The sequence below is a fragment of the Manihot esculenta genome, chromosome 1 (assembly GCF_001659605.2).
Source record: "Manihot esculenta cultivar AM560-2 chromosome 1, M.esculenta_v8, whole genome shotgun sequence".
Classification (NCBI taxonomy): domain Eukaryota; kingdom Viridiplantae; phylum Streptophyta; class Magnoliopsida; order Malpighiales; family Euphorbiaceae; genus Manihot; species Manihot esculenta.
The window spans coordinates 33,874,823-33,992,052 of NC_035161.2; the positions used below are offsets into that span (position 1 = coordinate 33,874,823).

General features: G+C 33.1%; 20 protein-coding genes, 1 long non-coding RNA gene and 1 other non-coding gene across 27 annotated transcripts; 12 read left to right on the forward strand and 10 right to left on the reverse strand.

Moving 5' to 3' along the window:
- The first annotated feature begins 231 nt into the window (after positions 1-231).
- LOC110609365 (SKP1-like protein 1A) lies at positions 232-2,123 on the forward strand. The gene is made up of 2 exons (XM_021749300.2): positions 232-603; positions 1,754-2,123. The coding sequence occupies exons 1-2, from the start codon at positions 307-309 to the stop codon at positions 1,925-1,927; spliced, it is 471 nt and encodes a 156-aa protein (XP_021604992.1). The 5' UTR covers positions 232-306; the 3' UTR covers positions 1,928-2,123.
- Positions 2,124-3,739: 1,616 nt separating this feature from the next.
- LOC110620532 (UPF0434 protein BRADO0313) lies at positions 3,740-4,864 on the forward strand. Its single transcript, XM_021764318.2, has 3 exons — positions 3,740-4,312; positions 4,413-4,467; positions 4,579-4,864. Exons 1-3 carry the CDS (start codon positions 4,212-4,214, stop codon positions 4,681-4,683), a joined length of 261 nt encoding a protein of 86 aa, XP_021620010.1. The 5' UTR covers positions 3,740-4,211; the 3' UTR covers positions 4,684-4,864.
- Positions 4,865-6,586: 1,722 nt separating this feature from the next.
- Positions 6,587-7,000, forward strand: LOC110622684 (E3 ubiquitin-protein ligase RHA2A). Its single transcript, XM_043960054.1, has one exon. It carries the CDS (start codon positions 6,587-6,589, stop codon positions 6,998-7,000), a length of 414 nt encoding a protein of 137 aa, XP_043815989.1.
- Positions 7,001-7,188: 188 nt separating this feature from the next.
- On the reverse strand, positions 7,189-7,260 carry TRNAE-UUC. Its single transcript has one exon. It is a non-coding gene; the product is annotated as a tRNA-Glu (tRNA).
- Positions 7,261-7,595: 335 nt separating this feature from the next.
- On the reverse strand, positions 7,596-10,113 carry LOC110617567 (F-box protein CPR1). Its single transcript, XM_021760442.2, has 2 exons — positions 8,829-10,113; positions 7,596-7,861 (listed from the first exon to the last, which is right to left on the reverse strand). Exon 1 carries the CDS (start codon positions 9,998-10,000, stop codon positions 8,891-8,893), a length of 1,110 nt encoding a protein of 369 aa, XP_021616134.1. The 5' UTR covers positions 10,001-10,113; the 3' UTR covers positions 7,596-7,861; positions 8,829-8,890.
- A 2,438-nt stretch (positions 10,114-12,551) lies between these two features.
- Positions 12,552-14,063, reverse strand: LOC110627574 (protein FD). Its single transcript, XM_021773922.2, has 3 exons — positions 13,375-14,063; positions 13,191-13,268; positions 12,552-13,024 (listed from the first exon to the last, which is right to left on the reverse strand). Exons 1-3 carry the CDS (start codon positions 13,846-13,848, stop codon positions 12,953-12,955), a joined length of 624 nt encoding a protein of 207 aa, XP_021629614.1. The 5' UTR covers positions 13,849-14,063; the 3' UTR covers positions 12,552-12,952.
- An 8,171-nt stretch (positions 14,064-22,234) lies between these two features.
- On the reverse strand, positions 22,235-25,751 carry LOC110622764 (la-related protein 1B). Its single transcript, XM_021767391.2, has 5 exons — positions 25,078-25,751; positions 24,854-25,001; positions 24,660-24,750; positions 23,249-23,320; positions 22,235-22,806 (listed from the first exon to the last, which is right to left on the reverse strand). The coding sequence occupies exons 1-5, from the start codon at positions 25,493-25,495 to the stop codon at positions 22,561-22,563; spliced, it is 975 nt and encodes a 324-aa protein (XP_021623083.1). The 5' UTR covers positions 25,496-25,751; the 3' UTR covers positions 22,235-22,560.
- Positions 25,752-28,289: 2,538 nt separating this feature from the next.
- LOC110621273 (methyltransferase-like protein 23) lies at positions 28,290-31,919 on the forward strand. Of its 2 annotated transcripts, none has more exons than XM_043958782.1 (9): positions 28,290-28,480; positions 28,567-28,671; positions 28,756-28,842; positions 29,019-29,069; positions 29,164-29,257; positions 29,353-29,437; positions 29,560-29,713; positions 29,794-29,831; positions 31,071-31,919. In XM_043958782.1, exons 1-8 carry the CDS (start codon positions 28,358-28,360, stop codon positions 29,815-29,817), a joined length of 723 nt encoding a protein of 240 aa, XP_043814717.1. In that variant the 5' UTR covers positions 28,290-28,357; the 3' UTR covers positions 29,818-29,831; positions 31,071-31,919. The 2 variants fall into 2 exon arrangements, with proteins under 2 accessions (XP_043814717.1, XP_021621217.1); XM_021765525.2 differs by having other exon boundaries at positions 29,794-29,813.
- Positions 30,106-31,522, reverse strand: LOC110621200 (peroxidase 64). The gene is made up of 4 exons (XM_021765407.2): positions 31,316-31,522; positions 31,048-31,236; positions 30,775-30,937; positions 30,106-30,599 (listed from the first exon to the last, which is right to left on the reverse strand). Exons 1-4 carry the CDS (start codon positions 31,520-31,522, stop codon positions 30,208-30,210), a joined length of 951 nt encoding a protein of 316 aa, XP_021621099.1. The 3' UTR covers positions 30,106-30,207.
- A 2,586-nt stretch (positions 31,920-34,505) lies between the features above and the next one.
- Positions 34,506-37,991, reverse strand: LOC110610718 (aspartyl protease family protein 1). Its single transcript, XM_021751122.2, has 10 exons — positions 37,514-37,991; positions 37,283-37,418; positions 36,489-36,724; positions 36,139-36,363; positions 35,894-36,029; positions 35,735-35,808; positions 35,554-35,653; positions 35,409-35,466; positions 34,871-34,942; positions 34,506-34,784 (listed from the first exon to the last, which is right to left on the reverse strand). The coding sequence occupies exons 1-10, from the start codon at positions 37,813-37,815 to the stop codon at positions 34,561-34,563; spliced, it is 1,563 nt and encodes a 520-aa protein (XP_021606814.1). The 5' UTR covers positions 37,816-37,991; the 3' UTR covers positions 34,506-34,560.
- A 2,078-nt stretch (positions 37,992-40,069) lies between these two features.
- LOC110611506 (probable protein phosphatase 2C 46) lies at positions 40,070-45,508 on the forward strand. Of its 4 annotated transcripts, XR_006351609.1 has the most exons (6): positions 40,070-40,594; positions 41,037-41,447; positions 41,690-42,057; positions 43,379-43,615; positions 44,331-44,651; positions 44,800-45,008. XR_006351609.1 is itself a non-coding variant. In XM_021753019.2 (5 exons), the coding sequence occupies exons 2-5, from the start codon at positions 41,129-41,131 to the stop codon at positions 45,058-45,060; spliced, it is 1,185 nt and encodes a 394-aa protein (XP_021608711.1). In that variant the 5' UTR covers positions 40,071-40,594; positions 40,946-41,128; the 3' UTR covers positions 45,061-45,508. The 4 variants fall into 4 exon arrangements, 3 of the variants coding, with proteins under 3 accessions (XP_021608711.1, XP_021609316.1, XP_021607907.1); XM_021753019.2 differs by lacking the exon at positions 44,331-44,651 and having other exon boundaries at positions 40,071-40,594; positions 40,946-41,447; positions 44,800-45,508; XM_021753624.2 differs by lacking the exon at positions 44,331-44,651 and having other exon boundaries at positions 40,071-40,594; positions 41,023-41,447; positions 44,800-45,508.
- Positions 45,509-46,767: 1,259 nt separating this feature from the next.
- Positions 46,768-51,091, forward strand: LOC110623185 (protein ALTERED PHOSPHATE STARVATION RESPONSE 1). Its single transcript, XM_021768117.2, has 4 exons — positions 46,768-48,643; positions 49,138-49,358; positions 49,615-49,838; positions 49,934-51,091. Exons 1-4 carry the CDS (start codon positions 47,695-47,697, stop codon positions 50,799-50,801), a joined length of 2,262 nt encoding a protein of 753 aa, XP_021623809.1. The 5' UTR covers positions 46,768-47,694; the 3' UTR covers positions 50,802-51,091.
- Positions 51,092-52,130: 1,039 nt separating this feature from the next.
- On the reverse strand, positions 52,131-53,985 carry LOC110620010 (NEP1-interacting protein-like 1). The gene is given in 6 exon segments (XM_021763553.2): positions 52,131-52,428; positions 52,431-52,470; positions 52,551-52,718; positions 52,806-52,889; positions 52,996-53,174; positions 53,697-53,985. Coding segments are annotated over 6 exon segments (759 nt in total). The 5' UTR covers positions 53,851-53,985; the 3' UTR covers positions 52,131-52,294.
- A 3,678-nt stretch (positions 53,986-57,663) lies between these two features.
- On the reverse strand, positions 57,664-61,425 carry LOC110614655 (probable prolyl 4-hydroxylase 10). Its single transcript, XM_021756622.2, has 8 exons — positions 61,093-61,425; positions 60,924-61,008; positions 60,375-60,472; positions 60,146-60,243; positions 59,337-59,466; positions 58,770-58,957; positions 58,489-58,577; positions 57,664-57,953 (listed from the first exon to the last, which is right to left on the reverse strand). Exons 1-7 carry the CDS (start codon positions 61,284-61,286, stop codon positions 58,504-58,506), a joined length of 867 nt encoding a protein of 288 aa, XP_021612314.1. The 5' UTR covers positions 61,287-61,425; the 3' UTR covers positions 57,664-57,953; positions 58,489-58,503.
- Positions 61,426-67,468: 6,043 nt separating this feature from the next.
- Positions 67,469-68,152, reverse strand: LOC110620155. Its single transcript, XM_021763764.2, has one exon. It carries the CDS (start codon positions 68,014-68,016, stop codon positions 67,636-67,638), a length of 381 nt encoding a protein of 126 aa, XP_021619456.1. The 5' UTR covers positions 68,017-68,152; the 3' UTR covers positions 67,469-67,635.
- Positions 68,153-72,253: 4,101 nt separating this feature from the next.
- LOC110615475 (DNA-directed RNA polymerase II subunit RPB1) lies at positions 72,254-80,891 on the forward strand. Its single transcript, XM_021757719.2, has 15 exons — positions 72,254-72,585; positions 72,799-73,062; positions 73,365-73,664; positions 73,747-73,905; positions 74,034-74,195; positions 74,302-74,522; positions 74,603-74,744; positions 74,827-75,162; positions 75,264-75,550; positions 75,686-75,944; positions 76,027-79,130; positions 79,259-79,330; positions 79,453-79,506; positions 79,603-79,787; positions 80,416-80,891. Exons 1-14 carry the CDS (start codon positions 72,502-72,504, stop codon positions 79,733-79,735), a joined length of 5,577 nt encoding a protein of 1,858 aa, XP_021613411.1. The 5' UTR covers positions 72,254-72,501; the 3' UTR covers positions 79,736-79,787; positions 80,416-80,891.
- Positions 80,892-83,169: 2,278 nt separating this feature from the next.
- On the forward strand, positions 83,170-92,532 carry LOC110616178 (phospholipase D delta). Its single transcript, XM_021758864.2, has 10 exons — positions 83,170-84,491; positions 84,745-84,861; positions 86,416-86,610; positions 86,949-87,251; positions 87,354-87,422; positions 87,563-87,710; positions 88,582-88,730; positions 89,911-90,063; positions 91,602-91,802; positions 91,902-92,532. The coding sequence occupies exons 1-10, from the start codon at positions 83,538-83,540 to the stop codon at positions 92,196-92,198; spliced, it is 2,586 nt and encodes an 861-aa protein (XP_021614556.1). The 5' UTR covers positions 83,170-83,537; the 3' UTR covers positions 92,199-92,532.
- Positions 92,533-93,713: 1,181 nt separating this feature from the next.
- On the forward strand, positions 93,714-96,741 carry LOC110617782 (serine/arginine-rich splicing factor SR45a). The gene is made up of 8 exons (XM_021761051.2): positions 93,714-93,854; positions 93,965-93,984; positions 94,734-94,868; positions 95,005-95,028; positions 95,187-95,286; positions 95,386-95,535; positions 96,178-96,247; positions 96,350-96,741. Exons 1-8 carry the CDS (start codon positions 93,852-93,854, stop codon positions 96,526-96,528), a joined length of 681 nt encoding a protein of 226 aa, XP_021616743.1. The 5' UTR covers positions 93,714-93,851; the 3' UTR covers positions 96,529-96,741.
- A 739-nt stretch (positions 96,742-97,480) lies between these two features.
- On the forward strand, positions 97,481-102,446 carry LOC110617036 (ankyrin repeat domain-containing protein, chloroplastic). Its single transcript, XM_021760003.2, has 7 exons — positions 97,481-98,316; positions 98,413-98,489; positions 98,723-98,821; positions 98,979-99,077; positions 99,638-99,736; positions 99,827-99,925; positions 101,907-102,446. Exons 1-7 carry the CDS (start codon positions 97,575-97,577, stop codon positions 102,033-102,035), a joined length of 1,344 nt encoding a protein of 447 aa, XP_021615695.1. The 5' UTR covers positions 97,481-97,574; the 3' UTR covers positions 102,036-102,446.
- Positions 102,447-102,790: 344 nt separating this feature from the next.
- On the forward strand, positions 102,791-106,083 carry LOC110618619 (bifunctional nuclease). Of its 2 annotated transcripts, XM_021762166.2 has the most exons (9): positions 102,795-103,275; positions 103,573-103,785; positions 103,867-103,922; positions 103,995-104,051; positions 104,275-104,340; positions 104,443-104,514; positions 105,136-105,245; positions 105,332-105,423; positions 105,564-106,083. In XM_021762166.2, exons 1-9 carry the CDS (start codon positions 102,987-102,989, stop codon positions 105,611-105,613), a joined length of 1,005 nt encoding a protein of 334 aa, XP_021617858.1. In that variant the 5' UTR covers positions 102,795-102,986; the 3' UTR covers positions 105,614-106,083. The 2 variants fall into 2 exon arrangements, with proteins under 2 accessions (XP_043814743.1, XP_021617858.1); XM_043958808.1 differs by lacking the exon at positions 104,443-104,514 and having other exon boundaries at positions 102,791-103,275.
- Positions 106,084-106,645: 562 nt separating this feature from the next.
- On the reverse strand, positions 106,646-108,573 carry LOC110619406 (ammonium transporter 2 member 3). The gene is made up of 3 exons (XM_021763205.2): positions 107,911-108,573; positions 107,545-107,830; positions 106,646-107,434 (listed from the first exon to the last, which is right to left on the reverse strand). The coding sequence occupies exons 1-3, from the start codon at positions 108,520-108,522 to the stop codon at positions 106,893-106,895; spliced, it is 1,440 nt and encodes a 479-aa protein (XP_021618897.1). The 5' UTR covers positions 108,523-108,573; the 3' UTR covers positions 106,646-106,892.
- A 3,322-nt stretch (positions 108,574-111,895) lies between these two features.
- LOC110631386 lies at positions 111,896-112,670 on the forward strand. The gene is made up of 2 exons (XR_002490505.1): positions 111,896-112,351; positions 112,451-112,670. It is a non-coding gene; the product is annotated as an uncharacterized LOC110631386 (long non-coding RNA).
- The last annotated feature ends 4,560 nt before the right edge of the window (positions 112,671-117,230 follow it).

Genomic DNA, 117,230 nt, shown 5'->3' on the forward strand with positions numbered 1-117,230 from the left:
GCGGTTATCGGAGTAGTATTTTTTAACTTAATTGAGTCGTTGTGATCCATCTATAAATTTTATTTTTCGGTCAAAAAAATACAAATTAACATTTACTTAATAATTCAATCGCCTAACCCCATTGCATTTCGTGGCCTTAACAATAATTGTATCCAATAAAAAATGGACACGTGAGCATGCAGTATTTTTCCGTATACAGCCTGGCCCATAGGAATACCTAAAATTGTTTCACAAGATCTATAAATTGAAAGGGGTCGCGGCTTTTCGGTTCACCCAATCTTCTATTGTTCGTTTGCGCTCGCAACAATGTCGTCCAAGAAGATCATCTTGAAGAGCAGCGACGGTGAGTCCTTCGAGGTGGACGAGGCGGTGGCGCTTGAGTCTCAGACTATCAAACATATGATCGAGGACGATTGCGCCGATAACGGTATCCCGCTGCCGAATGTGACGAGCAAGATCCTGGCTAAGGTGATCGAGTACTGCAAAAGGCACGTGGAGACTCCCAAGTCTGATGATCGCAACAACAGTGTAGATGACGATCTCAAGACCTGGGATGCTGAATTCGTGAAAGTCGATCAGGCCACACTCTTCGATCTCATTCTGGTCGGTTCTTTTCTTTTCATTTCTTTAACCATTAGATCTGATCATTGCTTGATTCCTTTCTGGTTTTGTTGTTTCCTTTCTTATATGTTCTATGTGCTTTGTTTTGGTGTGAATTTTACTTGATATTGATGTGTTTTTTATGTAATGAGTATGGCCTAGGGTTTTCATTTCGGCAATTTTCTCTGAAGAGGTTATAGATTTTAGCTTATGGTTCCTTTTTTATTTTTGGTACTTTGGTGCGTTGTTTCTTAGATTATGGAATTTATGGATATGTTTTGACTTGAGGACATTTTAATAGAAAAGAAAAGTATGGTAGACATTGTAATATGAATGATATTATGGATTCTAATATTGAAAAATATCCTTGGTTATTTTGATTTTTGTATAAAAAATATAGTTTTCCTTACAATGTATTATCTGGATGCATATTTATTAATAATGTTTAGTTTATAAGTTTAGCAGTGTAGTACTGACTGATAAGAAAATAGCGCATTTACTTATCAGTAATGCTGTTTGTAAGGGAAACTTACATATGAGAAATATTTGTAGTTCTACTTGGAGTAAAGTGGTGATGAAATTACTTTAATTACCGAATCAACATCACACTTTCTAATTTATTGTGCATTTTCTCTTTTTTGTTTGTGGAAATGCGAAGAACCTTTTATTGATATTGAGACATTAATTTCCTGAAGATACTTATGTTGTCTTATTAGGCCCACAATTTAAATGTGGAAATTTGTCCTCTAAAATTGGATGGTCTTCTCTTTCTGAAAATGGCTTGAAATATTTATGATTTTCACAATGTGCCAAGCGATGGCAGATTCTCAATCCAATCTTTTAAACATATCGGTTCATGAAGTTTGTCAAAGTCATCAATGCACAGATAGAGATATTAGCATTTTAGATTGATTAGGTTACTTTTAGGTTTCCAATTGGCATAGTCCAGTGAGAACAGTGCGTCCATCTGAAATGCTGGTTGTCCCGAACAATTCATATGTTTTTGTTACGATGCTTGTAGATATTCATATTCATATTTTGTAATGCTAAGAGTTTTTACAATGCTTGTGGATAGATTACATTTTAAATCTAAGGTTTACCTGGTTGTAGCGTGGCCAAGAACTCTTATTTGATCCTCTGATTATGTTTCCAGGCTGCCAACTATTTGAACATTAAGGGCCTGCTGGACTTGACATGCCAGACTGTTGCAGACATGATCAAGGGAAAGACTCCTGAGGAGATCCGGAAGACATTCAACATCAAGAATGACTTCACCCCTGAGGAAGAGGAAGAGGTTCGTAGGGAGAACCAGTGGGCGTTTGAATGAAAGTACATGCTGGTTGGTATAGAGTAGCAAATGTGTAATATTTTGATGGAATGTGTGGCTTAATAGTAAAAGTGAACTTTTTTGGACTAAGTCTTCTTTGGTTTCAATTACTGCTTTGAACTTGTGGGCGCATTTAAATGTAAATAATTCTTGGATTCTCTGGGGAGTTGTAGTAGTGGATGGGCTTTCCTTTCAATCAATTGTCTACTATCTACATGATCTGTTTTTAACAGTCTCTGCATTTTAAATCTGATGTTCTCCCTTCCCTTCTCTTAATGCGGTTCAATAGTGACAAAGGATTGTATCCACACTATGAAAATAGTAAGAGAGATCCAATCCTAACTACTCAAACGCATGAAATGTTGTTAGATCATACAATTGAAATGTTGTTAGATCATATAATTTCATAGTTGTTACATCAAGTGTTCTTATATTTGAACAATTCAAGCAATTATGGACTTAAAATTATTCAAACTAATAATTTACTATCTTGCAATCAAGAATTAAGTGGCCAATTTAATCAAAACAATAAAGTAATAATAAATTCAAGCATCAAATTGTATGAATATTGAATAAACTAAAGACAAACAGTTATGTTCAGATCTCACAATTCATAAAACAATTTTAGTTTCAACCAATTTTCAACTAGAATATATTGAACCAAAATCAAAAATAAAAGAAAATAAGAAAGGTAGAAGAAGAAGAGAGTGGAGTCCTTCGGCCTTGTCTTGCAATCCGAGAAGAAGATGTTCAAGAGTGGAAGAAGTGTCATTTGGCTGGTCAAGAGCTTCTTAAATAGGAGTAGAGGCTGACCTTGCTGCCCTAGAGGTACTTACTGCCCAAGTTGTGTTTAAAAAGGAAAGAATCACGTTGCAAATTATTTAGAAGGAAAGAGGCGCGCTGAATGCACTGTAGAAGGAAGGTGGCGCGCGGCAAGCTTCTCAGAGGGAAAGTAAGGTGCGCGCGGATGCTCTGCAGAAGAGGAAAGATATGGTCTTTCCTTTTTAGGTGGAACCTCCATTTGAATTTTGAATGCTGAATGCAGAATAGGTAAGTACGTCTTGAAATTTTGCTGCCTAAATAGGAAGGTCTGACTGCTGCAGTGTGTGCATCTTTGAATAATGAAAGAAATATCTGCGATTTGAATTTCAAATAATCTTCTGACTGAACTTTCCTTATTTACTTTTTCTTCAACACTTTACTTATTTGAAAACTTTATTTTTCTAAAAACTTTTCTTATTTGAAAACTTTCATTTTTTGCACTTTTCATATTTGACATTTTTTGGCATTTTTAATAGCATTTTCTTCAAATTGTCTCTTTATACCTAATATCTGCAAAATATGATTAAAACCACAAAATTAAGCAGAAAAAATATAAATAAACATTAAGAACATAACGATAAAATTGACTAAAATATGTTTTATGAGCGGCATGCACATATTGAATCATATTTTTCGGATAATTCCTGCATTATTTACCAGCAAGGCTAGATCTTGCACACGGTTGCTGGTTTCTTTCTTCTGTTAATCTTTTGTTGCTCTTTAGTTGAGTGAAGCCTGGATGCCAGGATGTCGTTGTTATTTACAAGTATCGCTGCATTATTAGGATGGATTATAGATAATTAGAGAACCAGCATGCTTATCAGAAAGGCTACTTTATGGGTCTAATGCGTAGGACTTTTAATTGACCTGTAATGGACTAGTTATATGCGTTTGAACAAATCTAATTTGTGTGTTCAACTTTTGTCAGCTTCCTATTTTCCTCCAACCTCTAAATTGTAAATTAGATCAGTGCAATTTGCAATAGAGGGTTTCAGAGAATTACTTGCAGTTTCGGGCATCTTTTCTACAATATTTTCTTATGCATAAAAAGCAATTAAAAAATGTACTCAGAATATGGGCCTAATACATGTGGCTAATACACGGATGAATGAATTTCTAACGCTATATATTTGTTGATATGCCAGCGACCACCATGTAAACCTACGCACAACTTGACTCATATTTGGAATAGACGGGTTGCATATTTAGAGATCTCCTCTAAAATTTCTTGCTATTCATTTGGGACTTAGATACGATCGATTCTTGAGCTGGATTTGGTCTGAGCCATTAACGAATACCATCGGGCAATTCTCAGCTGGCAGCTGGAGGGCGAAGACGAAGGCGAGACGGCTTCAGCGGCGAAAGAAAAGAAACGGTGTCGTATACCCTCTTAAAATACTAAACAGCACATAAGTACTCTGAAAGAGAAGGGCTGCGACATCCACAGTAATTTGGTGAAAAAATGGTGAGATTTAGCAGAGCGCTATTGAAAGAAGCAGGGAATGGAATCAACAAAACTCTCTCAGAAATTCTGGTCTGCCCACTGTCCAAGCAACCCTTGAGGTCCTCCATAATTTATCTCAATTTTTCTTTCTTCCTTCACCGCCCCCCCAACCCCTTTTCTTATAATTTTGTAAAGTGAGCTTTTGGCCTTGTTGGAAAGGTATTGCGAGAAGACGAAGACTCTCATCAGTGATGCTATCTGTGTCTCTTATCCTGTAAGCCCTAAATCTCTTCTGGGTCTGTTAAGAACAACATGATCTTCTCTCTATCTGATTTATTTATTTATTTTTAACCTTTTCTGCTTGCAATTAATTTTTTGGTCTTAGATAAAGGATGGAATCCCTTGCTTAGTTCCAATGGATGGTAAGATAATTGAAGCTGATAATGACACAAAACCTGATCGCGCTTCTGATTCATCTGCGAAGAATTAGGAGTAATGATGAGATAGTCAATAAGCTCAAACAGATGTATTGAAATGCTATTTGGCATTGGTAGAAGATAACTATGTGAATGCGGTGAACTTGTTCTTTCCACCATACAAATTCTTTTCTTATATTTGTGAGGTGTCTACGTCAACAAATGCAACATCAAAGTCATTATATTTTGGTCTGCTTGATATTTATTTCCACTGTAGAGAATAGTGTTTGAAGTATCTAGTTTAATGACTCCCAACATGGAAAAGTTCCTATGCCGTACGGCTTACTCGTGATTATTGTTAGATTTTCAACAATAAGAATCATAGTCATGTTTAGATGCATTTTTCTTTTCTTTTTAAGCAAGGAAGGAAAGCGGGGTGGGGTTAGGTGGCCTAAATGGGAGAAATGTTGAGTGTTTATTGTAACTTGTAAGCAAATGCCATGTTATAAGAGGAGAAGAAAACAGATCCACACCACATACCCAACCCAAATTGGAATTAAGGTGAGTTGAATTGGGTTGCATTCAATTTTGTGTTACATTATAAGTAGTATTATCAGCAGACAAATGAAAACTTCTATGACCATATGCATTAGCAAATACTACCAGGAAAATAAACATAAACTGCATCGGGCTTCTAAAATGCCCTGAATCATTTTCTGCAGATGCTTGAGGTTTGATCATGTATCAAGCCCCAGTAAACTTCTTTCATATTTAACTGTTTATAATTTTGTTTTAAGGTTGGTTCAAATAGGTTCATGTTGCAAATCAGATCTGTTTTTGGATGTACTGTGCCCAATACGTGTTCTCCATTATTTAATCAAGTTATTTTGATGTTTATACTTTATATAACCATCTAATTACGTGATATATTAAGACTTGCATATTAAATATATAGGTATCTATTTGTTGAGTGCAAATCCCGCTGAATGGGGTGGGGTGGGGTGGGGGGGTGGGGGGTGAGGAAAGAGAAGAATGGGGTGGGGTGCTCATTTAATTCATGCCTTGTGTTAGACTTGCATATTAGATATTTATTCGTCATTTTCTTGTAACAGTATTTTTTGAACGAGTGTATATTTATCAATGGCCAATACAATGGCAAATATTTGCTCCTCACTCTAGGTATTTTGATGAAAAATATATTTGTGCTTTTTGATGTTGAGATGATATCCGTATAAGTTGAATAAAACAGCAGGAATCCTGGTCAACAAGTTGAATAAAGATTTTGTTTTGTGCCCGACCACCAAATGGACTTGCAGGATCACTGTCGTTGGTGCTTGTAGCAAATGATAATATTGAGGATTAGCCACTTCACTGACACGTTTCTTGCAGACAATTCAACTGATATTGTTACGGATAAAGAATTCATGCAATTGCTTAGATCCATGGACAATGATCTGCACTTGGACTCCTGAATTTTGAGCATCATTCTCATATTAGGGATGTCGCATTTATATATATAATGAAAGATGATGAAAACAACAAATCTTTATTTGATAGGGCATTTCCCATATGTATATGAATACTTGATGGTGCTTGCAGCAATATATATTATTGAGGATTATCCATTTTGTGGGACAAATTTTCTGAATCCAAGGGTGACAAGATGATACTTCAATGCTTGATCGCTTCCTTATACGTGAATGAAAGGATGAAGTTGAAGCTGAGCAAGTGGGTATTTACTATTTAGTAATGTCTATGAAAAGGTCAAGAGTAACACTCATGTTTAGGTACAACTGCTTTTTGTTGGCAACTCAAAATCGTTCTTCCGTATCTAACAACTCTTCTAAAGCACTCAAAATAACAAGTGACAAACCACATAAGAAACTATCGCTTCACTTGCACACACTTTCATCTTTGCTTAAGCCCTCTTATTAAGGGGAACACAAAATGCTAATGCTAATCCGCCACTAAAACCAAATGGCTTTAAAGAAGTTGGCCTCCTTTATCTGCAACTTCATTGGTCTGAGAAGGCAGCTAAGGATTAAGGATGTAATAGCTTATGAGGCGATGGCATTGGATGTTTCAGAGAATGCGAAGGAGGGCGTGCTTCAATCTGCAGGAGGATCAAGCTCAGCTAAGGCTATGGAGGCTGAGGGTGAACATTGTTGTGTTTGCTTGTCAAGAATGAATGGAGGGCTTGACATGAGAGTGCTGCCTTGTCTGCATAAGTTCCATAAGGTATGCATTGAGAGATGGTTCAATGTTTGCCGGAAAACATGTCCGATATGCCGGTTTTCAATGGGGGAAGAGGAGAGATCGCACAAGAGAGAAGAGCAACTAACTGAAGAGATGGTAATATGGTTTTCCTCTTTTCATGTAGCTGGCTTTTAAGTTGTATATCAATTTTGTTGCCTATTTTGTTTTTTTTTATTTTTTTTGAGTGAATTGTTACAAACTTTTTCCAGTAAAATCCAGAAACAGACATCTAACTGTTTGACTGTTAGCATACATACATGTCTGCTTGCTTTCTAAGCTTCCGTGCTAGAAAGAAAAAGAAAAAGAAAAAAAAAAGCAATAGATTCCGTTGCCGGGAATCGAACCCGGGTCTCCTGGGTGAAAGCCAGATATCCTAACCGCTGGACGACAACGGATCTAAACCCTTTTGTTGTACCAAGTTAATAATTTCTTAATTGTATAGATTATTTGTTATTAAATCAAAATTTTAATTAAAGATTTTAATTTACTGGAGAAATATTGAATCAAAATTTAATAAATTTTTATTTAGTATTATATCAATTTACGTTTAATTCGATATTAACTAGGCTTCAAATTTATAATTCCTTATCTTCATCCATCAAACCAATTGTGAAAACATTTTTTTTATTCCTTTCTTTAGATCTCTTATGCCCTTCTCTTCCATAAAATTTCTCAAGCTACCCTTTGCATATTATAAAGCACAATTTGAAAGGGCTGAATATTATGAGGATTAGCGAGTCACAAGATGCTTTAATAATACGAATAATTGAATAAAGTAGCACAAGATAACCTTACAAGTAAAATGGATAAAATAAGCAAAAGATTTCAAACTGGCAATTACAAGCAATTCCTAAACCCTTCAAAAAGTCTGCTGTGTTGATCTTTTATCTATATGATTGCCCACGACCTTTACAAGATAAAGTAATTGGTATAAACCCCGCATTCAGAACTCTCTTCATGTGCTTGAGCAGATTCCTTGCATCAGGAGTGTAAAACCTAAGAAAAAAAATGGCAGAAAAAGATTAGAAAATATTGTACAATGCCTGTAATCACTTTTAATACATGTTGGATTTAATTTTTATACATAGCTACATAAGATCTCATGCCCTAACCAATCATAATATTGCCAAGGGAGAACTAGAGGTAGAAAACACCCCACTTGTCAGGAAAATTGAGGGAGAAAAAAAGGTATATCACAAGTGAAAATGACTAGAGGCACTCCATGAAAGAATTAAACGAGGGAACAACTGCAAAGAAAAGTGAGGAAGGGGGTTATGGAGCAAACAAAATTTTGATCTTTTCATCTGTATAAATTCCATTAAACTCCAAAATGATCAGAACCTACAGCTTTCATGTTTCCCTGCAATTTCTGGCCAACGTAATACCACATAACCAAGTAACATAAGAGGGAATGAGGTATAAACTAAAGCATTTCTCTAAAGCTTATTTTTCGTTCTCAAAAGCTATTCATAAAATTAATTTAGAGTTTGTTAGGCATATTATGATTACAAATGTTGTTAACTGGTCTTCAAAGCTTCTCATAATCGTTGTCTTCAACCTCAGACGGGCCTTAGAACCATTAATAAATGCGTCAAACCCGAGTATGTAAGGTGAAGGAGGGTTAGGGGAGAGCATGAAGAGTTGGTAGATTGGAAAGTTCACTTGAGAAAAGCCAGAATAACATTACCTCTAAAGGCCTAGACTAAATAAGTAATACTAACATGCACCAGTACCAAGACATTAGTACCTAAAAAGTAATACTTACAGTTTTAGCTTGAAACCTGTTGAAAATCATCAATGAACTGAATAGGTATCAACTTCAGAATGAGAAGTTACAGATTCTAGAAAACGTTAGCTAAAGACACTAAGTACTAACAATAACACGAGTATTTATTAGCAAAATGAAAATTAGTGATTATAGCAAAAATAAGTTGAAGAGTGTCAAGCTAAGTTTAATATTTACCCTTCTTCCAAGACTTTTTTTCCCCACTTTCTCTTTGGATGCTGGTGCTTCTCATCCATTACTCAATTTGCATCAGCCGGAACCCGTGCAAGGCTTCTCAAAAAAATAATTGCTTCAAAATATCTCATTTGCGATCCATGAAGCAAAATGTCTTCAGCTTTTTTCTTCTCTATATCATACCAAACAAGCCTGTCTCCATCCAACTCCAACAAAACTTCCAACCATCTCTTTGAAAAACCCAAAGGTCTAAGAGAGCCATATTTCAGATCAGTATGTGAAATTGAAAAGAGTTTAATCCAAGATTCCTTAACCCCATATTCTTTCATCACCCATACAACAACACCCACACCTTCATGATTAACGGTTAAGCATAACCATGTTCCTAATAAACCAATATCCATTCCAGACTCATGAAACTCAGGCAGTGGATCCTCTCGAAATTCATCAGTCACAAGATCATAAACCAAAATTACTTCCGAACTGCTCGGATTATCATATCTAAAAGCTATCCAATGCAAAGCCTCATTAGCAAGCACACCCATCCTATGACTAGTAGGAACTACAAAAGGTATTTTAACTGCTCTTACAATTTTGGTTTTCACTTTACAAATCAGCATTTCAGATTTCAAGAACCAACTCTTAGCAGTATTATGCACTTGCGCAATCCTCACAATCTTATAATCATCAGAGACACGATCATACCCGAACCCATATCCTGACCCGCGAAACCAAGTTCCATCCCAGGTCAAATTAACACAACTATGGAAGTTAAGAGGCAAAAAACCTGGAAACCAATGATGCTTTCGAGTAGACGGGTTCACTATGAGAATATCATCGTTGCTTTCGTTCCTCAAGCATATCAAACCATTGCAAGACCCGACTAATGAAACAGAACGAGTCCGGGAACTATTTGGTAGCTCACGGAACTCCATAGTCCCACATGAATCGGAGCAATCGAAGTCGTAATCATAGAATCGGCCATATTCTTCTTTGACGAAGAGGGTTTTATTGGTGCTGGTCTTGATGGAGTGATTGATTTGGTGTTTGATAAAATCAGGGGCGTCAATTATGGCAAGCCACTTTTTGGACACGGACCTGCAGCGTAGAAGAGTCTGCACCTCAGCTCGAATTAAGATTTCGATCACGATTTCTGGCGGAAATCGGTCGGCCATAGTTAGAATTCACCTGCTCCGTTCGAAAATTCCGTTCAACGGCTATCTTCCATTTATCCGGACATACAGTGTACACTGCAACCCCGTTTAGAGGCTTTTGTAATTTTTTTCCGCCCTAAATAAATCTAGAGGCGTTGGCTTATTATTTATTTATTTTTCTCATTCTAATTTTATTTTTATATAATTTTATATTTAAATAAGTTAAAAAATAAATAAAATAAAAATTTGTGATTTTGTATAGTAATTTATAAATAAAATAAAAATAAATGATAAATTATTTTAAATTAGTTGAATTAGTAGAAAAAAAATTAATAATGAGTTATATTTATAATTTATTTTGTTTTTCATTTATTGGCAGAGACATGAGCGGAAATCATTGAATTTTTAGTTGCTTGTTGAATTAACATCAACAATGATTTCGAGTAAAAAGGAAATCTTAAAAAAAAAAAAAAAAAAAAATCACAAACTTATTAGATCTCTCAACTATAGCACTTCAAATATCAGGGACAAATCATTGACTCCAAATAAAATAAAATAAAATGTTAAATCATTACATCCTAAGCACGTCCCAGGTACTGAAGTATCATCTGTTAAAGGGATAATGACACGTTAGGTTAGTTTTTGACACGTTGATTCTAAGAGTTAGATATTAAAATAGACATTAAGTGCACGTTGATTATCATATATTATTACGAGTTGGTTGTTTTATGAACAACGAGTTCCATATGAGCCTTGCCTCTTCACCTTCTTTGCTTTTTATTTAGTATTTACTGCATACGGTTTATTGGGTGCAGAGGGTTTTAATTTTGGCTAAAACTTTAAGTTTGGCCTCAGAAAGGGAATTACTTTTAGTTTGCTGAGGAATTAGAAGCAAGTATATTTTTTCTATCTGCACTCTTTTACGAAAATGATAATTTTCAATATCTTGACATTTGCATTTCTCTTACACTTATTTTATTGCTTTATGACATTACTTCTTTAATTTTTGGAGATTACTTTAATACTAACAAACTAAAACTCATTAGTGAAATCAAAATTATTCTATAGCTAAGGAAAACACACCTCGTAGCCAAAAGAAATTGTTGTTAACGCAAAGAAAGAAGCTTGAATTGAAATATTTAAAAAAGCATCAAACATTTTGTTTTATAAGGTTTTGGCTTATTTCAAAATAACTTTTACAAAAATAAATTTTCACATTTTTTTAATATTCAAACATTCAGCAAAATTTGTTGATGTTTGAAATTTAATAAAGAGTAGACTAAAACTATATTTTAATAACTTTAGTTTGGTTTATTTCATCTCTACTTTTTTTTATTCCTTTTTCTCTTTGTCTTCTAGATTGTATGTACGGACGTACAATTTTTGTTGTAATCCTTCCTGAATTGAACTTAAATTGTTTAGGGTATTTTCAATATGATTTTCACTATAGTTGGCTATGTAGATTTTAGTAAGTGAAATGAGGATATCAATTGATTTTTGAAATCTAATAAAAAACTTCAGGATATATTTTGATAAATTTGGTCTGGTTTTCCTCCTCTTTATTTTTTTCTTTTATCCTCTAATAACGCGTAATCGTCATTCTGTATTAGTATTTTCTATCATAATCACCCTTAGTCATACATACAGAGTTTAGTCATATATACGAATATACTGCACATTTTTTCATCGTCAAGAGACCATTTAATTTTATCTTGGACTAATTTCAGATATTACGAGTCTACTACTCCACGAATTCAACAGGTTAATCAAGTTGAGCTTTTTATATATAGGCTCGATCCGAGTTAAGTCTGTCAAAGCAAGTTATGAACGAAGTAGACCTACATATTGAATACTAATAGAGTTAAGATTTGACCTTTCCCGGGCTCAGTTATGGCCAAAATGTACAAGGCTAAATTATCATCATTAGTCAATAAAAGTAGTTTTTTAGACAAAAAAAAAAAAAAAAACCTTCCTTTTTTGCATTTTAAAAATTTTAGAAAGATTTATATATATAAATTTATTAATATATTTTATTTTTAAATTAAAATTAAATAATAAAAAATATATTATTTTATTAAAAAATATTTTCTATGGAATTTTTTTTGTTAGAATGACTTGAGTGTGTCAGAAAATATGAAAAAAAAAAAAATTCCATGAAACAAACCAATCCTAGTCAAAACAATATTCCTCAATATACTCATTAATGAGCCTGCCCCTCAAGATAGGATGTCAAGGCATAAAGTGAGAGTTTTCAGGGATGGGTTTGATTTCTTCCCATAATTGCACTTTTTACTGGTTGATGTAGAAAAAGAGAAAAATAATCCAAACGGCAGCTGACTATATAAATACTACCGAAAAATAAAAGAAGAATAATTAAAGGGATTATCAGAACTCCAAAACTCAGTGTCATTGCCCAAAGAGGCATGGTGTATTTTGTATTGAGACTGTGATTGAATCAAAGATGAGCGTTCAACTTTTGAATAATTTGGAAGCCAAGACAAGCAAATAATAAATGGGTGAATGTGTGTGTAATAATGAAAAGCCAAGCCAACAACAAGTGATGGACAGTTTATAAGGAACCAAATGTCTTATCTTTACTTTCACTGTGCATTTCTCCTCCTTATACATAATTTGCCCTCCAAAAAGAAGAACTCGATTCCTTTTTATCTTTGCAATTATCATGATTCGTACAAAGGAAGATAGAGATAGATACTAAAGGGAAACCAAAGACCCACCACATGCTCCTGACTGTTAAGGATGTTTTTGCAAACACTCCTTTGAATTAGGAAACTTTACTCACTTTGCTACACTTGCTTTGCTTACATCCATCCCTTTCATCACAAAAACATTCATAAACAACAATCCATACGCATTCTCTCTCTGTCTCTCTCTCTCTCACACCCCAAAAGGAAGGAAACTCAACTGTGATAGGTAAGAGACACGGATTGGGTAAAACCAAAGCACTAACACTACTCAAAATGGAGCCGTTGACGTTCGATGGAGAGTGTGCTTTTTGGGATGCTGAGTGGAAGCAGCTAATAGTAACTGCCCAAAAATATATAGACACGACATCAACTTGCGTACATTAAACAAAAGGAAACAAAGTTTACTTAAAAAACACAATTAGCTTCCACATGGCTGTTAAAATTTGGTAAATTTATTTCCTTAAATCAATAACCTGGAATTTATTATGATTACTATTGCAACTCACCTCCTCTTGCTGTCTCTTGAGCCTCGCATTTTCTTCCATTAGATGTTCTATTGCGAGCTCTAGCTCATTTGTATAAGCCTGCAAGAGAAGAAAAATGGCGCCGGAAACAGATTCATAACTTGAAGAAACTGAACAGGAGAATCAGAAAAACTAACTTGATAAATAGTGCTAATTAGGTAATTTCCTGTTTTCTAGCTCTCGATCGAGCTGCTGATTCTCGGTTCTTGATCATACGCTTATGCCGGCGATCGCAGGAACTGTTATCAGATTCTTGAACTCTTTTTTTGCTAAAAGAAGATGAATCCAAAGCCTCGAAAGGACTATTAAAAGAGGAAACAGGATGGCTGGGCAAATGCGAGGTAGGCCTAAGTGGATAATCAGAGTTGTCAAGAAAATCGAACCCAGGACCTGTGTTTAAGCTGAGAACAGTAGCAGGCGGTGGCACAGGAGAGCCATATAGAGCAGGATCTCCTTGAGCATGAGCAGACACTCTTCTCGTTTGTGGATCTTTGCTAAAGGGTCTAGCAAAGAAGTCTTGAAGAATAAAGTTAGGGTTGCGATGCTGATTATGGCGAGTGGGAGCGACAGCGATGTCTTGATCGCCGGAAGAGTGATCATGAAGAGAAGCAAGATTGATGTCTTTCCAGACCTCTTCCATGGTTGAAGGCTTGCGGTTCTGATGGAGGAGATTGGAAGGCGGAAATGGCTGAGCAAACGAAGACGCGGAGGATGATTTAGAAGAGGAAGAGATTTTTGTTATGGTGCTGCGAGTACTTACTTGGTTTCTTTACCAGCCTTGGAGGACATCAAATATTGGATAGAAGGTAATCTTGGATATGGGTGTACGGTTAATTATCCAATATCGAGTTGAAATATTATATTTAATTGGTTATAATTATACTAATTAAACTTATTTTATGATTTTATTTTGTTTTTTTTATTAAAGATTAAATTAAAACTAGATTATTTATCTCATGTTATTTTTTATTAAATCTCTCAGGTTATTATTTATCTCTCTATCGTCACTAGGTTAATATTTAGTTTATATAATGTACTATTAATCTCTATATATTAAAATATCGACTATATATGTAATAAGATTAGCTAAAGGGAATATATTAAGGTTAAGGAATTTGATTGGTTGAGACGATGAGTTGATCATAGGAACTGTAGGTGTATGTGTGCAGGCAAGCCCTAGCCCTAGTGTTTGGAGGATGGGATTTGAAAGAAAGAAGAGTGACGGTGGTTGTGACAGTCGTACCTGAGATTGAGAATGACAGAGAACGCCGTAGGCCCATAGGATTTGACGGAAACACATACTGTAGAGTAGTGCTCCTTTTACACGCTCATGTAGGAATGGGACGACCTCTCATCCTCACCATGGTTAGTTGAATTCTCGATCTTTCTAGCTCTAGCCCGTATCTTTTATTATTTTTATTTTTATTATTAGATTCTTTAAATTTTAATGAATTTATTATTTTATTTTTATTTTAGAATCACATAATTTATAAATGAAGAAAACTATTAATTAATTTATTTTAATGTTATCAAATTAATTAATAATATAAAATTAAAATTATAGACTCGATGATATGTAGAGTTACCATTGTAGGGGATAAATAGCATAAATATTTAAAATAGTTAACTGATTTTTTTGACAATGATTGCAAATTTTAATGTTATAAAATATAAAAAATATTTTAATTAAAAGGTTTAAAATGATGATGAATTAATCATTTAAAAATATTATGGGATTATTATTATAATTGTCGGCTAACTTATGTCATTGATGTTGAATTTGCAGTCTAAAAGCATATTTGCAAATATTATTTTAAAAAATAATAAAATTATTAATTATTTAATTGTTCAATAGAATATCTAACTTTCTGGATTTGATTTAAGTTTCAGTTCAGTCTTCTTTTAATTAAATTTAATTACTGATTTTTTTTAAGAACTTTAATTGGAAGTTAACCCATAGATTAACGCATCTTAATCAAGCCGTTTCACTTGAAGCTCAAGTTAAATAATAAGCATAACATTAGGCCCATACCTATTTATGCATGACCAAAGCCCACTTAACTATGACTTCCAAAAAAAATATTTACCAGTCCGTTCAGGCTTTATTTATTTACTAAAAATAATTGACACATAAAAAATAAGTTTTAGAAAATATTTTCAATATAAAGTATTTTTCATAAAAAATTAACAAAATATTTTTTTATTTTTACGTCAAAAAATAAATAATATTAATAAGATAATGGTGTTAAAAAAATTATCAAAATCTAGAATTTTACTAATTTTTCTATTTGACCATGAATGTTTAATCATTTTTTTGAATGTTTATTTTTCTGAAAAAAAATCATAAACTAATTGAAGCTTCAATTAAATACCAATTTTCCAACTTTTTACCAACGTTTTGAATAATTTTTTTTTAAAATGAAAAATGAGTAAATTATATTTTTCAACTTTTTGACCCTTCGATTATTTAACATTAATTGCTAATATCTGATTACCAATTATTAATTGTCAATAACTAATTAAAGAAAAATTACTATTTATTTATTAATTTTAATTGAATCAATACATCTAATTATTTCCTTTTATTTATTTTATGGAGATGATCTATTTTTCCTTCGAATTTTAATTAATTTAGTTATTAAAGCGAAATGATAAATGTATATTTTTTATTTTATTATATTAATTTTAAATAAAAATAAAAAGTAAGTTTTGTAGCGAAGAATAAATGTGTTTGAGAGTTATAATTATTCATATTTTTATGATTGAAAATGGTTGATAATCTATAAAGGAAAAGAATTTATATATATAATTTGTTTAAATAATATGTCGTGATAATATATATTGCATTATTATGAACAGTAAATGTAATAATTGGGGCAGCTCAGCTGATTGGAAGGACAAAAGGACCAACCTTTTGTTCTTGAAGGCTTAAGCATGCACTCTATAATTGCCTCCATCACACAACATATGCTGATTTCATGAGCTCCATCATTTTGCTCACTATCATTGCAATCTACATCTCTATTATATACATATACATATATATATTTATAGCTTCTTTCCAAATATCCCAAAGTTGTCGAGAAACAGATGAGTCATTTACTGCCATTATAACATTTTTAGAATAATTAAGATTCAATAATGAAGTGCAGTGATAAGGCTGAATGAGAAGAGCTTTGGACTATAAAGCTTTGAGCTCAGTTTCATATGGAACATGAGCTAAAAATAAAATTGCATAAAGAAGAAAAATACTGAGCACAAAAGACAAGATAACATTGATCGCAAGCGGGAGATAAAAACACATTATTTTTCCATGCTAAAATTACCTAATAAAGAAGGCGTAACCACATCACTAGAATCTAAGATAATTCAGGTATGTAGAAATATACCTTATCCGAAATTACTAATATTGTTCTTGATTATTTTTCAGGTATTTATTCTTCCTCAAACTGAAGCAATTTTAGAACTGTCTTGCATGGTTTGAATCCTCGCCACTCAGAGCTGGATGATGCTAACCTTATAACACCTATCTCTAGAGAAGAAATCAAAAGAGCAGCCTTTTCTACAAATCCAAATAAAACTCCAGAAGATGATGGTCTTACGGGACTTTTCTTTCAAAAGTATTGGGAAACTGTTGGTGATGAGGTGTGCTCAATAGTTGAAGAATTCTTTAACAGCAATCGCATGCTTAGAGGGATCAATCATACCAACATCACCTTAATCCCTAAGATTCATCATGTTTCTACTATGAAGGACCTTAGACCTATCAGTCTATGTAACGTCATCTATAAAATCATCTCCAAAGTTTTAACGAGTAGAATGCAGCCTATCATGAATAGGATTATAAGCCTAGAGCAAAGTGCTTTCATTAAAAGAAGGTTGATCTCAGATAACATTCTTATCTGTCATTAAGTTATGCATGATTTCAATCAGAGAAGGAAGGGGAAGAATTATGGAATGGCTCTCAAATTAGACATCAGCAAAGCATATGAATGTGTTGAGTAGAATTTTCTAGAATCTATACTCCAGAAGTGGGGTTTTGTGAAAAATGGATTACATGGATCATGTAGTGTGTAAACATTGTCACATATTCCTTATTGATAAATGGCCAAAAGGTTGGATCCTACAACCATCCAAAGGATTAAGCCAAGGAGATCCACGATCTCCTTATTTATACCTCTTGTGCACTGAAAGACTGTCGCATATCATAAAAAACTCAGCTCTCTCAGGAATATCCATATCTAAGGAAGGTCCCTCTCTCACTCATTTACTTTTCGCTAATGATTCTATTTTTTTCACTAAGGCTTCTACCTTGCAAGCTGAAAAAATTATGCAAGTTCTCCGGGACTACTCCTGTATTAGTGGCCAAACCATCAATCTAGCGAAATCAACTCTCTGTTTCAGCAAGAATACCCCACAAAACCTTCGCTTTTGATCGCTAATATCTTGAGAGTTTCAAATGTTGGGGGACAAGATAAATTTATGGGTCTGCGCTCCTTAATTTCTATATCAAAACAACAAACATTTAAATATATCAAAGAAAAAATTCCAAAGAAAATAACTGGATGTAAGGAGCAATTATTATTTAAAAGCGGAAGAGAAGTTTTGATCAAAGCCGTTTCTTAAGCAATTCATGTATATACTATGTCATGCTTCAAGCTTCCTAAGAATCTCTGTGATAGTATTAACAGCATGACAACCAAATTTTGGTGGGTTAAAAACAGGAAGAGAGGAAGCTACATTGGGTTGCTTGGAATCAACTCTATGAACCAAAATCAAGAGGTGGTTTAGGCTTTAGAGACCTAGAAATTTTTAATTTAGCTCTACTTGTCAAATAAAGCTGAAAACTTCTTTTGAAACCACATTCTCTTCTAACTACGGTGCTCAAAAGTAAATATTATCCACATTGCTCTTTTCTTCAAGCTAAATTGGGCAGCAAATCTTCTTGGGATTGGAGGAGCATTATTTGGAGCAGACAAGTCATTGATAAAGGAATATGTTGGTATGTGAATGATGGCCGCTCAATTCTCTGTAAGGAGGATAAATAGGTCCTAGAGCTTTTTCTCGACCGTCCAGACTTGTTCCGAATTATGATCCTTCCATAATATGGATTTCTCAACTCATTGACTATCAACACTACTCTTGGAATCAGAATCGGGTTAGAATGAATTTTCATCCAAATGACATTCCTCATATCTTTTCCATCCCAATTGCTATGATCATGAATGAAGACAAGTTGGTTTGGCATCACACACGAAATGGCCAGTATGAGGTATGATCTAGTTATTATATTGCTAAATCCATTATTAATAGTATCTCTACAAATTCAAATGCAGGTCTTGGTCCATATTCATCGATGAATCTTGCTTCCTTTTATAAATCTATTTGGAAAGTAAATGTGACTTCCAAGCTACATAATTTTCTTTGGACTTGTATGAGAGAATGCCTGCCAACTATAGAAAACATATATTGATGATTCCCTCATATACCACAAAAATGCCTTTTTTGTGGAGAGCCAAAAACTCATTCACATCTTTTCTTTAAGTGCCCAATAGCAATTCAGTTTTAGTTTCACTCTCCCTTACAATTGTGATCATCTATACTCGTAGGTCACTCTATGAAGGATTTTTGGGAACTATCTAATTGATCAAGGTAACAACTCGGATGACCTATTCTTTTTTGTTTTTTCGATGTGGCATTTGTGGAAATGTAGGAATCTCCATGTATTTACCTCTAGCTAAAAGTATCCTCCATGCCATCTATTATTGACAAAAACTTTTAAATTGCTATTTCTGCTCAAGAACCAATCATATCGCTTTTGAGAAATCCTCCAGAGAATGAAGATAGGGTCTATAGCAGCAGTAGCTCACAATAATGTGGGAAATACTTTGATTTGGAGTTATAAGAGATATTCTGCTATTTCAAATATCTTCACGTTGAAATCCTTAGCATATGGGGAGGCTGTTTTGCTTACAAAACATTCAAGTTTTACCAGTGTTCGTATTGAAGGAGACTTTCAAAACATCATTACTATCATTGATAATATCTTTCCACCAATTTAAATTCAAGGTATTATTAAGGATATTAAATTCTTAGCAGATTATATTTGTTCCATCTCTTTCATATATACATAAAGACAAATAAATCAAACAGTTTATTTCTTAACCGTCAATATACTTCGTTTCTTTTTAATATTATGATATTAGCCTCTTCTCTCCAATTCATTTAACTGGAATCTTATTTCTGATAAAATATATATATATATATATATATATATATATTCGGGCCTTGTTTTGATTTTAGCTTGGACACAACACACCGTGAACGAATAGGAGCTAAAGAGATGAGATTAAGTTATTTGTTTTTGTCGTGTAGTGTGCCACCCAAACAAAAAGCTGCACTCACAGTCACATACACCACCTTTTTAATGACTAATCAAACAAAACAACCCTACCCTTGTCCTTACAAGTTGAACCCACATGCTCCTTCTGCTGCCTACTATAACATATATCCTTTACACTGACATTTCATCTAAATTTTCAGACGCTATTGATCTTTTAACTTCCCATTGTATTTTTCGTCTTATCAGAATATAATTGATTTTCATTAAACAGAAACAGTACAAGGCCCACAACCAATAGAAATCAAACCAAATTACAAGTATAGGCCTAAGGCCCAAATTTACAAATTCTAAACCTAAGGCCTAAGGTCCCAAAATAAAACTTAGCCTACTGTAATCTTGAAGCCCTAGAGCCCCGGTACAAACTTAATCCGAAAAAAGTCTAGACCCCGTTGCGTCTTTAATTGTGTTGCTTCTACCACCAGAATGGCCTGCCACCAAGAAAGCCGAAGCATGGTGAAAAAGATTTCTCTTACGACCATAACTAAAAAAAATCATAACACAACATACGGAAGCAAAAGAAGAAAAATCAACAATGTTAAGTAGCCTAAAAACTTTGAAATGAAGGAATTATTTAAACTAAAATTATAGTCTAGATAAGTAGTATATAATTAGGAGATTGTTGCCCACAATATTGCCACCGACAAGCTTCATTTAGACTTCATCTTGTAAAATTATACAATAATATTTATCTAACCGCTATACTTTTTTATAAGAACACTTTTATTTGGAGGTTAGAGCTATTGACCTAATATTTCTTGATTCAATTGAGTTAAAAGGTGCGGTCTTTTCTCATTTAAGCAATTTATATTCGTATTAATCGAAATGTATTACAGACCATTTGCATTCGTGTGCTAAGCAAGTTATCAAGTCAAGACACTAATTTTTTTTTCCAAAAATATGTGAATATCATTAAAGTATTATAGAAAGTCTAATAAATATAAGATAAACTTATGGCATGAACAAATACATCATATAGAAAATGACTATAAGACCCAATAAATAACACATAAAAACCATAAAGTCTTAAAATCTAAGCTCAATATAACCCGATTCCCTAACCTGAGCATCCTTAATCAAAATGTTGCTCGCCCTTCTCTTGCCAAGTCTACCACCTCCATCTAAAGAAACCTCCAAGTTATAGAGTTTCTCTATTAATAAAGTCCAAACAACAGATAATGAATTGAAACTCAAAAGAAAAATTATAATGATCTAGTATCAATTTTTCAAAATTAAAAGTAGCTAATATATAGATTTGAAAAGCTCATGTAATGCCAAATTAAATTGGAAAACAATAAATCCGAAGCCTACTTAGGGAAGACGATTTTTCCACGATCGAGTCTAGGTATTGCTTTCAAAACTAAGAACTAGACTCTAAATAATTTACAACACCACAAAGAAAAAAGATGTATTGTAGATCTTGCCCACATAATAATAATAATAATAATAAAAGAACTCAACAAACCACAACAATCACAAAGGTAAGAACCAACATGACTCCCTCACAAATAATCCCATTAACGGTCAACCAAAAAAAATAAAAAAAAATGTAAAAAAAATCAATCTACCGCCTCACTCGAAAAGAGAGGAGAAAAGCCCATTTTTGGGCAACAAAAGAAAAGCTGCTGCCCCTACCATGAGACACCAGCAAAAAGAGGCCTGCTACCTCAAAATCAAAAACAACCCAGAGAAAAGTTCCTCCCACTGCAGAGAGAGAAAGAGGAAATTCCTTAGACATGTCTAGGCCAAGCCAATAGTTGCAGGCCAAGCTATTTGCATTCGCATATTCTTAAAAATGTTTTAAGAATAAAACATTTTTAAAGCAACACCACTTAATCCATTAACAAACAAGTAATAGTTAGGCTTATTGGCTTAGGCCGGTGGCTTGACATTTCCATTCTGACCCTAGCACCCTAATGAGTACCGCCGAACATTCATTTCACTCACTGTTTGATGAGCTGATAATTTAAGGCCAAATAAAAGTTCTCAAATTAGTGGATTTCACATTTATGATTTCGGATTACACCAAGAAAATAGTATAAACTCCAAAAAAATCATTCTTTTATTTTATTTGTCAACTGAAAAACGAATTATTACCTAAAATATTAAGAATGCAATTCTTCGTTTAAAAAAAATAGACACTAAACTTGACGTTCTATTTATTAATAATTTCTATATCAATTAATCCCAGCAGCCCAACGCAGCAGATAACATGGAAGAAGGTGCTGGACCCAACACTAGCCCTGCCTGGATTCAACAGCAACAACAGCTGAGTTCAACTAACATCAAATATAAGACATTAAAAACATCAACTAAATGAAATCAAACAGGCCCTGCTTTATACGTTCAAAACTTTATTGATTGCTCACAAAACTAATATATAAATGTAATCAAATAACTTGGATAAAGCTAAAATCCACATTCTCCAATTCTTAAATTTAAGATGCTAAGAAAAAACGCCGAGCCCTGAAAGATATTTCAATGGTCCACACTCTGCAAGAACCAATTAACCAATCTTTATGCAGTGATAAAAGGTTTGAAGGTGTACATATGAAATACCTAAACAGCCAAATCATCAAGTGATCGAATATAGAGAAATAGTGGACATAGCATAAGCTGCGGAATCTCATAAATGCAATCTAACCATATTATTTGTTCCATCTCTCAGAAATAATATGTTTTTCCTCATAGAAATGGAGATATCTTACCCCCAAAGAATTTTAAAACCAACTGAGAGGCAATTAGGGGAAGCATGTCCAAAATTCCCCATTAATAACACCAAACAGGCTACCACAATACTTGTGGGATTAAAAAAAGTTACCCCTCACAAAAACATACATATCCCAAAAAATTTCATGATACTAGCCAGCTCTACTAATGAAATGTTATTCATTTCTTTTTCTTCTTTTCTTTTTTTTTCTTTTTTTGTTTTTTCCTTTTTAAGAAAACATTTTACTTGCTCAAGTTTCTTGCTAAAGTCGATGAATCGGAACCTCCTCGTACAATCATTTGATCTGTTCGTTCAATAGTAGATGACTGGCTACTCAAGTCATCAGATGATGATCTACCAAGGAATGGCTCATTAGGAACATTTGCTGGACTCCTTCCAAGTGTTGCATGTCCAGAAGCACTAGGAAACTGAACAGAAGGTGGCATTATCCATCTCATCCAATCATTGCGCCTCCTTAATTTGTCACCCTAGAACAGAGTTGAAGAAAATAAAAATATTAACATATCATAAAATAGGAAAGATAAGCACTTCAAATGCCAAACTACTTGGGACAGATATTTGAAATTTTTTTACCCCTATCACATCATCTTATTTGTGGACAGAAAGGGAATATTATAAAACCATTCGAGTTTGTGGCTCATATTTCAGAGAAAATACTGAATACTAATAGCTCCAGGCATAACTACAGGGTTTGCTTTCCTAAGTACAAGCTTCTCCAACTCCTACTTGCAAAAGGAAACTTCAGTTTCACTATACATAGGCGTTTAATCTTCTGCTTCATATTGAATGGTCACAGGCAGCTCTCATGGACATATGCACATTGCTGAATCGCGTAAAATTCCTTCACTTTTGAAAACCACCAACTTCAACAACAAAACATATCAAGAAAATGCAGGTAAAAATATATACCTGTACTTCAACAACAGTTGAACTTCTTATAGCCTCCAATATAAACTGGATATTGTCAGTCAAATGCAAAACCTGAAAGGTAACCCACAAGAAGGAGTTGTCTTTGCATTAATTGCTTCAAAAAAGAAAACTATTAGCATAAGTTAAAACGTCAGAACCTGCACAGCCAACCTCGATTTGGCTGGTTTATATATGGCATAACCTCAAATTGACATTGAAAGAAACAAAATGACAGATTAATGTATATTCGAAATTCAAAAGAAAACTGTCCCAATACCAATGAAAACCCATAAATGTATGACATAACACATCCCAAATTGCTGATAAATTATTGTGATAATAATTTTTTTTTTTAAAAAATCAGAAGTAATATGAAGCTTGACTAACAAAATAAATAAACAAATAATCTGATGAATTAGTAATCAAAGTATGAAAACATTACTCTTCTTGCCTAGTATCATTGCTGTCATGGCGATGATTCATAACATTCATTAGATGGCTACCAACAAGCAATTAAGCACACAATTTATCAGGTGATAGGTGGACATTGATATGTGAAAGAGTGTGCTTTTAACCTGCCAACTGATTAGGACAAAAATGTTTCTCATAGCACTTTGTAGAAGGTAGGCACCATTTTTTTGAAACCTTTCAGCTGTTTTCCTACAGATACCAACTCAACACAGAACCCAAACCGATTACCACAAATGGTCAACATTAACAATAACTAGCTGAATGTATGCAGAAACAGCTACACCCAAATGTGCATCTATGCCAGTGCCACATATACATAAATATGAATAAGCATTTCAACACGCATTTTCCATTCATGAATTCTAGTGAAGTTTCATCTTTGAGATAAACACCTGTACTTAACTGTCATATGAATGCATACATCTGAGTGAGTTGGGACTTAAAAGGTAATCTTCCAGTGGTAGCATTTAAGAATGCAGGGAAAGAAGGATGAAACATTACTCTTCAGTGATACAACTTTTTAGCAGTTGGCAGGGAATTGAAAACAGAATAATGACCGAAAACAAGATGTAAATATTAAACAATTTATCAATTTTCTCCCAAACATGTAAATGCAACAAAAAAAAATTACGATATAAACAACATTAACACTCAATAAATAAATAAAAGGCTAAATTTGCGAAAAGGCTAAAAAGCTCAAACAGAAGCTAAGTAAAAAGTTCATCTGAGAATAAAAGAAGCACACTGATATTTCAACAAATCACATGAACTTGAAGCTATACATAAAAAGACCCACGCACAGAAAGAGAGAGACATACACATAGACACATACTGTTTTATTTGGATAAATTAATGTGATTTCAAATAATAAAGTGCCGCAGGAGTAAGCTTGAACAAAAAAAATCTTAAAAAACCACACAAGCTCCCAAAAATAACTCACTTTGTTGAAGCCTGCTATTAATTTAACAGAGACCCAGCCCTGGTCATCCATTTTCTGACGCAAGAATGTATCTTTAATTAAATTTTCATTACTGCATAAAAGAATATTAAATTTTCAATAACCTTGGAATAAGATGGTGTTTGACAGCAAATAAATATGGCAACCAACTGGAAAGGCATCAAATGAAAAAGTACCTGAAATAATAATCTATCTGATTCAGTATTTTAGAATGCAATTGAGGCTCCGGAGTAGTAAAATACATTGCAGGAGGCGGCAGTGGCGCTGCAACAAAAGGCATGCCTCCAAGAGGGTCCGGAGGTGGACCAGCAACATAATACAATTCTATTGAATGAATGAAAGACATTGATATATATAGATCCACATAAGCATAATGAGAGCAAAATATAATGGAGCTTACCGGGGAATCCAATGGGACTGCTAAAAGCACGCGCTGCCGGAGATCCAATAAAAGGGGTTGCCGTAGGTGGTGCCGGGGGAGGTGGTGGATGCCTTATAAACCTTGCGAGTCTTTGTGGCTGCATATGTGCATCTCTGTTGTTGAAATTTCGATGAGCTTGATTTGTGCGATCGTGTTCGCGTCTGCCCCCATAATTGTGATGGTGAGGACCATCACCACGTGAATGTTGCCCAGCATTACGCCTGAATGAATTGCGTTGCTGCTGTGGATAATCATTAGCAATAGGAAATTGAGAATTCCTTTGTAAATGATCCCTAGGAGAAGGGTTATTTAAATGAACTTCTCCAATGACTTGTTGTGATACTGGTGGCTGAGGAGTGCCACCATTGGAAGATGTGTTACCAACATTAGCCTTCATTGATATCTGGGCTTATCCATAAGGAAACTGTAAATCAATAAGAGAGTGTCTACTGATATTGTTCGACAGATTACTGAGCTAAACTAAATCAAATGCAAAAACAGTACAAAATTTTGAGTATTTAGTTTGATGAATAAATAACAAATTCAATGTTTTCCTATTAGAGGAAATCAGCTATCCAAACATGTAAAGCCAAATAAACCAAATTAGATTCCAATTGAAAAAACCTATAGAGTCCTTCTTGTCTCTAATAAGTGGGCGAGATCTGAAATTCTAAGTCTCCTATTTATGGAGATGATAACTACTAGCAGTTGTATAGCCTATCACATATCTCTCCTTTAAAATATATATATAATTTTTATCTACTAAAATCATTCAAATATATTAACAAATACTATATCCCTTCTCCCTCATCATTTATCTTTTAATTAATTAATTAATAATTATTTATTGGAATTTTATGGATAAATTAACTAGATAATAATAAAAATTTATTATTTTTTGTTAAAATTATCATTTTATATATTCCATCTCATAATCAAAGAAAATAAAAACCAATTATTAATAAAATTATTTTTATCTTAAATAAAATTTTAATTTATTTTCTTTATTATTAATACAAATTAAGCTTAAATAAAATTAATTTTAATATTTTAATTTGCTCTTCTCTAATTATTAAAAACTTACTTTTAATAAAAAAAATTAAATATCTCAAAAATAAAATATTAAAATATTTTCATAATTTATTAATATAAGGAGTTTGATTATTCATATTCAAAATACTTGGAAATATAAGTCTTCATTATTCAAATTAATAATAAAATATTTTTTTAGAAAATAATAACATTTAATAATTGTTGAAATAAAAATATAATAGTTTTAAAAAATAAGTATCATTAATAAATTTTAGTTATTAGTAGTGAAAATATTTATTTATTTATTTTTATCAAATATTTAATCATTTATTTATAAATTTAATTAATTTTTATATTTACATTTTTATAATTGATTTTTACTATTACCTAGTTAATTATCTAAAAATCATAACAAACATATTAATAATTAATTTCCTAATTACAATTTTTTAAAATTCTTATTTTATAAAAAATAATTTTTGTAAATTTTAAATTCAGATACAAATAAGCAAATTAAATTAAATTATGAATATATACCTAATTATATATTTTTAATAATAAGTTTATTAAAATAAAATAATCTTATTAATAAATCATTATTAATTAATTAAATATGAAGAATATAGTAGAATGAAGGAGAATATATAGGGAAATGTTAATATGTAAATATATTGTTGAGTGATTTATTAAAATAAAAAAGTTAAAGTTGTGTGATAAAAATAATACAAATTTTAAATTTGAGTGAACATGGGTAAGAATTACCCTGCCCTTTTCAGTAAAAAATATAACCATATTCCAAATATAATTAAAATTAATTGCTGTATACAACTGATGATCTGATATTCAGAAAATAGAGTTTTTACAATAGACTCTCTAAAATTTAGAAAAAGCTTAAATATAGAGAGAACCATTTCCCCTTTTATATGTTTCTTTTTATCTGCTAGTGACGTGCCAACAGAACGAGTATCATTAGGCCATCTGTCCCTGCTACGCTGATACGGACGTACGAGGGAATCAGATCTCTACCCCATGCGTAACGGCCTCTGATTCTCCCTGTGCACGTGTAGACAGGTCTACGAGGCGGGTGGATGGATCCTTCTTCGGGTTTTGGGTTGGGCCGGAGGATAGGAACAAGACTGGGCCCAAACGGGATCAGCTTGAGGTACAGTGAAGACGAGGCCGGCCTGGCGGTGAGGCTGAGCGGACTGGACTCAGTTGGTATGAGTGGCTTGAAAATTTCTAGGTAATGAACTAAAGTCATGGGTCTAACCCTAGACTTGGGTGAGATGAGTCCAGAGGTCATCAACAACCATACTCCAACTCCATAATAATATAATTCAAGATTAGTTAGTGATCATTATAATTTTGCACTTATCTTAAATATTTTCTCTTTGACATAGTCATCCAAATTAGTGCGAAGAATTTGGTAGGTCGGAAATTAAATAAATTAAAATTTAAAATTTTAATATTTATAAAATTTAATTTGAGAAATTTTTAAAAAAATTATAATATAATCCAACAACTTTGACAAAATCTATATATAATTTTATCTATTTACTTTTAAAATAAATAATTTAGTGTTTCACTTTTCATTATGTATATAAATTAATCTATTTGATTATTTTTCAGTCCAAATTATTGGTAATGTTAGTAATAATTATCAAAATACTCATTTTAATATGAAATAATTAAGTTAATGATATTAATAAAATAGCCTTTTAATTTAAAATATATATTTAAAAAGTAAATATATTTACTAAATTTATAAATACATAAATTTTATATTTAAAAAATATTTATTTTATTTTTTATTGTATGACATTTTTTAAGTTTTTAAAATTTTCTTGTTGAATTATTAATATCCTGAAAATTTACTTATTTTACATGCTGTATTTATCTTTAAAAATATAAAAAGCAAAATAAAGTATTGTTAAATAGAAAATATGAAATTAGCGTAGTACTCCCTTAAAGATAATTTTAAAATTTATTATTTAAAAATAAATTATTAATATATATTAATTTAATTTACATATTTTAAAAGATTATTTAGTTATTTAAGTTTTATTGATATTGTTTATCAGTTTAATGATAATAATTGTTAAATATTTTAAAAAATAAAATTATTGAAGCCTTGATATGTTAACTGTAAATACTTATTTGGACAGAGAAGCTTTACCTTTGAGGCTTAAGCAATCCCACATTTTAACTGATTGATATCGCGGCCAAGATGAAATGTGGAGACTACCATGAAGAAGAAGAAGAGCTGTCTGATCGGAATATGTCGACGATATCTCGTCATGTTTTCGGCGACAACCTGGAACAACCTGCTTTCTCTGTCTCGATAATTGAGGTGCTCAAAGGTTCTGAGTTTCTCAACGAAAAATTTAATCTCTGAGAAATGGGAAATTGAAATTATTTTTCAATGTTTTCGAACAGAATATGAAGGAAGAGTATGGGCTTTTTCTGTGGCCTTGCAGTGTGATCCTCGCCGAGTACGTTTGGCAACAGAGGGAGAGATTTGCCGGTGTCCCCGTAGTTGAGGTATTTCCGATGATTTCCTATAATCTAATTTTGTTGAATGGTTCTGGTTATCTAGTTGTGGTTTAAGTTATTATTAGCTTGCAGCTCGGTGCCGGAACTTCCTTGCCTGGGTTGACGGCTGCGGCGTTGGGTTCCGATGTGACTCTGACGGATGACTCGAACAGAGTGGAGGTATTACTTTCTCTTTTTTATTTTTTCTTTTTTCTTTTTTCTTTTTTTTGAGGCCCATTAAGTATGTGGCTATGTTTCCAGTTCATATGTTTGGTTGATTTTTTTTTTTTTTTTTTTTTTTTTTTTTGCCTTCTGTAACTTCTCTTGTAATGTTAGTTGTTGTTTTGGATTGACAGGTGCTGGAAAATATTAGAACAGTGTGCGAGCTAAATAAGCTTGAGTGTAAAGTAACCATAACGATTATTAATGACCACTTTTTATTTCAGACCTCCACTGGCCTTGACATTTTATTTTTAAGACTTTATTCTTCTTACCTTGTAGGTACTAGGACTGACATGGGGGGTTTGGGATGAATTTGTATTCAGTTTAAAGCCAAAAATTATTCTTGGTGCTGATGTACTTTATGAAGCGAGTGGTAAATTTATTTTTCCGTTACATTTTGTATAATTTTTTACCTGCTTTCAGTTGACTAATTTAAGCTGAAAAGTTAATGCCATTTGTGTTGGTAAGCCTTTGATGACCTCTTTGCCACCGTGACATTCTTGCTGCAAAATTCTCCAGGCTCTGTCTTTATAACAACTTATCATAATCGGAGGTACTTATCCATTTGTTTTGAATTTTGATCTGATCCTCTATAGCATGTGCACTTGTGGTTTGCTTGCTATTCTTCTCTTGCAATCCTTATTTTATTTGTTTTCTTATTGCAATAATTTGAAGTGGGCACCATCTCATTGAATTCTTGATGGTGAAATGGGGATTAAGATGTGCGAGGCTTCTTGATGGTTTTTCTTTCATGCCTTCCTGCAAGGCATCTGGACTAAGTGGGAACATTCAATTGGCGGAGATTGTATTAAATAGTGAACATAGTGAGGTAACCAATGGTTGGTTTAGCATCAAGAATCATCTGTTTAAAAATTGTACCGATTGCATTCTTGTTTCTTGCTGTTGCAGGAGACTACAACCATAGCAAGGTAATTTGGGACATTCAAGTAAGCTACAAGGGTTAATTTTTGCGATTATGCTTAGCTTTTATTTTCACAATATAAATGCTCATCAAAGGCAGTCTGATTATTGGGAGAGTTAACTTCCTTTCTAGATATTGTTTGTGTTTCTAAGTTGGCATTTATATTACTGGCTGAGGTTTTCTCAATAATTTCAACATGGAAGATATTTGTGTGCATTAATTATTTTTCTTGATTATTTTGTCTTCATGAGCTGTTCATGCTATAGGGGTATTGCTATGTTTCATTATCTATTGCAATCTAAAACAAAGTACTTATCCATGGATGCTATTAGCAATACAAATTTCTTGTTCTACATCCAATCAAAAGATAGTAATCATTTCATGATCACGCAGAGAGATTCTTAATTTACCACCCTACAATCCTTTCTAACCTCCTGACCTCCTGTGATGCTACTCATTTTGATCATGGATTTCACAAATGCCTTAGAGAAAGCGTCTTGTGAGCTAGCAAACTTTGAAACCAAATCTTTAGTTCCTGTACTTGTGAGCAGAGCTTGGTCTGAAGAGAACAAGGTTTTCCCTTGTAGGATCGACTTGAAATATGTGTTATCAAAGGTTGTTGAAGAAGGATCCATAGGGGAACCGGCGTTCTTAGCATTGCTTTTTGGGCAAATACTTCTTAAGCTTGCTGCAAATGAAGGATTCATGGTGGGGTCTATATCATGAGTGGCATTAAAATTTCGGATTCTGTTTTGGAATGATGAACAGTGAGAAAATCCTAGAGTATGCCCTCCTGCATTTTCGTAGCCACAAACATTGTTATTTTGATGAGATAGAAAATATAAGTAACCGAAGGTTCTTTTTTCCTTTTCTTTTTTGAGGTTCATAAAATGGGGTGACTCAAAATGTGCCGCACCATTTGTTAGTACCTAACACTAGGAGAATAACCAGGCTACAGTTTTAATTACCTGAAAGAGCGACTAGGTCATCCATGGATAGACCTCTTTGGGAGAAACTTTGTTGCAGCTGAGAGATGTTAAAAGTTGGAGCTGGCAGTTGTATTGTCTCGCTTGCCTTCGATGTTCTTCCATCCTTTCTTCCTTTTGGGACATCCCACGTTGGTCCTCCAGACTGCATAATTGATTGAAAGGACAATCAGAAAAGTTATACATCTTAGTGACAAAAGTTGATTTCATGTTTCAGTTTTTTCAAATATAGCTTGCTTTGTTTTGTTATCTTACAAGTACAATAGCATCCCTTGCAGCTAATGCTAAGATGTCAGCGCAAGATACCACGCCAGGGCACAAAGCTTCCACTTCCTTCTTAGCATTGTCGATGACATAAAAGGCATGCAAAGAAACATTAGGAGGCCCATCCTTCTCTGCTTTGTTGTTGCCTTTTGAAGTTAACAGCACAGAAGCATCACAGCCCTTAAAAACAGAAAGGAAACAATCAGTTTCCAAGGAAAAAAGTAGGGATGAAAAAAAGATGTTCTGTTCTAGCGCTCACCCTTATGAAACAGTCATGGAAATGCATACGAAGTAGAGCTGCAGGAACTGTTTTGTCTCTCACCATTGCATTTTTCACTGCATTTGTAACAATCAACTCGACATCAGGACATGTTTTCTCATAGTAATTGAAGCTCAGTGCACGTCCTGTTGAAGATGCTGAAAATAAGAGAATTGAACTGAAGAGTAATATGGAAATGGGAGCCATACTAAGGTGTTCGTGGTAACTCTCAAGTTTGGTTTGGCATGGAAGCTGATCTATATAATGGGGCTATATAAAGCCTGATTAATAGGAGATAGAGGCATGGTTGTTGTTGTCCCACAAAATGAATAAGGAAATTAAGAATCTAAATAATGGAGTAGTGCTTCTTAAGCATCCTCACTAAATCACTAGTCTACTCTAGGACAAGATCCTTGTCTGTTAGTTATGGTGCCTGGCAAGTCTGCTCTCTAGCGACTTCTACTTTTTTTCTTTTTTTCTTTTTTTATTTTAAAGCTCATTACTTTTACTGCTGTTTGTGTTTTGTGCTTTGATGCTATCATGAGGTAATTCTCATTAGACCATATTAAGTCTGCTTCTCCCGTTAAAATAACCAAGTTTTTTAGATCAAGACTACAAAAGATCGCAGTTCTTCCAACCTTGTATATGTAATGGAAGTGTAAGGTCAGAATTAAATAGCTTGTAATGAAGCTTGGAATGGATGGAATACTTGAAGAACTGCCTACTTTCTCAAAGCATTAGAACTAAATATACATATATCGGCAAGATGCTGCCATTGATTGATATGGTAAAATAATATATATATATATATATATATATAAACAGAGTAGATAAATAGAAATTTAAATATTTTATTTTCCTTTTTTACAATGAACAATAGGCAAAGCCTTTATTATTATTATTATTTCTTCTTCATCACCCATTCAAGAACCAAGAGGGGATGAGGGTGAGGTGCTTGAATTTGAGTTGTCTCGGAAGTTTTGAATTTTTATTAATGTAGGATATCTTACATAATTACCATTGTATAATATAATCTCCTTGAAGAGTGAAGACCCATCACCAGTTCTTCCAGTGTCGTGTACCACTTTCTGCAATCAACTGGGCGTAAGATTAAAACCCTTTTCACAGCTTAACTAATTTTAGCATATCTGCATGATAAACTAGGTGAAAATAACACATCAACAAAATGGGGGCCTAAAACAGATACAGGAAGATTGGCAGGTGGGTAGGGATTAGCAATCGATTTTAAGTTATTATAGTCAAAGCTTGTGTTTTAAGTCACAGCTTTTATGATTAGTTATAGTGGATGCCAAATTTTATTGTAACGCTTGTGGGCCTTTTTTTAAAAAATAGGGAGACATGATTAACTAATTTTTAGCTAATCCGACAACTATGTGCTTGCTCTTCCTTCGGGTGCATGAATCTACAAAATCGGATGTTTGGTACTAAAATTTTATGGCTGAATACAAAAGTGAAAAGGTTTTCTTGACAATTCCATCTTTTTATTACAATTATTATATTCTGACATTTTCAAGTATCATATTATCAAAATATATGTAGCACCAATAAAGCTCTATATTCGCATGTATATCATCTAAATACAATAAAGTTTAAGATATTAGAGTCATTCTTAAAACTATAAACAATAAATTTTAAGATTAAAGTCCTTCTTAAAATTATGAACGTATTTGAATTACTCTCTCTTTCCTGGATGCTATTTTGGGTAACGGGTAGCTTGATTTGAAGAACCGGTAGCTTGATTTGAAGAGAAAGATCCAAAAGGATGCCCATATGCAGTGCCAAAGTCCCTCTCCATTCACGTACCACTTAGAGCCATCAACAAAAAGCTAAGCGACAATACTACATTTGTAGGCTTCACTCGTTGGATCGGAGCATTTCATCTCACTATTTCACGCCCAAACCCAAGTCCTCCGTCGACTACTTCCCAGCTCATCTTCCACTATTCTCTACCCCAATCTGCAATTGCACATCTCCTTAATCACATACTCAACAAACAAAATCTGCTCTCCTCACGTCTCTTCGTGGCCACGTAGACGAGCTCTAATAAGAGTTATTTTTTATTAGCCGGTAATTATTTTAATTTATTTTTTATTTTGATCATATTACTCTTTTGAATTTATTAATTATAATTTAATAAAATTAAAATTTTTACTTCAATATTTATTTATTATTATACAATAAATATTATATATGTTCAAAAAAATAATTATACTTTAAAATTTTATTTTTAATTATTATATATATTGTATAATAAATTAATATTGTTACATATATTTCTTTAATGTAATAATCAATTATATCAACTATATGCTATCAACAATCAAATCTAACGGCTAAACCAAACGGATCCTAAGACTATTGGGAGGAGACTGTGGTTACCGGCAATGGTCACAATAAGGGAAGAAGAAAATGGGAAGAGAACAGTAGGAGGACCTGCGTTTAGAATTGAAGCCACTGGAAGAAGAGGAGCTAAGATCATCCTTAATACTTTTATCTTGTTTGGGAGGAGTGTATGGCATATGATGGTTTACTGAATTAGATGGTTTCAAATGAAGTTATATGGCAAATGATGGTTTACTGACTTGTATGTTTACCCTAGAAAACCTTATCTTCCTTTGCAAAACTTCCTCCCAAACATAGTGTAAGCTGAACAGAAATTGAAACAGTGACGAGAAATTGGAGAAATCAAACTTGATCACTTAGATTGGCAGGGCAATGCAAGGGACGAACGAATTTGAAAGAGGCTGATAAGTCAGTGGGTTCAGTGGCTATGAGAGAGAGCCAATGTAAAGGTAATAAGATCCTCTTATGCTCCACTGATGGCATTTTTTTAACGGAGGAACCTGTTGATTTTCAGAAATAGGGCCACTGAGAAATAACTCACCCTAATGAAGAGGGGGTAGGAATTAATCCAAGCTCACTGGTCAATGCTAGTGGATACGACAATCAAGTTAAAAGACCACCGGAAGATGTGATCATGTCAAGGACAAAGGGCTTAAACTGATGTAAACGAGAAGTTACAAAATGATGTTAACTGAATGGGCACTATGATCATATTTGGTATCAATTTTTGGCTTTACCTATGATCTCGCGAGGAAAGTAAGAAAGAAGTTATAAAATTCTGGTATAACTAGGACAGAAGGAGGTTATATTTCTAGCTATATGGAACTGGCCTAAAAGATGCCCATGCAACTGCCCTGATAAATGAATCACAATAGAATAGCCTACAATAAATTGTATAATGTAAAGAAGAATATGAAGCTAATTACAAAATAAGAATTGCTACAATGAAATGGTGATGCAACTGAACTGTGACTGTGAGAGCCATTCCTGGCCTCTTTTGTTGATTGTGGAATAGAATAGTTGGCTAGTCCAGCTGCAACAGCAGGAGGCACTCTGGAAGCATGTGGTTCCATTGGGAACATGTTATAATCCTCGATGTCATAACCTGTAAAAATAGAGCCAACAAGCTTGGTTACTTATTAAAACCATCTAGCAAAAGCACTGAGGGTAAATATATGAAACAAAACCTACAATTGGTCTTTTTCCATCCCAAGACAAGCTTTTCCCGATCAAATACAACACGGTAGCCAGTCATAAAGTTTTCTGCAAAAAGATCAAGACCTTAAGTACGTGCACTGAAGGAAGATATTGGTTTCTTTTTTTTTTTTTTTTTGCCGAAACAAGCTATGTATTGATTGAGCAAACGCAGGATTCCACGTGCCCCATGCTACTTGGGTCAGAGCCTAAGCTAGTGTTACACCAGAAAAGGTATTGGTTTCTTATTTTTCAGAGAGTGAAGTACCCCAGTGCACAGATAATGGATTCATTAAAAGAGAAAACTAAAGGCAAAAGAGGAGAATTGATCATTCATTGGCCTATCATCATTTTATTTGATTCCGGAATACTAGGCAATAAAGAAATTCAATTTAAACCTGTTAAAAGTCCAGGTTGTTGCAAGTATAATAACTTCATAAGATTGATACTCCAACATTTGCAATTCATTTCTATTGATACTATTTAGCATGTATCCATTCTTACTCATAAACCAATTCGAAGATATAACACTCACGTCCAATTATATTGAGTTCCGCACTCTTGACAACAGCCAGGCAATATACAAGTTCACTCTGCAAGTAAATAGAGTGAAAAATGTTTACTATCTGTGTCACATAAACAACACAGGTAATGCTGAAAAGATATCTACAAAATATCACCTGAGTGGATATGACAATTACTGGATCAGAAACAGCAAAATGGCCTCCTCCTTTCATGGTTAACCTCAGGCTAGGTATCAGACTGGCATTTGCATCAGGACTACCCAGATTCAATGAGAAAAGACAAAGTTATAGAGGGAAAAGTGTGGGGTTAAACACAGATAAGCCTTTATTGTCTAACCTCATATCATAACAATATTCAAAGGGGATCCTGGGATCGGGTGGTCGTAGCCTGTCTTTTGCCTGTGAATGAAACTGTAAAAGAACATAAAACTTCTTTCATACACTGATGCTCATAGAGATCAAGTGAAAATTGAATTTCCACATTTCAAATGCTTACATTCTCAGAAACTGTTGCATAGGTTGGGTCAACTAAGTATGTAAAGGATGTCCCAGAATCAAAAAGAGCAGTGAAATCTACATCCACTAAGGTAGTCCCTACTCGAATTTGAGTCACAGTAATATTATAGGTTGGGCTGCAAAACATACGAGGGATAAGATCTAAAACAACTAGCTAAAACTTTTATAAAAGAAAAAACAAAGAAGTATAAAAATAGCAATCAATAAATAACAGATACCACTTACTGTGATGGATTTACATTGAATGGGCTCTCCTCTTGGTCAGGACTTCCTTTGTCACCAAAACTGATCCTTCCTACTCCATCAGATCCAAAACACATGGAGAAAGAATCAGCCGTTAAACCTTGCCTAGATAAAATGCTAGGAACAGAAATCTGCTCCATGCCAAGCCCAAATAAGCCGTTTGGAGCTGCAGTGTTCAGAAATGAACCACTCTGAACCTGTCCACAACTGCACAATTCATATCACTTTTCACCTCATGCCAGGTCCAAAACACAATAATAAAAGAACAAAATTGTAATCAATTAAGGTCCTCAATGTTCAAATAAATAATTGAATGGAAAAGCATAATATACCCAAATGTGATGTATGCTTTGACAGATTCTGGATCACTATCTTCAGTTGTTAAATGCAGAACATCCTCTACCAAAATTCCAGAAGTAGAAGTTTGAGCAGAGACATACGAGACCATGTAAGGGCAACTGCTGAATGTTCCAAGGCAGCGATTACGATGTGCACACAAATTGTTGTTACAGGTTACCTTTTTACTTGTTGATGATTGTTTTGGATTGTAAATGCTAAGCTCAAAATCCTGCAGAGCATATAATACATACAGGAAATAGATGAGCTAAATTAGCATCCAGAGCAGCAAAAGGCACCTGGTGCAGCAAAAATATCTTTAGCTGTTATTCTGATCTAATTACGTTTTTCTACTGTAAAGGTAGAAAAAGGCATATAGGTTCCCAATTTCATTTCTCTGGCGTAGTCAGTTAAATGAGTTATATATATTCACCATTTGCCATTCTTTAAAAGAGTTATGTTTTGCTCCTTCAGTGGATTTGTCTCTAGAATAAGCAACTGAAATAACAGATTTAGAAATTTGCTCCAATGAGAACAAGTTTAAAAACTGATCGAGGCTGAATTAACAAAATGTGGAAGGCCTTAATCACTATTGCTGATAGAAAATGCAAACATGTGGATGCCAAATGTCAAATCAAGAATCCCATAGTAAAAGACCCACTAGGTTTTCACGATAAAAGGCCTTAATTAAGAAGTTTCTCCGTACTTATCTTGGCATCATATTCACAAATACTATACACACAATTAACAAAATTCACACAGACCGAAAAAATTGGTAGGAAACCCATACAGAAGCATAAGCGGCGCCCTGAGTAGGCGCACATTTGCTGCAATCACAAGGCACCCAAAACAGATCACTGCCCGTATCAAGCGCCACCATAAACTTGACTCCCGGCGTCCCCAGCTCCACCGTCGTGTAATGCAAACTACACCCCAAGTGAAAAAAAGTTGAATAAAAAAATGTAAAACAAACACAAATAACAATAAAGAAAATCCAATTCAAGAATTAAAAGAAACATACAATCCTAAAGAGCTAATTCGAAAAGTGGAGTTCCCATCTGAGAAAGCGAGCGGTGCGTCTACATTGGCTAGTTTACGGCCTCGTAGAATCTGATCACGGTGGGCTAACTCAGCATAGTACTCGAAACTTCCCTTAGACGGCCAGTTTCCTAAAGGGAAGTGATTATAAGCGGAATGAGACCAATTCTTGAGCGAGTCAGAGAAGCGGTGGTGCATCTTGAAGGTGAAGATGCGGCCATGAGAGCATTGAGGAAAGAACAAAATTGGGAGCAAGAAGAAGACAAACTTCAAGAAAAAAAGCATAATTGGAATGGGAATGTGAGAAGGAACAATATGATAAGCATTGAGCAGAGAAATTCACATTAAAACCCTAGATCTTGGATACATTTTTACAGTTGCATGTGGAGAGGGTAGGGGGTGGTGGTGGTGGCGGTGGGGCCAGTTTAACTATTCGTGTTTTTTAGCGTGACAGTTGAAGTTGGAACTTTAAAAGCCCGGTTCTGAAAATCTCTCTTTTTGACTGTTTTAGAATACCGCCAGAATCAGATTGACGGCTCAGATAAAAAATGAGAATGCGGTGGCAGTGTGCACGTGGTACGTTCAAGTAAATATAGAATATACGAGTAGATTACATCAGATTAATTAATAATTTTCACTGCTACTTTATACTCTCAATTAAGACAAAATGATCGACCAATAAATATATTATAATATTTAAATTCACTTGATATCGTTTGGATAGGAACGTGAGTATGGTAAAATCTGTGTTTTCATGGAGACTAATGAATATTTGGAGTTAGGATTTCGCGGACAAGTTCAAATTCAGTCTGACTTGTGTGGACATGCCATAAACTTATATAAGGCTTAGAGTTGCATATTGAACCTTCATTAAGTTTTATCTTAATTCTTTTCGTTTGGACTGTCTCATACCTAGATATTTAAAGTTCGGCAATTATTAAATATCTATTTACTTGTTTATTAATTATTTTGTGATTTATGAAATAAATTTCAAAATTCTAATTATTGTCATGCGGCTGTATAAGAGTTCTATCAAAATTTCTTTCTGCCTTTTCCAATTTTAAATTTTTAATTTTTGCTTGTTGGTCTTCCTCTTGTGCCACTTATACTATTTTGCCTTCTCTCTTCCATGTTATTTTGACTATATGATCCAAGATATGTTTTGCTCCTCTCATGATTTTTACTAAAATTTTCGAGGTGGGTGGTTTGATCTCTTTCGTTCTTTATTTTTTTCACTATTTTTCTCGTGATCTTATTGATATCCCTATCTTTAAGATTAGTGCTCTCCAGCCTAATAAACACATCGTTCTTCCCAACATGATAAATACTCAGTAAAAAATAATTTAATCTCTTTTTCAAATAACAAAAATTTAAACTAATATTTTTTTTTTACTTTTTCATCGCGATCTTTCAATATTAATAAAATAAAATATTTGACTAAAAATAATAAAATAAAAGTGTGAAATAAGAACTTAATAAGACAAATTAGAGTCTTAGCATAAAAAATACTTTAAAATTGGATTAATCTCATTACCCACAATTCTTATTAACACTCTCTTTATCAAAATAATTTTTTAAATTATATCTCAAAAATATTTTTAATAATATATTTAACACAATTAAATAGATAAAATCTTATAATATAATTTTGAAAGTATAAAATACTAAAATAAAAATTACATTATATGTAATTAAAAAAATAAAATAATAAATATAAATCTACGAAATAAGGAGGTAAAACAATTAGAATGAAAGCGTTAATCAATGACATTTTTATTAGACTAATCCATAAACTGATTGCCACTTGCTTTCCATTATACATTGATACGTTTTTCAATTTTCTCCTGGATTCGACCTATTTGGACAGCGTATTCAGACGTGTCATACTGAAAACAGCAAAATATGTTCTCTCATTGTGAAATTGGTAATTATTTCACAGCTGTTCGGAGTGTAATATCTTAGACACCACGCAATAAACCACCCTTAAATCTTAATATTGAGAGGATAGAAGAAGAACATACGACAATTTTAAATTTAAAAATTTAATGTTATACTAATAATGTAATTATAAAATAATTGTATCATAATTCAAAATATTATGAATTATTTATTTTATAATCGTATATAAAATTTTATATTTATAAATTTAATTTGATAGTAAATTTTTCTGAATAAATTTAAAAAATTTTAAAATTTACTTTTTTAATTTTTAATTTTGAATTTTTTTTAAATTAAAAAGTAAAATAATTTATTTAAAAAATTGAAATATTAATTAATAGAAAGAAAGAAAAAAGCAGTTTATTTTGAAATGGCATTCTCATGTTAAAAAAGGACAAAATTCGTTATTTCCAAATAGACTCAAAAACTGTCTGATGACAATTAAAAAAAAAAAAAAAACTGACTGATGACATTTTTATTTCTATTAATTAGTGGTCTATTTATTCAGCTCAAAGCTTATAATAATAATAATAATAAAACACATAAATCAGTGGTTTCCATCAGATTGCTGTTTGGAGGATTTTTTTTTTTTATGCTAAAAAGATAAAATAATAAGAAGAAGAAGAAGAAGAAAGGATTTTGGTTTTTGTATGAAGAGTAATTTAGCGTGTATAATGGTAGAAGAGGAGCCCAAGGCTTACATTGCTGGCTTTTAAGCCGTGGATTTGTTGTTCTTATATACGGGACTCTGTCTGCTCAAATTGACCAGAACCCAGTTTTTTCATTTCAGTTCTTTCGATTTCACCGATTCCCACAAATCCCTTCCAGTTTCTCAGTCTTGCTTCTCTTTTTTCTGTATTATCCAATACCCACCAAGGATAAAACGAAACCCACAATTTCAGAGTTTGAAGCAAGCGAATTCAAGAAGCCAATTGGAAGCAGCCCCCCCCCCTCTTCCTCCTTTATTTTCCCCTCAAATCTACTTCCACTTTTGATTTGGTGGATCTATAGATCCAACCCTTTACCCACGTATATTTCTCCTTTGTTCCTTTGGATTTTCATCATTTTTCAGATGCGGTAATTCAGTAGCTCACCAGAAACTGTGCAGATAACCTTACTTTATATTGTGAGTTTCTCTTTATTATGTCTTTCTGTTTCATGTGATTGACATTTGAGTTCCAAATCCTTTTTATTTGTTTGGCTCTAATCAACTCGAGAATTTTGTACCTGCTGGAATGAGCATTTGTGTGGTTGATGACTTTGAAGTGTGAATGTAGACTTAGATTTGACCTCCTTTCTATTTTTGCCATTCACCCCAAGCTGTTGTATATTTTATCTGTTTAATCTCTTGGGAGCACTGTTAGCATAGGGATAACTTTTATTTTGCTGTTTTAAGTGGAGATGGATATGGTTTTCTGATTTTAGATTTTCAGGCATCTATTTTTCTTAGTTTATTTGATTGTTTACTGAACTGTAGATCGATTCTTATCTCTTCAATTTGAGAATCTGTTGCTGCCTTCCTTCAGAGAAGTGTTCTCTTTATAGCTCTTTCAGTTATTGGTGTGTAGGAGGGGAGACTGGTGGAGTTTATTGGAAGGAGTGGTATTGCATCCAATTTTGGATGTCGAGGAATTGGCGGCTGTCCCCGGTGAGATGAGGGATGTTATCAAAGTTGATGAACTTTTTGAGGTCCTGCTGGCGGCCGTCCTCGGAACGTTATGCCCACACGAGTTCGGATGCAGCGGGCCGGCAAGATGGGCTCCTTTGGTACAAAGACACTGGGAAGCACTTGCATGGTGAATTTTCTATGGCTGTCTTGCAGGCCAATAATTTGCTTGAGGATCAGAGCCAGCTTGAGTCCGGTCTCTTGAGCACTCTTGACTCTGGCCCCTATGGTACCTTCATTGGAGTATATGATGGCCATGGAGGGCCAGAGACATCGCGTTACATTAGTGATCATCTGTTTCGGCATCTAAAGAGTAAGAAACCAACACCGTTGTGGTGCTTTTCACATGAGAATGTGTTTTTACCACATAGCTGTTATTTTCAGTTACATTTGCCAATCTGGAATTTGGATTGATGTCTTAAAAGAATAATAAAACCACCACATACTCCCGTCCCCCTTCAAATCCCCATCTGTTCGTAATCTAGTATCTTTGTTATTCGTGGTTCAGTGGTTTGATTCATTGTTGAGAATCACTCCTAATATTGGAGTTTGCAGGTTTCACCTCAGAACATCAATGTATGTCTGTAGATGTGATTAAGAAAGCATATCAAGCGACTGAAGAGGGATTTCTTTCTCTTGTCACTAAACAATGGCCCGTGAAGCCTCAGATTGCAGCAGTTGGATCTTGTTGTCTGGTGGGTGTCATTTGTGGGGGTACCCTCTACATTGCTAACCTTGGTGATTCACGTGCTGTTCTTGGTAGGCTTGTTAAAGCAACTGGGGAGGTTCTTGCCATCCAGCTGTCATCAGAACATAATGCGGCCATAGAGTCTGTCAGGGAGGAGATGCATTCTATGCATCCAGATGATTCGCGGATTGTGGTTTTGAGGCATAATGTATGGCGCGTGAAGGGCCTGATACAGGTAAACCTGGATAATTGTGGTAGATGTTTCATATAACTGGCCCTTTATAGTTTGTCTTATCTTGATATCTGTGCCATTTTCAGTATCAGATGGAAAACTTTTATTAAATGCTGAAAAAAATTTGAAGCAATGTAAGAGTATTGGATCTTTTTCTTTAAAGCATCAAATGCCCTTGTTGGTGTCTGTTTTTCTCAAAGGCAATGTGCGTTTAAGGATTTGATGTTCTCTTCTTCATTGTTCATTGTTCATGGCGCCTAATCACAGCTATGATATGATAGACATGCAATGGCTGGCATTTTGAGTGATTTAGTTCTTTATGTTTGTACTTGGGATAGTGAATAGTTCTGATTTTTGAAGGAGATTTGTATAATGTTTTTTTTTTAACTAAAAGTTAATGGAAATCACATTTCTCTTTCTTATTTTATGGGAAGTTAATTTGGTTAGAGTTGTCCTGGTAGAGCTTCAAGTGGGATGGAATTATTTACAAACCAGTTACAGTTAAGCCTCACGACTGGGGAAAGGAATTTGAGCGATACACCTCTGAACTTTGAGGTTCTGAACAAGTAGGGAGATTTAATTTGCTATGTGCAAAAGTGAAAAATCTCTAATAAAAGGATGGCTTGAGAGTAATCAATATGGATATGACCAAGTAATGAGTGCTTAAAGTAATTTGGAAAAGAAGAAACAAGCTGTGATGGTAACCTTTAATCTTAACTATTGTTGTTGGGGGTTTCTTTTTTATTGTTATTATTATAGGATAGTTTGATTGAGGAGTGTGGTTAAGCTTTTTGGAAAAATAAAGGATATTAACATCATTCATTGGCATGATAAAGTAGCAACTAGTCTCAGGTCATATTCAGTGTTGTCATTTTCTGGATGAAGTTAATTACCTTTTGTGGACTGAAATAAGGTATCTGATTCTTACAAAGGATGCTGAAGATTTGGCATGTTGAATTCTGTAATGGATACTGAAGACAAATGCAGAGATTACAGAAGACTAGTTTAATGCAATTTTAGTGTTAAGTGTAGCTATCATGCCAGGATGCTTTCTTTGATGGACAAACTATATCTGCTGATAGGGCTGTAATGAAAAACTACTAGTTGTCTGAAACAAATGTATTCATATTTACTACACAATTTTGCTATTTTGATATAATTATTTGTTACTTCTCTTTTTTTGATATATTTAGGAGTTATTACATAATATTGGCTTTAGATATATCACCATGTTGTTTGTGCAGTATATGTTTTCATATCAATAAATGCGTGAGCATACACATGTATGATGAGTTTTAATATGTTGATAAACTTTTACACACAGGTTTCTAGATCCATTGGGGATGTATATCTTAAGAAGGCTGAGTTTAACAGAGAGCCCTTGTATGCGAAGTTCCGCCTCCGTGAACCTTTCAACCGGCCAATTTTAAGCTCTGATCCGTCAATTTCTGTGCATGAACTACAACCTCTTGATCAGTTTCTCATATTTGCTTCTGATGGGCTTTGGGAGCACCTCAGCAATCAGGATGCTGTTGATATAGTTCAAAATCACTCCCGTAACGTAAGAACTCTATTTCAGGCTATCAGTTGTTGCTTAATATATATAATGTAGTTACATCACTCGGCTTCATAGGTTACAGAGTAAACAATACTACAACAACTTTGCCTTTATGTTTGGTGAATGAAAATGGACAACATAGGAAATGCAAGTTACTAGCAGAGATTTCGGCATCTCTTGGAACTTTACTTAGTGATCTATGAGCACCATTTGCAATGTGGATTGATGTACATGCTTCTTCCAATCTTTTGATTTTATGTTCAATTCTTTTTTTGTTTACTGAGCTTGTCAAACTAATCCTTTTGCTCCTTCAGTTCAAGAAATCTATTGCCTATAGTTTTGATAGACGGTTTTATTTTGTTATATACTTGTTTTCAAGAAAGTTCTCTCATTTTTCTATTATTTGGATACTACTACTTTCTATCTGTTTCTAGATATTTAAATTTCTGCAAGTCCCTGTGTTTAAAAAATTATTATTCTTATTCCTGACCAAATGGATTGATACTAAGGTTTGGAGAATTATATCGCAATAGCACGTGCTTGCTGTGGTAGGCCATGTGCCTTGCCAGTGCTGTGCAATTGCAAAATTGACGTTGAATATGCGGGCTTATTTTATGTTCTGTAAATATATAAACAACTCCATTGGGATGCTTGATAGAGCTGATATTATAGGATCTTAGTAAGCAAAATATGAGTAACTGTTAGGGACAATATGCAGATGGACCAGCCAGTCCAACAGGGGCCCAGGCAGCTATAAGTGTACTCAAGAAAGAAATATAGAGGCTCCAGCAGCAAAGGAATTCTGGAAGGAATGGGGTTGTCGAGGAAAGGACAACAGGTAGTTACAGATGCGGGAATATTGGGAAAAGAATCTTCAGGTGTCCAGGAGGCCAGCAACCAGAGCAGAAGGGATATATGAGAAAAGCAGGCAGAGAGAAATAGAATGGAGAAAAATTATCTTTTGTTGGTATCGGCTTATAGCTGGGCTAGGAGAGTTAATACTGAATTCCTTAGATTATTTTCTTGTTTGTATTGTGTGGTATTCCCCTATCCTTGAAATTCTCAGAATATACAAATTGAGTTTCTGTTTCAAACATTGGTCTCTATATGTCTCGTTCTTTATCTCTATCATTAACGATGGGGAAGAAATCTGTCGTCCAATGATTTTCATACTTGTCTGACTGCAGGGAATTGCTAGGAGGCTCGTGAAGACTGCCTTGCAGGAAGCTGCTAAAAAGAGAGAAATGAGATACTCGGATTTGAAGAAAATAGATCGCGGTGTCCGCCGCCATTTCCACGATGATATCACTGTCATAGTAGTATTTCTTGACTGGAATCTTGTGAGCAGAGCCAGCTCAATCAAAGGGCCTTCCATATCTGTGAGAGGGGGTGGAGTCAACCTACCAGCAAAAACTCTAGCTCCTTGTGGCACAACAATGGAAACTTAACAGCACTTGATGTAGTTGACATTTGATAATGCTTTACCATGTGCAGGACCTATATTAGAATTTACTTGGTACTAGCTGCCACTTGGAGTGAAAGAGCAAGAGAAAAGAAGGTGCAACCCTTAGATTAATTTTTTAACGTACAATGTAAAATTTAACTCGAGACAAGTATTTTATATCATTTTTTTAATTCCTGTGCTCATGAGCTGAAATGAAAGGATATAATCAGGGGAAGAAGCGAGCTGAAATGCAGAGGAGATGCTAAAGATTAGTTTTCTTTAGGTCAATTTTCTTGATGCATTCATGCAACTCTCTCTCTTGGAGGTTTAGGAGTTTTTGCTTTTTGTAAATTATATGAAACATGTGCCCCTTGGGGGTCAAAGTTTATGTACTTGTGCTTCCACACTAGGAAGTGGGTCTCTTGAATGGTTGGGAAACCTCTTCTTTCTCATCCTTTTTATTTTTAAAGGCATACTAATATCATGGAACCTATCTACCAAATTCTGCTTTTGGAAGTAAGGAGGAGCTCTTTTTTTTTCTTTTTTTTTAAATTCAAAGTTGTCCTCTGATGGGTTAAATGTGAGTAAAAAAAAAGAAGACTGCTCATAAATTTGCTTATGTCGACATTTTGCTGATGCCGGAGTGAAATTAGGCTGCTTCACCTCACCCCTTTTACCATTTTGAGGTTGCAGAAATATTCAGTAGCAGATTTCATTTTATATTTGTGGGAATTAGTTACAACACATAATGAGCCATGATCTCTGCCTACAAATTAATTAAAAATTGAGTAATTTATTTGGCTAGTAGTTACTTTATCTCGACATATGTATAACTTTTATCAGTCTTTCAACTAGCCACGTACGCAACTCCCTGGTTACTGGTTTGGATTAACAAATAATTTCCAAGAATCTTTTGAAAACCATGAAACTTTACACTTTTAAAGATTATCAATCAATATAATATAATATTAATTCAAGGACAAGTATATTTAATTGAACTAGGCAAGTGAAAGCTTAAAAAGAAAAAATTAGAAAAATCTAATTTTATTAATAAAAAGTTATGCCCACTCATTAGTGGAGGATCTTGTGATGTTAATTACTTACCCATGATATTCTGTGTCAATTATTATATCTTTACTTACCTAAGCATGGAAAGGCATAGAATGGGCAGTATACTTTCCAATTCTCTTCGTAGAAGGGACACATTTTGACCAAAAAAAAAAAAAACTCTTTAGTTGTTTAAATTTAATTATTTATATTATTAAATTGTATAAATAGTAGCAGATCCATTAGCTATAGGCTTTAGTGAATTCAGGAAAAAATCTTGTCTTGTTCACATTACACTGTGTAAGGTGGTCCTCAATATGGGGAGTGGGGTAGGTAGGGGCAATTCTTTATGCATGAGTCTTGCCACACAGAACAATTATGAACTTAAGACCTTGTTAAATTGGGATAAATAATCTAGTAAAATATTTTATTACTATTATCATTAATCTAAATTTAGGCTAAGAAAGTAAATTTTTTTCTTTAGGAAACAAACTTTTAAAGGTAAGCCATTCAATTATAGTAACTTTAATTTATTTAACAGGATCGTTAGATTGCTTTTTTCTGATTAAAAGTAACATATTTTATTTATGGCATTCTTGTTTTTTAACTTTAAATAAATTTAATATAATAAGTAAATTTATTTTTGACAATGTATTTCTTAGAAATATAATTTACAAAGGACAAGAATATGTTAAAAACCAGACCCCACTTCAATCTCTGTGATTAGGCGATCTTCTGGTTCATGAGTGTCAATGAGTGATGACAAGCCAGCAACCTTAAAGCCATTCACGTCATCATTATTGCCTCATCATATGAGAATGACTGAGATGCTAGCTCCACCCTCTCAAAACACGTTTTCAACATAAAATTTTCTTGCAATTGTGTTTCTTTTAGAAGCGTTGCACGCAAGTAATAGAGCAAATTCACTAATTCACTTCATTTAAAAAAAAAAAATTCTCCTGGCTAATTGTCAGTTTCATGTCAAAGTGCAGATAAAGCAAGAAAACCTTCGTCTCTTTGTTTCTCTTTTTTCTTTATCATGTTTTTGAGCTTTGAGGTCATTTTCTCTGCTCTATTCTTTCTACTTACTGTCTGGCTTATCATTAACCTTCTACAGTTTGTACTTGTTGCCAGCTAAGTCTATTGCAAAGGAGGAAAAATGAAATCTTTCAAAAACAATCGTATGTATATGGCAGTGAAATAAATGGGTTGTCATGTTCTTTTTAATAGTGTTATAAGAGACTGAAATCACCCATTGCACAAGCACTGAGTTTTAGTGACCAATAGCCTCTCTATCTCGCTCCTCCTCTGACAATGCCCAGCTGTTGGTTTTTCAACTTTACCTGAGAGACCCTTTAATCTCAGCTAAAATCCAAACTAAATCACCTCTTTCATTCTCATCATCCACCATTATTTTCTATCAGTTACTGCCTGCTGATGTTTATAGTTCTCTTCTCTTCAACTTTTCCAGTACTGCCTTTCTGCCATCACTATCACAGACTTCCTCCATTTTAGCAAAAAACCAGCAATTGTTTCACAGACGAGACAAAACACACTTCTTTTTCCACCAAGAACAGGGCTTTGTAGAGAGATGGGGTGTGGTCTGTCAAAGCAAGATGAAGAAGACGATGTTGTGTCCTTGTGTGGAGAAAGAAAACGGCTACTTAAGTTGGCTGTAGAGAGAAGGTATGCATTTGCAGATGCTCAGTTCAAGTATAATGAGTCTCTCCATGCAGTAGCATTGGCTTTGAGATTGTTTGTGGCAAGACATTCTTCTCCATCTTCTCCTTTTCTTATCACTTACCCTTCTGCTACTTCTGCTAATGTTGACACCAACGAAAACCTTCCCACCACCCCAATTGTTCTTCAACAGAGGCCAACTGAAACCACCCTTGAAACCGTTGCATGTCAGCGTTCTGATTCTAAGTTGGTTTCTTCTAAATTAGAGACAAAATTACAAGAAACCCATGAATATAATAATGACAATGGTCATCACGAGGAGCAGGTTTCCGAGGAAGAATATAATGAAAGTGAAAGTGAAGAAGGAGAAGGGCTTTGTGGCCACTTCTATGATGAGGATGGTCCACCAGTGCCATCACCGCAGAGGGAATTTGGGTGGGATTACTTTTACCCGTTTGATGAAATGTCTCAAATGAGATCAGAGGTTTTAAATGGGTTCAGTCTAAGCTCAGATGAGGATTTGAGGGCTGCAAGAGAGAAAGAAGGGATTCCAGAGCTGGAAGAGGATGGAGAGAAAGTAATGAATGAGGATGAAGATGCGAATGTGAAAAGTGGTGATGTGGATCATGAGGAAAATGGAATTACAGGTGTGAGAAATGGGGATAATGCATGTGTAGCAGTCCAAGGGGAGAGTACTGGACTGAGAGTGATTGATGAACCCACAAGTGGGAGGGAGTTGTTGGAAGCATTGAAAAATATTGAGGACCATTTTTTCAGGGCATACGATTCTGGGTTGGATATTTCAAGGATGCTAGAGGCCAACAGAGTACAATTGCAATCTGGTCTAGAGGAGATCAAAGGTGGCTTCTTCTTCTTGTTCTTCTCTTTTTCAAAATAATAATAATAGTAATTTATCCTCACAGGTCTGAATTTTATAATTAGTTTCACTTCATTATCTATTCGTAGTCTTGGTTAGAAACTTCCAAAAATTGATTAATTAAACAAGGCATAGCTCCATGAAGTGAAGTGTGACATTCTAGGCTATATTAATGATTGTTGAGAAAACTATCATTCAACTAATCTGGGATGAAGAGTGATTGTAAATCTAGGCCATCTCTTGAAACATTATCGTCCTAAAATGTATAGTTGTTAGGAATTATCATTTCTTGTTATGGCAGTGATAATGGAAGTTAAGCCTGTTATTTTAGGATGAAATTTCAATTCATTGGCTTTTCTAGCTGTTTTCACCTCGCTGTCAGTGGCAGTTCTCCTCTTTTTCCCCTTTCAAATTCTCACGTAAATTTTAAGAAATTGTCCTCATTTTTTTTCTTTCACCATTGATGTTCGGATGCAGAGAGCTCAAATAAGATCATCAGATCAATTACATGGAACCGATCTACTTTATCTAGGTCCTCCTCCAGTAAAAGTCTCCTTACATCTAGTTCTATAAGTTCTTCAATGTGGACAGAATTCAAGACTGATCTATTTGATGACTATGGATTGGATGCGGGAAGCCATTCGCTGACTCTGGAGAGGTTATATGCTTGGGAGAAGAAGCTCCACCAGGAGTTGAAGGTAAATGCATCAACGTTTTGAACTCTATGCTAATCATTTCAATAACAGTCTGATCTTAATCAATGACAAAGATACTATGTGTAATGTCGCATCAAACTAGCCCATCACTTGATCAGTTCATTGATCTTGATGCAAGAAACTCGATGTTTCTGTCTCAGTATCCATCTCTTTTATTGCTGTGGCATGCCAATAGCTTGATATCTCTTGTTACTGCTTACAAACTCCATTAAAATGTTATATTCATGAGTGTGCTCAGGCCGGAGATCAGACCAGGAAAATTTATGAGCGAAAATGCTCCCATTTGAGGCAGCCAGGTGCTACAGGAGATGACTTCTGTTACATGGATAAACCTACAACTGAATTGAAAGAATTGTATTCCAGGATCTCAGTAGCAATAAGAAGTGTAGAGTCAATTTCTGATAGAATAAATAAATTAAGGGATGAAGAGCTTCAGCCGCAACTTCTTGAGCTGCTACATGGGTAAGAAAAAAGATGTTAGAAATTTATAGCAAGGATTAAGAACGCTGAAGTTAAGATTCAGCTGTTTGATGAATTTGATCCTTCTACTTCTGCAGCCTAATGAGAAACTGGAAGATAATGTTGGAATCACATAAATCTCAAAGCCAAATTATGCTTGAAGTGAAATTCTTCAACTGTCCAGCTTATGGAAAGTTCTGTAATGACTCTCACCGTCTTGCCACTCTTCATCTTGAGGCAGAGCTTGATAATTGGCATTCCTGCTTTGCTGCATATGTATCTACACAGAAGGCCTACATTGAAGCTCTTCGTGGTTGGTTGTCCAAGTTCATTGCTCCTGAAGTTGAATTCTACAGCAGGAGAAAGTCTTCACTCCCGCCCTGTAGAATTAATGGGCCACCATTGCTAGTAACCTGTCATGGTTGGCTAACTTGGCTGGACAAACTGCCAGACAAGGCTGTAACATATGCCATGAAAAGCTTTGCAAAGGATATTCATGCCCTGTGGAATCAACAAGGAAAAGAGCAGCAGCAAAAGAGGAAGGTGGATGGCCTAGCCAAAGAACTTGACAGGAAGTCTCTGGCATTCCAAAGAGCAGAGAGGAGGATCCTTGGATCCAAGATATCTGAGCAGGAAGCACTGGTCACTATCCGTGATCGCATCGAGTACTTGGCAGAAGGGAGAAAACTATTGGATATGTTCAGTGAAAGGCTAGATGAAGAGAAGGAAAAGCACCTCACTAACATACAGGAGACCCAGCAAATGGCTTTGAGTGGATTTCAGACAGGATTTTCTTCAGTTTTCGAGTCATTGGCCGAGTTTTCTAAAGCATCTGTGGAAATGTATGCTGATCTTGTAACATACAGTGCAGATGCAAAGGCAGCAGATAAAAATTACATCAAGTTATCCTGTATGGATGGGTTGGGCTCTGAGGTTCCTACCAGAGAGGAACAAATGAAAATATAGTAAGGTTTTGAGAATTTCTTATCATTGGTTACTAAAAGATAAATGGTGTTTGTAGAGATTCTAATCCTTGGTTACTAAAATAGTGTGTGTAGAGATTCTGTCAAAGCATTCATAGTATGCTCTTGTTGACATATGCCAGATTTATAACAGCCTCTTGAAGGAAGATATTTGTGTCCCATTTGCAAAAATACACGTCTTTCTTGTCTATGACATGAAGATATCTAATTGGACTGAGCAGTTCAAACCAAAAATTATATATACTTAGATAATCACGTATGTACAACTGACGTCTTCTTTACCTTTTTCTCACTGATCTCTCTCAAATTATTCTTATCAATATCAATGCTGATACTGCTTACCTCAAAACACTTTGAGCTTGTACTTTGAAAGGAGAGGCTATCCCATCTCTATATGATTTTTCAAATGAAGGGGTTATATATTGAAGTTCGTTTTTTTATATCTTAGAACTTAGAAGGAAAATTAAGTTTATATATATATAATTGAAATAATGATTTTGAAGATATCTCAATTGTGAAAAGAAGGGTTACATTTGTCAAATCATTCAATGGGACATGCAACTTCTGATTTTCTTTTTATCACATGAAAATGCCTCAAACCTAGATGAAGATCTTCTCTCTCTTTAAATGTTTTTTAAATTAGCAAAACATACTTTTTTAAATTAGCAAATATTGAGATTCAAGATCCTTTCATTTCTTGTTATTTTCAAAACAAAACCCCAAACCTAGATGAAGATCTTCGCTCTCTTTAAATGTTTTTTTAGTATTAAATGATTTAAATACTAGTGAATAATACATATAAAAAATAATAATTAATGTTATTTTTAAATTCTTAGAGTGATAGATAATATAAAACAAAAATATTTTTATAAAATGACAATTATTATGAGATGAAAGTAATATATAATATGAGAAAAAATTATTAAGGACATTATAAAAATAAATTATTTTTTCCTTTTCTTTAATTTAATCCTATTTTGGTAATGTGTCACATTTAATTTGTTTTATAATTTATAATTACAAATCAATTGATCAGAAATTCCTAGAAAACACCAAAGTGAAATCTATAAAATAATTACCATAATCTTGTTATTCTATTAATTATTTTTATAATTTATAATTAGGCGTAAAGAAAACGGCTGTTACGCTGAATAATTTTTCTAATTCATAACTTGATTTTGAAATTAATTACAATTAATTAGATACCACAAAAAAAAAAAATATCATTTTGAAATTAATCATTAAATTTACGTCAATGCTGCACTGAATTGCACATTCTCAAAGTTCATCATGCTTTAATTGCAAATAAAAAGAATCCATAACAAGAAATGCAATTACTCAAAACTTTTATACATATCACTATTCTAATATAACGATCGTGGCATACCCCAAACTACCAAGGCAACAAGATAAACTACTCATCTACTCATATCAATGAAAAAACAAAAGAAAAAAAGAAGCCCTGAAGTGGGGATGCTAGCCATTTCTCATCTTGTAATTTACAGAAGAAAAATAAAAACACCACCATATCACAGATCCCTTCTGCACAGTGGGCAAGAGGCATGCCCAAGAAGCCATTTGTCTATGCAAGGTAGGTGAAACATGTGATGACAATGAGGCAAGCTTCTAACCATCTCTCCAATCTGAAAGTCCTGTGTACAGAGCAATGTCAATTGTACAAGCCTCTGAAATATGAATGATGATAACTGCCGGAAAATTAAACGTGCAGTACCTGAAGGCAGACAGAACAAGCCACTCTCTCCCCTGAAGCGTCCATATTGTTATTGCTTGTGATTTTGATCTTGGGGATCTTTTCAACAGAAGCATCAGGTAATCCCTTGGCACCACCTGTGTCAAAGATGTTCTGAACCTCCTCAAAGCTTGTCTCAACAGCACCCATCTATTTGTACACATTAATGATGTAAGCAAATTACTATTGTGCATGATTATTGATATTCATGTATTAATTGCTAGGATAACAAATTACTTGGCTTTGTACTGCACTTAACATGGCTGGACCAATTCGCTCACGTACAAGTCTCCCACTAAGGAGGCTTGCAATAACATCAATCTGCCACAGTCAAGTTGCCAATTTGATATCAGATTAACGAGGGCACATGAGATTATAGGAGAACATATAAGCACACTAACGAGGGGACAGAAGCTAATTTGCTCACCAAGTAGAGGAGACACCCAATCCCAGATTCATCCGACTGCCAAAGAAGAAGAGAAGATTCAAATACTTCAATAGAGAAAACAGCTCCTGATATGGCTCCAACTGCCGCCCCTCGAACAAACCCACTCTCAGTTTCTTGGCCTATCAAAGCTCCAGTCATGGCTCCTAACAAGGTGCCCACTGCAGACAATAAAGTCAATTCCTTTAGCACAAATGATCAAAGACAACAAATGCTTTTTACTTATTAAAAACAAAAAATAATGAAAGAAAGAGAACTGCAAAGGGAATGAAGGCTGAAATCTTTAATTCCAAGGAACCCAACAAGATCACTTATAATAGTACACGTTTGCTGAAGATGGATAAAAAGATAATGATCCCAATCTTTTTTGGATAAAATGGAAATGTTTCCAAACACAATTGTAACCCTACAAGACAATTATATCCATATCATTTGTCTCTTTAAAAAGACATATCAAGCCTGGAATTAAAACAGCACATGGAACATAAAGATACATCAAATCTCAACAAAGAAAATAATTCAAGAGAAACACCAAATTAGAACCCACATCTGAGAACACTAAACGGATCCAAGCATCAAAATCCCATTCAATTAAGAAATACACAAATTTCATTAAAAAGAAGAATTCCGAAGAACATCCACACAATGTCAAAGAAAACTCAGAATAAAGAAATAATACAAACCTAAAGCAAAGAAGAAGGTAAAGATCGCAGAGAAAAAGTTCCCAATGATTGCAGAAACCGCGAAATTGCAAATATCTTTAACCTTTTCAACAAAATCTCCAAATGAAGACAATGAAGGCATATAAAACCTAGATGGGTATGGATAAAAATCCATCTTTTTGGCCTCCAATTGTAGAAAACAGAAGATTCTGTTGAAGGGTGCCGTTGATCTACAGAGATTGGGTTTTAAACAACGACTTATATATAACAAAAGGAGAGAGGTGGTGGGTTTACTATTGGGTATGCTTTTTTTTTTTTTTTTTTTTTTTTTTGACAAAGTATTATTGGGTATGCTTAGGCCTTAAGAGAAACGAAATAAAATAATAAAATAATTATAATTATAAATTAATAAAAAAGAACCCATCATCATTCATCAACAACCTCGCATTTAAAGCTTCTTATATTTTTCTTCTGACACAACTTTCTCTATCTACCTGGTTGCTTTGAAACATCATGTCTCTTTTTCTGTTCTCTCTCTTTTTCTCTCGACCAAGAAAATCTTTTCTTGTTTTTTTTTTCTGAGAATGACCAAGAAAATCTTAAATCTTAAGTAATAGATAGTAATTTTAGAAGAGACAGGGAAATGATGAAAACCTTCATAATCTGACAAATCGATGGATGGAACATGGGCATAGAAATTTTTCTTTGAGAGATCGTATACACATATATAAACTTGAAGTTGATTTAATTAATTAAATTATCTTATTTTAAATATATTAACAACTTATCAGTTATTTATAAATATTTTAATTAAATATATAATTATTTAAAATTTTAAATAATTTATAAGTAATTAGTGTAATTTTCATAAGTTAAATATTCTCTAACTTGTATTTAATTTTAAAATAAAATACTAATTAAAATTTAATTTATAGATATAAAAGTTTTGAATAATTAATTTAATTAAATTTTTATATTTTCCTATGACAACTAAATAATTTGAATGTTTTAATTTTATTTCTAAAATAATTTATTTCACATTGCATTTGGATATTCTCAATTTCTCGTGTCTTAATTATACATTTTTAATTTTTAATTTTTTTTAAAAACATTTATAATAATTAACATTTTATCACATTTTTTAAAATTATTTTAAAAAGTTTTTAAAAATGAGAACCTCATTTTTCAATACAACAGTATTTTACGTTTTTCTGAATCATGCATCATTAAATCTATAAAACTTTAGTTTAAAAATATTAAAAATTATTTAACAGCATATATAATCATAAGTTTATTAACAATATTAATTTTAAAATATTAAAAATTATAATTTTTTTAAAATATATTATAATTAAAAAGCACCAACAAAGAATATTCTCAAGGCAACAAGTTTTTTAAAAACTTCAAAGTCTATTTGGAGACAATTATTATATATTATATATACATAATTTATTCTCAAGTCAAAGAATGTTAGGTAGAGATGGGTTGAGAGATTTATTCTACTCTTCTTGCCATTGGGATTTTCATACTCCTCCCATTTCTCAAGTACCTTAAAAAGAAAAACCTCTATGCTAAGAAAAGTCCAACAAATTTTGAAAAAAGGATATATATAGATTATTTTAGAACTTATTACTTGAAATAATATCATTAATTTTAATTTTAATTTGAAGTGAAATTCCAATTCTCTCCACTATTGCATCAACTTGTTATTCATAAAAAAAAAATATTGGCTCCCTTACATTAATTCATATTTGATAAAATTAATTATTAAGTCATGATGAATTGAGATTTGAAGGCCACTAAACAAAACAGATTCGATTCGGCTACTAAATAGAAGTAAATGTAGAAAACAAATGAGAGTTAATAAAACATTTTTCTTGAGAGAATAATGATGTTGAAATTAGTAATTTAAGAATATTTTAAACTTAAATTAAATTAATGGTATATATATTACTGGGTATGATCCCACACATTATTAAAGATCGGTTTTGAATGCGATGGAATCAACCGCTAGTTCGATTATTTGATAGAAAAAAATCACTTTAATATTGGAATATTTTTTATAGACATGTTAGGCAATTTATTAATAATAGACGATGAATAAAAAATATAGAATAATTTAGTCATATCTATTTATCGCATGCATCATATCAATTTAATTTATTGCATACATATTTATAACCTTAAGATATATTCAGAATAAAATTAATTTATAGAAAATCAACATTTTATTATGGTTTTCTTTCGGTTTATTCAATTTATATCTCGATTAATAAGGTACGACAGACTGTAAACACGTGTTTCAATGAAATGGGAGTATTATACTTTATACTATATCAATTTACATATTTTTTAAAAAAAAAATCAATTTAAACTAAAGTATACATCACATCAAACAATAGCACATCACATGATTTATACATGGGCATGAAGTTGCAGTTGCAAATTGAGTAATTAAATCCCTCGTGACAGAATATCTAGTATTAATAGTTATGCAGTCTCTGAAGACGCAAGTAATCTCATTTTCTGCTAATTACTTAAAAATGAATATTAGAGAAGAGCTATCTCATTTTTAATATAAAATAGTAATTACCTATATTCAAGGGAATATCTACTTGCAATTTTTTCAATACAAAGTTGAAGTTACAAGCAGCCTCGAAAAGTTCACTACACCTAAAAATTTAATATTCAATTGCGTATAAAAAATATTATGATTTCATTTTTAAAGTCATTAAGTCAAGTTTAATTAATCAATTACTTAATAATTATATGAAAATCACTGTATTATACTTAAATAGAATATAAAACTTCCAAACTATGTGTTAATTAATTGTGAGTATATGTAATTCATTGATTTGGTTTTGGAATTTACCATTTGGGTCACCCAATAATTAAGAATGAAGTACAGATTAAGATTATTGATAAAGTACATTACTTGAGAAAGTTGAACTAGAGATTTTGTAGTTCAATATGCTAGGCAGCTTTTGACATTTAAAATTTAGTAAAATGTCTAAATTTGCTTTTAAATTATACAGTAAAATTAAAAAATATTAATTTTATCTTTTATCTAAATTTGCCTTGATCAGTGAGTGAGCTAAATAAGGACCAATAATGCCATGGTTTGCTACCTTTATCATATAAAGACAGAGATTTATTGCATTATGGATTCACCTTTTTGGTGAGATTCACGAATTATTAAGACAATAAATAAACATAAACCAAAAAAGACAATATGATTATTGGTTTAGTAGGCAATAACAGTGTAATTCTGTGGGTTTAAATCTTTTTGCTTAACTGTTGAGCAAACACAACTCTCACGTTTAGTTTTTTATATTTGAAATTTATATTTTCAAATTATTTAATTAAAAATTTTGAGTTTATTTATTAATTAAATAAACGTAAAATTATATGCAGCTGGAGTAATAAAAAGTGTAAATCTTATCATAAAAAAAATTAATGATTTAAAATCTCGATTAATTCTTTAACTTTGTTCGAAAGATAAAATATAAATATGATAGTGATTGAAAAATTTTTAAATAGACTTAATTTTATTAAGAATTCAAAAAATATTAAAATAAATTTCACCTATGATAAGACCCACTCATTGAGGATCTCTTAATTTATGATGGTGTCATAATTCATCAGCAACCTAGACTTTTTTTAAGTGAGTTTTGTGGAGAAAAGTAAATGTAAATTGTAAGTACAAGTAATATGTAAATAAATAAATAAGCTTTATTTCAGGACATTGTAAATGGGCCCCAAGCTCAGTGTGAAGAGAGACTCATACTTGAGCCCAACCTATCACTCCTGTTTATAAACGACAATATCATGATTTTATTAATTTAATTCATAATTATCATTCCTGCAAGTAGTTTTACCAGAATGCCTCCTTAAAAATGCTCGCTTTTTTTGGCCAGTATGCGAGTTAAAAATGGACAACCAAGAGGAGAAAGCTGTCGTCTTCCACATAAATTTATTAATTAATGGATAAAACAAATACCGGAAATTCATTATTGGACAAGGCAAATATAAACTCAGTTACAAAATCAGGAAATAAGTGTTTCTATATCAGCAATTCAATGTTCAATCTAATGCTGCTGTAACCACAAATAAAACTATCCAATGAAAAGGCTCCCAACAGTGAAATATCAAAATTTATGCTCAGCTGTATACAAGAAGAAGATTACACATACACTTGGCGCCTGTTAGTGCTTCAGCTTCCTCTCAGGGGGAGAAGGGGGGACATCTTACAATTCAGATGTTTAGTCATACAATTAACTGCACAAAATGAAAAGCAGTGGTGATAAGGGATCAAATTATGATTTTTTGCAGTCCCACTGCACAGGCAGAAAACTACAAGCACAATGCTTTAAGCAATAAGAACAAGATGCATATAAGTGGAGGCTTCTGGGCTTGATTGTCCAGGAGAGCTTTTGACTTGTGAAGGAAAATTTGTTACTGAACTATATTAAGCTAGCTTCACAAATTATGCAGCAAAACTTACCTCCATATATCCACAGTGATTCTTAGTTTCAAGTGTTACAGCTCGTATAGTTTAAAAGGAGAGAATGAATTCACAAGAAACTAAAACACAAAATATAGCATAACCAAAAGAATCTGTCAATAAAATGTCAATACTCAGTAGTCTCACAACTACTAACATTCTTCCTCCTTACTGCAAGTTTCAACACTTGAGCAAAAACAGATTTTGGTTGCCAATCAGTATAAGTAATGTAGTCACTAATAATAATAATAATAAAATAACTGTGCAAAATAAGATTGCTAATTATCTATTTTGGGTACTGATAATCACCTTTAAGACTGTAGTTCAGACTTTGTACTCATTCACACGAATCCACTTGGTGGCTGACCACTTATTCCCTTTAATCACTGGGCAACCGCCTGAAGGGAAGGAAAAAATATCAACTCATCAATCTTTTAAAGATTAGATAACTAAATTGAGCAAGCAAATGAACCTCTAGCTGCATAAAGCATTTCTTCTCATTTAATAATGCACGTCTATGCTCAGGGACAATAGCAAGTAAACCACTGAAATCTAACCAATAAAGATTACTAGTTAGTAACTGCACTAACCATGCAGACTTGAAGGGTCCACAGAAGCATCAGGTTTCATGCTCCAGAAAAGCAATGCATCGCCCATCTTTGGTTTAACAGAAAGCCCTCCTTTTCCACATTCAGACAATTCATTCCACCAAGGCACAGCACTGTAGTTCCCTTTGGCAGAAGGAAATACTGTCTCACCACCTTCTTCAACATCTGAGCTGCATACAATAGAGAAAAATAAAATTTTACCAAACAGAAAAAGAAAAGAAAAAAACAAATACTCCCTCTGTCCTATAAATTTTGTCCACCTTTACTATTTTTGTTGTCCCAGAATTGTTGTCCACTTTCCTTTTTCATATATAATTAACATATAAATTGACTATTATAACCCTAATTAATTTGATCTTATTTCAAGAATAACCTCTCATTAATTGTCAAAATATCTCTTAGCATTTAATAAAATTTAATATTTTTAAGAGGGAAATAATTGAAAAATAAATAAAAGAAGTTATCTTTCTTAATCTGTGTGAAAAAATAAAGTGGAAAAAAATTATAGGATGAAGAAGGTACATCGGAAAAGAGAACATTTTCACTTACAGATACATAAGAACAGTTGCTATGCGTTGACCCCCATTCTTGGTATTGAACTCATCCATAAAGTAGTCAAAATGAGGCTCATATTTTTGCCCTACTTCATAGTGAAGAACTTGGAGTCCTTCCCCTTGTTCTGTACATGAAAATAAACATCATAATTCATCTAAATCATAATGAAAAACAGAAAGTACAAGAAAATGTAGCCTTTGAATGGGCTCTTAATTTCTAGACTTATAAAATCCTTGCTTTCTTGCTTAAAGATTTGTTAAAATGAAGTCAAATATATTATATCTGAGTACTTGAATTGAAATTAATCAACTATGGTTAACTCCAATTTCGAGGCATGATCAATCTTATTTCATCTTTCATTTGATGACCATGGCACCAAATAAAAAGGTGGGAGCAGGTGTTTGTTGCTCTTATGCGGATGCTGAAAACTGACCATTTTCTCCTCAGCTCCAAAGATGAGCAATTAATATTACAGTTAGCAGCACATATACCTGCTCAGTTCTACAAGAAGGTCATATGCATCTTGTCACCTTTTCAGTTTACAAAATTATAATTGCGTACTTAAAATTCATAAATCACCACCCAAAAACAAGATCGATTTAAAGCAAAAATAAAATAAAATAATATAAAGAAGTTGGGGATAGTAATCAAAGTTGACCACAAATAAAGAATATTTTAAGTGCTAAAAATAAAATAAAATAAAGAACGGGAGTAGGAGGGAGACATGCAGCAAAAAAGAAAGGAATTTATTGGGGAACAATTATGTGCAGTTAAAAGATCAGAAACAAACTCAAACTGCATACCTACAGGTATGAAGGTGAAATCAGCAATCCTCTTCTCAATTTCCCTGATCTTTTTGTCACGACCTCTGGGAAGGAATGTGCCAGAGCTTGTTCGCACCCTGCAAATCAATAATTTGGAATATAAGCTAGATTATGAATAGAAGATTATTGGAAATATCCATCCACCATATTGAACATAGGTGGTATACTACAGGAAAAAGAAAAAAAAAAAAAAGATGAAAAACCTCACCGGCTATCTTTACTCTTTCCTGTTTCACTGTCAACAACTGTAGATTTTTGCATATGAGGCTTGGCAAGAGAGATCAAATAATCACATTCCTCTTCGCTCTGCCCAATGTAATCATCCAAATTTCAGTGGCTGCTATAGATGGCATCACTTGACTAAGCATTAAATCTAAGATAAGAATCAAAAATGCTAATGGAAAACATTTCAACCATGAAGACAAACTTGGGAGTAATACAGGCTTAAACTACGAAAGCAACATATAAAACAGAAGACTCGATCATTTCCAAATTTCTTCATAATTCAACCTTTCAGAACTGCATCCATATTTAGACGAATTTCTCTACTGCCAAGTTAACTGCGGATGACATTATTTTAAAAAAATGCGTGTGTCTGAACTCCGAAGTTTAACTAAATAAAAAATCCCATTAAACCACATTGAATATGGCATGTTTTTGCCAATCCCAGAACATAGAAGAATTCAAAACTCAATTGAAACAGGTAATCCCAAGTCATAAATTCAGTAGAAAATACGAAGGAAAAAAAAAAACTAACCAAAAAATTATGATAGATAAAAGCCCGAGGTTCCCACGAGATCACCTCCACCCACTGCTCCCGTTTACCATCATCTCCCTCGATTCTGCAAATATACACAATCAAATAAAAACGAGATCCAATTCCAATGCAACACAACTAAACCTAACATTAGAGCACAATATCTTACCTGTCCACTTTATTATGGACGATGGTGCTCAGATCGTTGGCTTTGCGAGAGGGATCACCGGAATTGCTAGGAATAGATAGAATTCCGAGGGCGAGAAGTATGAGAATGACGAATGTGAACATGAGGAGCACAGTCAAAATCATCGTCGACGATGATTTTCGAGCTGGAAGGCGAGAGTGTCTACCTTTCGCCATTGCTTTGATCGAGCTTCGAAGATCCAAATTCGAAAAATAAAACCTAAACAGATCGACCTTTGACGGAACGAGAGAGATCAGAGATCGAATATGAGAATTAGAAAGCAAGATCTAGAGGACTCTGTATCCCGGACGCGCTTTTTATGTAATTAATTTGCTTTTAAGAATATAAATCTTTTTTTTTAAATTATTTTTGAGGTATTTAAAAGTAGGATAATTGGTAGTATAATAGCTAATATTTATCAAAATTTATAATTCAGTCTCTATTTTTCTTAACAATAAATAATTTAGTTATTAATTTTATTTTATTAATAAACTAAATTTTTTATTAAATTATAGTTAATCAATTATAAATTAATAAAATTAATTTAAATTAAAAAAATTAAATTATTATAAATTTTAAAATTTTAAAAATATTTTTTTATCATAGTAAAGAAATTAGGCCATCTAAGCTTTTCGACCATTAAAATCTTGTTAACACATTTTTGTTTCAACATTTAAATTAAAGTATATAAAATATTTTTTTAAATATTTTTCACATGTATACTATTTTCTATAAAGTAATCAAAACCTCAATATCATAATGGTTTTTAAATGTTTTTAATTAGTTCCGTAATTTTTAATATTTAATTCACTGATTATTATTTACAATGAAATTAAAATTTTAAATTTTAATATTTCACATTATGAGGTATCTAATTCATCTCATTTCTTACCTGTTTTTTATAATAATATATGTTTTATTTAATACTTCATCTCACCCTAAAATAGAGATGCTATCTCCTTTGCTAATATAAACAAAAGAGCAGTTAGAGACTTGTTCAAAAGAAAATTAGGCAGACAGAGGACCACTTTATATATATTTGAGCAAAGACTTCTTAGAAAGTTCCTTCCAGATAAGCATGACAACTAAGAAGCTGATAAAGCGTTTGACTTAGCTCTCTAAACATGCGAGATAAAGGGAAAATTCTTGATAAAACATGAATCTAACATATGTAGGCTAGTTTCAAATGTTACAAGGAACCACACTTATTTAGAGGCAATGCATCTCCAAAAGAAAAAGGAACTACAATGCATAGAAACAATTTTCCTTTAGAAAAATTATTTTTTAGTCCCTAAAATTTAACATAATTAACATTTCTATCCCTCTATTTTGATAACCCAATACTTAAATCCCTTATTTTATTTTCCATCCGAATTCGTAGTCCTTCCGTCCTGTTTGGTCAAAGAGTCTAATGTGAGAGGTGAGATTTTTTACCAAAAATGCTCTTAATGAACTTGTTAAAACACCTTTCATTCCAGCAATCCATCCATCCTTTTCTCTCTCATATATTTTTTATTTCTTTTTGGCCATGGTTGATTCTCCTTTTTTTTTCTCTTTTCCATCTTTATTATCACTCATATCTTTTTACTCTCTCGTATCTTTCTTCTCCCTCGTATCTTTCTTCTCCCTCATATCTTCTCTATTTCCTTTCGGCCATTGTTGATTCTCTTTTTTTTTTCTCATTTCCATCTTTCTTCTTTCTCACATCTTCTCTATCTTTCTACTCTCTCATATCTTTCTTCTTCCTCACATGCTAGAGAAGGTAATAGAAAATATTGTAAAGATGAACAATGATTTGAAGAAAATGAAGGAAGAACAAAGAGTTACTATAAATGAGATTGCAAATATTTGGGGGATTATGTGCCAATTGAGAACAATTTATATTGTTTTGATTTTTGTTGTAGTTGGAGTAGAAATGAAAGTAATTTGAAATAAAAATTACCTTTTTTACTGTAAATATATATTTTAAATTTACAGTAGTACGATACACTAAAGTGTTTGAATATTTAATTTTATAATGACGTAGGTGTTTAAAAAACTAAATATATGAGGACTAAAGTGTCTGCAAATTTAAAGATATGAGGATTATAGTGTTTAAATATTTAAATGTATGGAGACTATAATATTGTGAACTTTTAGTTAATTAAGTGACAGTATATATTATTTTGTTACAAAATACTTTATCCTTATTCACATATAAAAATGTTATAAAAAAGTAACCAACAAGAAATGTAAATGTATACGCAGGATGTGAAAAAAACTGAATATTCATTCATATAAAAGTTTGATCATTTGAATGACAACATTAGCACTGATCAAGTCCATTACATTACAAATAAATTTTTTTTCATTACATGACAAAATATATACAAAAAATCTATCTAAATTCTCCAAAATTGTCCAAAATAGCTTTACAATATCTGCATATCTGAAATGACCAATATTTATCCAAAATAGCTGCATATCAAAAAATCTCAAGAAGACCAATACATGTTTATTAAAACCTGCAAATGAAATTTGTAAAAAAAAAAAAAAAAATCAAAAGCTGCACGCTGATTATGTCCAAAAAATTACAATTTCTCCAATTTGGACTAAGTTAAAACTCACCAAATCTGTAAAAAAAAAAAAAAAAAAAAAAAAACATGTTGCACATCTAATATATCCAACAAAAAACTCATAACTTGCGCACCTCTCAGATTTATCCATTGTTATCTGCAAAAATAAAAAGGAAATTACAAAATTAATTCCCAAATCATTAAACCCATTATCTTAACGGTAAACCCTAGAAAAACCAATAAATAAAAAATTATTTATTGTAACTCAAAAAATCTAAACAATAAAGCAACAAATTTTTCTTCACCATAAAAGAAAAGGGATTTTCGTACCTTTGAAATGGACCACGATTTCGTTTTCTTCTGCTCATATGAACACTGACTCCACCTTCAGAATATGGTGGGTTCAGTGTTTCTCGAGAAAATTAAGGAAATAAGGAATAATGGGACCATAGAGAGAGAGAAGTTTTGATAGAGAAAGAGACAGAGAGCGCGAGAGAGGGACAAGGCTTCAACCGAGACAGACAGAGCGCGAGAGAGAGGTATAAGTTTCGATAGAGACAGAGGAGTTTAGTTTCGACAGAGAGAGATAGAGAGAGCGCGAGAGAAAGGGACAAATCTGAGAGAGAGAGAAGAAAGAGGGAGAAGAAAGAGCGATAGGGTTTCGTGATTTTGAAGTACAGGGACTTTTGATGAAGGTCAATTTTGTCAATTCACGTATCCCAAACGGCTATTTTGGACGGAAGGACTACGAATTCTGACGGAAGAGAAAGTGAGGGACTTAAGTGTTGGGTCGTTAAAATAGAGGGACAGAAGTGTTAATTACGTTAAACCTCAGGGACTAAAAAGTAATTTTCCCTTTTCTTTTTTTTAGCATGATGAATAGAAGCAGCCAATGGAGCCAAAAGACCCAAAGAGAGGTGTGAACGAGAGGATTGGGCTTAGATGAGAAACAATTTGGAACATGGTCGGAGCTTATTTTTGCATGATCCACTCAGTGTGTGGATTCAAGCATGCACACTTGCTCTTGCTACACCTACGCATGTTGAACAAGACATCTCTATTACCCAAAAAGAAAAAAAGAGTTTCAATTTCCTTTCATCTAATTTTCACGAGTCAGTATGGATAAAACAATACAACATAGTAGTCATGCTGCTAAGGAAAGTGAACCTACCAATCCCTTATGCCAACACGCACTTGTTTTCATCTTTTGGAAGGTTAAGGGTGGCATTACTGTTGTCCTCAGCTTCCTTGGTGCCATTACCATCCTTCAATGACTCTTCAAATTGCTTGTAGTCCTCTTCCTACACCGAAGAAATGAAGTTGGCTAAGCAAGTCCAGAAAGTTCAAATGTCACCACCACCCACCATGTTTTATCAGCTAAAGCTGAAAGAAGAAAAGGGCACCAGTTTAGTTCAGTGGGCGCAATACTCCAATAGTCAAGTATTGGCACGTAGTTATTACCACACACCAAGCAAATTGCCACACTTGACCACAAAAGGGCATCACCTTTATGCTGAGGTTTGGTAGCCTGCGCAGAGTTATGACAACCAGTCGCAGAGTTATGGTTTTTAAACTAATCACTTTGTTTGGAAAGAAAGTTATTTGAAAAGGATACGGTTTTTGGAGATTTCAAAACCTCCAAAACCCTCATTTTTTTAACCCACTAAATTAGTGGATTGGAAGGGTTAACAAACATCTCTTCACAGTTCACCCCATTCAAACACATTGTTAGTATTAAATTGTTTAAATTTAGTTTGTCTAGCTAAGTTGTAAATGACTGGTGATTGCAGCCCTATCAGCCCCATGTTAATTAGCCATAGTCCATAAAAGCAACCAACCAACAAGAATCAGAAGGCTACCTTTGGCACAGCCTTTTCTTATAGGCCATAACCAGTTACGATTTACCAGGACAAATTATCAGCTACTATACCCAGTTGAACAACAGTTCAAAAAACAAATCTCAGTAGCATTTATATGTGCATTCAGTGAGTGATTCATCAGGAGATCAAATATAAGTACAAGATCTTACTGTGAGATTGAGACCTCCAACTCGTGCTGCTGCCTTGACAGCAGCAAGGAGGTAACCATCTTGCTCAATGTGCTTCTGCCACCAATTATAGTCACAGTTCTTTGAACCCAGAATCTTGGAAGTGGTAGTAGTAGGCGGCAATTGATGGTTTTGTTTTTGTGCTGCCAGTGCCATTTTCTTTTTCAAGGTTACTTTGCTTCATCCTTTTAGCCAATGCAATTGTCAATTATGTCAATACCTGGAGTGAGAGATTAAAAGAAATGGAGGAATCAATCAAGGCCATGAAAAGCTAATTCAATGACCAACACCTAACTTTCAATTGACTGGCAAATTGGCTTGCTGGTCACAATTCCTTGGTTAAATCTGCCTCATCATTTGTAGGAAGGTTGGGTATGAGCTTATCAATATACAGAAGTTCTAGCATCTGAACAGCTTGAGGCAAATGAAGAATAGACTGACCTTAGGCAAATACAGATTGAATTGTAGATATAACTTATTAAGGGTATGGATGACCCAGAGCTCCACATTCAAGAATGGTGACATAATTCCCTATTTAAAATTATAATAAATATACATGGCCATCCACCCACCAAGGCAGAGATGTTCTAGAAATCTAATGAATAGAACAAGCCATCGTCCATAGGCAGAAGGCAAAGCCCAGAGACAAAATTAGATACAGAAAATAAATAAATTCCTCTCCCCCAGTCTTGCATTAAGCCATGAAGCCACAAATGCAGTGCTCTCTCTCTCTCAAACACACACACACATGCACACACATACACAAACACAAAAGGTATAATTCATCCTCTGTTATCCCTGTAACTCAACCAATAATTCTGAGATGGAATAATAGAAGTACAGGCCAAAATGTTGGTTAACAAACATAAGAAAATCGACCAGAAGTTATACAATTATAGTAAGTGGAGATCCAGAGTTCTATTCTTCTCCAAGCACTAAGAATGGTCTTGCACTTCATGAACCAAAGAACAAGTACATGTGGTAGCAAACAAAGAAAACTGTCAACCGCTTTCCACCATGCCATTTGGATGCAGAGGTTTAAATTTAAGATTATTTTTCAGTTCAACTGAGTATGTAGTGAAACTACATCTCCTCAATAATTATTTTAAATTCATGCTCAAATAAGCTAAACTCCAAAAAATGAATTAAGTATCCATTAAATCTACATATCCAACCCTAGAAGTATATAATAAAACTGATTAAATTCAAATTCTTTCATTTAAAATACCAGTATATCCAAAATGCAACCTATAAATATTTCCCATATCATTTACTACTTCCTGAACCAGTGTGCTGAAGTCTTAAACAAATCTGCAAAGGAAGTTCTCACAGCTTCCAAATTTCAATCTCATCAAGTTCAGGTATATAAATGCAAGTTTTAACTCCAACTATGATCATGAAACTAAAATGTATATATAAAACTAGCCAGAGGCAAGTGTGCAGAGGGATGGAGGGAAGGGGAGGCGAGTTGAATGACCAATCACATAACAGTTCTTCCAGATTCGTAAATCAAAATCTCCAATGTCAAAATCCATTCAAATATGGAAAATTTGGAATGACATCAGTAATATGCCAAACCAGCAAAAAAGTCTCTCTATAACCATGTACAATATCATCAAATTTGAAGGCAGGAGAACTATCTTCAACTCATCCGGAATATATAGGCCAGTATGTAATCCATAATCAATCATTTCAGAAAGGAATGCGTGTGTTTATAATCTTAGACACCAAGGAACAATGATTAATGGATTTCAAAAATAATAATAATAAAAAAAAATTAAACTGAATAAAAGGGGAGAAATATCTATGTTTCCATTTTCTTTCTAGCATATATACACGAATTGAAACACAAGACGGAAGTTCTGCAATCATAACACTCATCAAGTATACAACAATCCCAGAAACAAAAACCCATGAACTTTCTCAAGTTTCCGATGCGATCCTAAGAGCCTTGGTCTTGAAGCGGTACCTGGGAGCCCGAGGGATGACCTGACTAGGTCCCATATGAAACTGACCAGGGCTGTTGGTGAGAGGAGGGCCATCATCGTAAACGTAACCCACAAGTCGACCACAGCTATTGCATATAATCTTGGTCCTCTTTCTCTGAATTCCCCAGTAATTAAGAGTCTCAAAGAACGGTCTGATCTTGTCCTCCTTCTCGAACCTGAACTTGGTGGAGTCGATCGAAGAGAAGGAGAGCGTGCCTTTGTTCCCTGCCTCGAAGTAGAAATCCGGCGGGTAGAGACAAGCGGTGCTTAGATTGAGATTCGTACCGCATTCTATGCAGGTATAGATGGAAGCCATTGATGAGTATTAAGGCAGAGGAGGAGGAGAAAGGAAAGGATATATAAAGAGGTTTTGGCTTCTCGTCGAAATTTCTATGTCTTGGTTTTTACGGAATTAGCAATGAGATTAGCCAAAGATGGATTTTATCTTAGAAATTTCAAAAGCGCGTCGCTTCGAAGGTTCCATAGACGGACTGCTTTTTAACGTCGCCGGCCCTCAATTATAAAAATCACTAATAATATTAATAAAAATAATAAAAAATAATTCTTTTCTCTTATAATTTTTATTCACTTTTTTAATTATTTTAAAATTATTATATATATATAATTCTATTTAAATTTATTTAATTTTTAAAAAATCTCTTAAAATATTTTTTAGTATTCAATAAAATTTATTTTTTAAAAATAATATAATTAAAATTTATTTTTTAATATATATAAAAAATAAAATAAATAAAAATTATAATATTAATTTTTAGTCGTTAATTATGGTTCTATAAATAATATATTATAAATAAATTTAAATAAAATATTAGTACTAATTTAATTCCTTAATAAATTATATAGACTAAAATTTCCAAAATGATTATGCATAATATAGAATTTGAAATATTTCGTAATTAATGTTATTAATTTATTTTCCCTTATTATACTTACTGTATTTACTCATAATATTAAATTTTCTTAGCATTTATATATTTTATTTTTTTTTAAGTCAAGAAAATAAATATTATTATCTTAAATTATAATACTCAAACAGATACTCAAACATATTAATCCAGAGTTTAAAACGATCAAAATGAATAGACTGTATTACTAAATATCATGAAATTATAATATATTTTTAATTTCAACTATTAATAAATGAATAATGTTTGTATTTGAAACAGAATATAAATTTGTTCAAAATATGAATATAATATTTTGTTTTTAATAATGATTTTATTTCTTTTATAAGATTTTATATTGATTCGTAAGAAAAGTCAAGTAAACATAATTTGAGTAAAAATTCAGAAATTCAAATTTCTCTAAATTCTACAATTAATTTAAATCATTTCAATTTTTCTTATTATTAATAAATAATCTTATACACAGCTAATTGTGGATTAAAAATGTTTCTTATTAGTAAGACAAAGAAATGGTTGACTAATTATGATATCAACATATTGCAACGGTAAGAATTTATTTCATTTGCAGGGGCTAGCTGGACTGGGCCAAGCACGCTGAAAATTTTTAAATTATTCAGTGGTATACGGATAGTTTTATGTAAAATAAAAAAAAATTAAAATATTTTTAAAAAATTATTAATTAATTTTTATTTTAAAATTATTCAATTAAAATATTTTATAATTTATAAAATTAATTTTTTATAATTTATAAAATTAATTTTTTATTTTTTTATCAAATAAATCTTTAATAAATTTTAATATTTATACTATTTAATTCATATAATTTTAAATATATATATATTATAGTATTTGGTCTTTCATGCTTTATTTTTTTTTCAATTTAAAAAATTTAAATTTTATATTTAAGAGTTAACTCCAAATCATAATTTTTTTAAAAAAATTATTAACTCATTTAATTTTATACATCATTTTTTAATATAATAGAGGCAATAAATGAAGCACACAAAAGCACATGGAATATATATTATAAAAGATAATAATGAGTTAAAAAGGACTTAAATAAAATCTTTATTATATCAAAAGCGTCTATTATATCAAAATCCTTAAAATCTATCTCATATTATGGGAGGAACTAGTCTGGAAGGCTATGAAAAAAGTTATCACTCCAACTACTTTACTAGCCTTACCATTGGAATTAATATTGCACAATCTAACAACGGCGCTGAAAAGGCATTATAGTTATTTTCATGAAAAAATGCTTTGAGTCTTAAAAAAAAAAATAATGGTTCTTATACTATAAATAACTAACAACACTTTGAATGGGGCTAAGAAAATAAGGAGACCTCTAATAAGTGAAGCAATGCTCACTATCGAGATTGTGCCATGTGTCATAAATCGAAAAGGCAAACGGCCACCTTCAAATCTAAAGAGTTGAAGATTAGTGGGAAAACATTTGATGTTACATAATATCCACTCAAAATAAGTTACGAGCCATTACCAGATAAGTAATACGTAGTAAAGATCTGACAAGTAATACGTAGTAAAGATGTGACAAGTGGAAAATACGGTATCGTCCGAATAAAATGAATACCGCTTTAATACCTGAATCGTCGTCATGACTCGCGCCCTCCTCGATAGGTCGAGTCTTGATACAAAATTATCGTTATCAGGTACACTTCCATATTGCATGTGATCACGGGACCACCACGGCGATATCTCTTATCGATCAATCAGCCATATCATCATCGGATTATCAGGAAATACTATGTTTATTTCCATTTTTTTTATAATATAAGATGATATAATCATATAGATAAATATATGTTATCTCTAATACTACTCAAACTTAAAGTAGTTTATTACATTCTTTTTATTCTTCAAGATTATGATTTGAACGTTGGAATGAACATTATAAGTACCCATCATTACTTCACGCTTTGTATGTATTGTAGGTACCTATCATTACCTCACTCACGCTTTGTATGTTTTAGCCAATTATAGTAAAATTCTATTTCGCCAACATCATTAATCTAATTTCATAAATATCAAATATATTTTTATCTCAATCATTATCTAGAAAAATGACATTATCATATTTAAAAGTACTATTGCTTAATTTTTACTATAATAGTTAATTTAAATATATGTCATCAAAATGCCATTAATTTTATATTTTTAAAAATATAAATCTGTAGATTTGTTAGCTAATACAGTGATACGTGTTACACGATAGCAATCTTTCACTGGTTAAAGTAGTGAATAATCAGGAAGTTCAAATAATCAAGCTTTTATTACTCAAAGAGTGGAGTTGAATTTTCGATTATGATAAAGATTCGCTAAAGAGAATTAGCACTCTCGACGGATTCTCCTTCTCATCATTGAAGATTATTATAGATCAATTCTTATAATTTTAATTATTATAAAAATTTTTATTCATTAATCGATATAAATTAAATTAAAAAAAATATTAATTAATTTAATATCTTATATAAAAGCAAGATATAATTTCAATAAACACATTTTACTATTAATGTACGTTGCTTTTGATCGTCACTTCAATCACTCACTTAAAGCATTTTTTTTTATTTAAATATTGAAATGGTAGTTTTTAACCTTTAACCACCACTTTTTTCTTTTGTATATTATCAAATTATATGAGAATTATATAAGAATCAATTTACTTTAAAAAATAAAATTTATTAATAAATTTATATATAAATTTTAATAAAATCTCAAAATGTGAATAAGAATTTTTTTTTTAAAAGGAGTTATTTTTTAAAAGTATTTTTTTTATAAAAAATATTTTTATTAACTAAATTTTTTAAAAGAAAATATTTTTTATGAATAAACGGTGTTTAAAAGTTAATCATTTTAAAAAAAATTAACCTTTTAAAATTATTTTTTTAATAATAAAAAATAATTTATTTTTTTTATAGAGATGGAGAGACATTTTAATAAAATTCTAGAATATCGTCAATTTAAAAAAAAATTAAAGAATCTGAAATTAAATAATTACTATTCCTTTTAAATTTTAATTAGTTATAATATTTAATTATTTAGATTTTAATTGTTAAAATAATTTTCAAATAATTTGAATTTAAATAGAACACAATTATAATTAAGCAATCAAGGATATAATAATTTTTTTACTTTTTGTTAAATCTTGTTTTAGATTATAATAACACTTAATTATATAGAATTTAAATATTAAAATAGTTTTTCAATCAACTTGAATTTTAATAAACACTACTATGATTTTTTTAAACAAAATAATACTATAATTAACCAATTAAATTAAAATTTTAAATAAAAAAAATAAATTTATAATTATTATAATATAATAAAAAAAATCTAATATCTCGTCTTTTCATTTTTACATCTATTATAGATAATAGTAAATATATCTTTTATTTTTTCTACGTTCTGTTTTCACAAAAACATGAAAGTAATATAGTAAAGAGTTTGTACACAGAGAAGAATAATCACAAGTGAAATTAAATGACTGGAATTTCTAAAAAATATTAAAACTATATACGCACCGTTTTGTATCCATAGCTAGATGTAACACGCTTCCGCAGGACTGGCGGTTGCCTAGGGCTAGTTTCTCTATAAATATGCCCTTCGGATCCATATTTCTTCGTTTCGTGAGTTCTCTCTTCAGAGAATTTCTCTGAGAGATCCTTGGCTCTGCGCAGCCGCTCTCCCTTCCCGCTTACAAAACTGTATCAACTTTAACAAAATACCAAAGAAGAACAAATACTTCAATTTTAATCGATAAACAGAAACAACGAATTGCGCTTTCCTATTTTCTTTGAAACCCTAGGGTTAGGGTTTTTTTTTTTTGGTTTAATTTTTTACTTAGCAATCCGATCGCAATGGATATGAGATTTCCATACTCACCGGCGGAGGTCGCCAAAGTTCGCATGGTGCAGTTCGGCATAATTGGCCCTGACGAGATTGTAAATTCTCATTTCTCCCATTGTTTCTTATCTTGTCTGTTTGGCTGCTGAGAAATTACAAAAAAAAGGAAATTGTTCGATTATCTTTTATAGTGTTAACTTACACTTCTCCTTTAGTTGCTGCTGCTAGTTTATATGTTTCTTTGATTTTGTATTGCATCTGTTTGTATTCATGTTGTCTAGTTTAATGATCTTTTTGTGGTTTGGTTGCAGAGGCAAATGTCTGTGGTGCAGATCGAGCATAGTGAAACTACAGAGAGGGGCAAGCCGAAGCCAGGGGGTTTGAGTGATCCTAAACTGGGTACAATTGATAGAAAGATGAAGTGTGAAACATGTACTGCGAACATGGCCGAGTGTCCGGGTCACTTTGGTCACTTGGAGTTGGCCAAGCCGATGTTTCATATAGGCTTTATGAAAACAGTGCTGAGCATCATGCGATGTGTTTGTTTCAACTGTTCCAAGATTCTGGCGGACGAGGTGCCTTCTAATGGAGTTTTTTAGAAGTATTTTTTACTTGTTGATTTCTGGGTATTGACCAAGTTGTCTAAGCATGCCATAAGTAGATTTTAAGTTTTTCACATAGTACTCAGCGCCAAACTTGTTTAGAACTTTTGCTGGGATGAATGACCAACTGTAATGAGAACTAGTAGCATCATGAATGAGTCTTTGCAGTATAAAGTTATAGCTGTGATCTATTTCTGCTCAATTGCTAAATCGGTTGGCAAATTGTTAACTCAGTAACCCGCCTTACAATATTGTTTTTGATTGGATTCCTGCAGGAGGATCACAAGTTTAAGCAAGCCTTGAAAATTAGGAATCCCAAGAACAGGCTTAAAAAGATTCTTGATGCATCCAAGAATAAAGCTAAATGTGAAGGTGGAGATGAGATTGATGTTCAAGGTCAAGATACTGAAGAACCAGTTAAAAAGAGTCGAGGTGGCTGTGGTGCTCAGCAGCCAAAACTGACCATTGAAGGTATGAAAATGATTGCCGAGTACAAGGCTCAAAGGAAGAAAAATGATGACCAGGAACAGCTACCTGAACCCGTGGAAAGAAAGCAGACACTTACAGCAGAAAAGGTAACATTATCCCAAACTTTAAGAAATGTTATGCCTTAAAGTCCAACTTGCACTTGAAGTTAATATTCTACTTCTGTTGCAGGTTCTTAGTGTTCTGAAACGGATAAGTGATGAGGACTGCCAGTTGTTAGGATTTAATCCAAAGTATGCACGTCCAGATTGGATGATTCTACAAGTCCTTCCAATTCCACCACCTCCTGTGAGGCCCTCTGTGATGATGGATACATCCTCTAGGAGTGAGGCAAGCTTATTCAGCGAATGTTGAATTTTTAAATATATATTTTTTTGCGTTTTTGGGTTTTTTTATTTTTGTACTTTAGTGATGAGAAAGCAAATGTGATTCATATTTGTTATCTTTCCTGAATCTAGGATGATTTGACTCATCAATTGGCAATGGTTATTCGTCATAATGAGAATCTGAAGAAACAGGAGAGAGGTGGGGCTCCTGCACATATCATTTCGGAGTTTGCTCAGTTGCTGCAGTTTCACGTAGCAACATATTTTGACAATGAGTTGCCTGGACAGCCAAGGGTATGGATTATGGGGCATTTGCAAATTTGCGTCAAATGCAATATAATGTCTAAATATCTGTAATAAGAAAGCTTATACTGACCAGCTGAATTACCTTACTATGCAGGCTACACAACGATCTGGAAGACCTATTAAATCTATTTGTAGTAGACTGAAGGCCAAGGAAGGCCGGATTAGGGGTAACTTGATGGGGAAACGTGTGGATTTTTCTGCACGTACAGTCATCACACCAGATCCCACTATTAATATTGATGAACTAGGTGTGCCTTGGAGTATTGCGTTGAATCTCACCTATCCGGAAACTGTCACTCCATATAACATTGAAAGGTCCATATGTCCTTATGTTCAAAATTTCCATATTGTTTTTTCTTTTTGCTTTTCTCAAATTAGGATTTTTATTGAAACAGGTTGAAGGAGCTAGTTGAGTATGGGCCACATCCTCCTCCTGGTAAAACTGGTGCAAAGTATATCATAAGGGATGATGGTCAAAGACTTGATCTTCGATATTTGAAGAAAAGCAGTGATCATCATTTGGAGCTTGGCTACAAGGCATTATCTTGTACTTCTTTTCCCCCTTTCACCTTTGTTATTGTGTTATTAGTTTAAATAAACTCTTGAATTGCAATTTCAGGTGGAGCGGCATTTGAATGATGGTGACTTTGTGCTCTTCAATCGACAACCCAGTCTCCACAAAATGTCAATTATGGGACATAGAATAAAAATTATGCCATATTCAACTTTCCGCTTAAACTTGTCTGTTACTTCACCATATAATGCTGATTTTGATGGCGATGAAATGAACATGCATGTTCCGCAATCATTTGAAACCAGAGCAGAGGTGTTGGAGCTGATGATGGTGCCTAAGTGCATTGTATCACCTCAATCAAATCGCCCTGTAATGGGAATTGTCCAGGATACACTTTTAGGATGCCGTAAGATCACCAAGAGGGACACCTTCATCGAGAAGGTGATAGCTGTAGAGCAACTTCTGGTGCCTTGGGCTATTTTAGCTGTATATTTATCTTTTTGATGGTTGGATAGAAAATGACCTTCATTGCTTTCTTGCAGGATGTTTTTATGAACATTTTGATGTGGTGGGAGGATTTTGATGGGAAAATTCCTGCTCCTGCTATTCTGAAACCACGGCCACTTTGGACTGGAAAACAAGTTTTTAATCTTATCATTCCAAAGCAGATAAATCTTATCAGGACTGCTGCCTGGCACACAGACACTGAAAGAGGAATTATTACTCCTGGGGATACTCTTGTTCGAATAGAAAAAGGGGAGCTGATATCTGGAACTCTTTGCAAGAAAGCTCTTGGGACTTCAACTGGAAGTCTTATACATGTCATTTGGTATGCATTTCTGTATTTTTCGGACATCTAGAAAAGATGCTTTTCTTCAGATTTTTTTTTTCGAATGTCTAGTTATAGGCGCAGAATTTGGAGAAACGTGGTATGGTGCTTTAGGTAATATGTTCATGCATGCAGGGAAGAGGTTGGTCCTGATGCAGCTCGCAAGTTTTTGGGGCATACACAATGGCTTGTGAATTACTGGCTTTTGCAAAATGGTTTTAGCATTGGTATTGGAGATACAATTGCTGATGCAGCTACTATGGAGAAAATTAATGAAACTATTTCACTTGCAAAAAATGAAGTGAAGGAGCTTATTACGAAGGCCCAAAACAAGGAGCTAGAGGCTGAACCTGGACGGACTATGATGGAATCATTTGAAAACAAAGTGAACCAGGTAGGTGGTAAATTATTCCTTTTCATTATTCTGTCTGGTTACATTTTGTTGTTTCCTGACAGTGACATTTGCAATCTTCTAGGTGTTGAATAAAGCTCGTGATGATGCCGGAAGCAGTGCCCAGAAGAGCTTATCTGAGAGCAACAACCTCAAGGCCATGGTTACTGCAGGATCTAAGGGCAGTTTCATCAACATATCTCAGATGACTGCTTGTGTGGGGCAGCAAAATGTTGAGGGTAAGCGTATACCATATGGGTTTGTAGATCGGACATTGCCCCACTTCACCAAGGATGACTATGGACCAGAAAGTCGCGGGTTTGTTGAAAACTCATATCTGCGTGGGTTGACCCCTCAAGAGTTCTTCTTTCATGCTATGGGTGGTAGGGAAGGTCTTATAGATACTGCTGTGAAGACTTCTGAGACTGGGTACATCCAGAGGCGGCTTGTGAAGGCCATGGAGGATATCATGGTTAAATATGATGGCACTGTTAGGAATTCACTAGGGGATGTTATTCAGTTTCTCTATGGGGAAGATGGTATGGATTCTGTCTGGATAGAATCACAGAAGCTGGATTCTCTAAAAATGAAGAAATCAGAATTTAATAGGGTCTTCAGATATGAAATTGATGATGAAAATTGGAACCCTTCTTACATGATGTCAGATCATATTGAGGATTTGAAAAATATTCGAGAATTGCGTGATGTGTTTGATGCTGAAGTTCAAAAACTTGAAGCAGATAGATACCAACTTGGAACAGAGATCGCAACCACTGGTGATAATTCATGGCCGTTGCCTGTTAACCTCATGAGGCTTATTTGGAATGCACAAAAGACTTTCAAGGTTGATACGAGAAGGCCATCAGACATTCATCCAATGGAAGCCGTAGAAGCTGTCGATAAGTTGCAAGAGAGATTGAAAGTTGTTCCTGGGGAGGATCCATTGAGTGTGGAAGCCCAAAAGAATGCCACTCTTTTCTTTGGAATCTTGCTTCGCAGCACTCTTGCTAGTAAAAGGGTGTTGGAGGAATATAGGCTCACTCGTGAAGCATTTGATTGGGTTATTGGTGAGATTGAATCACGCTTCTTACAGTCATTGGTGGCCCCTGGAGAAATGATAGGTTGTGTTGCTGCACAGTCAATTGGAGAACCTGCTACCCAGATGACTCTCAATACCTTCCACTATGCTGGTGTTAGTGCAAAGAATGTCACGCTTGGTGTTCCCAGGCTAAGGGAAATTATCAATGTAGCTAAGAAAATTAAAACTCCTTCACTTTCTGTCTTCCTGGTTCCTGAATGTAATAAAACAAAGGAGAAGGCTAAAAGTGTTCAGTGTGCTTTAGAATACACCACTCTCCGCAGTGTTACTCAAGCTACTGAAGTATGGTATGATCCAGATCCCATGAGTACCATAATTGAAGAGGATGTTGATTTTGTGAAGTCTTATTATGAAATGCCAGATGAAGAGGTTGCACCGGAAAAAATTTCTCCTTGGTTGCTTCGTATAGAGTTGAACCGTGAAATGATGGTTGATAAGAAGCTGAACATGGCTGACATTGCTGAGAAGATCAACCTTGAGTTTGATGATGATTTAACTTGTATATTTAATGATGATAATGCTGAAAAACTGATTCTTCGCATACGTATCATGAATGATGAAGCTCCAAAGGGGGAGTTGAGTGATGAGTCAGCTGAGGATGATGTTTTCCTTAAAAAGATTGAGAGTAACATGCTGACAGAAATGGCTCTTCGAGGTATCCCAGATATAAACAAGGTGTTCATTAAACATGGTAAAGTAAGCAAGTTTGACGAGAATGATGGATTTAAGACAATGGAGGAGTGGATGCTGGACACGGAGGGGGTCAATCTCTTGGCTGTTATGTGTAATGAGAATGTTGATGCCAGGAGGACAACAAGCAATCACCTGATTGAAGTTATTGAAGTTCTTGGTATTGAGGCAGTTCGTCGTTCGCTGCTGGATGAGTTGAGGGTGGTAATTTCATTTGATGGTTCTTATGTTAATTACAGGCATCTAGCTATACTATGTGACACAATGACCTATCGTGGCCATTTGATGGCAATCACCCGCCATGGTATCAATCGGAATGACACTGGGCCATTAATGAGATGCTCGTTTGAAGAGACCGTAGACATTCTTCTTGATGCTGCAGTGTTTGCTGAAACTGATCATTTGAGAGGTGTCACTGAAAATATTATGCTTGGTCAGCTTGCACCAATTGGCACAGGAGGTTGTTCTTTGTATCTCAATGATGAAATGTTGAAGAATGCCATTGAACTTCAGCTCCCCAGTTATATGGATGGCCTGGATTTCGGCATGACTCCTGCACGTTCCCCAGTCTCAGGGACACCTTACCATGAGGGCATGATGTCTCCAAGTTATTTACTGAGCCCTAGTCTTCGCCTTTCACCCATTACAGATGCTCAGTTCTCACCATATGTAGGTGGAATGGCTTTCTCTCCTACTTCATCTCCAGGCTATAGCCCATCATCCCCTGGTTACAGTCCATCATCCCCTGGTTACAGTCCTACGTCTCCTGGATACAGCCCTACCTCACCTGGTTATAGCCCCACCTCACCTGGATACAGCCCAACTTCGCCAACTTATAGCCCTAGTTCTCCTGGCTATAGCCCTACCAGTCCTGCCTATTCTCCTACAAGTCCATCGTATTCCCCAACTTCCCCTAGTTACAGCCCAACTTCTCCCAGCTATAGCCCAACATCTCCAAGTTATAGTCCAACCTCTCCAAGCTATAGCCCCACATCTCCCAGTTACAGCCCAACTTCACCAAGCTATAGCCCTACATCTCCAGTATATAGTCCCACTTCACCTGCATATAGTCCCACTTCGCCTGCATACAGTCCTACCTCACCATCATACAGCCCAACTTCTCCTTCCTATAGCCCAACGTCACCTTCCTATAGCCCAACCTCGCCTTCTTACAGCCCCACATCTCCATCATACAGTCCAACTTCACCTGCTTATAGCCCGACATCCCCTGGTTACAGTCCAACCTCACCAAGCTATAGCCCAACATCGCCAAGCTATAGCCCGACCTCACCCAGTTACAATCCTCAGTCAGCTAAATACAGTCCGTCACTGGCATACTCACCTAGCAGTCCAAGATTGTCACCGTCGAGTCCTTACAGCCCCACGTCTCCAAATTATAGGTAGGCTGAAATCTTCCAGTAGTCAGTTCCTTGCTTTTGTGATTTATTCAAGTACTGTGACTTTTTCCAGTTTCATTCATAGCGAACTAGTATCTCTTACCTTTTTATTCTTTTATCTTATGTTGCAGCCCAACCTCACCATCATATTCACCGACTTCTCCATCATATTCCCCTTCAAGCCCAACATATAGTCCTAGCAGGTGACTCTTATAGGCAGCTATTTTGTCTGCTCCTACTACTTTTTCTGTTTACTGGTTTGTTAGTCATACCTTAACCTTTACTCTTTGTGCATTCTAATCATGCTATCTTTTGGTTTCTTCAGCCCATATAATTCTGGAGTCAGCCCAGATTATAGCCCAAGTTCCCCACAATATAGGTATGCCAGGATTTCAATCCAACTTCCCAAATACATTGGTCTAAATGGATTGGTCCAATTACAATGGTTTTACCTTCTTTAACCGTTTCTGTGCAGTCCTAGTGCTGGGTACTCACCAAGTGCACCTGGGTATTCACCATCATCTACTAGTCAATACACTCCTCAGACAAGTGCAAAGGATGACAGAAACAACAAAGGGGACAGAAATGGGAGGGACAATAAGGGATGATAGGAGCAGTCGATCAGATTTATGATTTCTTTGAAGATCTTAGGAAGTAAAGGTCAAGTGTCCTTTAAACTCTTGTTTGATCCTTGGCTACAAAGTTGTGCTGTCAATGAGATGTATGATTTCTTTGAAGATGTTAGGAAGTAAATGTCAAGTGTCCTTTAAACTCTTGTTTGATCCATGGATGCAAAGTTGTGTGCATCTATGAAATTTTCTAAAATTTCTCCGTAGACTGCAGAGTATACTTGGGAGATTGCTTTAGTAAAAGGTTAAATAGTTGTTTTAGTGTTGACTGAGAGTGAGAGTCGAGATGGTGTAAATGTGAAACCTTTTTTAGATTCAGTCCCAACTTGTTTATTTGTATAGTTTTCTTAAATCGTTTCTATTGTGAATGGGATCCGCTTGGGTACAGATATGCTTTGATAGGTGTTGGTTGCAATTCCTTTCTATGGTATCCCTTTGTGATTTATACCGTGTTTCTGGAAGTGTCAGCTGCTCGATTTTGAAACTAGTTATTGATCTGCTTCCATTGCTTTTCATTATTCTTTCATAGTTCAATTCTCTTGGGTCAGAACTTGACATCTTTTCTAATGAGCATTTACAACTTGGAATATTTTATGTTGTGCCCGTATTTTTTTAGGCAAAATATGCTGATTTGAGCTTCAATTTTGTTGAAATTGCAGCATTCAATAAATTGCAGGGCTGGAACATGGGCAGATCGGATGGTGGACTATATGGAGACATCGATTTCATGGCTTTCACAGATTACTGTATAAACAATGCACTCAAGTTGAACTGAACTTATTCACGTGTTTGTGGACATCTGCTATTTTACATATGCCATTTCAACTTCAGGTCAAATGATTAGTCTTCACTACCTAGGTGGTTACAATTATTTCAGTGTCATTTTCTGTATAAGCTGTCCCCTATGTAAGAAATGGACGTACAACAGCTAATTGTTGATTTAGATTGATTGCCTTTGGTAATGGTTACTCGGCCTAGTTTTTGACAAAAATGGAGGGTATATATTGGGATTCTGCATTTTCCTTGTTTGTTTGCTGCGGAGAATCTGTGGGTAGAGTGTTTGCTAATGCAAGTAGTTAGAAGTTGCAAGACCGGAAATAATTCTCATTTCTAGTTCCTTTTGGGTATTCATCTACTTCAAGTTCTATTTGATTTGATTTGTTTTTTTTTTTTGTTTTTTTTTTAATGTTGGTCGTTTTAGAGAGAAAATTTAGTGGTAGATTTTCTTTTAAAAGCTCGTAGTAGATCTCTTCCCTTTTCTTTTTAAAAGCCAGTGGTGTATCAATCCACCCCAATTGTGAATTTGTATGTAGGGGATATTTGGGTGGAATAGCAAATAATTGAGGAAGTGTAAATTTCTATTTTGACTGCATAAAATTTTTGCTCAAATCGGATCAACTCCTCACCCGCCCACCCAACACCCGGAAAAAAAAAGGTCTTTCGTTTTTTTTTTTTTTTTTTTGTCCTAATAAAATACGGATATCTTATTTAAAAGTTAAAAAGAAATTGAATTTATTTGCTCTCGCATTATTTTTTTTAATATTCATATCAAATAATAGATAATTATAAACACAAGTATGTATATTCTCAAGAAGACAGGTCTGACCCGCTGGGGAATGTCGAATTTGTCACGGGGCGGCACATCAAAATTGACTAGCATAAAAATTAGAGCATTTTTCGGGAACTCTTGATTTTATTTTGTTTTTTATTTAATTGTATGGCGACTTATTTCTATATATTTCTCCTTTTAAAAATATATTTCTATATTTTTTATGCAATAAAAGTAATTACTATAAAGTCTTTTAAACTTTTAAGAAATATTTTAAAAACACTCGAATAAAATGTACAAAATTTTGTAAAATTTAAATATGTGCGTATTGAATGATAAAGTAATTAAAAGTGTAATGAAGGGTGAAGCTTTGTCAAGTATCAGTTTTTACGTGACAGGACCTTAATATCAATATCATCCTGGCAATCGAATTCACCGGAAAATTAATATTTAGTCTTATGAAAAAAATTATTAATTAATTTTTTAATTTTAAAAATATATTAAAATATTTTTAATATTTTAAAAATTTTATTAATTAGTTATTTTATTAATTTTACTTATTAAATATTATAAAAATATCTAATATATTTTTTATAGATTTGAGAGATTAGTTAATAAATTTTTATTAAATTATTTAAATTAAATAATAAGATAATTAATAATTAAAATTAATAAAAAATTAATTAATAAATTTTTTAAATAATATTTTAACGTATGTTTTAAAATTATTTTTTTTTTCAGATACTAAATAATGGTCTTTTCTAAAATAAATATTGAAGCAATTGATGATCCATTAATCGCAATAGAGAATCGCCCCAGGGATATTTTATTGCGGTTTTTAGGTCAAGTGTTGAAGAAAAGAGAGATTTTATAATTTTAAATTTAATTATCATAAATTAGTTACATCTCTTTTTAATATTATTAAAAGTATTACATATACATATTTTTGAATTAAAATATTATATACTCTACCCATTTTATAATTTTTATTATCCTAAAATATATTACAATAATATATAAATTAATTATTATAATTCTATTTAATTTTATTTTATTTTTAATAAATTTTTAAAATATTTTTAATATTTAATAAAATTTAATATATTTAAAATAAATCTAATAAAAAAGTTAATAAAAATATATTTTTTAGTATATATAAAAAAATAAAATAGAGAAAATATATTTTTTTAAACTCAAAGATATATTATATCAAAGTTAAGTTATAAACTCAATTGCTGAATCACATATAAAATTTTAAAAAATAAATCACACTTCAGTACAACTATAATATATATAGTTATTTGTGATATAATATGAATAATCATATTAATTTATTTTAAATTTAAGTTAAAATCTAATAAAAACCATAAAAAAGAGCACTAAAATCTAAAATAATTTTTTTAAAATCGAATTAATCATTTTCATAAGTTTTAAAAGTATTAACTAGAATCTAACACCAACTTCAATAGCCACATTTATTTTTATAAAAATATTTAAATTTAATACAGAATATAATATATTAAACTTATAAATATTTATTCGTTTTTATATTTATTTAAATATTTGTGTACAATTTAGATTACAAAATAAATGCATAGAAGAAAGATTAACCTCATAACTGATAGTATTTTTAAAATTGAAAATTATTTTAAATTTGTTAATGTAATAATAAATGTAAGTTATTAAAACTAACGTACGTAAATATCTAAAAACACTTGATTCATTGTTCAATATTTTTCTTCCATAAAATTCATAATGTTTTTGAAGATTCTCCCATTGTCTCAAAACCATGACACGTAGCATCGTTTATTTTTAATTTTACTAAAACCATGGCACCACCAGTCTCACTGGCCTCTCTTCGTCTTACATCGTCCAACGTCCCAATTGAAATCATGCCATGTCCTTGCACTCCCTTTCAAGGTCTTGTCTTTTCCCACACCAATTCTCACTCCCTCGATTTTGATTTAATCTAAAAATTATTCACTTAAAATATCACTATCCCAGAACACGCCATAGCTTCACTAGGCTTTCTCTCTCTGCTGTAAGAAAAATTCTCTCTACAGAGAGAACACCATCCCCTGTCCCTATTCACCATTTCAGCTTCTTTCCTCGTTTCTGCTCGGTATCCACATGACCCATCTTCTCTTCTTCTTCCTACTTCAGTAATTTCTGTCTCTGCAGTTTTTTTCCTTCTTTACGGCATCACTTCTGCTCTGTTCACAACTCGTTTCCATGGCTGAGATCTCTGAGGGTGAAAAACAGCCAATCTATCTTCATGGGGACCTTGACTTGTTCATTATTGAAGCTAGAAGTTTGCCTAGTATGGATATAGTTTCTACCCACGCTCGCAATTGTTTCGCTGGTTGTACCCCTCACTCCAATGCCGCCGCAAACACCGGCGCTACCACCGACGAAGAGACCGGTGAAGATGACGAGAAAATTCATCACCACCGTAACGTCGTTAAGACTGACACTTACGTTACTGTCGTCGTCCCTCAAGCAACTGTGGCTCGCACGCGCGTGATTAAGAATGCAAAAAACCCTAAGTGGAAGCAACGGTTTTACATTCCCTTGGCTCATCCGGTAATTGACCTCGCGTTTCATGTTAAGGATAATGACCTTTTTGGAGCTGACGTTGTGGGGACCGTCAAAATCCCTGCTCAAAAGCTCGAAACCGGCGAGTTGATCAGCGGTTGGTTCCCTATAATTGGCTCCTCCGGCAAGCCACCGAAGCCGGACTCTGCATTACATGTGGAAATGAAGTTTACATCGTGTGAAAAGAATCCGTTGTACCGCCATGGTATCGCCGGTGATCCTGAACATAGAGGAGTGAGGAATTCGTACTTCCCATTAAGAAAAGGAAGTAAAGTGACAATGTATCAAGATGCTCATGTGCTTGATGGGATGTTGCCCGAGATCGAAATTGATGGCGGAAAGTTTTATAGGCAAGATAAGTGTTGGGAGGACATTTGCTATGCCATATCAGAGGCTCACCATATGATTTACATTGTGGGGTGGTCTGTTTTCTATAAGATTAAGCTGGTGAGAGAGCCCACCAGGCCATTGCCTCGAGGTGGGGATTTGACTCTTGGTGAATTGCTCAAGTATAAGTCTGAGGAAGGAGTCCGAGTTTTGTTGCTGATTTGGGACGATAAGACTTCGCACGACAAGTTTGGTATTAGTACGGTGAGAATTCTGATAAAAGTTGCAGTTTTTAATTTGCTTTATTTTTGTTGCTTTTAAAAATTTGAGAACAGTGATCATATTTCGGGTCCTGTGATTGTGAGCTCCTTTTTAAAAGGCAAGTCAAATTGGGAAATTATAGAATACATTGGGTTTGCTTGCAAAATTGGTAAGTCATGAACATTGGAAGGTGAGACTCGCTTTTTGTGAATGAAGGTGCTGATATGGTTATGTTTTGAAATTCCATTGGCTTCAGGCAGGATTGATGCAGACACATGATGAAGAAACACGAAAATTCTTCAAACATTCGTCCGTCATTTGCGTATTGGCACCTCGCTATGCCAGCAGTAAACTTGGTTTTTTGAAACAACAGGCAAGCTTTATTTCATCGTTTAAATAATTATGCATCGTTGCCATGTAATTAGAGCAATAATTTAGTTTTGATGTTTGCACGTGTTTTTTTACTTTTTCCATTAACGTTTAACATGTGTGATGTTTTGAGAATGGATTTGATTTTACATGTATTTAATTGTACACAACAGTATAGTTGGGTTATTATATTTAAAGCTCTACTTTTTTGCTTGCTCTCAGTTTTTTTCTTTAATTGAAAATTCAGTAGATCTTGTCCATCAACTTTAGCACTTGTAACAGAATCATTATAATTTAGTGAAGAATAAAGTTGTGCTAACTTTATTTTGCTTGTTTACATGTTAAAAAGCTGACATGGTTGAGGGAAACTTTTTTTTTTTTTTCTGTCCTTATGATTCTCCATGTAAGCTCAAGGTGCACTAAGACTTGAAGATGTTTGAGGGTGTAAATGAGGTGAGGCTAAATAATAATAATAATAATTAAAAAAAAATCTATTTAATTAAATTTATAAAATTGCCAATATATAAAGTATTAATAAATATATAAATAGTTCAAACTAAATATAGAGTATATCATTAGCATCATTTTTTAGAACTTGTTTAGAACAAAAATAAACCCAAACTTTAGACATTCAAGAACTACCCTTAAATTTTTTATAATAATAAATAAACCCAAATAGCAAAACTTTGTTGTTGGAAAAATGAGAAAAAGGACAATTTTAAATAACCTTGAAATAGAGAACCTAAAAGTTTAATTTCTTTTTATTTATTAATAAGCGGCATATAATCAAGAGTAAATTACCTAAATACTAGTATCTTTTTTGAAAAAGAAAAGCTATACTATGCTAATACTAAAATAAGGGATTAGTGCTATTTAAAAAGGAAAAATTTTAGATGAACTAGAAATAGATTCCAAAAAGCAGCTAAGATGAAAAAGATAAGAGAATATTGAAAAAAACTATTAGGAGATGGATTAAAAAGATTTGAAAATGGAAATATGGGAGGTTTCTAATCTTGGTGTGGCGGTTTGATGAGATTTTGGTGACTTGTTATCACCAAGGGTACTAATTTTGAAAACTTCCTACTGCATCAAGAAGATGGTCATGGTGAAAGTGATGTCCAGTTTGACTGCTGCCTATCTTACCAGAAAGCTTCAATAAACTTCCTCTTTCCTCCGAAATCATGAACATCAACGGTGAAGAGTGAGAGGATGTACTAGTGACAGGAGCTGTGGGGATGAGCCTGCGATTAGTGAAGGGGAAGAGCCGTTGTTGTGATGTGAGAGTAGGTGAGGGGGGAGAGAAACTTTGAGAAAAATTTGAGGGAGAAAAATTTGAGGGAGAATTTAAGGGGGAAGGAAACAGGAGGGGAGTGAAATAGTTTCTGTGGATAAGAGAGATGGTTTATTTTATTGATCCTGTTTTAAGTTGCGCCAAATTGAAGTTCAATGTCGGCCTTGTTACAAGGGAGTTTAGGGACAATGAATGATATTAACCTTTGTAATCTCATTTGATTTTGCTGAAGCAATTTACATTATTGTTTGTTTTGATTCTGTCCAGGTTGTTGGAACTGCCTTTACACACCACCAAAAATGTGTTCTTGTGGACACTCAGGCATCTGGTAATAATAGGAAGATGACTGCATTTTTAGGAGGTATTGATCTGTGTGATGGACGATATGACAACCCTGAGCATCGATTGTTTCGTGACCTTGAAACAGTATTCAAGGATGATTTCCATAATCCAACATTTCCTGTAAGTGACTTACCATAAAATATTTCATTTCAACTTCAGCAGTCTCTGGGAATGCAATTACCCTCTCTCTGTTTTAAGTACCTTGGAAGTAATTTATCAAATGAGTACCAGGATATTAGTGTCAAATGAAATTTATCAATTGCTTCCACACTCAATCAGCTGTGTTCAAGGACGAGTTTTCTTTAGCATAATAATCTAGTGTGCTGATCTCCAATTAGTAATTTGATATGTCTCAGTCCAAGTACTTTGAATGCTGCAGTTGTTGCTCCCTTTCCCTTGTTTTTATATCCCTATCTTTCCTTTCATTGTATATATATATATATTGTTGTGTTTATAAGGCTGGGACCAAAGCTCCAAGGCAACCATGGCATGACTTGCATTGCAGAATTGAAGGACCTGCTGCATATGATGTTCTTATAAACTTTGAGCAGCGCTGGAGGAAAGCAACAAAGTGGACAGAGTTTGGACTGCGTTTCAAAAGGGTATCCCATTGGCATGATGATGCATTGATAAAGATAGAACGGATTTCATGGATACTAAGTCCTCCCTTCACGATAAAGGATGATGTCACAATAGTTCCACCGGATGATCCCATTGTACATGTTTCCAATGAAGAAGATCCTGAAAACTGGCATGTCCAGGTTGTATTTTGATGATTTTTTAAAAAAATTTTTTTTGACGTAAGTTATTTATTTTATGTTTTGACTTATTCCTTATATTTGTATTTCTTTTTCTTGTTGCAGATTTTTCGGTCTATTGACACAGGTTCATTAAAAGGATTTCCCAAAAAAGCCCATGATTGTCAAACTAAGGTTTTTGGACAATGAGTTGACTATTTCCTCTTTTTGGCTTCTGATATAAACTACAATTGATTTTTCCAGAATGTGCAATGTTAATTGATTGTTAGGTTATCCTAGTGGCATTACTTCTGAATGACACTTTTCTGTTGTAGAACCTCATTGCAACAAAAAATCAGGTGGTGGATAAGAGCATTCAAACTGCATACATCCAGGCAATCAGATCTGCTCAGCATTTCATATACATTGAGAATCAGTATTTTCTTGGATCTTCATATGGATGGCCATCATATAAAAATGCTGGTTAGAATTCTGATAATTTGTTAACAATTTTTTTTAAAAATATTTTATTTTTTTTGCTTCATTGCATTGGCATGGTCTAGATAGGAGCTAGTAATTTTCAACACCATTTCATATTCACCTCTGCTTCTATTATTTTTTTCTTCTCAAGTGTGCCTCTTACAGGAAAGATGACTTTTTGTTTCTATCAGTCATCAACAGTACAAAATGCTACTTTATCTATATTGTGAATCTGGTATTTGTGTTTCTTGGAAACCATGTTCTAGAAAAAAGCAAGTAAATAAAAATTTCTACACTTTCTAGTTTTTGGAGCATTTATGAGAATTTGTCAATATAAAATATATTGTGGCTCAAATTCCAAAGCAAAATAAGCCATCTTCTAGGAAAATTATTTAATATTTTCAAAATGCAGAGTTAGTTTCTGAACTTGAGCAATTCTTTTTTTCCTTTTTGAAAGAGAACAAACCTACAAGGGAATTGCATAGGTACTAATTCATTGGTGTATGTATCAACTAGAACCAATTATCTTTGACTGTCATTGGCTGTCATTAATTGTCTTAGATCACCAGTGACCATCACACCTTACTGTATTGGCTTTCTACAACTTTTTTCCTTATTCAACGATAAATAGAAAAATATGAAGTTTTTGCAGGTGTAAATATTTTAATGGTGTTTTGCTAGAATTCACTACTTGCAATCAGAAATTTTATCAATCTAGTAGCTTGTTTTGAATTGGCTACCATTATCTTGCTTAGTTTGTGGCGCTCACCTTTTTATCATATATTATTATCCATGTTGCACTTGTGACTTTCAAAAAATATCTGGGCGAGGGCAATAATTCTGGACTGAAACTATCTATTTATATAATGTGCAGGAGCTGATAATCTGATACCAATGGAGTTGGCATTAAAGATCTCCAGTAAAATTAGAGCCAATGAGAGATTTGCAGTGTATATTGTGCTGCCAATGTGGCCTGAGGGTGATCCAAAATCTGAAACCATGCAAGAAATTCTCTACTGGCAGGTAATGTTGTCTTAAGCTGTAATAATTTTATGTGAAAGTAACTCTTTACATTTTCAAAGACGAGAAATTGTGTTTTTATTTTTCTTGTGCTGTTATGTTCACTGTGAACTATTTCTGGGATCCTCCTTACTGATCAAGAGTGGAATTTTGTTCATCTTATAAAGTGTGGGGACTTGATTAGTTTAAATTTGACTCTTGGCTACATGGCTTGGCATGATTCAACTATATAGCTTCTATTGGTGTTTTCTCATAGCAAAATGTTGATGAACTTTGGCTGAGAAAGGGTATTTTGTTACTTTTGCTGTTATTATCCTTGATGGAGCTATGAGCATGCCACTTTTCTCTCTCTTTCTCTCTCTCTCTCTCTCTCTCTCTTTTTTTTTAAATTTAAAAGTTTCTGGTTTGACTTTTTTCTCAAATGATAAGTATGGGGTCTAACCCAAATTCTTGTTGGATCTTGGAGTCTGTTCTAGTTGGAAATTTTCTGATGTTTCTGCAAACTGATAGGATAGTGTTGAATGGCTAAGAATTACAAGTACAATATACTTTTTTATTGTAACAGCTCGGCCCAAACTGACCCAAATAATTTTTAGATTCATTTTTCACTCTTCCCAAAATGGTTGACTCAAGTTATTGAGTAGTTTAAAAGCTAGAATTTATATATTATTCAATCTATCCTTTGCAGAACCTAAATCCTACATCAAACTGTGGCTGGATCCCTCAATCTTTCCCGCTAAATTTGCGACGTCCTCGTCGCAACTCTATTATGCTGAATCGGATACAGTCAGGACCGAATTCTTAGATATTGTAGTTGGCTAATGCTTCAAGCCACTTCTCTCGTTTTACATGGGTAGCCCTATCTTTGCATATCCTCTAGCTTCGCATAATTTTTCTGATTCAGGGCGACTCTGATATCTATTATAACAAAACGGGCCAAATTGATCCAAATAACTTTTAGATCCATTTTTCACTTTGCCCAAAATGGTTAACCCAAGTTATTTAGTAGTTTACAAGCTAGAATTTATATATTATTCAACCTATCCTTTGCCTAAATCCCACGTCAAACTGTGGCCAGATCCCACATTGATTGTCCTAGAAAGTTTGATTACTTTGTTGTTTGAGAAAGTGCAAGAATATGCCAAATCTATATTTCTCAATTTTGCAAGTTCATATTGTGCAGAGCCAGACAATGCAAATGATGTATGACATAGTTGCACGGGAAATTAAATCGATGCAACTGGTAGATTCACATCCTCGTGATTACCTCAATTTCTTTTGTCTCGGTAACCGGGAAGAAAATCCACAGCATATGTCCAGTATTAATGGTGAAGCGGTAATTGTTGTAATACTTTTCTTGCTTTCTAAAGTTAGTCATTCATAACATTAATCATTGTGTTTTAGGGTACAGATAAACTAGTTGGCTGTTCATTTTGATGTCATATAATTTTATGGTTGACTTCAGCTATGACTATAGCTTTACTATTTATTTTAGGCAAACACAAATTTGCGTCCCATATTATTTGGAATTGATTTATAGTATCATGCTCAATTGAAACTTAAAATGGTGGTCCTCCATTCTTAGGGCCGTAGTTTGTTGTGGTATCGGGTCGTGGATCGTGTCAAGGGAGGATGGACAGGGAAGGAGCTCATCAGGGGGAGCTCTCGACGCCTCAGACTCGGACTTATTAACGAGAGAGAGTTTTAAATCTCAAATTTATTTGTAATCAATCTACTTGTTTTATTGAATAACTAGAAACCTCTTATACAGTGAAGATTCTCACAATCTTAGTATTTATAGGAAAAATAGAAGCCTACTACAAGCTAACCATTGGATAACAAACTACTAAGATACTATTAATATGATAACAAACTATTAAGATAAGATAACTAGATAAGAGGTAGTGTATTTATTGTTGATAATAATCTTAGTTGATATGTTGAAGGATGGATTTAGTCTATCTATTATCCATAAAATAGTGCTTTTAGATTTGATATCTGTAGAAGTCTGAAATTTCAGATATAAGGCATGTTCAAGTTCCCTATTTCTGTTGTTAACCTCATGAAATGTCAACAAAGTGAAACTATTAAACAAAGATTTTCTCCATTCAAATTTATCTTTTAGCTTACAAGCTATCCAATGATCTGATAGTGGTAATGGATAAAACCTCAGGCAACAATAGCCTGCTGCCTGCAATCAGAAGGAATATTTACCTCTATAGGAGGAAACCAGATTTCATAACCCAAAAGTTGTAACCTCTGGTTGTAAACTAAGTTAGATGCTGTTAGCATTGATTTTTTGGTGTGCATGTAAATTCAGATCCTTTTTGGCATTGAAGTTGAAACTTTTTTTAAGCATCCTTTAAATGTTGTTGAAAAAAGTCATTTGAAATAGTTGTTTTGTTGTTTCCATGCTATTTTGACTAAAGCATCTCAACTTATATTTAAAATCAAAAGTTGAATTTGTTTATTAATCATATTTCAGATGGTTTTTTCCTTAACAATGCTGTAATAGATCCTCACAAGGTAAAGTTAATGTTTTCAGTTGTCCAATTTTCAATTTTGTAAATGGCAGACATCGTTCCACATATTAACTCCTGAAGGTCTAAGGCTTGGGAACCTAGGTGTGTCTTTTATGATCGCCAGTTTCATTTGGCATGTAGCTTTAGTGACCTTATGAGATTTTCAGTTTAAGTTCTTGTTCTTGCTCTCAAGTGTTTTATAGTACATATTTCATCCTTCCTTTAGACATATGTATATACTTGTCTGGAAGTTATACTTAGTTTCCTACGTACAATGAGAGAAAATTTATTCTTTCTAAGCAACAGCGGAGTACCATTTTGTGTAATTATTATCACACAATTTTCCTATCAGGTCTCCGATGCTTACCAATTTCAGCGATTCATGATTTACGTCCATGCAAAGGGGATGATTGTGGATGACGAGTATGTCATTATTGGATCTGCCAATATTAACCAGAGATCCATGGCTGGTTCAAAAGATAGTGAGATAGCTATGGGTGCATATCAACCCCACTACACATGGGCTGCAAAGAGTAAACATCCACGTGGACAGGTTGGTTTGATCTTTTCCCTCGTATAGCAAACTTTGGTTTAGGGCCTCATTTACAGCTTTTGGCAAGGAGCTGGTCAGCTTAATGAACACATTTTGCAGGTATATGGATATAGAATGTCACTTTGGGCTGAGCATCTTGGTGAGGTCCAAGAATTGTTTGTGGAACCTGAGAGTTTAGAATGTGTGAAGAAAGTAAATAATATTGCTGAAGCCAACTGGAAGAGATACACAGATCCCAATTTCACATTATTGCATGGTCACCTTCTAATGTATCCTATACAGGTAGATGTTGATGGGAAGGTAGGCCCCCTACCTGGATTTGAGAATTTCCCAGATGCTGGTGGTAAGGTGCTTGGAGCTCATTCCCTCAAAGTTCCTGATATTTTGACAACATAATCTTGTCTTCCCTCAGCCGTCTAAAGAAAAAAAGCATGATATGTTGCTGGGTTTCGTAGTTTGGCAGATTTGAAGAGCTCTACCTAGTTAATTGTTTTTATCAAAGAACTGTAACTTTCTGATCTGCCATTTGTGTGCAAAGGGTAATAAGGATGGCGTGAGTATTGGTTTGGTTTTGCTGTGCAAAGTGAGGCGAGGATGACATATGAATGTTGTCTCATATTGAATAAGGGCAAATCATTAGTTGCGCCTGATGTATGTGCTTCCTCACTCGCAACTCACAATGAGTAGACCTTATCATTTATAATTCAAGGACGTGGAATACCTGGGTGCACTGTATAGTTTGTCATGAATGAGTGCTTAAACCATCATGTTTAATTCTCATTTTTTATGTTGCAAGATCAGAGGATTAGCAACCGGCATTTTAATATGGGACTGCCAAAAAAAGAAGCAGAAACTCGTAACGAAATGGAAGCGACTTGGCTTAGCCCATTGTTGCTTCAATCTAAAGCAACGTTTCCATTCTTGTATCATCTTGCATTCAACCAGTGGTATAGGGAGAAATTAATTCATTTTTGAGGCTATAGATGATCTATTTTCTTTCAGATTTCTCCCATTCTATTCGAGCATCAAAATGCACCTTTGCGAATAATCATTACCTGCACCAAACTCATCTTCCACTAAAAATCTTCTAGTTACACGGACTCATTTTTAATGCCAAATTTGTGCCAAACATTCAATAGAATTACAGCCAATTGGCTTCCTAACATTTCTTTAATTTCCTCACCCCACGATGAATCTCCACGCCTCTTTGCATCATCATACCTTCTTTGCCAGGACCATGTAACTGGCTAGGGCTGCAGCACCGTCGAAGTCCAGAATATCTCTGCAGCTTCTTCAGCGAGTTCTACGTTCTGTATCAACAAGCACCAAGCAAAGCACCATAGACATTTTTCCCTGGCTCCCCAGCATTGTTTTGATCAATGCTACTGCTACATCAAGATATCCAGGTCGGTCAAGGGTATCTACATAGAAGCATAATGCCCCTCGTTTTGCTTGACTGCTTAATCTCCCATTCTCGCAGTTCTGCTTGCCTACCCAATCCATGCATTTGGGTTTTCAAAGGAAAATTCCTTCAAACCTTCATTTCCTTTAATGTTTTTTTTAGTAAAATTAAAACTGATTATACATTAAGTAGTCAATAAATTTTTAAATAATTAATTATTTCATTTTTATCTTTCTTCTAATTAGTTTCTGTAATTTTATTAAAATATATCTATTTAATTCATATAATTAAAATCACAACTAAATTAATTTTTATAATTTTAAAATTATAAATATTTATCTGAATTTCAATACAAAATTTGTTCAGTTCTGCAATTAAAAGATTAAATAGTTAATTTTAATAAGCTATTGAAATGCAATATTTTTTATTAAAAAAAAAGGTTAAACAGTTATTCTTTAATTTTTTAAAAATAATCCATAGCTTAATTATTCCGCAAAATAGATATTTCAGCTCAAGGGCCACGTAAGATATTCGGTCCCTTGCCTTGTATATAAGGACAGAAAATCGCCAGTTCCCTTTCTCTCTGCAAAAACTTCATAACCCTAATTCTCAGGCTTGGCCTTCAGGTTCTTTTGCTAGCGGTCGAAATGGTGAGATCCTCTTATCATTATCGCTGTCTCTCTGGTCGATGTTGATATTTATTGATTTGCTTTTTATTAGAACTTAGAGATCTAATCAATGCCGTTTGCTTATTTCGCAGGCGGATTCTCCTGGAAAAAGGTAAGAACTTCCAGTCGTATTCGATTTTTCTATTAGAACTTAGAGATCTAATCAGTGCTTTTTTAATATATATATATATATATATATATATATATATATATATATTTTACTATTGGTCCTTTTTTTACGCATACATTATTGGCTATCCCCTTTCACTTTGAGCATTCATAAATTAGGGTTTCTGAAATTTTATATCCGTCCTTAACTAATTTTATCGTTTTATGATAGCACTAAGGTCTGTTCTCGCAGTAACGCTCTTTTTTGTTTTTCCTTTTTTCTTTTCATAACAGTGAAGAAAATTGGATCCCTGCATTAATTTTTGTTTAATTTAATATTAGAATTCTTTGGCCGTAGCGTTTTTATTAAATTAAATATATGTGTTGTGATGTGATGTATATAGATTTACTTCTGATTACGTGCTGTGGGTATAACAACCTTTTTTTCTCGTCTATTTATGCTAATTTTGTTCCACAGTAATTGTTTCCTTGTTCATTATTCGTTCAGAAAAAGCATCGGTTCCTGAGATTTTTACTGGTCCAGATAATGTAGTTGGTGTTTTGGTTAGTCTGTTGACATTTTGTAATGTTATTGTTGGTGTAGCTATTAGGTGATTCCTTTTTCTTGTTCTTTGAGTACCTGTACAAATATGTTGCCATGTTCATCTTGAAATCTTGGCTATTTCAAGTCTAAAGGACATTATCACGACTTAAATTATACTTATTATTTTTTTTGGTGTGTGGTGATACCAGGAATTCACAATCTCTTTCCCCATGGAGAGAACAGTCAAGGTCTAGATCAAGATCCCACTCGAGGCCCAGATCAAGGTCCAGATCTAGATCCTTGCCTCGACCAAGGCATAGATCACGGTCTCGAAGTCGTGGCAGGTATTAACTCTGGGGTCTTGGCATTCCATTGATTATGCTTTTGGCATATGCAATTGCCGTGTTTCTATCAGTATTTCTGCTGTACTCAAAACTGTTTTGATGGTTCTTTTACATGGGTGGTGGTGCTCCTCTTCAGATCAAGATCCAGAAGCCGTGGCAGGTTAGTTTCAATTATAGCTTGTGCAGTTCTTAGTTTGTGACTATTCATAACTGTTGCATGCTTTATTATTTGGACGTATCTGCTTCATATTCCTCCATTTTGTTGCTCGTACTGTTAATTTCTTTTTAAATCTTCCCCCTTTGTAAATTATATGGCAGGAATGATGCTATAAATAATGGAACTACATTATATGTGACTGGTCTGTCTACAAGGGTAACAGAAAGGGACCTAGAAGAACATTTCTCAAAGGAGGGAAAGGTTGGGTTTCTTCGTCTATTATTGGATGTATTTGCCATCTCATATATCCAACGTTGCTATGATCTGACTTGTTTCAATAATAACCTTTTTTCTTATTAGGTAGCATCTTGTTTTCTTGTTGTGGAGCCCCGTACGCGCATTTCTCGTGGTTTTGCTTTTGTTACGATGGACAGTGTTGATGATGCAAACCGATGCGTTAAGTATCTCAATCAGTCAGTTCTAGAGGGCAGATATATTACGGTCGAGAAGGTAATGTTATTGTACCCTGGTCTTGAACACGAGTCAGTTTCAACTGGATCCTTCCTTCTTAACTTGAAGGTTTTCTGGTTATATTCAGAAGATATTGTCAGCTATGTTGGCAGCAATCAAAGATGATCAGTTCATCCATGTCACAACTTAAGTGAAACAGCTTGATCAATGGCCAGCTTAAACAGCTTTTCAAATGCTTGTGATCAACTAAACATAGCAACTATATTGTTCAACAACTATACAACTTCAGCATTCAATTTCAACTCTCAACTAAATCAACGGACATTACCAACAGCATTCAATTTCAACCCTCAACTAATCAAGGACATTACCAACAACTTTCTAGTCAGGCTTATGGTATTTCATAATACCTGGCACTTAGTTAATGAACACTAGTAATCTGTGCCGGTTGTTTTCTTGGTTTTCTTTGGTAGCTTGCTCCTTTCGTAGACTTTCTCTGAGCAAATATATCTCCTAATACATATTTTCCCCTTTATATGTTATGAGTGTGTAGATAGCTGACTTTAAATTTGTGGGTGTTGTGTACCCCTAGCATTTGGGGGGGAAATTGCTTGTTTTTGTAGTGTTTCATGATTAATCTAGCTTGCTCTTTAGAATTAAGGTGATTTATTTATTTTTCAGTCACGGAGGAAACGACCCAGAACTCCAACACCGGGGCACTATCTTGGGCTGAAAAGCAATAGGGACTATGGTATGTTCAAGTTCAGGATTTTGCAAAGATGAATTTATTGGTCTTACAATTTCAATGAATGTATTAACTTTAATTTCTACTTTTTTCCCTCTAATCTGGAAGGTTTTCGTGGAGATCGAGGTAGATATCGTGGCCGTGATGATTATCGGAGGTCTCCTAGGCGCTCCCCTTATCGTGGGGGTCGCGAATATTCTCCCAGGCACTCCCCCACCTATGGTGGAAGGTCGAGGAGGGAGAGGTCCAGATCACCCTACTCTCCTCCTTATCGTGGCTCTAGGTGAGGCCATATGGCCTATTATTCCATATAGGAATCATAGAGATGTAGTGTTAACTGCTTATGGGCTTTGAGCAGATGATTATGTTGTTTGTAAGGCCTGAAATGACTTGTTGCGTTCATTTAGGACATGTGTAGTTGTGTGTTGCTACTGAAACTCGTGGTTGAACAGTTGTTTATGAAATGGTACGCTCGTGCTTGGGGTGGTTCTTTCTTTCTACCCGTAAAATGGTTTTTATTTCCTTTGCCTTTTAAGATTTGATGAAGGATTCGTGTATCAGAAGCTTATAATTTTTTACCTCTGGCGTGGCTCCTAGAGATTTGGGTGTTCTGAATTCCAGGGCACAGTGCAATAAGAATAGATGGGTCTGGGCTTCATTTACCTGTTTCTGATTCTCATGCCGTGGTAACGGTGTCTAGACTTGACGTCTCGTTAACGCGCAAGGAAAATCTTCTTATCCCTCAGTTGTCGCAGCTACCAAATTGCAACAACTACCAAATGGCTCTAGTTTCAAGAGATTCAATTTCTTAAGATACCTAACTCAAACTTTTCTTAAATGCGTCTGAATGTCACCTGTGTCATTAACAGACAGAATTGTAAATTGTAAATTTGTAATAAAGAGTAATTGATATAGCTAATTGTAATTCTGATATGTTAAGTGTACCTGATAATTTATTGATTTCGTGCACATGATAATTGATTGATTTCTTATGTTTGGATGATAGTTTTTGAAGTTAAGTTATAATTTTTTAAAATAATTAATTTGTTTTGGCGACATTATTTAAAACTGGGGTAGTTAATATCAAAGTTATTTAGAAAATAAAGTTGATAATAAAATTAGTATCGGATAAACCGTAAAAATTTTAAAAGATTGGATTTTTTTTTTTTGGCTTTAATTTTTAGTGTTGCTCTTTTAGGAACATTGCAGGAATAATTTCTGTTGATTTTTTGGGCCGATCCGAGTTTCTATGAAACGATAGTCATAATATTTCTTTCCGGTTCCTGGCCGTCCAAACCTGGAAAGCGGAGAAGCCATACTTACCAGAGAGAAAATGTCTCTTCCTCCTCTGCTCAACCCACAAACCCCTAAACTACTGTCCCCTCTCTATCTCCATACACCTCTTAAGCTCCCATCAATCCACACCCTGAAATACCCAAGAAAATTCTTCTCTTTCTCGCCTTCTTTTCAGTCGTCTTTCCCTCTGCGAAACGATGACTCTGAAGACCATGCCATTGGCGACTGTGTGGTCTTCGAAGAGGGCGTCTTCGAGGACCCTCATCTGGAGTCTAACCTTAATGCTTTTCTTGATGGTGATTCTGATTCAGATACAGACAATTCCAGGAGAAAGCACAAACCCAACAACAAGAAGACAAATTTAACGGAAATCGAGACGGAGAACTTGGTTCCTGATAAATGGAGAGAAGTGCAAGCTGAGATTAACATTACGAAGAAAGAAAGGCGCAAGATTGCCCAAGAAATGGAGTTCAATAGTAGAGTTGAAAAGAAGAAAAAGGGGTTGCTTCCTATAAGGAGTGTCAATTTGGAGGAGTATACAGCGTACAGAGAGGCTAAGATGGCGCAATTGAAGCCACTTGTTCTTGATAATCCTACGAATTTCCCTGAGGAGGAGGAGGAGGAGGAGAAGGAGGATAAGAAGCAGCGAAAGAGTGAGACTAATAGTGAGCGAGTAGGACCCAAGAATCCGAGATGGGCTGTTTATGGGAAAGGTTTTGATGATGTTACAGAGTTCTTTAACAGCGGGAACTATGAGCCTGGTACAAAGAAATCAGAAGGTATTGCCTTTTACTTTGATATCTGCAATTGGGTTCGAAGCTACTTAGATAAATGCCTCTAGTCTCATGTCTTTTTTCCTTTGTTTGAATAAATAGCCCCTCGCAAATTGTTTACGAAAGAGGAAAAGCTTTTGCTCAATAAGAAGATTCCTGACCTAGCAGCTGCTACCTCTGTGAGTTTACCATATGATTGAATTAATGCTCGTTACTATGTTTCAATAATCTATATGCGTTTATAGTTTTTATTTTCCAATCCTTTAGCTATCCAACTGCTAGCTGATGTCTTAATCTATTTAGAGAATGGATCACACTGCATGTTTTGAACTGGTTTTTGATAGAACTATCCTTTCAAAAACTGTGCCAAAGATGGGTTTAAGATTTATGACTTTCGTGGAATTCTTTGTAGGCCAAATGGCTACCTCTGCACACCCTTGCTGCATCAGGAGAATTCTACCTCGTGGATGCTTTGCTGAAACATAATGTTGATATCAATGCTGTGAATGTGGTATATAGAATGTCTCTCTGTGTCTAATAGAACTTCCCCGTCCTTGGCCCATGATTTGTTTATCATTAGTCATTTCAGGAATTGGACACAAAAATGCTTGGGATACAGTTTCATTTTTGCTCTTGTTTTGAGCTTTTAGTCATGGCTTTCTCTTCAGGATGGTTTGACTGCACTTCACAAAGCAATAATTTGTAAAAAGCAAGCCATTACCAGCTATCTTTTGAGAGAATCAGCAAATCCTTTTGTTCGAGATTCAGTGAGTACAGAAATTTTTATTATTCCTAAATTTTAAGTCTATTTGTTATCGGTTAAAGAGATGCATTTGTTCATGTTCTGATCTGAAAATGTTGAACTCATTTTTATGATTTGTTATCAACTTATCAGCATACTGGGTGCCCAACCTCAAATTTGGTAATATTTGTGTGGTCTCCCTCTCATTTTTAAGTTTTGAATAATGCTTGTTTGTCAAATCTGCCACTGAAACAAATGTTTCTATATTAGTTATGGTCATCATGTGGATCTAATTCTCTGTTATCTTCTTTTAATGTTTCTCTTCTATTAAACTGGGGCACTCTTCATTGTGGATAATTTTATGGGTTTAGGCAGTACCTCATTTCTTTAATATTGTTTATTTATTTTAAGCTAACTCATTGAGAGTAGTCATATTTGCTGCATTATAGCAATGCTGTTAATGCCTGAAAATGATTTTCGCTGTGAATTTTTTGCTCCTGGTATTCACAATATATTGCTTAGTTTACTTACGAATTTTTTTTATTGAAAATATTGATTTTACCTTTCTTTGTTCACTGACAACAGGATGGAGCTACCTTGATGCATTATGCTGTCCAAACAGCATCTATTCCTGCTATTAAACTTCTTCTATTATATAATGTGGATATAAACCTTCAGGACAATGTATGGTTGATTCTTCATTATTGTTTGCACTTTCTTCTCAATTTCATTTTTCTTCCCAGCAAACTGAACACACACATTGCACCATTCCAGGACGGATGGACACCATTACACGTTGCTGTTCAAGCCCAAAGAACTGATATAATAAAGCTATTATTAATTAAAGGAGCTGACAGGACATTAAAGAACCAGGTAAACATCTGCTGATTCCAGGGAATCCTTCTTTTTCTTTTTTCCTCTTTTGGGGTGGTGTGGAATCTTTCAGATGCTAATTTTATGTGGTTTAGATTTTGTTTGTCCTGAAGTTGTGACTGAGTTGCCCAATGGTTGAGTTGTATCTCTCCTGCAATGTGGATATTTAAGTCTTCAACCCCTGCATCTCTTCCACCTTCTTGAATGCCTTCCTTACTTCTTCCTTCCTCCACTAAAAAAAATAAACAAATCAATAAAAATAAACAGAGAAAGAGAGCTGTAGACGTGGATCTTCTAAAATGTGATTTACATTGGGATGATAGCAAATGTTAGGCAGTGGAATGTGCTCGACTTGGAAAATGGAGAAGAAATCACATAATTCCTTCCGTTTTCAAGCCACAAAACCTATTTAGATGCAACAAGTTTATTAATGGCCTATTTGCATGAAAAATTCTGAACTTTTTGCTATTTTGTAATTTAATTTAAAATTTTAAAAATTGATAAAATTGTTCAAAATTATAAACTTTGTTACAATTATATCTAAATTTAAAACTTGAATTGAGAAGAGTGTGTCATATTGACGTGGCCAGATGATGCGTATTATTTTATTATATTCATATGTCTAATAAAAAAATTCAAAATTTTTAGCTATTTTGCAATTTAATCCAAAATTTTAAAAATTGATGTAATTCAACTCAAAATTTCTAAATTTATTTATCTTCATTCCGTCTAGTCTGGTGTAAAAAATTATAACTTTAACTTCTTTTTATTTGCCACTAGTTCCAATAAAAATTGCATCTGATCTCATATTTACTAGTTTTTTATTTTTAAATACCTTGTTAGGTGTCTATCATAATAAATTTCAGTATATTTATTATAAAAAACCATGTCAATATAAGAAAAAATAGAAATTATAGTCTTATTGTTGACATTGTATTAAGAGTAGATATAATTAAAATCCAAAAGAGTTAAGAGAGAATCAGAACTAAAAAATAGAAACAAGTCCTATTATAATTTTTTACACCAAACAGATAAAAATAAAATATAATAATAGGATCTTAGAGATTTAGTAGTGGAAGAGAATAAATTTAAAAATTTGAATTGAATTATATCAATTTTTAAAATTTTGAATTAAAATGCAAAATAGTTAAAAGTTTTAGATGTTTGGAATCAATAGTATTTATCTACGTAACATATAAGTATAATAAAATAATTTACATTATCTTGCCACGTCAGCAAAACACACTCTCTCCAATTCAAGTTTTATGTTTGGATAGAATTGTAACAAAGTTTGCAATTTTTAACAATTTTATTAATTTTTTAATTAAATTGTAAAATAGCGAGAAGTTTTGGATTTTTCATGGAAATAGCCCTCTATTAATTCATTATGAATGGGTGAAAATTTTCATGTGAAGGATTTGTCTCATGATCATCAGACAAACATGAGGCAATTTATCACTTCACAGGACAGAATGCAATGTTTTTATTACGTTTGTCCAGTATGATATTTGTTTATTTCTGGAAGTCTCTGACTTGTGCTTTGATATGATTGGTCTGTGTTGAATGTGGAAAGGAGGAATGTGCTCCTTATATGAGCCGTAAGCACTCTTCCTCTTTGAGCTAGCTTTTGGGTGAGTTAGGTCTGACTCAAATTTAACATGTTATGTATTAGAGCCTCCCATCCGATATTAGACCTCCCATAAATATGTCATGCACCAGTAAAATTCTTCTGAGCGTGAGGGGTGTGTTGAATTCCACGTCGGTTGTGGAAATGAGTAATGTATCCTTTATATGAACCATAAGCACTCCTCCCCTTAAACTAGCTTTTGGGCTAGTTTTTTAGTGAGTTAGACCTAACCCAAATTTAACAATCTAGAATTAATTTTCACAAGCAACTTCCATTTTTCTTATCCTATGCGTCATTTATTCTTCTGTGCAGCTCTAGTTTTGCAATGCATGACAAGTCTTTTTTTGATCTCAGGATGGTTTAACCCCACTTGATCTTTGCCTCTATTCTGGTAGAGACACAAAGACTTACGAACTTATCAAGCTGTTGAAGCTATTTCCTTACAAGTCAACTGCATTGACGACAAGACAGCCATTTCAATAATGTTATAGCCTCCCCAACTGCATTGACAAAGCCCTGGCTTTTTTTTGCCATCTTCTGGAACTTGAAGAACGTGAGCACAGTTGAAGATGGCGAAACGCGAATGTGATCTGGCCATGCATGACTATCCATTGCAGAAAGCAAATAACAGTGAGAAATGAGAAGAGTGGGCTTTCCAAACTTGCATGTTTATTACAAAGTAGTTAGGTTAACAAATCTAAGTTTGTAATTATGATACCGAAGCATTGAATTTTGGTCAATATCATAGTGGTTTTATAATGACATATACCATCTTTTGTATAACAATTCATTGGATAAGGAAGTGGATGAATGAGTTTATTTGAAATAATTCACTTCCAGATCTTTTAAATAATCATCCATGATATTTTTTAATTAAAAAAATAAATTCTTTCACTCCATTGAATCAATATTTTATTTAAGAGATATTTAAATAATTTTTAATTTATTAATATGAAATCATGTTCATAATGTTAGAAATCATCAAATGAAATTTGGCTCTGTTTTTTCCTTGTTATAAATCAAAGGAAATTTGACTTGTTTGTCTGTTCTTGGCGCAATTAATTTGGAATAAAGGGTATTTTGTCTTGTAGTTCTTTTCTTCTCTTTTGTTTTTTTTTTGTTAATTTTAATGTCATTTGTGGTTGGACAGAATGTTTATTTATTTATATGCGGTGAAAATGTCATTATGAAATTACATAGTAGTTTGTTTAAAAGTCACAGTTTGGTCCTAAACTAGCATACAGGATTTGTCGATTTGATTAAAAGAAAACCAACTACCACTGTATCTGTTTCCACGTTTTCTTTGCCGTCCTCTCTTCTGTTAGTTTCCTTTAGCTCAGCTTAGCTTAGCTTATCCTTGGACCTTGTCTTCTCTCTCTCTCTCTCTCTCTCTCTCTCTCTCTCCGACTCCGTGCTTTCTTCTGATACGTAGTAATGATGCTTGGAGCTCAATTCCAAGTCCGCTCGCTGGATGGTTTCAGGGTTTTAAGGGAAGAAACTAATGCAAGTGGCGGTGGAGGTTTGATTCTGAATTCTGGTGGGTGCTTGTCTATTCAATTCGGTTTCAAAAGAAGCCTAAAGTTACAATGTCGAGGTGGTCGTAAATCAATCATCATCTCTTGCAACTCTTCCCGTGGAAGCTCCTCCGATGGTGGTGGTCAATCTGCCCATGCCCATGATGACCATGATCACGACTTTCTCCAAGCTTCCCTTCTTATTTCAGGTCCTCTCTTCGTCTCTTGCTATTTTTTTGCATACGTAATTTGATACTTATTTGCGGGTAATTTAGATAGGATAAGATACGAAAAGGATAATAATTTAAGTTCAGGAGTGAATGTTATTAAAACCCATCTTCTTGGAATTGCAAGGTATCTTGAAAACATCCATCACCTATTCTTAAGTTATTTTAGATTTCAAGCAATTGGGTGGATCTTCTATTTTTTCTCAGTTGTTACTTGATATCCATCTGAATTTCCATGCCTTTTCATCCCTGACCCCTTTATGGGTTCAACTGCTGCAGAAACTCTCTTACACTACCGTATGCGGAGGAAAGGATTTCAAGAAGAGATGACATGGCGATTACCTGGTAGATGGAACCCATTTGCTATTCTATCAAAGGAATCAAGACCTGATCTGAGTTTTGTGGGACATGAGTTTCTTCGTCGCTTCCAAAGTCCCACCATTTTTCTTAAAGTTTCTTGTGATGGAGACTTCTTGCTACCAATTATCGTTGGTATGGTGATAAGTACTCGCCTCGTTGCTTTGTTGTTGGGAGATCCGCGTCTTATTAACTTTGAATTGGTTTTTGATGAAGGGGAATTTGCTATACAGAAACTTATCGATAACTTTCGAGGAGGAGATGATAATGGGGTAAATTCTTAATGGTTGCCATTATTTTTGTTTGTAATTTGTCATGCCTTGACATGTATGTTTTTACTGCAGGACTGTCCAGACCAATTTCAGCTTGTGAGAAATCTGGTTGAAAGACTTGGTTACAAAGTATGGAACTATATCTGTTATGTATATGTGATAGCACGTGTGCTGTTGGGTTCATTCTTTAGTTTTGCAAGCCAATACCTAATCATCGTTGCCTGTAGCTTTACTTGTGCTATGGAGGATATGCCATACAGGATACTTGGTTCTTGATTGCAGTAAATCATGAAATGTAGCTGCATCACTTTTACCAAGTTATTTAATATATTTTTTTTTCTCTTCATTTCAGGTGAAAATGGTGAGAATTACAGAGAGAGTGGTTAACACTTATTTTGCAAGAGTATATTTTAGCAAGGTAAAACTGTGAATATATGATATGGCCTTTAATTATCTTTTGAAAATGGCAACTTTATGAAATTCTTAAATCATGGTTCAATGGAACTTCTAAATTTTGTAGCCAGGAGAAAACAAAATTCTAAGCGTAGATGCACGGCCGTCTGATGCCATTAATGTGGCAAACAGATGCAAGGTAATTATTTGCACGCCTTGACCGCATGAATCCTATTAAAACTTGCTCTTCTTTTCTTTTGTTTTATTTTTTATTCCCCTTTCCTATGCCTCATTCCACACAGATCAACAAGATAACAAACTTCCTTATCTAGAAGAGAGTTGCTGCTGATTCCTGCTGTGCTTAGCTAACTTTAGACACCCAAATCACTAAGCCCATAAATAGCTTTCATTTTTAAAAAAATTGGATGATAAGTGTATGTTTTTTTTTCCTTTCAGATTTGTTAATTTGATCTGATTGATTCTCAAAAAATTGGCAAGGCCATCTTTTGATTGCTTTGCAAAATCTTGGCATCCTAGATTGGTGAAAATTTGGTGAAAATCTTTTGACTAGCCTGAATGGAGCTCATCCATCATTAGTTGAATTGGAAACATGTGCATAGTAAGTGCACTGGTTAGTTGGTTATTGTTGTCCTCCATGGAATGTGGTTGGAAATTTGGCAAACCTAGCAACCCCTTCCCCAGCCTTCTCTATCTTCTCATCATTATATCATTTATTTGATTTTCTAGACGTATATACTGGTTTCAATGTGAATATTTCTCCAAAATAGTGTTGATTTGGGTGTAAATATGTTCTAATCAGGTCCCAATTCATGTAAGTAAACAAGTTGTCTTCACGGACGCTATCAGAATTAGCTATGGGATGGGAAGCATGCATGATAGGAAGCTAACTCATGATGAATCCCTTGACAGGTATTGACATGCTTTATCTTTTAAGGTCCCAATGTTTGTATCACCTGCTTTCTTGTGATTGTAAATAAGAGTTTATTTCTGTTCAGTCCTGCTGATGATCCGGATTCACTATCTGAGGAACTTGATATTGTGAAGAATATGAATTTAGCTATTAAAGAGGAAAGATATGGTGATGCAGGTACCTTCTGGAAAAAGATGTTTTCCCATTACAATTGCATTTCTTTTTATTGTTTGAATATTTGCATATTTCACTTCAGTTTTGGTCACATGGTAATGCTCTTATTTTGATAATTTCTAATTGACTACTGATTCTTGTAGCCATGTGGAGAGACAAACTGATGGAGCTTCGCCAGACACACGAGCAATAGCCAACTTTTAGGTTAATCTAATTTTACGTGTTGTTCATGATGTGGTAATAGTTGCTGCCTTCATGTGCATATGTCATTCTTTCAGGACATGATGTATTAATGTGTATTTAACTTTCATTTAGGGCTTGATGTATATTAGGAGTTGCCATTTCCTGTTGTGTAGTTTGTGTCCGAGTTCATGGCTGTTCTTTTGTGCTTGTGCTAATGCAAAGGAAAGTCTTGACGCTTGAGGAATCATGTGTAGTCAAAGAAATTTGAAATAGTGGTACATAGATCTCAAAAACTTGCTTCCAGAACTCAGATACCTGTTATGTAAATTAAGATCTAGTCCCCTTCGCGCCCCCCTGAATTGTTCACAATCACCAGGTGATCAATTCTCTCATGGATGTCGAGTTTGTTGCTTCCATTAGTATGTAAATGATATATATCAAAATATAGAAATGGGACTCGAGAAGAAAGTCTTATTTTTAGTTCCTTCTTATTTCTGATGACATGAAAGCCAAACAATTAATTTTTTTTTGTTCAGAAGTCTTTCTATGATGGAGGATGTGGTTCCCAGAAAGTAAACTATGACAAGAATCGCCAGAGTTCTGTTACGTTCTCTTTTCTTTTTTTTTTTTTTTTTTCCCTCACCCTACTTAGCCTAGGCAAATAGGAATGATGAGAGTCAGCACTTACCACTTACATCCTTATGCTGATGTTTCCTTTTGCTGGTGCTACCATTCTCCTTGAAAAGATTCATGAAAAAGAGAACAGAGGCTCTCTCTATATAGTTGACAAAATTGTCAAGACAGTGACAGCTGAAGACTCTATCATGATTGCATTGCATGGGTCATCGTGCTTATAATATTTATTGATTCTTCGCAGACCATTCCTTCTTTGTTAATAGCGCATGGAACATTATTCAGGTTTTTTTTTTTTTGTCATGTGCTACATCTCCAGGTATATGGACATTCTTGTGTTTTGGTACCATTCCTTCTTTGTTAATAGCGCATGGAACATTATTCAGTTTTTTTTTTTTTTGTCATGTGCTACATCTCCAGGTATATGGACATTCTTGTGTTTTGGTTGTCCTTAGTTATAAAACATTCTCATCCTGGTGAAGATGAGTTATATACACAATATTCTCAGACTTATCTTTCCGGGAAAATTGTCGTTTACATGAAAATTGATATCATGCATATGATGAGCATTGGACAAAAGAACTGCAGTAACGAATATTACCACATTCTATGACTGGAACTTATTAGAAACCCATTACAGATTCGAAATAAAGCACTCAACTCAACGATCGACACAAGGCAGTGAGTCTTGGGTACAAGGAAGGCAGCCTTGGATGCAGATGACGAGATATTGGCATTCTCTCTCCATCACCCCAAAGTGCATAGGCTTCTTCACCATGTACAGCGTCATCGCCTATTTCCAGGTCATCTTCTTGTATCCTAAGATCAACAATGCGGCTTAACAATATACAAATTAAGCTCGTCATAGCTACATTCCAAGCAGCAATGAAAGCTGCCCCTTCAATCTGGCAGAGCATTTGTCTGAGGCCGTCCTTGTGTTTTCCGTTTGCAAGGCTATAGATCAACCCTGTGCCGTAAGTGTTGTGTGGATACATCAACTTCACAAGGGCAGGTTTAGCAAGGAGACCTGAAAGAATTCCTCCGAGAAGGCCAGCCACTGCGTGCGTGTGAAAGACTGCCAATGTGTCATCCACGCTTTGGAAGAATGCAGACCTCCTGTGCAATACCATCATGGTGTACCATGTTAATGAACCTGACATTGCTCCCATTAGCATAGCTGCCCATGGCTCCACTACTCCTGCCCATGTAAATTTTCTTTAATCTCTAGTTGATGGTGAATTGGGTTTATGTTAGAGTTCCGTTGATCGTTGAGCAATAAATAATGAGAGAGAGAGTGAGAAGGGGAACCTGCAGCAGGAGTGATGCAGACTAGTCCAGTAATCATCCCTTGAACAGCACCAATGACTGAGCTTTTCTTGTATATAATCATGTCAAAGGAAACCCAGACCAAGAGGCTGGTGGCAGTGCAGAGATGGGTATTAAAAATGGCAAGTGATGCCACCAAACCAGCAGCAAATGGAGACCCACCATTAAAACCTGTCCATCCCAGCCACAGAAACCCTGCACCCGCTAACATGGTAATTACGTTATTGGGAGGGAAATGTTGCCTATCATGTGAATGCCTGGGTCCTACCTAATCAACCACAATCACCATCATTAATAATACAACTTAATCAGCCCATAAAGGATCAACAAAGCATATTTCGAACTTACCCAATAAGCAGCAGTGAAACCAGCCACACCAGAGGACAGATGAATCACATAGCCACCTGCATAATCAATTATATGCTGCTCAAGAAAGCCTCCTCCCCAAATGCTGAAAGCCCCAATTGTGTAGCTAAAGGTGAGCCATAAAGGAACAAATAGCATCCAAGCATAGATGTTCATCCTCCCAAGTAAAGACCCAGCAAGCAAAATAACAGTAATGGCAGCAAATGCAAACTGATAAAACACAAAATCAGCTGTAGGAACCTGACTCGCTTTAGACTTGTCTAGGAGAAAACTCTGTGAAAGTGCAGCATTGGGTCTTCCAACTAGTGGGCCAAGCCTATTGCCAAAGGACATGTGATGGCCCCATAAAACCCAGCAAACAAGAACAGCTGCAAATGCATAAAAAGCCATAAAAGCAGAGTTCACAGCCCATTTCTTCTTCACCATGCTTCCATAGAGAATCACAAGGCCTGGGACACTCTGTAGACAAACCATGGTGGTTGCTGTGAGTTGCCATGCATTGTCTGCCTTGCTGATCCATTCTGGAGATGACTCATCTGGTAGAAGCCCTGTTGGCAAGGGAATGTCGCTCTGATCTTGATAGATAAAACCCATAGAGAATCGGACACAGAGAGAGAGAGAGAGAGAGAGAGAGGGCAAAGAAAGATAAGAGATTGATTCTTGGAAACACTGAGGTATAGAAAAGAATGAAAAGTTTTGGAGTTATGCATGGAGATGTGAAACCTTGAAGTAATCTCCACATTGTAAACAATATTCGTAGCTGTCCGAATAGGTTGGCTTTTCATAGATTCATCAGGACATTCTATAGCAAGCCATGAAATGTGGGCTTGTTTGTTGTTCCTAATCATATAGGAGATTCTTATAATTTAAAAGTCGCAATTTTGTTTCGTTCGCCTCTTTGACCCGATAATATAAGATTTCTTCTATATGATTTTTTTTCCCCCAATGTTATAACGTTATTATAATATAATTCGATGGTTTGTTTCTATTTCTTGCCATTAATTTTTTTATTGTAATAAATTGTAAATAAAAATAACCTCTTTTTTTGGTTCCATTTGTATGGTTGGAATCTTTGTAATTGCCAATTACATATTTGTACAGAAAACCACTTGCATTTTTTATATTTAATTGCAATTTGAATGAATTTTATAAAATTTAACTATTTAATTTATAATTGATATTATAAAATTTAAAATACTTATTAATCTAAATAATTCAAATATTTTAGTTAACTCACTCACATTTATATAATATATTTTTAATTTTAAATAATTAAATTAAAATTTTAAAATTTATCACCATTTTATCTATAAATTTAAATTAATTTTGATTATACTTTAAAATATATCATTTCATATAGCTTTTATTATTATTTTTTTAATTAATTATATTTTTATCTTTTAAATCAAATAATCCAAATTTTTTTATAACTTCATATTTATATCTCAAACCTTTTCTCTATTTAACAAAATAAATCAAATCTTTTTATAAATTTATATTTATATTCTAATATAAAATCTTAAAGAGTGAAAATATCATTATCAAAATACAAAAAATCAATGAGTATTGACCATATAAAAAAAATTTTGGCTTTTTTTTTCTCCATCAGTATTTTAGTTAAGGATGCAACCACGAATTTCCTGTGTATCTTATAATTATTTTCACAATTATTTAATATTGAAAAATTATAACATAAGTAATTTTTTAAAAGTTTGAATTATTTTATTTAATAAATTAAAAAAATTAAAATATAGATGTGAATTTATAAAAATATTTAAATTATTTTATTTAATAAGTAAAAAATATAAATTAAAAAATAATAAAAATATCAAGTAAGATGATAGGTGATAATATCAAATTTTAATTAAAATTAATTTATAAAATCGTGATAAATTTTAAAGATTTAATTTAATTATTTAAAATTAATGTTTAAATTATTTAAATTAATTAGTTAATTTAAAATAATAATATTTATTTTTTTTGTGTAAAAAAAATTTTAAATCGAAAAATATATTAAAAATAAAACTTCCGATAAAAGAAAAAAAAATAATTCTCATATATTTACTTTCTCTATTTTATTTCTTAATCTGAAAATAATTTGTTTTTTACAAATAAAAATTAATTTATAATTTTAGCTGGAATAATGGCCGTACCTTATAGGAAATCCCATATGGCAAAAAAGGTCCCACCTTCACACGGCTCTCATTATACGGCCACAATTCATCCGCTGCTTGTTGTAAAGTTTCAATTTCTGATTGGTTCACAAATATTATTTTTTCAATAAAATTTAATCTGCTCAAGATAAATATAATTGAAATATTAATAAAAAATTATTTAATTACGAGAATAATTAATAGAAAAAATTATTATTTATTTTTATGTTATGAAAATATATTAGATGGTTGGTTTTTTAATTTTTAAAAATATATTAAAATATTTTTAATATTTTTAAAAGTATATTAATTAATTTTACCATTAATTTTAATTTTTAAATATTATAAAAAAATTTAAAATATTCTTAATATAAAAAATTAGTTAATAGATTTATTATAAAATTGAAGTAATAATTAATAATTTTTTTAAAATTATAGAGATTAAATAGTAAAATGTTTAATAATTAAAATTAATAAAAAAATAATTAATGAATTTTTTTATAATATAAAAATTAATTAGTAAAATTTTTTAATTAATATTTAGAAAATACTACCAATATTTACTTTTCATTGACTGTTTAATATATTTTTTTAATTGATTAAAAAAATATAATAATTAATATAACAAATTAAATGAAGATTGTTAAATATAATTAGTTAAAAGAGTGACTGTTATTAATATTTTTTTTAAAATATTTATTCTCAAGAGAATATGGTACATAAAGAAAAATGTGATAATTAAATAGGTAGGGGGCGGCATCCTTGTTTTTGTGATGGAAAGATTAAGGTGAAGCTCCAATTTCCATAAGACCCCATAATAAATGAGTCCCAACTGATACTCCCACACAGTTTCTTGTGATTTAATGTTTTACTGTGCTACATTTTTTTTTAATAATTTTTTTAATTTTCTTATATATATATATTAATAAAAATAATATTTTTTTAATCACAAGTAACCTGCAGGAAGATGCAAAAAAAAAAAAAAAATGATGTGGATAGAATGGACATATATACATTATTTGCAGATGAGAAAAATTGTGAATAATTGATAAATCTTCATAGTTTATGATTTCTAATTTGGTCTTCATGCACTCTACATTAAATGGTGAGTGTGTAAGATTAGTAGATGTAAGATTACTGAAGTGGAGGCTAGTTAAAGAAGTAAAACTTGAAAGCAGAAACCCTAGGGAAGCAAGATGATTGAAAGAAAAGAAACTGTACTTTGTGGAAAATGAATAAACCACTGAACAAAGAGGAGTGAGTGTGGTTAAAAAATTAGTTCTAAAAACAGTCTCAAGGATACCTTGCCTATTAATGTTGCGGCCTGTCTTCTCCAGAAAGAGATTCCCTCATTAATGTTGGTGGTCTTCCTGCTTCGGTTAAGACACCGAGTATCACCATCATGCCCGATCTCTTTATTTCTTTCTCCTTCTCCTCTTTCTTTTTCAATTTTCTTCTCCCTTTGCCCACTCCTCGATGGCTTGCCCTTTTTTACGTTTTTGCCCATTTTAAATATAGAAAAATTCTTGCATCATAATTTTTACATCCAACTAATAAAAAAAATTAAAATTTCATATTAGTATATGAATCTCATAATATTTTAGATAAATTTTTTTAATTTTAAATTACATATAAAAAAAAAACACCCTTTAGAGTTAATTTAGGAGTTGTGTTGCAGCAAAAGTAGGTGCCTTTATCTAATGGAGTTTATAGTATGGAAGAGGAGGAAATAAAATAGATGAAGAGAAGAATAATAGATTTAAATGCAGTGGCCCAGCTTTCTGCTTTGGTAGTCGCGGTTTTAAATGCTCATGCAGACCCTCTTTCCTCTTAAATCCTACCCAGACATTCTCATCTCTCCTCACAACTCTAGCGAATTAGCTACATCCCTCTTCTTAAAAAAAATCCACCTCCTCCCTCTTTCTCTCTTCCAGACCCTCTGGTTTTCACTCTCGCCATTATCATTTCGTTGTTTTGATCTTGAAATGATGGCGTTTTCTTTCTTAATTTATCGGTTTGTGGGTCTCAAAGAATCAAGGAAGCATGTAGCTAGTGTTTTAAGTATTGAAAACGTGTATGAAATAGCGATTGTGATATTGGCCTGGTTCACTCAGACATGGAAAACCTACCCTTAATTTCTTGCTTCTTTTGCTTGAGTGAAGGGTGGTGTTGTCTTGTTTTGATTGAGCCGTGCCAATATCTCAGTTCTCTTTCATTTCTCCAATAAAACCCTATTATTAGATTGCAACTATATAAAGCCAACATCAAAGGTTTGCCTCTATTTTTCTTTTTATTCTAAAATTGTGTATGTTGTCTTGTGTTCTTGTAGCTTGCTTGCTTATAATAGTAATAGTGACATGAACCAGCAGGAGAGATCTATAAATATCATCATCTGGCGGAAGCTGAACAGCTAGCCAGGAGAGTTTGTTAACTCGAAGTAAAGGCAGGATCTAAGATAGCTAATTGGAAGACTTGCATTTTCTCTAATCTCTTGTCTTTTAGTTTCTGTGTTTTTTTGCATTACAAGACAAGCACATACGAAACATCAAACACAAAATTACACATTTTTCTTTCTCCTCATTAATTAAAGTACTATGCCCATTTAATGCTTTGAGATAGCATAGCTGAGATGTAATAAGTGCCAAGCCAGCTTTATGGCAAGTGGAGATAAGTCACATTATAGACAGATACATCTCACAATATGAGTCTCCCAAAAATAACTTCAAAAGTCAAATCACCCTTAAATACATTATTGCATTGTTTGTATCCAAAGAAAAAGAATAATTCGAAGATTAACTCAGATTAAGGATTCAATTTTATGAATGGAGTAAATTTTCATGACGGCTTATTATTCAGTGTTAGCCGTGTAATCTTTAGTGCAAACTATATACATAGATACTCAACTCCGGAGATTACACGGTTATCTTTCAATCACGTTTGCCCAAAAACTGCTACCTGTTTTTATAGTTAAAAAAGTGCACAAATGATAGAGAATAATTGGCTATGCCATATCCTACTCGCTGAACACAGGGAGAGAGAGCAAGAGGCAAGAGCAGTATTTCTCTCTTGGATTTTGCATGGTTTTCAAGGTTTGCCTGATGGGTTGATGGATTTGTATAATTACTTGGCCCAACTTCATTGTTCTTTAATGGGTATATGTAAGCCCAGCCACTGCATTAAAAAAAAAAAAAAGAATTATACTAATGAGAGAGTTTCTAGGCTTATTTGGTTTTAATGAAGTAACATTATTTAAAAAAAAAAACTTAAATCTTACCGTCATTTAATTTATATTTTATTTTATAAATTTACGTTAAGTTATGTTGATTTTGTAAAGAAATCGTTTCATGAAAATGTATTAAATTAACAAAAAAAAAACTTTACAAAATATATTAAATATAATTTTTACAAATTAACATAATGAAATTTTATTAAATATTTAATTCTAATAATATATAATAAGTAAAATTATTATTATTAAAAATAATTTTTTTCCTAGTATTTATAAAATTATATTATTATATATCTTTATAATTTTAGAGTATTACCTTTTTATATTTATTGAAAATTATATTTTGTAATTTAATAATTTTTTTATAAAAAAATTACTTTCCAATTATATTTTTTTAATAAAAATTATTATTTAATTATATAATACAGTGAAATTCATTAATTAATCTTATTGAGTGAGCTGAGATAGAGTATAAATGAATATTAACTTTTAATACTCCATCTCTTTCATGAAAATAAATCCCTAATTAATTTTACATCAATTAAGGAATATAATTAATATAGCTAAAGTAATAAAATATTATTCTTTAAAATATTATTCTTTTAATCTTACCTTTCCCTCTTATATTTAATTACTAAAATATTATTTAAAATTAACTAATTTTATATTTTCAATAAATAAAGTGTATTTTAAGACTAGTAAATAAATTACAATATTTTAATAAATAAAGTGATTTAAAGGCGAATGAAAAAAAAATTTAAAGATAAAGAGAGTATGCTTTATTTACTTGTAAATTTTATGGTTTATATTAAATGCTTCAGTTACGATAATTTATTTTAGAAGAAAATAATGTGAATAATTTTTTTTAAATTATATATAACTTTAATTTATTTTAAAAATAAAATTAATAAAAAATAATTGTGAAACTTTTTAATTGTGAGAGAGGTATAAAAGAAATCGATGGTCTGCAGGACACGCATTTGCATATTTTTCTTTTTTTTTAAAAAAAAATTTTTTTTATGGAAGCATTTACATATCTTTCACGTGCGTTTTTAACTCAGCAATTTGGACTGAATCAACGAAACGGTAGGTCCCTTGTATTCACCGTTCACATGGAAAGATTCCACTTGTACAAATTGCAGGCTGATCAATGAATTTATCTGTAGGAAAAAACAAAATTTGCTTCTATCATATTTTACAAAAAAAAAAAAAAAAAAAAGTTATGCCACATTTTCATATGTATTTTTAAAAAAATTATAATCATTTTCTTAATTTATTTGTCAAGTTAGTAATTGAATTCTCGTCTCATATGATGATAACTGTTTCACTAAAATTACTGAGTTTTTTAAAATATTTTTAATTTTTATTTTTATTAATAGTCTAATACTTTTATCTAATTTCAACACATATTTTAATTAAAACTTAATCCATTGAAAAACAAATGTTGAAAATCCAAATTTGTTCTCCCTCACAATTAGTAATCAAAGTGCAAGTAAAAACATTCACAATCCAATTAGGCAATTAAAATCTTATCAACTCACATAATTTCCATAACACAAAAAAATATAAAAAAAATTAATAGTAATTAAAAAATTTTAATCGGATTTATCTAAATATAAAGTTTCTATTCTCAATCCTTTAAATTTCTTTTTACTTTATCAAAATTCAATTATAATTGAGGAATTCATCTACTCTTGCAAATCTCACCTCATATCGTGATCTTCAATCCTTTCAGCTACGCATTGAAGCTAACAAGCTTTGATTTTTTTTTTTTTTTTCCTTCAAAAGCTAAGCTAATAAGATCATTCTGGACGTTTTTGCTTGTAATAACAAAAAGGAAGAAGCAATGTCAAATTTACTGAAATATGCATAATATATATGATTAATAAAGAATAAAGATAATAATAATTAATTTTAAAAAAAAATAATAATAATTGTCATTTAATTATTTTTTATAGTTAAAAAAATAATAATTAACTAATTATTAAGAAAAAGACAAAAGATAATATTATTTTATTAATTCGGACCAATCAGCAATTTATCAAGAATTATCGCAGACAATGGGCTAGCGCTGGCAACTGCTTTGGTATTCACGTGATGAATCATTCCTCATTTAAATATAAAAAATTACTATTTAATTTTTATATTACGATAATATATATTAATTATTCTATTAATTTTAAAAAACATTATAATATCTTAAAAAATTTATTAATTTCTTTATATATATTTTAAAAAATTTTATTATTTAATTTTTATAATTTTAAAAAATTTATTAATTAATATTTTAAATTATTAAAAAATTTACTAATTAAATTTTTAATATGAAAAATATTTTAAATTTGTTTATAATATTTAATGATTAAAGCTTATGAAAAGATTAATTAATAAATTTTTTAAAATATTAAAAATTTTTAATATATTTTTTAAAATTAAAAAAGTAATTAATAAATTTTTTCAGCAGTTTTTCATTTAAATATTAAATTAGGATGACCAAAATCTAGTTTAATTAAAAAATAAATAAATTATTAAAATTTAAAAAGTTACTTTATTTTAATCGAAGATAATTTGATTTAGTTTTAATTTTATTTTAAATAAATTGAACCTATTTAATTCAAAATTTTAGAAAAAAACACAACAAAATTTAATAATGAATTTTCTATAATTAACATTAAAGTTAAGATATAAAAATATTTTACAACAATAAATTAAATAGATATATTAAATTTGATTTGATTTGATTTAATAATTTTTTTTAATTTAATTTAATTTTCTCTTTAATTTAATTTATTTAAAAAAAATTCAACTAGCTAATTTTTTATTTTTAGACCAAATCCACCAAGATTTGATACATTGAACCCTTCTAATTGTTTCCCAATATATCATCAAATATAATACTTAATTTTCAAGTTCTAATATGGCAACTCATATATTGTTTAGGTAGCCAGCTATATGTTATACTAAATTTAAATTTGAGTCCAAGCCTACATATTCTATTTATAATGCTATTTAATTTAATATTATTCTCAGTGAGAAAAAATCAACCACTATAATGAATCCCCTAAATTAATAAAAGCTAAAAAGGAAAACGTGGAAAAAAATGAAAATAACAGCCAAATAACAGCCAGAGAGATTGGGGATTGGAGATGAGAATAAAATTTAAAATCTCTCAGATTTATTTAAATATATTTATTATTAAATTAAATTTATAAATATAATTAGATTAATAGTTAAAATGTCCGAATCAATTATTAAAATTTATGTTAAAAAAATTTAATTTTCAATATTTTTTTTCATAATTAAATATTTTAAACGCTACTAATGATTTAGTCTTAAAAATATATATATCTTATATTATATTTATATTTATCAAATATATTAACTAATTTTTAATATTTTATTTTAATAAATATTTTATCACATAAAATAGATTTATTTTATATAATATAAGAAAATATAATTAAAAATAATAAATTTTATTTACTTTTTACACATATTTGATATTATTGCATTTAAATTAATGAATTTTATTTTTAAAAATATATATTAAATAGGAATATGTTTAGAAGGCAGTAAATAAACTATCAATTCAAAAATAGTTATTATAAATTTTTTGAGAATAAATATAAAGAAATAAGTCCAATTTAAATAAGTTATAATATAATATAATAATATTTTTTTAATACTAAATATTTTTTAATTTAAAAATATTAAAATTAATATTTTATTAACATAAAAATTTAAAAATATAGAAATAATAAATAAATTTTAAAATTATAAAAATGTGAAATATATTATATAAAAAATTACTTTTATTATTAAAAAATAATATTATATTATATTAAATTTTGATTTTTAATAAAAATATAAGAATTTCATTGATAAAAAATTAAATTAACTTATTTAACTCTCGAATAAAA

Coding starts and splice junctions, on each gene's coding strand:
- LOC110609365 (XM_021749300.2), top strand. CDS start 307: ATGTCGTCCAAGAAGATCATCTTGAAGAGCAGCGACGGTGAGTCCTTC. Junction 604..1,753: donor CACTCTTCGATCTCATTCTG/GTCGGTTCTTTT, acceptor TTATGTTTCCAG/GCTGCCAACTATTTGAACAT.
- LOC110620532 (XM_021764318.2), top strand. CDS start 4,212: ATGGTGAGATTTAGCAGAGCGCTATTGAAAGAAGCAGGGAATGGAATC. Junction 4,313..4,412: donor CTGTCCAAGCAACCCTTGAG/GTCCTCCATAAT, acceptor CTTGTTGGAAAG/GTATTGCGAGAAGACGAAGA. Junction 4,468..4,578: donor CTATCTGTGTCTCTTATCCT/GTAAGCCCTAAA, acceptor TTTTGGTCTTAG/ATAAAGGATGGAATCCCTTG.
- LOC110622684 (XM_043960054.1), top strand. CDS start 6,587: ATGGCTTTAAAGAAGTTGGCCTCCTTTATCTGCAACTTCATTGGTCTG.
- LOC110617567 (XM_021760442.2), bottom strand. CDS start 10,000: ATGGCCGACCGATTTCCGCCAGAAATCGTGATCGAAATCTTAATTCGA.
- LOC110627574 (XM_021773922.2), bottom strand. CDS start 13,848: ATGGAAGAGGTCTGGAAAGACATCAATCTTGCTTCTCTTCATGATCAC. Junction 13,269..13,374: donor GATCGAGAGCTAGAAAACAG/GAAATTACCTAA, acceptor CTTCTCTTGCAG/GCTTATACAAATGAGCTAGA. Junction 13,025..13,190: donor TCAAGAGACAGCAAGAGGAG/GTGAGTTGCAAT, acceptor ATTTTTGGGCAG/TTACTATTAGCTGCTTCCAC.
- LOC110622764 (XM_021767391.2), bottom strand. CDS start 25,495: ATGAAGGCTAATGTTGGTAACACATCTTCCAATGGTGGCACTCCTCAG. Junction 25,002..25,077: donor CAGTCCCATTGGATTCCCCG/GTAAGCTCCATT, acceptor TTCATTCAATAG/AATTGTATTATGTTGCTGGT. Junction 22,807..23,248: donor CAACTGTTGTTGAAGTACAG/GTATATATTTTT, acceptor ACTCTGTTCTAG/GGTGACAAATTAAGGAGGCG.
- LOC110621273 (XM_043958782.1), top strand. CDS start 28,358: ATGAAATGTGGAGACTACCATGAAGAAGAAGAAGAGCTGTCTGATCGG. Junction 28,481..28,566: donor TCTCTGTCTCGATAATTGAG/GTGCTCAAAGGT, acceptor GTTTTCGAACAG/AATATGAAGGAAGAGTATGG. Junction 28,672..28,755: donor CCGGTGTCCCCGTAGTTGAG/GTATTTCCGATG, acceptor ATTAGCTTGCAG/CTCGGTGCCGGAACTTCCTT.
- LOC110621200 (XM_021765407.2), bottom strand. CDS start 31,522: ATGGCTCCCATTTCCATATTACTCTTCAGTTCAATTCTCTTATTTTCA. Junction 31,237..31,315: donor TCCATGACTGTTTCATAAGG/GTGAGCGCTAGA, acceptor TCTGTTTTTAAG/GGCTGTGATGCTTCTGTGCT. Junction 30,600..30,774: donor TGACCTAGTCGCTCTTTCAG/GTAATTAAAACT, acceptor ACGAAAATGCAG/GAGGGCATACTCTAGGATTT.
- LOC110610718 (XM_021751122.2), bottom strand. CDS start 37,815: ATGCTTTTTTTCTTGAAGTTTGTCTTCTTCTTGCTCCCAATTTTGTTC. Junction 36,364..36,488: donor AAAGCATACATCACATTTGG/GTATATTATGCT, acceptor TGAATTGTGCAG/TTGTGGACAGGTTCAGAGTG. Junction 34,785..34,870: donor GGGATGGAAAAAGACCAATT/GTAGGTTTTGTT, acceptor CTATTTTTACAG/GTTATGACATCGAGGATTAT.
- LOC110611506 (XM_021753019.2), top strand. CDS start 41,129: ATGTTATCAAAGTTGATGAACTTTTTGAGGTCCTGCTGGCGGCCGTCC. Junction 41,448..41,689: donor TCTGTTTCGGCATCTAAAGA/GTAAGAAACCAA, acceptor TGGAGTTTGCAG/GTTTCACCTCAGAACATCAA. Junction 42,058..43,378: donor GCGTGAAGGGCCTGATACAG/GTAAACCTGGAT, acceptor TTTTACACACAG/GTTTCTAGATCCATTGGGGA.
- LOC110623185 (XM_021768117.2), top strand. CDS start 47,695: ATGGGGTGTGGTCTGTCAAAGCAAGATGAAGAAGACGATGTTGTGTCC. Junction 48,644..49,137: donor TGGTCTAGAGGAGATCAAAG/GTGGCTTCTTCT, acceptor GTTCGGATGCAG/AGAGCTCAAATAAGATCATC. Junction 49,839..49,933: donor CTTCTTGAGCTGCTACATGG/GTAAGAAAAAAG, acceptor CTACTTCTGCAG/CCTAATGAGAAACTGGAAGA.
- LOC110614655 (XM_021756622.2), bottom strand. CDS start 61,286: ATGGCGAAAGGTAGACACTCTCGCCTTCCAGCTCGAAAATCATCGTCG. Junction 60,244..60,374: donor GGAAAGAGTAAAGATAGCCG/GTGAGGTTTTTC, acceptor ATTGATTTGCAG/GGTGCGAACAAGCTCTGGCA. Junction 58,958..59,336: donor GCAACTGTTCTTATGTATCT/GTAAGTGAAAAT, acceptor TATTGTATGCAG/CTCAGATGTTGAAGAAGGTG.
- LOC110620155 (XM_021763764.2), bottom strand. CDS start 68,016: ATGGCTTCCATCTATACCTGCATAGAATGCGGTACGAATCTCAATCTA.
- LOC110615475 (XM_021757719.2), top strand. CDS start 72,502: ATGGATATGAGATTTCCATACTCACCGGCGGAGGTCGCCAAAGTTCGC. Junction 73,665..73,746: donor AGACACTTACAGCAGAAAAG/GTAACATTATCC, acceptor CTTCTGTTGCAG/GTTCTTAGTGTTCTGAAACG. Junction 73,906..74,033: donor ATACATCCTCTAGGAGTGAG/GCAAGCTTATTC, acceptor TCCTGAATCTAG/GATGATTTGACTCATCAATT.
- LOC110616178 (XM_021758864.2), top strand. CDS start 83,538: ATGGCTGAGATCTCTGAGGGTGAAAAACAGCCAATCTATCTTCATGGG. Junction 87,252..87,353: donor CTGAAAACTGGCATGTCCAG/GTTGTATTTTGA, acceptor TTCTTGTTGCAG/ATTTTTCGGTCTATTGACAC. Junction 90,064..91,601: donor CCAGTATTAATGGTGAAGCG/GTAATTGTTGTA, acceptor TTTTCCTATCAG/GTCTCCGATGCTTACCAATT.
- LOC110617782 (XM_021761051.2), top strand. Junction 93,985..94,733: donor GCGGATTCTCCTGGAAAAAG/GTAAGAACTTCC, acceptor TGGTGATACCAG/GAATTCACAATCTCTTTCCC. Junction 94,869..95,004: donor CGGTCTCGAAGTCGTGGCAG/GTATTAACTCTG, acceptor GCTCCTCTTCAG/ATCAAGATCCAGAAGCCGTG.
- LOC110617036 (XM_021760003.2), top strand. CDS start 97,575: ATGTCTCTTCCTCCTCTGCTCAACCCACAAACCCCTAAACTACTGTCC. Junction 98,490..98,722: donor ACCTAGCAGCTGCTACCTCT/GTGAGTTTACCA, acceptor AATTCTTTGTAG/GCCAAATGGCTACCTCTGCA. Junction 99,737..99,826: donor ATATAAACCTTCAGGACAAT/GTATGGTTGATT, acceptor GCACCATTCCAG/GACGGATGGACACCATTACA.
- LOC110618619 (XM_021762166.2), top strand. CDS start 102,987: ATGATGCTTGGAGCTCAATTCCAAGTCCGCTCGCTGGATGGTTTCAGG. Junction 103,923..103,994: donor GAGGAGGAGATGATAATGGG/GTAAATTCTTAA, acceptor TTTTTACTGCAG/GACTGTCCAGACCAATTTCA. Junction 104,052..104,274: donor TTGAAAGACTTGGTTACAAA/GTATGGAACTAT, acceptor TCTTCATTTCAG/GTGAAAATGGTGAGAATTAC.
- LOC110619406 (XM_021763205.2), bottom strand. CDS start 108,522: ATGGGTTTTATCTATCAAGATCAGAGCGACATTCCCTTGCCAACAGGG. Junction 107,831..107,910: donor GTTTCACTGCTGCTTATTGG/GTAAGTTCGAAA, acceptor GTGGTTGATTAG/GTAGGACCCAGGCATTCACA. Junction 107,435..107,544: donor CTGCATCACTCCTGCTGCAG/GTTCCCCTTCTC, acceptor TTACATGGGCAG/GAGTAGTGGAGCCATGGGCA.